The sequence below is a fragment of the Adiantum capillus-veneris genome, chromosome 27 (assembly GCF_014529385.1).
Source record: "Adiantum capillus-veneris isolate H3 chromosome 27, ASM1452938v2, whole genome shotgun sequence".
NCBI lineage: Eukaryota > Viridiplantae > Streptophyta > Polypodiopsida > Polypodiales > Pteridaceae > Adiantum > Adiantum capillus-veneris.
The window spans coordinates 5,840,199-5,984,377 of NC_140957.1; the positions used below are offsets into that span (position 1 = coordinate 5,840,199).

The window sequence follows — 144,179 nt, forward strand, 5'->3', positions numbered from 1 at the left end:
CTTGAACTCTAAACGTGGATGATGCTGGTTTATCTCACACATATTCCGTAATAATTGGTATGGTTTGGGGTCTGGCAATGGGTGATTCTTGTGCATTGGATTGATTGTTGAATAGGCTCTACTGTTTTATTCAAGGTATTAGAAGGTGTATTATTTGCCATCTAAAGGTAAGGGATCCGTCAATTAGCATTATTCTATTTGCATGTGTGAGTATACTTTCTCTAGAGGCATTTTGTTTCGAGAGAACATCATGGCTAAAGGCAAGAAAAAGCAAGCACTTATAGAGTTTGCCACTACATCTCAGGTGGGCGTTTGGTTATGACATCTACATGTGTTAAATTATGATAAATAGACTTGGGTAGCTTTAAATCTAAACGTGAATGATGCTGGTTTATCTCACACATATTCCGTAATAATTGATATGGTTTGGGGTCTGACAATGGGTGATTCTTGTGCATTGGATTGATTGTTGAATAGGATCTACATTTTGATTCAAGGTATTAGAAGGTGTATTATTTGCTATCTAAAGGTGAGGAATCCCTCAATTAGCATTGTTCTGTTTGCAGGTGTGAGTATACTTTCTCTGGGGGCATTTTGTTTCGAGAGAACATCATGGCTAAAGGCAAGAAAAATCAAGCACTTATAGAGTTTGCCACTACATCTCAGGTGGGCGTTTGATTATGACATCTACATGTGGTAATTTATGATAAATAGACTTGGGTAGCTTTAACTCTAAACGTGGATGATGTTGGTTTATCTCACACATATTCCGTAATAATTGATATGGTTTGGGGTCTAACAATGGGTGATTCTTGTGCACTAGATTGATTGTTGAATAGGCTCTACTTTTTTATTCATGGTATTAAAAGGTGTAATATTTGCTAATGGGCATTGCATTATAGTTTGAGTCTTATTGGCATTGAGTGGAATCTTTTATGGTTTTAACCAATCAGGATGCCCACCTTAGATTATTCCTCATCTAAAGGGGTTTGTACCTCAATCAACGGTGTCTTGTCAACTAGGACCTTGAGTGGTGTTAAACAAATTCTAGGATGCTAAGCCTAAAAGCTTTGTTGAGTAATCAATCTTGTGATGGATATAGTGCTTTCACCCGACATGTACATCATGAAAAGTATTTTTTGGGTAGTTCTTCACTTGTTGGACCCGCTAGGCCTAGCCTCCCTCTACGTCTCTTCAATTGAGTGGGAAGTATCTTTCCCCTTGCCTTTGATCATGCTTCATGAACTGAACGTACCAAGCCTCCGAGGACTTTGATTTTATTAAATTAGTGATATTACAAGCTCTGATGGCACTATTTTCCTTCTCATTTTGATACCAATCTCTCCTCTTTGTTGAGATGAAACAATTAAAACTTTGCATGTCAAGGCCTCTTGCCCAACGAGATCAAATATTAGGCCGAATTCTCTTATTATTTTTTGGTTTTCTTTGAAGTCATGGTAGACTGCTAATACATGTATACAACATGTAGACACTTCTGGACCAAGGTGTTTAAACAAAGGACAATGATTAGCACAAAAACAACTTAAGTCTTTGATTCATTTTTGTACATCATAGTGAGAATGAAGTATCATTCTAGTGTTTTGTATGTAAGATAGTCAAGAACAATTTATTTTAAAGTGGAAGAGGCCAGATTCGACAATAATGGACAACAGCTAAGCCAAAAAGATCTTAAGTAAAGATAGAATCCTCACCTACATCCATATAAACAAGACAACATATTCGTTAGCTTTGAATACATATTATAGGTATCACCAAATCTATCAGTTGTTATCCATGTCCTATTGCTTGTCAAAGTACAAGGAAGCGGCAAGGCAACCTCACCTAGGGGATCCTGGCAAGGAGGCGAAGCTTCTTGTTGTCTTGCGATACGAGAGAGAAGAAGAAGGGGAGACACACACACACACACACACACACACACACACACAGAAATGAAAATGAAATGAAATGTTATATGAACATCTTCAAAAGGCCATAGTGACCTATGAGACCAAAAAGTTACAAGGTGGTGGATCTGATACAAAGTCAGAGTAACAAAATAACAAAATAACCTAACAACGGTACAAAACAAAGATATATACTATGGGATCCTAGATTGGTCGATGTGAGCTAAGCAAAAAACTAAGCACAAAATTGAGCGGCTTGTTGGGATAGCTGAATCACAAAAGCTCTAGCATCGGTCGTTGGCGAATCTCATCAATTTCCTCCATGGTTAGTAGTCTGACCAGGCATCGTGCATGCCTGGCCAACGTGCTCCGAATCTTTTGACGTAGTCTCCATCGATGATGTGTAGTCATTCGCAGTCGTGGGCGCCTGGATTTCCCTAGTTCAATCGCTCGGTCGATCAGTGTGCCTCTGGTGTGAGGCGAGGGGGAGCTCTACTTTGGGAGTGGCTCTTGCGGCTGTCTCGTGTCTGCTCTGAAGAAGTCTGTGATCCGTCTTTGAGACTGGCTAGCCTCGCCATTTATCAGGCTCTCTCTGTGTCTGCGCAGCTCGAGCAAGAACAAACCCAGGCATCTCTGATCTTCGTATCCCATTATTCTTGAGAGTGGTCCAAAACCCTCTCTGAACAAGCAATGGAAGCGGCCTCGTATCTCGTAGTAGACGGGGCATCGGCATGTATGGTGCAACTCTGTCTCAAGTTCCATGTCACACAAGGGGCATGTCCTGGCCTCTGTTGGTACTCCGCTGTATCTCCCAGTTCCAATCCGCAGCTGGTGAGACGATGTGCGTAAGTGGCCAATAACACATTGTATCCCATGAGACAAGTGGGTCTCCATGTATCTTGGTCTCGTCACAAAACCATCTTCCATGAGCTAGAGAAGGTGGTCTCTGTAGAAAGTCATCTTCGTGCTCAATTCTTGTGCTGGTTATATCCATGTCCTCTTGGTGTCTAGCTGGGTCAGGTCTTGCCGGATGAGCTTCGTGATCTCCGACTGTGTAAGAATGAGAGATGGTGCATCCAATGAGTATTGGAATGGCGGCAACGTGTCTATGCTAAACCCATGCGTCTGAAACCATGATGTCATCTCCCCATACCAGCATGTTGTATCTCCTTGTATGGCTAACTGTCGGGAGGAATCAAGTGCAATGCGGGCATATCTGTCTCTGGGGAGAGAGAGAGAGAGAGAGAGAAGCAAGGACCCATAAGACAGAATGTATCAGAGATTGATAAGAATGGGTGTGTTGGTCAAAAATGCGACATAGTGTTCATATGCATGTCAAATCTTGCGCTAAATGCACGCTTCAAAAGCCAATAGAGCACGCTACTCTATTCAGATTATCTGTAGCACCCCGATGGAGTAACTACATTGTTGAATACCTCACCACCAGGATACTACCTGAAGGGATGAGTAGATCACAAATCAAAACGATCACGAAAGAGGCAAAAAACTATGTATTGATTGAGGACACTCTTTTCAAGAGGAAAAAAGACAATCAATTAAGAATGTGCACAACTGAAGAGGAACACATTCCTATCTTAGAGCAAGCACACAGTGGACAAGCTGGTGGACATTTCTCAGCTGACAAAACGGCCAAAGCAATTCTTATTGCAGGCATATGGTAGCCTACACTATTCATGGGACGCTGAAGAGTTTGTGAAACGATGTGACGATTGCCAGAAAACAAAAATTCCTAGAGCACAAGATGATATGCCCTTAACACCAATGATGGGGACAAGAGCATTTGCGAAATGAGAAATAGATTTTGTAGGACCGATAGCACCTCCGGGATATAAAACGCACGCTCAATACATTATTGTGGCAACAGATTATCTAACAAAATGGGTGGAAGCCAAAGAGACAACCAGAAATGATGCAAAAACGACAACACAATTTTTGTATGAGAACATTTTCACCAGATATGGCTCACCAATTGAGCTAGTGAGCGATAGAGGAACTCACTTTATCAATGAGATTATCGAATTCCTATTGGATGAATTCATGGTAATTCATAGGAAATCCGCTCCCTATCACCCACAAGCGAACGGCCAAGCCAAAAGTACGAATAAGATTTTGGTGACAATTCTCACCAAAATTGTTGGCGAATCGAAAGCTGACTGGGATCAAAAGCTGCATTCAACCTTATGGACATATAGAGTAGCTTACAAAACGTCAATCGAAACGACTCCGTTCAACATAGTTTATGAAATTCAAACAATTTTGCCAATTGAATTCCTTATCCCCACGCTTCAAGTCGCTAAACAATTAGAATGGACGGACCACGTCATGACCTCTCTAAAACCTTCTAGCTTGGTGGCTTCATTAGTGACTTAATCTAATCCATAGGTGTGTTCATCTTCATCTTGCATATGCTTTTTCAACCATGAACTTTAAGGTGAGATAGATGTATCAATCATCATCATCTCATCTCCACCTATATACTATTAGTGTCCAATAATCAACATTCAAATCCAACTCTCCACTTGATGCCTTTGAAGATAATGATGAAAAGATTCCAAGAGGCACTAGCACAATTCTTGATAGGTTTCAAGAGGCCTTGCTGATATTGAAAAGCCTCAAATGATTATTAGCATGTAGTTCTTGCTACTTAGGATCAGAAAAGTAGATCATATGCATTGACATGAAAATAAAATTCTGGACATAAAAATTCACCAACCCTAATATCTATAATAGAGCTTGAAGCATGTGTTCATAGATGATCTAATAAATCATTTTCCTAGTGTGCTTTGATTTTCTAGGAGCACCATGGGCTTTGAGCTGTTATTTGGGATTCTCTCTCTCTCTCTCTCTCTCTCTCTCTCTCTCTCTCTCTCTCTCTCATACACACACACGTCACTTTCATCTGTGGCTTGCTATTGTGAGAATGGATACTTAACTGACATTTGACAATACATGGATTGTAGGTATAAGTTAAAAAGGTTTTAAGCGAACAGTAGTTCACCTTGAAGGCGTTTCTATATCGCGCCCTACAAGGTGTTCGTCAGCCCTGTACGACCCTTGAGTTGCCATCAACCTCATCACATGCTTCTCACTTCACCATTGCACTTAGTATACTCCTCACCATCAACTGTATGTGTTTTGCTATGTAGAAACCTTTAGGGCCTTCGATACAAAAATTAGTTCAAAAGGGGTGTTGTGACGCTCCACGTCCACAAGGCGAAATTCAAAGCCAATGTCACACTCTGAATAGTATCGTCACTCAAGTGGAATACTGGCATTTGTTACTGATTGGGAGTGGGCTATTTGAGATCAATTTCATGACTGTCAATGCTTTGATTGATGTGTGCGTCACATATTGTGACTGACAATGCTTTAATAGATATGTTTTCCAACGAAGCACAAGCCAAAGGCAAGTGGGCCATCTATAGATGGCAAGGCACTATCTAAGAATGTTGGTCCTCGAGAACCACCACCACGCAACCAAAAACTGCCAAAAAAGGTTGCGCACCCCTTTGATTGGAGTTACTAGCGTTTCCAGCGTTTCCCCGTTTGCAATCATCTTCGTTACGTGCCTTACCAACTGAAAATGCATGAATACATCTTCAAAACCACGAGTCACTGTTAACCAATAGTTGTCAACTAGTTGTCAACATTTGACGGCGTAATGACATCTAGAGAGGCCCTCTCGACAATGTATTGGCACAATTTCAATCACACTTAATATTGCTAATGGAAAATTAGTATGCTACACAACGAAGCAAGGAAAGGAGTAATAATATTTAAGTCCAATTTGCCAAAAACCAAGTCAAGGAAGGAACATATGCCCGCTGTGGCTCCGTGTTTGTGCAAGCAGACCCAAGGGCTCCAAATAAATGAACAAAAGGTAATAGTTAGCAGCGCATGCAGCATCAAACATTCTCCAAGTTGCAAAAGTCCAGCTTGGATGTGGGTGAAGACTTCACTATCTAAGAAATTGTAAAAAAAACATCAACAAGATTAGGTGTTAAGGAGACCCATTTGGGCCGCATTTTGCATGGAGATAAACGTGACCAGCTGAGTACGAATGCATTCATCAGGACAGTGACTGGTTCCAAAAGACCACCAGCTTCTGTGCACTTTAAGCTATAATGTCCTGCCTTCAATAAACTTATCAAAACGAAGGCCTTCATGGTAAATGTAGGATCAGAACTCTGCAGAACTTTTATCGTCGCTATAAACGCAACCCTGACAGCAAGCCACTCTTTAATCCCAACAACCTTCACCATCACCTCCCACAATCTTGCCATTGGCCCTATCCCTATACCTTAGCCAGAAGTACATACAAGAAACTGCTCTTTGTATCGTGGCTTTTGCCACGCATAGTTCATTGCATTACTTGCAGAACTATAAAATATGCTTGCTTTAAAACTAAAGAATAATGCTTGCTTTCAGCACCGCACTATCGGTGGACATACTTCGACACACAGGGGCCTTCGTTGCAAGCACGTGCCATACTCAAAGCCTGAAGTGTTGCATTTCATTGGATTACATAGCAGGAAATTTGCACAATTTAAGAGTAACACTAATCTGTTCTCTGCTGGTCAAGCAAGGTAATTGTATATCTGGGGATTGCTTTTGTCCCTCTCCAAGTACTCTCTATCAATCAAACTCTCTATTCTTTTCTTCAAATCTGCTGGCTTAATGGGGAATTTAAGCTGCCATCCAAAATAACCGAGTTAGGCACAATGGTGGATATGGATAAAACAAATTGTAATGTTTGAAACCCTACCTGTTGAAAAAGCTCAGTTATTAACAGGGTATGGCTAAGAACTTTTCTCGTCTTCATGATTCTCACAATAGCAGCATCTATCTGCATATCCCAGGTGACTGTGTTAAAAGATCAAGCAAGCCATCACAGGAAATGAAAGAGAATTAGATGCACACCTTCTCAGAAACTTGCAAACAACTGCTACCGACATAATTAGTTCTCACAAATCTATATTGTGACAAGGGGGCTTGTAAGAAGCCTTACAGCAGGCTACTTGAACGACAGACCCACGAAAGGAAAAGCATCCCTCATGAGATGATTCATGTCCAAACTTGCTACGAGAAGCTGGAAAAAAATTAGCCGGAGATTCACACCGTAAATATAACCGGGTCCGATGAGCCAATCAACCAGCTTTAAATCTAGCAGTTCCCTTTTATAGACTCAAGACAAGAGAAGGGATTGTTCCAGTAATGTGTAATTACCACCTTCCTGTGTTTTACATGACATTTATGTTTCAGATTAGAAGGGCCATTATGTTTTACTTCTTGTTTCTCTCAACGTTTGTAATTGTATTTTGGTAATTCTATAAGAACTTCAAACCCAGAGTATCATTTCCTTCTCTTTTCAGTTTCAAGACTTAACTGTGATCTGTTTGTTTAGCTCCGAGTGGCTTTGTGCCCTTGAAGAATGATTTTCTTGTTCAAAAAGAAAGCAGTCTTACTCATTTCTTCCGTCGTCAACACCAAGAGACATCTATAGATACAGATTATTCTAGCAGACGTACATGACCAGATCTTCCGAGGGAGGTATGAAACTTGGGTGATAAACATGTGAATCGAGAGAACAGTATTTTTCTTTATGATATTCCTGAGTGTCAAAACAATCTTTCTGTGAAGAAGATTCTCATTGATGGCAAATCTTAAGTAACCAAGCAAACATTCCTCATGAAAACTACTCCCTTACTTTCGAACTCGCAACCACAGATTCACGACATTAAAAAGACATTATGTATCTGTTGAAAGCAGCTCTATTTCTTCTCATTTTGACTGTTAAACTGACTTTAAAGTGTTTGTTTGTTTTCCAAGTTTACCTGATATTGCCTATCCTGAAAAACCCTTTCAGTGGTGCTTGTATTTTCCTCCACAGTCTCTTTTAGCTGAATTGCATTTACCTATAGTTCCAACAAAACTTTATTATAGTTTTTCAATAATTGTGCATCTCCTTGCAAGAAGCAGTCAAGAACAGAAGTAAGGCCTACTTTGATTCGAAACAGCGGTGCAACAAAGTCCCCATTGAAAGAAAAGCTATCATCGTCGTCCACATCTCTACCTTTGGGTTCCTGCCCATTTACACATGCAATTACAGGAGTGAAGTCAGAATCGTCAGACTGTTGCATAATGCTTTTCCGTTCTTGCTACCAAACATTGAGGTAAAAACAAACAACGAAAAACATCATACTACATGACTGTGTAGTGCCACCTTCAATCAAAGAAGGGGCAGGAATCTGGTATCATATTATGCACTAGGATAAGTAATTGATAATAATTTCCTGCAAGACAAAAATGTCAAAAATTTCCCAACAAATCTGTCATGCCTACAGCAATTGTGCATTCCCTTGGCACATCCCAAGCTTACAAACAGTCATGATAAATTTTACTAAGAGCTAATAATCAGCTGCAATGTTCCAAGGGCACATAAATCCAAAAAAGAAGGGTCTCTAAGACATTGTAGACTAAAGAGACAACACAGCTGCCATTCAATTCACAGAAGCATTTTCTTCCACCTTAAACATAACATGATCCAACCGTATTCCTAAGTTAGAAGCGATACAAATTAATATTCACAAAACGAGAGCTCCACAAAAATCCAAACATAAACATCTTTGTAAAAGAATCTATACCTTGAGGAGCACTCTCACTTTTCCACAAGCCAATGACTGAAGAGTTCTGCGAAGCTCTTTGTCCTCAATGGCAGTGGTATCTTTGATTTCTTGAAAAGTGAGCCTATCTGAACTGTTAAACAGCATCAGCACAACTGTCTGCATAGAAGGATGCCCAAAACTACTCAGCTTAATGCTTCCAGAATAGGCGTAGCCAATACTTATGACACACACACCTGAAATAAGGAGACAGAGAGTTCCTTTTTGCCCTTTGGATAATCAGCTTTCAAGACACAGTGGCCAAGGGAGTTTTGCCACATTAGCCTACGACCACTGTGCTTGCTAAGGTAGAAATCTTTAAAAATGTCCTGCCATCCATGCAACACAAAGATGATGATAGCAATAGTGATGATCGTGACGGTGAGCAGGTGCATGTGGATGTGTGCGCGCGTTTTTTTTTTCTTTTTCTTTTTCTTTTTTTCTTTTTTTTTAAGGGGGGCGGGGGGGGGGGGGGGGGGGGGGGGGGGGAACTTAGATACCAGAAGCTACATCCTCATCACAGCGTAAAGAGGAAGGAATACAAATTAGAATGACACAACATTGAAACTCCTCCCACAATAGGACTCCAGGAGTCCTCTGCTCACTTTGGTGTTGATACCGAGACGTAAAGGCCCTAAATCTCAGCTCTCTTTGGGCATGTGCGACCACTTCAGCACAGCTGAGTCGCTTCCTCTTGGATGAAATGTCTGAAGATTGGTGTTTGTGGTTCCAAGGGGCTCAATGCAGGTCTTATAAGTCTCTCTGACAAAGACGTTATGACACGACGTATTGCCTCACTCAGCATGGTCTCTCACAAGTATCTCTCTCATGCAGGACAAAAATTCTTCAAGAAAAAGCACCAAGCACCTCTGTTCAATATTGCCCATCGCAATTTACCAGAAAAGTTCAAAAGCCGTCTGCAAAGACAGAAACGAAACTATCCTCATATGCTCCTATGCCTCTGAATCAAGACAACATCAGTAACATATGTATTGCTTTGAGTCACATAGCTCCCTGATATTGCAGCAAATATATCCTGCCAACCATCTCTTAGGCTGTTTTGATGATATGACATCGTACAAGAAAGAAGGTAGAATAATTTAATTTAGTCATAAATTCCTACACTCAAGGGGAGACGAACATAATGTGAGAGGGAGACAATGACCCAAGGGCAATAACTCAATGATGCAAGAGCACTCATACCTTGGTTACTGGATACTGAGAATGAGAAGCCAGGGCGACCTAGGTCTTAGGTTTCCATAAAAGTGCCACATCATCAAAAATAATGACGTGGAAAATTCATAATAAATGTGCCACATCAGCCTCGAACCTAATAATGGGCACAATGCACACAACCATGAGATGCAACCCAACATGCCACCATCTGGTGACGACAAAGCTCCAACAACTCCCCTTCAGTGCCAAATGGATGGTCCAGCTCCACATTGCTAAAGATATTCCAATCTAGGTCGACATAGAGGTTTGCTGAGAAGATCTACAAGTTCTTGGAAGTGGGACAATACTCCAAGCTCATACAATCTATATATATTCTATAACAGCATCCCGAGTACCCTGTACACGTGTCAACGTCTGCGAGCTGAAGGCTAAATGTCAAAAGTGAGAGAAGCTCACGTGCACAGGATAAAGAGGGGGAGCGAAAGAGAGAGAGAGAGAGAGAGAGAGGCCGCCTTCGGCGGCCGGCCATACTCGTCATATATATATATATACACTTTCACAAGGTCAGAAAAATATGATATGACCGATAATTCCTGAAACGGGCGAGTCACATGACAAGGCAGTAAAATAATGCAACAACAACACAACTGGGAAATAACACGTAAGTCAAGACACACAGAGTGACGGAGTTCCACTCCCAAAGAGATTGGCCCCTCAACAAGCGCCCTTGGGGATATTTCCTTTATGTTGATATAATTGTTGTGGTTACACTTGTTCTGTGTGGGCACATTCACATAATCATCAATGACAGTGGCACCCTGAACTCTAATTTATAGGCACCTGGCCCCAAAAGCAACTCAACTTATCTGCCCTTCACAACTACGCTCCAAACGCACAAAAATATCTGTCATCAGAATTGGTGTCCAAACAACTGCCCAACATAAAATTTTACAAAGTAGCAGTGTACGGACTGTCATGTCAGCAAAAGATGAATACCACACTTCCCGCCGCGACAATGTTAGTGGTATTTGTGGGATTAGTAGCAATGGTCTCACTAGCCTGTATTTTCTTCCTCACACACGATGCAAATGCTAGTGGTTCATCAAGCCATGCCAAAGGATGCAACATAGCTAGCCAAGCAATAGCATACTCATGTCAATACTTGATACTGGGACATTGTTAGCATGTACCAACATAGGTGTGTCAACCCTAAGTAAACCACTGAGTATGAGTTATCTTTGGCTCAATGTCTCTTCTATTGCAAATAACACACGAAGCCTCTAACTACAAGCAATTGTGGAAAATAATTGATTATTAAGCTTGCATGAGTTCTAAATGGAAACACAAACAACGTCCCAACATGCAAGAATGCCTCACATATATATATAAGTGTGCAGTGTGTTTTCCAGGAGCTGGCGATTGCTCTCTGGTTCTTTTGCTCTGCCCTTTGTTCCACCATGCCACGTCATTAATTTGTGACTTACCCCCCCACCCACCATAAAAGACGAGTAATCGTCCTCAACTACACCTACAAAAAAAGACATAACACAAAGATAAAAAACAGAGACTCAAGGCAGACATGCAGATGACGATCCACACAAACCAGTACACGCACAAAACCTACACTCGCACATATCTTGATACACACTCGATTTCCAATAACAAACATTAATCACATTCACCTTTGGTCCGCTCTAAACTTTAGATATATCACTGATCCTTCCTAGACCTATCTATCATCACGTCCAAGGCCGCGCTGACCACTATACAAACGTCTCTGAAGCACTAGAATCATTATCATACACTCATGAACAGCGATAAAATGATGGTGTCACAATTTGGTGACATGGCATAACCTGTATCTAAACTGAACACGGCAGGATTTCCAATGGTGCTGACATGGCACTTTTTCCTACGCTTGTGCTTTTCAAGCTACAGTTATTGTATTGAATTTTGAAGAGCACTTGGGTACAGTTATTAGTAGTTGGCTCTTAGGCTTTTTGAAGCCTTGTAAAAGCAAGGCCAAGTGCCTTTAAAAGGCCTTGTGTGAGCTCTCAGATCATGAGATCATGAGTTTGCAGATCGAAGCTCTCTTTTAGTTCAAGTATTTGAAGTATTTGCGGATTTGTTCCGGTAATGATTGCATTGAATTTTGAAGAGCACTTGGGTACAGTTATTAGTAGTTGGCTTTTAGGCTTTTTGAAGCCTTCTAAAAGCAAGGCCAAGTGCCTTTAAAAGGCCTTGTGTGAGCTCTCAGATCATGCGACCATGAGTTTGCAGATCGAAGCTTTCTTTAGTTCGAGTATTTGAAGTATTTGCGGATTTGTTCCGGTAATGATAAACTCGATTCTAGTTGATCTTTCCTATTGCCGCATGGTGCCCTCCGGTTACAATGGTATTAGAGCTCGACTGTTTGCTTTTCTGAAACGTAAAATCAGTCGTTACAAACTGACAATTGGACACTATGGGATCTGAAGAATAATACAATTTCTCGTCGATGAGTTGCAAGATTTGCTTTCGAAGCATCCTCGACACAGTTTACGATACTTACAGAATTATCAGCAATCCCTCAATTTTATGATGCCTCCATCTATACCTCAAGCGTTACCTCCTCCAGCACCTGACAATTTGAGAGCTTCAACTCAGCATCCAAGAGATTCTGCTACTATTCTGCTTGGCCAATTTTTTCAACAGATGGTTGCACAACCTCTACTTACACCATCTTTATTTCGATTACCACCTCCAGTCACCTCCCATGTTCCTGTCGAAGTCGACAATGCGGAAGCGTAGAGACCAAGGGGAGCGAGCACGAGAGCGAGAGAGAGAGAGAGAGAGAGAGAGAGAGAAATGAAATGAAACGTTATATTAACGTCTTCAAAAGGCCATAGTGACCTATGAGACCAGAAAGTTACAAGGTGGTGGATCTGATACAAAGTCAGAGTAACAAAATAACAACAGTACAAAACAAAGATATATACTATGGGATCCTAGATTGGTCAATGTGAACTAAGCAAAAAACTAAGCAAAAATGGGCGGCTTGCTGGGATAGCTGAATCACAAGAGATCTATCATCGGTCGTTGGCGGATCTCATCAATCTCCTCCATGGTTAGTAGTCTGACCGGGCGTCGTGCATGCCTGGCCAGCGTGCTCCGAATCTTCTGACGTAGCCTCCGTCGATGCTGTGTAGTCCTCCGCAGTCGTGGGCGCCTGGATTTCCCCAGTTCAATCTCTCGGTCGATCAGTGTGCCTCTGGTGTGAGACGAGGAGAGCTCTGCTGTGGGAGTGGCTCTTGCGGCTGTCCCGTGTCTCCTCTGAAGAAGTATGTGGTCCGTCTTTGAGACTGGCTAGCCTCGCCATTCATCAAGCTATCTCTGTGTCTACGCAGCTCGAGCAAGAACAAACCCAGGAATCTCTGATCTTCGTATCCCATGACTCTTGAGAGTGGTCCAAAACCCTCTCTGAACAAGCAATGGAAGCGGCCTCGTATCTCGTAGTAGACGGGGCAGCGGCATGTATAATACAGCTCTGTCTCAGGCTCCATGTCACACAAGGGGCATGTCCTGGCCTCTGCTGGTACTCCGCTGTATCTCCCAGTCTCAATCCGCAGCTGGTGAGAAGATGTGCGTAACTGGCCAATAGCACATCGTATCCGATGAGACAAGTGGGTGTCCATGTATCTGGGTCTCGTCACAAAACCATCTTCCGTAAGCTGGAGAAGGTGGTCTCTGTAGAAAGCCATCTTCGTGCCCAATTCCTGTGCTGGTTGTATCCATGTCCTCCTGGTGTCTAGCTGGGTCAGATCTTGGCGGATGAGCTTGGTGATCTCTGACTGTGTAAGAGTGAGAGATGGTGCATCCAATGAGTACTGGAATGGTGGCAGCCTGTCTATACTGAACCCATGCGCCTGAAACCATGATGCCATCTCCCCATACCAGCATGTTGTATCTCCTTGTATGGCTAACTGTCGAGAGGACTCAAGTGCCATGCGAGCATATCTGTCTCTAGGAAGTTCCCATGTGCGGTTTATGAAGGAGACTGATCTCGTGAGCGCCTCCACCACTAGTGGGGGGGCCGCTAGCTCTACTCGGATAATGGACCGTGGTACTGATGCCTTGGCTCTAATGAGCCGTGAGATCATAGAGACGAGAGGTTTCTCCATGTTCCCCCATCCATCTGTGCGACCCGGCCTCCCGTGGTGATCCAATGAAGGTCCCCATATCTCAGCTCCATACAGCAATGTTGAAGCCACCAAAGTGTCAAAGAGCCAGAGCTTCGTCCGGGGCTCCTGAAACTGAACCTGCGAACACATATTCTCTAATCTACCCAGTGCTGCGTGGGCTCTAGTCAGTCTGGTCTTTGCTGCTCTTCTGAGTGAGAATGCAGGTCCGCTAAAAACCACTCCAAGGTAAGTGTAAGCATCTGTGTACTCCACAGTCTCCTAGCCGTATGTGAATGTAGGTGCTGACCTCCTGATCCACTGTGGGGTGGTATTAAACACCATAGCCTTGGTTTTACCAAGGTTGACAGACAAACCACTTTCATGGGGGGAGAGAGAGAGAGAGAGAGAGAGAGAGAGAGAGAAATGAAATGTTATATTAACGTCTTCAAAAGGCCAAAGTGACCTATGAGACCAGAAAGTTACAATGTGGTGGATCTGATACAAAGTCAAAGTAACAAGATGACAAAATGACAAAATAAAATACTATGGAATCATGAACTGCTAGGTGTGAACTAAGCAGCTAAACAGCTAGCTTGGATAGCTAGATCGCAGGAGATCCAGCATTGGTCGCTGGCAGATCTCATCAATCTCCTCCATGATCTCCTGAACCAATCAACCTTGGCAAGGAATAATTGAATGTGTATACAATGGAGGCAAGGGGTTGCTTATATAGCAATCCTAGTAAATTACCCTACCCAAGACTTTGACAAATAAGTAAAATAAATACCTAAAAGCCAAACTAAATAATGGAAACACATTAGGCAGTTCACTTGAGATGCCTAAACTTTAACACCCTCTCTGCAGCTCATAGTGGACAACAATAGTGAGACCAAGTCGATGAAGAAGCTACCATGGACACCCCAGTACCAGTCGGGATACTGGATACACCTTGCAGTTGCTCTCCTCAACTTTGTACCTGAAAGTAATGCCATCTTGAGCATCAGTTGCCTTTGTAGAAACTTTGAGCTGTAGACCATACTACATCCAATAATCCCCATTCGTGAACTGTTGGAAATATAAAACTCCAAGATAATGAACTGTTGGAACACATCCTGTCCATAATCACTCATCCGTAGTGTTTTAGACGTTTGATTGGTTCCCTGCCAGTTGCATGTGCATTGAACTCCAACCTACGGATCCAAACACCAATAACTTGAACTCCAACACAAGGGTCCAAATTAATTATAGAGAACATTGCTTGCCCCTCTCTGCTCACAAGCCTCTCTCTGGCTGAAGCTAGTGGTGACACCTCTCATTTGACTAGAAATCTGACGTCAAGGCCACTGTGGCCACCGCCACGAGTGCCATGCCGATCTCCTCTGTCAAATCTTTATTACCGTAATCTTTGTCCAGCTTGCCTTCCATAAATCCCCATTCCTTTGCTAGCTCTGCGCTTCTTTGTATTCGTCATAGCTAGTTGTTGTTCTGACCACCAACGAGTGCTCTTCTCTTCTCTTGCGGGCTGCTCCTCCACACCAAGGGCTTCCCAAGCACGAGCTACACCGAGAAGCTCTGATACCATGTCAAAGTCGACAATGCGGAAGCGTAGAGACCAAGGGGAGTGAGCACGAGAGAGAGAGAGAGAGAGAGAGAGAGAGAGAGAGAGAGAGAGAGAGAGAGAGAGAGTCTCTTGAACCAATCAAGCTTGGCAATGAATAACTGAATGTGTATACAATAGAGGCAAGGGGTTGCTTATATAGCAATCCTAGTGAATTGCCCTACCCAAGACTTTGACAAATAAGTAAAATAAATACCTAAAAGCCAAACTAAATAGTGGGATCACATTGGGCAGTTCACTTGAGATACCTAAACTTTAACAATTCCACAATTGGAATCCCTATGGTTGCCCAATATCCACCACCACCGATACCCACTCTTCCTCAACCGAAGGAATTCAAGGATCGAGAGCATTTCCTTTTAAAGAGCTTTTGGATACAATTAATAAAAGTAGTTGACTTTAGGCCTTTTTGAAGCCTTGTAAAAGCAAGGCCAAGCGCCTATAAAAGAAGGCCATGTGTTTGCATATTGGAGGCTCACATCGATATTTTATTTTTTTCGAGAAAAAGATCCTTCCATTAGTTAATAAAACTGATCATAGGGCTACGACCACCTCTGCTAGAGAGGGCTACATCAACAACAAGGGGAGACTCTCCCAATGAAAAAAAAGAATATGTACAATGGGCTAAATCAAGAGATGGGAGGAGGAAAAAGCCACACAAGTGAACGGTAGTGCCATCTGCGTGGCCCCAGGACCATGGTGAAAAAAGGCCCTGGGCACCAGAGTCGCAGGAAAGCCTCTCTACACTCCCACATGCAATCGCAGCTGCCTTGGAGTCTCTCAAACTGGCCCCTGAGAGTGTGAATCAGCTCCAACCAAAAATCACGAACAGTCTCTGTCGAAGGGACAAGGTGAGCCTCGAAGATGCGAAAGCAGTGGGCCTGCCAAATGAACCAGAGTGTCAGGCCGCAGATGAGCTCCCAACACACCTCTCTCTCACTGCACCACTCCTAGGGGGTACGCTCTGTGGCTAGCTGAAGTGTAGGTCGACCCCCCTGGATCACTATCATCCTACTGGTGGAAGCCAACTCAAACTGGAGCGTAGGGCCCGTAGGTGTGGACCAAGTTGCAGCACCCCCAAGTGTACCACCGAGCTGTGGAAAGAGTCGGCATCAACCAAGAACCCGAAGCCAAACCTGCTGTGCCATGGGACAGTCCCACATACAGTGTCGCTGACACTCCAAAGGGTGACCACAAGCTGCACAGGATGCCGGAAAGCCATTGTGCACTAGCCAACTCCCAAGTGCGGTAGCTCTGTGTGCGACAAGCCACTGGAACAAAGTGACTCTCCTCGGTTGTCTGGAGTCCCACAACCGCTCCTAGAAGCCTGACAAGAACTCAAGTGTGAGACCTTCCTCCTGCCAATGAAGTGTTTGCAACAGGGCGAGCCTCCCTCCGTGCTGCCAGTATGTGGCACCCTAGTCGCACTGTGTACTGAAAGAATGGGATCCCAGGGTGATCGGCTGCAGAGAAGGGGTCCCTCCAAAACCACTCTCCAGGGTCCCACTGCACTCGAGCTTCCCTCCGTGTTGCCAGTATGTGGCACCCTAGTCGCACTATGTACTGAAAGAATGGGGTCCCAGGGTGATTGGCTACAGACAAGGGGTCCCTCCAAAACCACTCTACAGGGTCCCACTGCACTCGAGCCAGAGGACAGCTCCCCCAAGCCCAAAGACGCCAGTGGCCTGTCTCAAGGTCTACAGGGTCAGGATCTATGACACAGGTCCTCCCACTAATGTCCAAGACTCGAATCCTCTGAAAGCAACACTTTGCAACTTGAGGGGCCTCTACTGAGACTCTTTGAAGGCGACCCTCTCCCTAGATCTCAAAGAACATGTGAGGTACGGACTCCGAGCAAGCTCGAGCTGTGATGAGGACCTCCAATCGCGTGAAGGCCCCCATCCATCTGGGAGTTGTCGTCTCTAGAGGGGTGAGCCACTCACCCGGTAAGGCCTCTGTAATGTCCTAGCACATGCTATGCACACCTCTCATGCCCCATAGCTGAATGTTTGAGCCTCCTCTGACAAACCTTAAAACTGTATCCAGTCCCCAGAAGTGCGGGCTGGACCCTCTGCCATGGGACCCCAAGAAACATAGGGCCTACTACCAACCAGATGGCCTCTCTCAGTGTTGCCCAAGGGGTTCCAAACTAGGGGTTGTCTCAAGTGCTCCTCTGTACAAGAAGGCTGATGCTACTCTAGGTCACTCGTCAACAGCTCCCAAGATCAAAGCAAACTCGCAACAAACCGGTCCTCCATCCTCCTGCTCAGGCCAACTCTACGCATCTCTGTAAAGATCCACCTGATGGAAGGGCTCCAAGGGCCTCCTGCATGAAGCACTCGAGCACGAAGTCTGTGAAGCAACAACTCCCTCCAGGGCTCCTCCCCTAGAAGCAGTCCTCTGACCAGAAACTTCCCAAGAAGGGCTCTAACATGGCATGCCTGAGACAATAGTCTGCGACAGAGATCCCCGATTCACGAGTTTGTTTTGGAGGGCTATTTGGGAGAACATTGGCACACAGTTGCAGTTCTCGTCATCTTTCCACTCACAGACAGATGGGCAATCTGAGATCGCAAATTCAGTTGTTTTGGATTTGTTGAAGTCTTACATCTCTGATCAGAAGACTCAATGGGAAAAAAATTTGCCTTTGGTGGAATTTGCCTACAATAACACGGTTTACTCGTCGACGGGAAAGGCGCCATTTGAGATGATTGAAGGTGCTCAGAAGGTTCCACCCTTTCTCAGCACTAAAGACAAGATTTTTTTAAGTCGATCAATACACAAGGGACTTGGACACTGCTTTTACCAAGGTCCGTGAGGCTCTAGACAAATCTCAAGTACGACACAAGAAGGCAACAGATCGACATCGACGAGACTTGAAACTAAAGGAAGACGATTGGAATCTCTTATGTTTTGAAAAGGCACGCCTAAGGAAACGAAAGGGAAAGGAGCGGCTTTTTCCAAAGCTTAGCATGCAGTATAATGGCCCTTTCCAGATTAAAGTAAAGATAAATGACGTCTCCTTTCGACTTAAGCTACCAGATTCTTGGAAGATCCACAATGCATTCCATGTGAGTCTCTTGAAACCTTTTAAATGTGAGGTGCCAATTGATGGAGAGCCACATGAGCAACCCAAAGTGGAAGAGAGGGAGGAGATACTCGTTCCTTTTGGCACACAAGGAAAGAAAAGTGAAAGGTAAAGTGATTTCGCAGTTCTTAGTTAAATTCAAGAACTATCCAGCATTAGATGCGAAGTGGATGGAGGAGGAGGACCTAGCAAATACTCCTCACATTATGGAACTTTACCTGAAGCATTCGGTTTAGCCGTCTCTACTCCGAGAGATCCCGCAGATCAGCAGGGTTGAATTTGGTGCAAAGGGATTGCACAAGAGGGAGGTCACTCCGCTCCTTTGTCACAGATTACCTGGATTGAATAGAGTCACTGATATCCCTTTGGGTTTCAGAACTACTGTTGTGCTGACAGTATTCTGTTGTATGACTTTATCAAATGAAATTCCCAAAATTGAATATGAATGATTTGTACTCTCTCATGTGACTTGTTTGAGTGCAGGAACTGAAAGACAAAATGACTGCAGCATTTCTGTCTCATAAATCTCTATAGACATGATCGCAATAAGGATTAGTTAATCCAACATCTGTGAGGTCTGAGATGGATCTAGATGCGGTTACTAAATACGTTGTTGGCAGTCATGATCGGAGATTTGGAATGAATTTTTCTGTGATTGATTTGTCATGTGATGTCCTGTGATGTCCTGTGATGTGATGTGATTGTCGTCTTTGTACAAGTGCTAGATGTGTCGTGTCTAGTGTGTCGGTACTTAGAGTCAGTTTCTGCTGAAATGGTTTATGGCCTCTGTTTGTTCTGCAAGCATAATCGAGGGCGATAACAATTCTTTCAAGAGGGGGGTATGTCACAACTTGATGACATGGCATGACCCAAGACATTAAAGTAAATGGTTTTCACCTTATAGGTTCATTGGCCGAGACGAGACATGGGGACATAAAGCAAGTCAAACAGCGCGCTGCCCAGCTATACTGACGTCGTAAATCGTATTGGCTGCTGACGTAGCAAAGCATACAAATTTCCATGATTTGCGTAGACAACGCTAACATGGCACTGCTGTGCGGATTTCCACAGATAGCGCTAGTTGCTTTTTGGGCTCTCTGCTTTTGAGTTAGAAGCTTTAGTTACTGCTTTTGGGGCTCTGCTTTTTGGCATCCTTTGTAAGAATAAAAGAAGATGAAGGGCCTCACTTCTCAGAGCATCTGGACGCAAAGTCTGAGAGCGAGCACCCGCAGGAGTTGTACTTTGCTCAAAGATTAATATAGAAGAAATACCAAAAGGGGCGCCAGTCGTTGGGGCCAATCTCTCTTGGCACAGAAATACGTTGGGCCGTGTCTACTCATTAATTGTGAAGTGTTTTAAGTGAATCTCTATTGTGTCGCGACAGAACCTAAACTTGGGGTGCCCGAGTTTGTTACAAATGCCACTCCCCTTGAGGTACTCTGATCATGTCTCCTGTCTCTGCAGGCTGTCTCCCTACTGTATCCACTGACATGAGACATAGACTGCCCAGGGGCCTGATGTGTCTCAGAATAGAAAATGATGTCTCTCCCAATAAAAATATATTCAAAAGCACCCACATCCAAGACGCATAGATCCATTACAATTCCAGGTAGCAACTTTGAGTGTGGTCCCATAAGTCTCACACAGTCATGTGGAGCGTCGCTCCAATATCACCACTCTTCCATCTCGGTAAAAGGCAATCTTACCTTTTTTCCTTGCCGCTCTAATCTCCGGCGTTACCTCCTGCATATAAGCGATCTACCAGAGGGTAAGGTCATCCCCAAGAAAAAAGCCCGTCTTCTTAAGAGTTGGTCTCTGTTACGGACTTGAGCACCCCAAGTCGGAAATCTGGCACAACACATAAGAGAACACTTAAAAAACTTCACAACTTTATCACACCCTAATAGTAGAGTAGACCCAGCCCGGCGTAGTTCCGTGCCTAGAGGTACTGCCCCAGATGCTGGTGCCCCTTTCGGTATTTCTTTATCATTAATCATTGCAGAGTACAACTCCCGAAGGAACCTCTGTTGAAACCGGCCTGTTCAATCCAAAAAGGGCGGTAGACTTTACTTTAAACCTTGATTTAGCTTTCACCCATTATTAGTCGTCTATTTTACCTGTACTTTCAAGACACAACAAAGGGGAGAGGGATACAGGCTGCTAGATTGCACCTGTATGAGTAGACGGACACCAGATTGGCCCCTAACTTAGGCGCCCCTTTCGGTATTTCTTTATTGTTCAAAAGAGGGAATAAACGCTGTGGTTCCCTACAAGCTGCCCCGCACAAACTCGGCTGAATTTCCACTGTTCCAGCCTGATTTCGGCAGCATAACTGTACTAGAACCCTTCACGGTCAGTATTCCCACGCATTGACTGACTTTCCCGACGCCTACGGGCACTTTGCAAAACCTGGCGAGAATCTGCAGCACGCTGAATTCTCTGTTTTCAGCCCTGAAAATGCGCCAGATCGCCTGTACAGCGGTCCCCTTGCGTCCCCGAACCTCCTGGGGGTATTAGGGTCCGTTTAGGGCCAAAACCCTAAACCTGCAAAAATACACAGCAGGCTGTAATTCACTGTTTCGGGCTCCGTTCCGCGTGCCGGTCGCATCCCTAGCAAGTCCTCGAGCTCCCGCACCTGTAGGGCTACTTGCCCTTTGAATTGGACGAGATTTCTGGCGTGAAACCTCTCCGAATTCACCTGTACCTGCGGGGGGATTAGCCGCTAGCTAATCCAGTACCTGTGCAAGAGGCTCTTGCCTCGGCAATCGCGCATGAACCCACACAACTGTACATTGGTCAAATGAAGAGCCCACTAGAGGGGCATAACATACTGCCAAAGGGGAGAGAGAGGGCAGTGCGTAGCGTGCAGGGCATCACTCCTGGCACCGCACTGTGCATAAGAGGGAAAGCAAGCACTCCATAGCTCTTAACCTGTGACAGAGACTTGCAAAATGAGCCTCCCAGCTATAAATCACGTTTTTGCCTTCTCTATAAGTAGTAAACTGGCCTCAGAGTGCCAAGTGTCACTCATTTGTGCATTTTCCCGCTTTAGACCCTCGGGTCTAAAAATATCTCACCTGCAGCCTCTGTTGACTTGGCCACAGAGTAACAAAATGATCCCCATGTCAAACTGCACGTAATGACGCGAAGACATTTTCAGGTCCCAAAATAGCAGTTCCCTAAATTTTAGGAGATGCTGCCATTGTATCTTTCTAGGTCATCCGACCCTCTTTGTACACTGTGGCCACATCCAAAACTGAAATGTAGCCTCTGTAGCAAAGGATTCCACTTTGGCTAGTCAATGACCCCACTTGGCTAACCATAGTCCTTGTCCAACCTTAGTGCTCTCTTGCCCTCAGGCCTGGACTCCCTCTGGACAGTTCCACACTAGCTATGCAATGCAGGGCAGTTAGATTTCCCGAGGGGTGTTTCCAAAAAGTGAAAGTAAATAGATAATAAGAAAGAAATCAACAAAAAGGATAGATAGTAGTCACACGCTGGTGACATACCCCCTCTTGAAATCTCAAACGTCCTCGTTTGCATCTATGTCGTACATGCTTACTGTCAACACTGATGTATTCAACACCTGTCGACACATATACAACACATACATGCTCATTGTCAACCCTGGTGTATTCAACACCTCGTCGACTCATGTATTGCCTGCGTGTGAACCCTGTCCCAATGACATAGTGGTAGCTTCGCACTCTGCCATTGTTTTGAGTCACTAACTTTCCAATGACAAAATGGTAGCTGCACATTTTGCCACTGTCTTATAGTACACGTTGGATCCCGTAACACTTTCGAGCATACCCAAACCGACAGTTTAAGAATGCAGTTACACATGTACTCTTCAATAGAAGCAATCACTGTATCCTTGACAAACTGACAAGAAATACTCACTTCTATAGCACTAACCAAACTTTTGGACATTTCATAAGAGCAATTGCCAAACTGACAATCTGTACAGCTCTAACATTCATGTAACAGGTATTTCATTTGAGCTCACTTTAAATACCATGTACATCATTTGTTTCAGAAGCCATTGTCACACTGACAATCCATGTAGCTTTGAAACTCAAGGGGTCAAGGTAGGTTGCAAATCGAAGGCTTCCAGGTAAAGTGATAACACAGTTGGTGACTCTGCAAGTTCACCTTCTTCCATCCACTTAGCATCCATTGGTGGATAGTTTCTGAACTTTACCAAGTAACGCCTAGCAACCTTGCCTTTCACTTTCCTTTCTTTGTGTGCCAAAATCTGTTCAGGGACCAAGATTTCGTCAAGTTCCTCGACTTCCGGCTGATCTTCAGCTGGTATATCTTCTGGCACATCACCCACATAGGGTCTGAGAAGACTCACATGAAACGCATTGTGAATCTTCCAACTGTCAGGCAATTTCAGCCTATATGCAACATCACTGATTATGTCGCACACTTGAAAAGGCCCATAGTAACGCATGCTGAGCTTTGGAAACACTCTTTCCTTGCCCTTCATCTTCTTTAACCTTGCCTTTTCAAAGCGTAAAAGCACCCAATCACCAAGTGAATATACCACTTCACGACGGTGACGATCAGCTGCTTTCTTTTGCTTTGCCTGAGTCCTTTCTAAGGCCACTTTGACCTTCTTGTACATTTCATCCATGTCCTGAACATACTTATCTGCTTCAAATATCTTGTCCTTTGTATGCAGTATGGGAGGAACTTTCTTGCCACCTTCAACTATTTCAAAAGGTGCCTTGCCAGTTGATGAATGCACTGTATTATTGTATGCATACTCCACCAATGGCAAATACTGCTCCCACTTTCCTTTATGCTCTGACACATAGCACTTCAGCAGATCTAGGACAGTAGAATTTGCCTCTTCTGACTGCCCATCTGTTTGAGGATGAAATGACGAAGAGAATTTGAGCGTGGTACCCATATTCTCAAACAAGCCTTTCCAGAACAAACTAGTCATGCGTGGATCACGGTCGCTAATAATCGACTGTGGCATGCCATGATACTTGAAAATATTGCTCATAAACAAGCGTGCCATCTGATCTAGCTTTATCTTCTTCCTGACAGGAATAAAATGAGCCTGTTTGCTGAATCTGCAAATAATGGTCCAAATACCATCATTTCCTGTCTGCGTTCTTGGAAGATCAAAGATAAAATCCATAGCAATACTTTCCCATGGTTTATCTGGAATAGGTAGTGGTTGCAATAACCCTGGTGCCTTTTGCCTGTCAAACTTGACCTTTTGGCATATTAGGCATTCTCGCACAAAGGCATCCACATCCCTTCTCAATGTAGGCCAATAGAAGAATGTCTCTACCGCTTTAACTGTAGCATCAATACCACGATGCCCTGCATACGGTGGGACATGACTCTCTTCCATAACTTTGCGTCGCAATGGCTTTGTGACACACAATCTGCCATGCATCATCATGAACCCATCTTTGAGAAGATAGTGTTCATGACGTTGTCCATCCATTAGTTGCTCGAAGACCCTTGCAAAATCTTCATCATTTGCATACTGTTCTCTCATATCATCAAGTTCATGATGATAAGGAATCGACACAGCTGAAATTTGTGGCTTCCTTGACAAGGCATCAGCCACAACATTCTTCTTGCCTTCGACATGCACAATCTGAAAATGGAACATGGACAAGATATTTGCCCATCGCATATGCTTCTCAGATAACTTTGTTTGTGTCAAGAAGTATCGCAAGGTCTGATGGTCTGTTTGGACAACGAAATCTGCACCTAGCAGGTAGTGTTTCCAACTTAAGAGCGCATGAATCACAGCCAGTAACTCTTTCTCATAGACCTGCATGGTCATCTCTGGCCCTTGCAAAATTCTGCTCTCATAGGCTACTACCCTGCCATCTTGCATTAGCACAGCACCAATGCTACTACCGCAGGCATCACATTGGACCACAAATGACTTCCTAAGATCTGGCAACACAATGACTGGATCCGAAGTCATCTTTTCCTTTAAGAGATTAAAAGCTGAAATCTCTTTTTGTGTCCATCTAAAGGTGACTGCCTTCTTTTGAAGAGCATGTAAAGGTGAAGCAATCTCCGCAAAATTTCGGATAAACCTTCTGTAATAGGAGCATAGTCCCAAGAAGCTTCGGACATCATGCACCGTCTTCAAATTTGGCCATGACTTGATCGCTTCAACTTTTGCAGGATCCATTCTGACACCATCCTTTGAGACAATGTGTCCCAGAAAGTGAATCTCTTCCAGAAAAAACTCACTTTTCTTTGCATTGATGAGCAACCTATGACTGCGTAGCTCTTTGAACACAATGGCCAAGTGATGCCTATGCTCCTCTTCATTCTTTGAGTAGACTATCATGTCATCAAAGAATGTACCAACAAACTGCTGGTGTGGACGGAAAATTCTGTCCATCATCCTATTGAACGTAGCAGGAGCATTTGTGAGACCAAAGGGCATCACTAAAAATTCGTAAAGGCCAAACGTCGTTCTAAAAGCAGTCTTGTGCACATCCTCTGATCTAATGCGGATCTGATGATACCCACTCTTTAGATCTATCCTGCTAAACATAGCTGCTCCTTCTAATTTGTCCATAATATCATCAATTCTAGGTATAGGAAACCTATTCTTGATGGTATTCTTGTTCAGTGCACGGTAGTCGATGCACATACGCCATGAGCCATCCTTTTTCTGCACCAACAACACTGGAGAACAGAATGGAGATGAACTGGGCTGAATCAGCCCCTTTTCTAACAGCTCCTGTACTTGGCCCATTATCTCTTTCTGCTGAGCCGCACTAACCCTGTACGGAGGCTTATTTGGTGGGCTACTGCCTGGCACCAAATCTATCGCATGGTCCTCGGGTCTCTCTGGCGGTAATTGAGACGGTAATGAATCGGAAAAGCAGTCACTATACTGTTGTAAAAACATTGACCTTTCTTTATCTAGCACAGATAAATTTGATTCATCACAATCTGACACTTCACGTGCAAAAACCAAGTACGCAGAAAGATGCTTTTTCATTACAGAAGTAATAGCAGAAGCTGATACAGTAGGAATAGACTCCCCTTTAAGCTTTACATCCAGAATGTGAGTCTTTCCCCTGCTCTGTACAGTGATCTTTTTGTTGTAGGCATCCATGATTCCCTGTACACGAAATAACCAAGGAATACCTAACAACACATCACATCCGTCCAGTGGCATGATGTAAAATTCTTCAGCATCTACATAGGACTGGATATGTAGACGCAACTTTCCGATGATGGGTGTCACAGCCTCTGTATGGCCAGGACATGCCAAACCTGCCTCTGCTGTATACCCCATCTCTTCAGGTCTGATTCCCAACTTTGAAGCCAATTCTGGGGAAATGAAGTTGGCTTTGGCACCTGGATCAAAGAAGATAAGCACTGTTTGATCCCTAACCTTTCCCCATGCTCTGCAAAGCTCACTTGCATCTGAATTTGGCTTGTCGCCCACCATATCTGGCACTAGACCAGCCATGGGCTTCTTTCCTTTCTTGTCTTCCTTGTCTTCAGAATCAGCTGGCCTTTTCTTTGTAGGACAGTTGTAAGCGATGTGGCCAGGCTGCTCACATATAAAGCATTTGTTCTCTGTCCTCAGGACCTTCTTTTGCTCTTCTGACTTGCGAGGAAAACGTCTTTTCCATTTCTTTGCTGGTCCTTTTTCTGATTCAGCCGTAGCTTTGTCTTTCCCTGCGTTGGCTGACTCCTGAGTCCCTTTAGGAGCCTCATTGGGAACGTGCTTCTTGGCTGAATTTTTCTTGCCTGATCCTGCCTTGACGCCAGTGTTAAATTCACAATCTTCTCCCTTGAGCAAACCATTGCCAGTGTTTGCTACCTCGATGAGCTGCGTCAAAGTAGTGACTTTTGTCTTCGTACAGTACTTTCTCAATCCTTTAGGTAGGCCACAACAGTATTTTTCAATCTGTTCTGTCAATGGCACAAACCTATAGGAAGTTACTGGAAGTAGAGCTTTCCAAAACTTCCGATTGTAATCATCCAGATTTCTGCAAGTGGCAGCATTAAGCTGGTGCCATTCTGTCATGACATCTGCTTCGAAATCATCAGATAACCATGCTGCTGCAAAAATCTGCTTGAAGTAAATCCATGTGGACGGAGCTTGCCCTTGAAGCAATAAAGTTGTCCACCATTGTCCCGCATTCCCTGTCAAGAAAGTGGCTGCCTTGCGGACCTTTGAAGCCTCTGTAAAGTTTCCCCCTGCATAGGCCTTGTCAAACTGCTGGAGGAATGAAAGAGCCTTCTTCCTGTCATCAAACCCTGTAAAGGTCGTGAATGACACACCTTTGCCACCTTCTTTGTACGGAGTTGGCCTCTCCAGCGGCGTTAAATTGTCATATGGAAGTGACTGAAACATGGGAACACTATTAAGGTTCATCTGTGTTCCTTGGCCGCTATTAACTTGACCTGGAAATGCCATATTTGGCTGCTGATTTGTAATTCCAGCCATACCAAAATTTGCTTGTGGCATCCCAAATTGTCCCTGAGTGCTTTGAAACCCTGGTTGCATACCCATGACACTGTACATGGGGTTAGGCATCATCGTTTGAGCACCCGCAAACACTGTTCCTGGCGTATAAAACTGATTTCCAGGTGCATGACCAGCCATGCTTTGGAATACGGATCCACCTCCAAAATAGCCAGGGTGTACTGAAGGTGGTGGGAAGACCTGTTGCATAGCCTGTAAGTTGCTTCCCTGCCCATTAGAACCAGCTATAGGCTGTTGAAAGGTGGCGGGCTGAATTGGTACAGCTTGAAAAACTGGCATCTCAGCCACCTGTTCTTGCACCTTAGGCATACGTTGTGGAGACTGCATGTTCTCCGTCAAGTGTACAGGTGTTTCCATTGACTGTGCGGTATGAATCACCTGTGTTCGAGCCTTAACAGGCTTTTGAATATGATCCAGTGACCCAACTTGCTGAGACGGAACAGGAGGTTGCAGAAAGGCTAAAAACCTCGGATTCTGCATTACTTGTGTGAACATAGCCACAGCAGTAACCAACTGGGTCCTGAATATATCATCATCAGTCTGTGGTGGTCTTGAGGACTCACCCACTTCATGTGTCTGTTGACCCTGTGAAGAGGAAACCTCTTCAGTCACATCATCTGGTCTGTCAGCCATAATTGCAATTCCCTGTGTCTGGTCTATGATCCCCTGTGTCTTCAAGCCGAAAACTGCCCAAGGCTCACTTCTATGGGAAAAAGTGATTTAATCCCGTCGATGGAACCATGAAACCGGCCTGTTCAATCCAAAAAGGGCGGTAGACTTTACTTTAAACCTTGATTTAGCTTTCACCCATTATTAGTCGTCTATTTTACCTGTACTTTCAAGACACAACAAAGGGGAGAGGGATACAGGCTGCTAGATTGCACCTGTATGAGTAGACGGACACCAGATTGGCCCCTAACTTAGGCGCCCCTTTCGGTATTTCTTTATTGTTCAAAAGAGGGAATAAACGCTGTGGTTCCCTACAAGCTGCCCCGCACAAACTCGGCTGAATTTCCACTGTTCCAGCCTGATTTCGGCAGCATAACTGTACTAGAACCCTTCACGGTCAGTATTCCCACGCATTGACTGACTTTCCCGACGCCTACGGGCACTTTGCAAAACCTGGCGAGAATCTGCAGCACGCTGAATTCTCTGTTTTCAGCCCTGAAAATGCGCCAGATCGCCTGTACAGCGGTCCCCTTGCGTCCCCGAACCTCCTGGGGGTATTAGGGTCCGTTTAGGGCCAAAACCCTAAACCTGCAAAAATACACAGCAGGCTGTAATTCACTGTTTCGGGCTCCGTTCCGCGTGCCGGTCGCATCCCTAGCAAGTCCTCGAGCTCCCGCACCTGTAGGGCTACTTGCCCTTTGAATTGGACGAGATTTCTGGCGTGAAACCTCTCCGAATTCACCTGTACCTGCGGGGGGATTAGCCGCTAGCTAATCCAGTACCTGTGCAAGAGGCTCTTGCCTCGGCAATCGCGCATGAACCCACACAACTGTACATTGGTCAAATGAAGAGCCCACTAGAGGGGCATAACATACTGCCAAAGGGGAGAGAGAGGGCAGTGCGTAGCGTGCAGGGCATCACTCCTGGCACCGCACTGTGCATAAGAGGGAAAGCAAGCACTCCATAGCTCTTAACCTGTGACAGAGACTTGCAAAATGAGCCTCCCAGCTATAAATCACGTTTTTGCCTTCTCTATAAGTAGTAAACTGGCCTCAGAGTGCCAAGTGTCACTCATTTGTGCATTTTCCCGCTTTAGACCCTCGGGTCTAAAAATATCTCACCTGCAGCCTCTGTTGACTTGGCCACAGAGTAACAAAATGATCCCCATGTCAAACTGCACGTAATGACGCGAAGACATTTTCAGGTCCCAAAATAGCAGTTCCCTAAATTTTAGGAGATGCTGCCATTGTATCTTTCTAGGTCATCCGACCCTCTTTGTACACTGTGGCCACATCCAAAACTGAAATGTAGCCTCTGTAGCAAAGGATTCCACTTTGGCTAGTCAATGACCCCACTTGGCTAACCATAGTCCTTGTCCAACCTTAGTGCTCTCTTGCCCTCAGGCCTGGACTCCCTCTGGACAGTTCCACACTAGCTATGCAATGCAGGGCAGTTAGATTTCCCGAGGGGTGTTTCCAAAAAGTGAAAGTAAATAGATAATAAGAAAGAAATCAACAAAAAGGATAGATAGTAGTCACACGCTGGTGACATCTGCTCTCAAACTCTGCGTCCAAATGCTCTGTAGAGTGAGTGTCACCAACGTGTGACTACTATCTATCCTTTTTGTTGATTTCTTTCTTATTATCTATTTACTTTCACTTTTTGGAAACACCCCTCGGGAAATCTAATTGCCCTGCATTGCATAGCTAGTGTGGAACTGTCCAGAGGGAGTCCAGGCCTGAGAGCAAGAGAGCACTAAGGTTGGACAAGGACTATGGTTAGCCAAGTGGGGTCATTGACTAGCCAAAGTGGAATCCTTTGCTACAGAGGCTACATTTCAGTTCTGGATGTGGCCGCAGTGTACAAAGAGGGTCGGATGACCTAGAAAGATACAATGGCAACATCTCCTAAAATTTAGGGAATTGCTATTTTGGGACCTGAAAATGTGTTGACGTCATTACCTCCGGAATGACAAGGGGAACATTTTCTTACTCTGCCGTGAAGTCAACTAGGCAACCGGTTGGGATATTTTTAGACGGCAACCCCGAAACGAGAAAATGCTTATAAATGTGCCAAGTGGCACCTTCTGGTCCACTTTCCTCATGCAACAAGAAGTGGCGCTGAATTTGAAGGAGGGAGAGCCTCATTTTCAGTTTTGTCACAGGTTAAGAGCTATGGAGTGCTTGCTTTCCCTCTTATGCACAGTGCGGTGCTAGGAGTGATGCCATGTACGCTACGCACTGCCCTCTCTCTCCCCTTTGGCAGTATGTTATGCCCCTCTAGTGGGCTCTTCATTTGACCAATGTACAGTTGTGTGGGTTCATGCGCGATTGCCGAGGCAAGAGCCTCTTGCACATGTACTGGATTAGCTAGCGGCTAATCCCCCCGCAGGTACAGGTGAATTCGAAGAGGTTTCACGCCAGAAATCTCGTCCGATTCAAAGGGCAAGTAGCCCTACAGGTGCGGGAGCTCGAGGACTTGCTAAGGATGCGACCGGCATGCGAAACGGAGCCCAAAACAGTAAATTACAGCCTGCTGTGTATTTTTGCAGGTTTAGGGTTTTGGCCCTAAACGGACCCTAATACCCCCAGGAGGTTCGGGGACGCAAGGGGACCGCTGTACAGGTGATCTGGCGCATTTTCGGGGCTGAAAACAGAGAATTCAGCGTGCTGCAGATTCTCGCCAGGTTTTGCAAAGTGCCCGTATGCGTCGGGAAAGTCATTTAATGCATGGGAATACTGACCGTGAAGGGTTCTAGTACAGTTATGCTGCCGAAATCAGGCCAGAACAGTCAAAATTCAGCCAAGGTTGTGCGGGGCAGCTTGGAAAGAGCCACAGCGTTTATTCCCTCTTTTGAACAATAAAGAAATACCGAAAGGGGCGCCTAAGTTAGGGGTCAATCTGGTGTCCATCTACTCATACAGGTGCAATCTAGCAGCCTGTATCCCTCTCCCCTTTTGTTGTGTCTTGAAAGTACAGGTAAAATAGACGACTAATAATGGGTGAAAGTTAAATCAAGGTTTGAAGTAAAGTCTACCGCCATTTTTGGATTGAACAGGCCGGTTTCATGGTTCCATCGACGGGATAAAATCACTTTTTCCCATAGAAGTGAGCCTTGGTCAGTTTTGGGCTTGAAGACACAAGGGATCATAGACCAGACACATGGAATTGCAATTATGGCTGACAGACCAGATGATGTGACTGAAGAGGTTTCCTCTTCACAGGGTCAACAGACACATGAAGTGGGTGAGTCCTCAAGACCACCACAGACAGATGACGATATATTCAGGACCCAGTTGGCTACTGCTGTGGCTATGTTCACACAAGTAATGCAAAACCCGAGGTTTTTAGCCTTTCTGCAACCTCCTGTTCCGTCTCAGCAAGTTGGGTCACTGGATCATATTCAAAAGCCTGTTAAGGCTCGAGCACAGGTGATTCATACCACACAGTCAATGGAAACACCTGTACACTTGACGGAGAACATGCAGTCTCCACAACCTATGCCTAAGGTGCAAGAACAGGTGGCTGAGATGCCAGTCTTTCAAGCTGTACCAGTTCAGCCCGCCACCTTTCAACAGCCCATAGCTGGTTCTAATGGACAGGGAAGCAACCTACAGGCTATGCAACAGGTCTTCCCACCACCTTCAGTAGACCCTGGCTATTTTGGAGGTGGATCCGTATTCCAGAGCATGGCTGGTCATGCACCTGGAAATCAGTTTTACACGCCAGGAACAGTGTTCGGGGGTGCTCAAACAATGATGCCTAACCCCATGTATGGTGTCACAGGCATGCTACCAGGGTTTCAGAGCACTCAGGGCCAATTTGGGATGCCACAAGCAAATTTTGGTATGGCTGGAATTACAAATCAGCAACCAAATATGGCATTTCCAGGTCAAGTTAATAGCGGCCAAGGAACACAGATGAACCCTAATAGTGTTCCCATGTTTCAGTCACTTCCATATGACAATTTAACGCCGCTGGAGAGGCCAACTCCGTACAAAGAAGGTGGCAAAGGTGTGTCATTCACGACCTTTACAGGGTTTGATGACAGGAAGAAGGCTCTCTCATTCCTCCAGCAGTTTGACAAGGCCTATGCAGGGGGAAACTTTACAGAGGCTTCAAAGGTCCGCAAGGCAGCCACTTTCTTGACAGGGAATGCGGGACAATGGTGGACAACTTTATTGCTTCAAGGGAAAGCTCCGTCCACATGGATTTGCTTCAAGCAGATTTTTGCAGCAGCATGGTTATCTGATGACTTTGAAGCAGATGTCATGACAGAATGGCACCAGCTAAATGCTGCTACTTGCAAGAATCTGGATGATTACAATCGGAAGTTTTGGAAAGCTCTACTTCCAGTAACTTCCTATAGGTTTGTACCATTGACAGAACAGATTGAAAAATACTGTTGTGGCCTACCTAAAGGATTGAGAAAGTACTGCACGAAGACAAAAGTCACTACTTTGACGCAGCTCATCGAGGTAGCAAACACTGGCAATGGTTTGCTCAAGGGAGAAGATTGTGAATTTAACACTGGCGTCAAGGCAGGATCAGGCAAGAAAAATTCAGCCAAGAAGCACGTTCCCAATGAGGCTCCTAAAGGGACTCAGGAGTCGGCCAACGCAGGGAAAGACAAAGCTACGGCTGAATCAGAAAAAGAACCAGCAAAGAAATGGAAAAGACGTTTTCCTCGCAAGTCAGAAGAGCAAAAGAAGGTCCTGAGGACAGAGAACAAATGCTTTATATGTGAGCAGCCTGGCAACATTGCTTACAACTGTCCTACAAAGAAAAGGCCAGCTGATTCTGAAGACAAGGAGGACAGGAAAGGAAAGAAGCCCATGGCTCGTCTAGTGCCAGATATGGTGGGCGACAAGCCAAATTCAGATGCAAGTGAGCTTCGCAGAGCATGGGGAAAGGTCAGGGATCAAACAGTGCTTATCTTCTTTGATCCAGGTGCCAAAGCCAACTTCATTTCCCCAGAATTGGCTTCAAAGTTGGGAATCAGACCTGAAGAGATGGGGTATACAGCAGAGGCAGGTTTGGCATGTCCTGGCCATACAGAGGCTGTGACACCCATCATTGGAAAGTTGCGTCTACATATCCAGTCCTATGTAGATGCTGAAGAATTTTACATCATGCCACTGGACGGATGTGATGTGTTGTTAGGTATTCCTTGGTTGTTTCGTGTACAGGGAATCATGGATGCCTACAACAAAAAGATCATTGTACAAAGCAAGGGAAAGACTCACATTCTGGATGTAAAGCTTAAAGGGGAGTCTATTCCTACTGTATCAGCTTCTGCTATTACTTCTGTAATGAAAAAGCATCTTTCTGCGTACTTGGTTTTTGCACGTGAAGTGTAAGATTGTGATGAATCAAATTTATCTGTGCTAGATAAAGAAAGGACAATGTTTTTACAACAATATAGTGACTGTTTTTCCGATTCATTACCGTCTCAATCACCGCCAGAGAGACCCGAGGACCATGCGATAGATTTGGTGCCAGGCAGTAGCCCACCAAATAAGCCTCCGTACAGGGTTAGTACGGCTCAGCAGAAAGAGATAATGGGCCAAGTACAAGAGTTGTTAGAAAAGGGGCTGATTCAGCCCAGTTCATCTCCATTCTGTTCTCCAGTGTTGGTGCAGAAAAAGGATGGCTCATGGCGTATGTGCATTGACTACCGTGCACTGAACAAGAATACCATCAAGAATAGGTTCCCTATACCTAGAATTGGTGATATTATCGACAAATTAGAAGGAGCAGCTATGTTTAGCAGGATAGATCTAAAGAGTGGGTACCATCAGATCCGTATTAGATCAGAGGATGTGCACAAGACTGCTTTTAGAACGTTTGGCCTTTACGAATTTTTAGTGATGCCCTTTGGTCTTACAAATGCTCCTGCTACGTTCAATAGGATGATGGACAGAATTTTCCGTCCACACCAGCAATTTGTTGGTACATTCTTTGATGACATGATAGTCTACTCAAAGAATGAAGAGGAGCATAGGCATCACTTGGCCATTGTGTTCAAAGAGCTACGCAGTCATAGGTTGCTCATCAATGCAAAGAAAAGTGAGTTTTTTCTGGAAGAGATTCACTTTCTGGGACACATTGTCTCAAAGGATGGTGTCAGAATGGATCCTGCAAAAGTTGAAGCGATCAAGTCATGGCCAAATTTGAAGACGGTGCATGATGTCCGAAGCTTTTTGGGACTATGCTCCTATTACAGAAGGTTTATCCGAAATTTTGCGGAGATTGCTTCACCTTTACATGCTCTTCAAAAGAAGGCAGTCACCTTTAGATGGACACAAAAAGAGATTTCAGCTTTTAATCTCTTAAAGGAAAAGATGACTTCGGATCCAGTCATTGTGTTGCCAGATCTTAGGAAGTCATTTGTGGTCCAGTGTGACGCCTGTGGTAGTAGCATTGGTGCAGTGCTAATGCAAGATGGCAGGGTAGTAGCCTATGAGAGCAGAATTTTGCAAGGGCCAGAGATGACCATGCAGGTCTATGAGAAAGAGTTATTGGCTGTGATTCATGCGCTCTTAAGTTGGAAACACTACCTGCTAGGTGCAGATTTCGTTGTCCAAACGGATCATCAAACCTTGCGATACTTCTTGACACAAACAAAGTTATCTGAGAAGCATATGCGATGGGCAAATATCTTGTCCATGTTCCATTTTCAGATTGTGCATGTGGAAGGCAAGAAGAACGTTGTGGCTGATGCCTTGTCAAGGAAGCCACAAATTTCAACTGTGTCGATTCCTTATCATCATGAACTTGATGATATGAGAGAACAGTATGCAAATGATGAAGATTTTGCAAGGGTCTTCGAGCAACTAATGGATGGACAACGTCATGAACACTATCTTCTTAAAGACGGGTTCATGATGATGCATGGCAGATTGTGTGTCACAAAGCCATTGCGACGCAAAGTTATGGAAGAGAGTCATGTCCCACCGTATGCAGGGCATCGTGGTATCGATGCTACAGTTAAAGCGGTTGAGACATTCTTCTACTGGCCTACATTGAGAAGAGATGTGGATGCCTTTGTGCGAGAATGCCTAATATGCCAAAAGGTCAAGTTTGACAGGCAAAAGGCACGAGGGTTATTGCAACCACTACCTGTTCCAAATAAACCATGGGAAAGTATTGCTATGGATTTTATCTTTGATCTTCCGAGAACGCAAACAGGAAACGATGGTATTTGGACCATTATTTGTAGATTCAGCAAACAGGCCCATTTTATTCCTGTCAGGAAGAAGATAAAGCCAGATCAAATGGCACGCTTCTTTATGAGCAATATTTTCAAGTATCATGGCATGCCACAGTCGATTGTTAGCGACCGTGATCCACGCATGACAAGTTTGTTCTGGAGAGGCTTGTTTGAGAATATGGACACCACGCTCAAATTCTCTTCGTCATTTCATCCTCAAACAGATGGGCAGTCAGAAGAGGCAAATTCTACTGTCCTAGATCTGCTGAAGTGCTATGTGTCAGAGCATAACGGAAAATGGGAGCAATATTTGTCATTGGTGGAGTATGCATACAATAATACAGTGCATTCATCAACTCGCAAGGCACCTTTTGAGATAGTTGAAGGTGGCAAGAAAGTTCCTCCCATACTGCATACAAAGGACAAGATATTTGAAGCAGATAAGTATGTTCAGGACATGGATGAAATGTACAAGAAGGTCAAAGTGGCCTTAGAAAGAACTCAGGCAAAACAAAAGAAAGCAGCTGATCGTCACCGTCGTGAAGTGGTATATTCACTTGGTGATTGGGTGCTTTTACGCTTTGAAAAGGCAAGGTTAAAGAAGATGAAGGGCAAGGAAAGACTGTTTCCAAAGCTCAGCCTTTTCAAGTATGCGACATAATCAGTGATGTTGCATATAGGCTGAAATTGCCTGACAATTGGAAGATTCACAATGCGTTTCATGTGAGTCTTCTCAGACCCTATGTGGGTGATGTGCCAGAAGATATGCCAGTTGAAGATCAACCGGAAGTCGAGGAACTTGACGAGATCTTGGTCCCTGAACAGATTTTGGCACACAAAGAAAGAAAAGTGAAAGGCAAGGTTGCTAGGCGTTACTTGGTAAAGTTCAGAAACTATCCACCAATGGATGCTAAGTGGATGGAAGAAGGTGAACTTGCAGAGTCACCAACTGTGTTATCACTTTACCTCGAAGCCTTCGATTTGCAACCTACCTTGACCCCTTGAGTTTCAAAGCTAAATGGATTGTCAGTGTGACAATGGCTTCTGAAACAAATGATGTACAAGGTATTTAAAGTGAGCTCCAATGAAATACCTGTTACATGAATGTTAGAGCTGTACAGATTGTCAGTTTGGCAATTGCTCTTATGGAATGTCCAAAAGTGTGCTTAGTGCTATAGAAGTGAGTATTTCTTGTCAGTTTGTCAAGGATACAGTAATTGCTTCTATTCAAGGGTACATGTGTAACTGCATTCTTGAACTGTCAGTTTGGGTATGCTCGAAAGTGTTACGCGATCCAACGTGTACTATAAGACAGTGGCAAAATGTGCAGCTACCATTTTGTCATTGGAAAGTTAGTGACTCAAAGCAATGGCAGAGTGCGCAGCTACCACTATGTCATTGGGACAGGGTTCACACGCAGGCAATACATCAGTCGACGAGGTGTTGAATACACCAGGGTTGACAATGAGCATGTATGTGTCGTATATGTGTCGACAGGTGTTGAATACATCAGTGTTGACAGTAAGCATGTACGACATAGATGCAAACGAGGACGTTTGAGATTTCAAGAGGGGGGTATGTCACCAACGTGTGACTACTATCTATCCTTTTTGTTGATTTCTTTCTTATTATCTATTTACTTTCACTTTTTGGAAACACCCCTCGGGAAATCTAACTGCCCTGCATTACATAGCTAGTGTGGAACTGTCCAGAGGGAGTCCAGGCCTGAGGGCAAGAGAGCACTAAGGTTGGACAAGGACTATGGTTAGCCAAGTGGGGTCATTGACTAGCCAAAGTGGAATCCTTTGCTACAGAGGCTACATTTCAGTTCTGGATGTGGCCGCAATGTACAAAGAGGGTCGAATGACCTAGAAAGATACAATGGCAGCATCTCCTAAAATTTAGGGAACTGCTATTTTGGGACCTGAAAATGTGTTGACGTCATTACCTCCGGAATGACAAGGGGAACATTTTCTTACTCTGCTGTGAAGTCAATTGGGCAACCGGTTGGGATATTTTTAGACAGCAACCCCGAAACGAGAAAATGCTTATAAATGTGCCAAGTGGCACCTTCTGGTGCACTTTCCTCATGCAACAAGAAGTGGCACTGAATTTGAAGGAGGGAGAGCCTCATTTTCAGTTTTGTCACAGGTTAAGAGCTATGGAGTGCTTGCTTTCCCTCTTATGCACAGTGCGGTGCTAGGAGTGATGCCCTGCACACTACGCACTGCCCTCTCTCTCCCCTTTGGCAGTATGTTATGCCCCTCTAGTGGGCTCTTCACTTGACCAATGTACAGTTGTGTGGGTTCATGCGCGATTGCCGAGGCAAGAGCCTCTTGCACAGGTACTGGATTAGCTAGCGGCTAATCCCCCCGCAGGTACAGGGAATGCGGAGAGGTTTCACGCCAGAAATCTCGTCCGATTCAAAGGGCAAGTAGCCCTACAGGTGCGGGAGCTCGAGGAGTTGCTAAGGATGCGACCGGCATGCGAAACGGAGCACAAAACAGTAAATCACAGCCTGCTGTGTATTTTTGCAGGTTTAGGGTTTTGGCCCTAAACGGACACTAATACCCCCAGGAGGTTCGGGGACGCAAGGGGACCGCTGTACAGGTGATCTGGTGCATTTTCGGGGCTGAAAACAGAGAATTCAGCGTGCTGCAGATTCTCGCCAGGTTTTGCAAAGTGCCCGTATGCGTCGGGAAAGTCATTTAATGCATGGGAATACTGACCGTGAAGGGTTCTAGTACAGTTATGCTGCCGAAATCAGGCCAGAACAGTCAAAATTCAGCCAAGGTTGTGCGGGGCAGCTTGGAAAGAACCACAGCGTTTATTCCCTCTTTTGAACAATAAAGAAATACCGAAAGGGGCGCCTAAGTTAGGGGCCAATCTGGTGTCCGTCTACTCATACAGGTGCAATCTAGCAGCCAGTATCCCTCTCCCCTTGTGTTGTGTCTTGAAAGTACAGGTAAAATAGACGACTAATAATGGGTGAAAGCTAAATCAAGGTTTGAAGTAAAGTCTACCGCCCTTTTTGGATTGAACACGCCGGTTTCAGTGAGGCCCCAACGGCTCTATTTATTCTTACAAAGGATGCACCAGAAGCAATTAGTTCAAAAGCAGTCAATCCCAAAAGCATCTGGTCCAAAAACTACCCCCAAAAGCAATTAGCGCAAATTGCAGAAATCTGTACAGCTTGCCACGTGGCACAACCAGCGCAAAACGCGAAAATCCGTATTGCCGCCACGTCAGCCTGCCAACGCAATTTTCGAAAGTCCGTACAAATCTGCCACATCATTAGCTCGTCCGTCCGAGCAGTACTACCACGTCATCATTTTGTGACATACTACCCCCCTCTTGAATCGTCCTTAATTACGCCTGCAAAATCAGACATAGGCCATAAACTAGTTCAGTAGACATTGACTCTAAGTACCAACGCATTGGGTTCCAAGTATTTCCTAGGTGTATCTAATGAGGAGTGGACGTTGTTTTATGCCTGTTTTTGGTAGATAGTGAGGTGATTTCTCTCATTGAGCCACATGCATAGACATGTATCCATTGACCACAAACCACATACCAAACCTTAAAAAATGGTGATTTTCAATTTGGGTTGCAAGATAGTTTACTTTCTTTCTTTAGAGACAATGGCAAGAAAGTATGTTTTTCCTTTGAGGGAGTGCATTGCTATTGAATGTCATATGGGAGTTTCTTGTTTTTTTGCTTGAGAAAGTGCATTGTTGTTATATGACATATGTTGGTTTAGTTGATGCTTTGAATCAAGTTACTTAGTTATGACATTGTTGTTATATATCATGCACTAGTTTTGTTGATACGCCATCTCGAGTAAATATCATCAATTGGGTAATTCTTCAGGTGTTTCGCAAATCTCGGGTCTCTGGAGTACTTGATCAATCTTTTCACATACACGTCAACCTGCAATTGACACTTGTACTTTGCTCTGGCAAACTTCTCCGCCAAGTATTTACCCAAATCTTCATTCTTTTCTTCAGCTCCCGTATCAGATTTCAACTTTTCTTTGCCTTCCCAATGAGCAGTGTTATCTCTGTCAAATTCTCCACGAGAACCCATGTGTAATCTGGGATTCTTTATGGCTTATGCCCTTTAAGACAGAGCGATGAAGACGGGAGCGCATCCGATGCGCGATGAAGTAAGGGTGGGAGTGGCTAATAAGTCCGAGGTCTGGACATGAAGATTCTTTAATAACAATTTCCAAAGTGCCCAAGTGCTTTGTCTGCCCTTTGGTAGGACCGGTATGCTTTGAGAAAAGCACACGCCTGAAGCTCTGACACCACTGTTACAGACTTGGGCACCCCAAGTTGGAAATCTAGCACGACACACGAGAGAATCACTTAAAATTCTTAACAACTTTATCACTAGAGTCTACACAGCCCGACGTAGTTCCGTGCCAAGAGGTACTGGCCCCAAAAGTTGGCACCCCTTTCGGTATTTCTTTATCATTAATCATTGCAGAGTACAACTTTCGAGGGACCTCTGCTCTCAAACTCTGCATCCAGATGCTCTATGAAGTGAGGCCCCAAGGACTCTATTTATTCTTACAAGGGATGCCCCAAAAGCAGAGCTCTGGATGGTGGGTGTATTCCTTGCCTTTTCCTTTCTTGGCAACCTCCATCCATTTCTCGGCCTCATCTGTTTTCTGTTGAGTCTTTGTAATAACATCCACCCAAGAAGTCCTCATTTCTTTGTGCTGCACTTCCCCCTCGTTGATGGCCTACACTTGCTCTTTAATCGTGTTGAGTTCTTTTATTATTGAGGGTTGCAATTCTCCCTCTCCGAGTGTGTTTCAGGATCGCACCTCGGCAAGCTCCTTCTTGAGTAGCGCAATCTCTTCATCTTGGGCCGTCACACGATCTTCCATTGTGGTTATCTTGCCTTCTTGGACCAACACGCATTCTTCGAGCCTCTTTATTGTGCCCAAGAGGTTGCGGTTGATCTTGTTAATGGTCTCGGCCATTTCTTCTTTGCACTTTTGAATGGCATCCTCTAAAGGGTCAGCTTTAGAGGGTCATGCTTGATAGCCACCAAAAGCGAGAGGGTTCTTGCGGTCAAAAGAGAACCACACTAAGCCCACAATACAGTGAGAGAGAGAAAGAAAGAAGAAAGAAAGATTTTTAACGTCTATGTCAGGCCGAAATCGGCCTATGAGACAAATCAAATGTACATTGTGTGTATGTCATCCGTCTATCGGAAAGACAAATGAAACAAAATTGATACAAAACTGAGCTGAAAGTAGGTAGTGGAGTATCTGAGGAGGGATGGAGCTCTATCTCTAGGGGTATATGCATGTCTGTATGCTCAAGGTAGTACAATCATGAGAATGCATCAAGCTATCTAGCTCCATCCTGTACTAATGGGGGGGTGTAAGATGTGGTACATGGGTGGGTTTGGTGCCAAGGCTACCCGGATGAAAGCTGTCGGGTCAGCCCTCATCTGAGCCACTCGCTCCTCAGTGGCACGGCGCTCCCGGGCTCGGATCTCCTCGATCTGTCGGTGGTGGGAGCTCGCGCCCCTGTAGCCTGTGACTCGTGGTCGTCGTCTAGCTCGGTTCACCTCCGCCTGTGGGAGTGTCACTCCCCTCTGAGTGTCTGGTGAGGGGGGGGCGGAAATCCTCTGAAAGAAGTCTGTGAGCTGCGACTGTCTCCCCTCTGTCTGTGTAGCTGTGTGTGGCTGTAGTAGTGTGTCCCGATGGCTCTGTATCTCTAGTAAGAAACGTCCGAGCTGTCTCTGATCTCGAGATTCCATGATCTCTCGGAGAGTGGGCTGTCCTCTAAATAGGGCCTCATACCTGCCTCTGATCTCAGTGTATGCTCTGCATCTACATACAAAGTGCTCCGCACTCTCCACCTCCTCTGTGCAGGCTCTGCAGATTCGCTCCCCCCTCGGAACACCAGTATGTCTCCCGATCTCAATCTCTAACCTGTGTGAAGCCACTCTCAGCTGACCAATCGCCACCCGTGAGCTATGTGGCATATATGTGTCCATGTAGCGTGGTCTCTGTATGAACCCCCCAGACAATATGGTGAGAAACTGGTCTCTGTAATCTGACATCCTCGTCCCCAAGCTAGGTGCCTCCCAGACTCTCCTAGTGTATAGCTGCCACAGATCCTGTCTCAATACCAAGTTCCTCTCACTGCGAGAGAGGTGAACATATGGTGAGTGGGGGTCGTACTGGAATGGTGGTAGGCTCTCCATGTCAAGACCGTGTCCCTCAAACCATGCTCTGACCTGTGAGTACCATGCTCTCTCATGTCCACTCTCTGATAGCTGTATAGCTGCCTCAAATTCTCTACGGGTAAGTCTGTCAGGAGGTAGCTCTCTCATCCTCTGGATGAAGCAAACTGTCTGGAATAGTGCCTCTACAACCATAGGTGGTGTGGCGAGCTCGGCTCTAATAATGTCGTGTGGCACTGTCTTCTTGCTGCGGAGCAAGCGTGAGATCATATATACCTGTGGTCTCTCAAGTTGTGTCCACTGGTCAGCTGTCAATCCTGGTGCCCATACTGCCGCCGAGTACATCAAGGCCGGGGTGACTAAGGTGTCGAAAAGCCACCCCTTCGTGCGGGGCTCCTGAAAGTGTGCCTGGTGGCACCTCCGCTCTAGCATGGCCAGAGCTGCATATCCTCGGGTGAGCCTGTCAACAGCAGCTTGCCTCATAGTGAAGGGTCCTGGTAGGCTGGTGAATGTGATGCCAAGGTAGACATAGGAGGTGACTACATCAACCTGTCCTCCTGCTGCTGTGAAGGTGGCGGCGCTCCTCACTGCACTGGATGTGTGAAAGATCATAACCTTGGTTTTGCCAAGGTTCACAGTCAACCCCCTGTGTGTGCTGAATTCGTCCAAGGCCTCAAGATGGCGTTGCAAGCCCTCGGGTGACTCTGAAATCAACACAATATCATCAGCATATAACATGATGTGGACCGGAGTACCTGCCAAGTCGCTCCCCTCTCCCCCTGCTCGCAGTATGTAGTCGGAGATCTCGTCGATGTATAGCCCAAAGAGTGTCGGGGAGAGTGGGCATCCTTGCTTAACACCAATGGTGCTAGCAATGGTCTCTGAAAAACCGCCTGGGCAACGAACCCGACCCGTCACCCTCTCGTATAGAGCATATATGGCCCAAATCATCTCTGTTGGTACCCCAATGCTGTGACGGCGCTGGAAGAGTCTCTCGCGTGGGACTGTGTCAAAGGCCTTGCGGAAGTCCACAAAGCAGCAGTAAAGCCTCTTCTTCCGCGCCTTTGCCCCATCAATGAGGCAGCGCAGAACGAAGATGTGGTCAATGGTGGAGAAAGCTCGTCTGAAACCTGCTTGGCCTGGAGCTCGTAAACCCTCGATCTCTGCGTAGCAGCTGAGCTGTGCCTCAAGTACTGCTCCATATAGCTTGGCCATCGTGTGGCCAATCATGATAGTCCTGTAGTTCCCTGGGTCCAGGGTGTCGCCAGATTTGTGGATAGGCACTATGGTGTGCTGTGTCCACTCCTCTGGGAAGCCCTCCCCTATAGCCCGGTTGAAGACATGTGCAATCAACGGGGCTATAGTGGAGGCCGCATAAATGATGTGCTCACTCTGTAATCCAGTATGGTCAGCTGATCGTCTGTGCTGCATGCGGCGTATGGCCCTCTCTACCATCTCTGCTGTAAAGAAGGAGGAGCACGTGGGGCGAGGCTCGTGTGGTTGTGGAATAGGAGGCTGCCCTGGCACTTCATAAAGTCGCTCTGCATAATCATGCCATATCTGTGGATCCTCAATAGCTGTAGTCGGACGTGGCTCGCGTAGGGTGCGCCATGCCGTCGCGCTATCCATGCTCATGAATAGGCGGTATAGCTCAAGCTCCTGTGCCTCTTCGAATGCTCGCCGCTTTTGGCGTGTCAGCGTCTTCATATGCCGTCTGGCCTCTCTCTCTGTGATCTCTCCTAAGGCTCGTCGTGCATGGAGGCGTCGGTATAGCTCTCTGCACTCATCATCATACCAGCGGTTCTGAGGCATAGCCCCGGGGGGGGGAGTGCGTCCTGTGTGAGTGGTGTGTGGAAAAGAGCTAATAGCTGAAGTGTGGAGAACGGAAGAGATATGTGATGTGAGAACTGAGAGTGGTGTGGATGGGTGGAGGAGACATAGGCCATGTTCGACCTTGGCCGAGTAAATAGAGGCTAACTCATGTGTGAAATGGATGGTGGTGTGTGGAGTGCGTGTTGTGGAGCTGTGTGTGATGGTATCTCCGGTGATAGAGAAAGAGAGGTATGTGTGGTCGGCTCCGATGGGTATGGGTGGAATGGTGAAGGATGTGATAAGGTGTGTAGCCTCCCTGGGTCCCAGAATATAGTCGACTGTACTCCCCCCTCCTTCTGCAACTCCATGTGGCATACAAGTCAGGCCCCCTGAGGTGGGCCACTGGACCATCCCGTTATAAATAACGAGACGGTGCTGGGAGCCAAGTCGAAGTAGATGTCGTCCATAAGCTGTGACTGGAGCTCTGTCTGCTGTCTCTCTCATAGTAGCCTCCTCATCTAGAGTGTGTAGTGTCTCTGGGTCCTCATGGTCATATGTCTCACACTGCTCACTGCGTGTACGAGCATTGAAGTCTCCCATAAGGAAGACTTCACCCAGTGTGGAGTACTCCATAATCTCCTCCGTGAGGCATGCGTACGGTGACTCCTGCTCAATAGGGGCGAATCTGGAGCCTGTGGGAGCAAAATAGCAAAGGGCAATGTAGACGATCCTGTCTCGTGAGAGCTCGAGGCGAATCCACATGTAGCGGGCCTGTGGGTCCCGGGCAACAATCTGTAGTCTGCTGTGAAGCCCCTGTCTAAAGAGTATGGCCACTCCTCCTGAGCCGCGAGTGGTGTGCTGGCGCATACATCCTCGATGTAGAGACTCCCACTGAAATCCATGTATCCGTGGTAACCCTCTCTCCGGGCTCTCGTGTGTCTCTGTAAGTAGAATGATGTCTCGACCTCTCATCACCTCCTCAAGTCTCTCTGGGTGTGTCCATAAGTCTCCATTGCAATTCCAAACCGTGACATGAATCTCCTCGTGTGTCCCACAGGCCGCGAGTCCCTATGCGATGGTCTTGCCATCAATGATAACCCTACCATCCCGATATACTGCCTTTTTCCCTTCTTTGCGGGCTTGGTGGACTCGAGGCATGCACGCGCGACGGTGATCTTGTTGCATCTTTGTGAGGTCATCATCTAGATAAATCGGTGGGCCGTCGATCCCTCTCAAGATGACCCTCTTTCGGAGGAAGGAAGTTCGAGACTCCTCGGAGGCGAATTGGAGGATGAGAGCTCTTTTCTTTGGATCTTTGCCGGCTCTCCAAACTTTGGAGAAAGGGATCTCTTCTTCCTTGTATCCCACTTTCTTGCATAAAGCTTTCCCATCGCTTTCGGGTGTAGACCCTTCTTCTTCTTTGATGCCGGTCACTCGCACATTGAGACGGCGAGCTTGTCGCATCTTCTCCTCTTCGATGGTTGTGTGTACGATGAGTACTTCATCTTTTTGGGCTTCCTCTCTTGCTACCTTCTTGATGTTCTTTTTGACTACTTCGACCCATCCTTCTTTGGTGGCCTCTAATTTGTCCTCAATGCTTGCGGTGAGGGCTTTGGTGATCTCCTCCTTGAGGGCTTCCTTAGCCTCCCCTTTAATCTCTCCTTCCTCGGGGGTGAGGGATGTGAGGGAAGCATGAAGGAGATCGATTTGTGCCTTCATCTCTTCTTGCTCTTTCCTCCATCTCTCCCTCTCCTTCTCGTTCTCCCGTTCCCTTCTCTCCTTCTCCTCTTTGAGATTTTGGATTTCCGCTCTCATGTCCTCCTTCTCTTCGTTCCATAGCTTGATGAAGTTGGCTTTCTCCTCCTTCCATATTTCTCTCTCCATCCGCCATTCCTTCATGTCCTTCTCCAATTGTGCAAGCCTCTTATTCGTGAGCATGAAGGACGTTGTCTTCTTTGTCGGTGTCGGCGTCTTGATGATGGGGGAAGACATGGTTGGCTTCGTAGCTACCCTCTCTTCATATTGTGAAGAAGAGGGGAAGAGAACACTCAGCTTGTGTGTATGCAGGGGGCAGCGGGCAGGGGATGGGGATGGGGTGTGTGTTTTCACTTGACGTGCAGGGAGCAGCGCAGCGCGCAGGAGGGAGCAGCACACAGGGGTAGCGTGCAGGGGTGGGGCAGCGCGCAGAGGAGGCAGCGCGCAGGAGGGAGCCACGCGCAGGGAGCAGCGCGCAGTGAGCAGCGCGCAGGGGAGGCAGCGCGCAGGAGGGAGCCACGCGCAGGGAGCAGCGCGCAGAGAGAGAGAGAGAGAGAGAGAGAGAGAGAGAGAGAGAGAGAGAGAGAGAGAGAGAGTTGCACCAAAAATGTAAGAATTGTTGCAAGCAAGAGACTCACTTGATAAACATTCAACTCATGAGGCAATCGAACTTCCATAGGTGGATATGTAGGCCAGTACCTTCAAAAATTATCAATGCACTTGCAATCAGTTGCAATTCTACTAGTCTTACTACTAACACCAAAGCAAAAACAATCTATGCAGCCAGTAGCAGGTATCTCAGGTGACTTAGAAGCTAAACCATTCCAGATTAAGCAACTGACTGCTTACCCTGTTGTTAACACGTGCACACTCATTTCAATGCCCGATGGGAGTTTTGTTCTAGCTTGAGAAGACTGTTTGAAAGATTCATTTATCTCCTTGGAGAGCTCAATGTCCTAAGAACAGATAAGATCAACGCATTAGCCAGTAATTTCAAAAAACCTTTTTTCCTCCATGCTTTCTATTTTGAGCCACAAGCCACAAAAATCGATTGATATGAGTCTCTCTCACCTTGAACATGCCTTCCAGTTTGTTAGTGAACTGGCTACCACATTCTGTTTTAAGCTGCAGAAGGCCAAACCGTTAAACTATGAGATGGTAAAAGACGACTCAAACAGAAAACCTACTTGCTTTTGAATCTGATGGACCAATGAGCACTTTAGGCCACTTTGTACCATACCCTATGTTACCTTTGAAATCATGGACTTCTCAGCATCAATAGATGCACTCTTTCCCAAAAGAAGCCTTTTAGCAAGATCCTTCTTATAAAACGCCTCAAATACATCTTTCCCCTGAAATGAAACGTGCAAACTGTCAATGGTGTAATCACAGAAAGTTCAAACTATTGGCACTGGACCTCTACATACTACATTGTATCCACAGGATGCACATTGCACCCATAACAAAATTAAATCTATACTCTCACTACCTTTTTTTAAAATACATATTGAAAATAAGATAATTCAGAGTAAAGCCAAGTAGATTACAAGTATAAAAAGTAAGCTCCAATTCTATTCATGCAATGTTGGTATAAAAGACTAAGCAAAGTACCTCACTAGTTCAACTGTGACATGGCCATCATGTGCAAAAAGTACTGTACGGTATGGTACCAGAGAATAGTAGTACATACCCTGAGGTTTTTCGGGTACAGGAAGATATAGCTTTAGCAGTAAATAAGAAAATGATTGCTTAACAGTCTAAAATCTGTAATTTTATCAAAGAAACAACATAAAACAGAAAGGGGGTCCATGCGGAAATTTTAGATAGGTATGCACCATGCTCTAGGCACTAGTGCCAAAGTCAAAATAAAGAAGTGGGGGGCCAACTTTCTACCTGCTTAGAGCTTGCAAAGAGGGAGAGAAGCTTGAAACAGAATGCATACATATAAATACTGAACAAAAAAATTGTGAATTGAGGCGCCTGTGGAAGAGAGGGCTCTAATCTTGAGAGGCTTGAGAGAGTCAGCACATAATTTAAGGGGATGAAGCTTCTCAACCAACCAAAGTTTAAAACAGGATCTCTAACAACAGCTAAAAGAAAACAGTCATAACAACTGTTAGAACATGCAAATGACCCATCTGACATGCAAGCGGTAAAATCGTGCCATTTTCTCAGTACAAACTGCTATGACTATGTCTAGAACAGTCAGGTATACAGTGTGGTAAGAAAAAGATTGTCATAAGAACGATGCAGCTATGAAATGTGTTACATCAGATATCACCATGCTAAGTTTGAAATTTACAGCACTCTAACCCACCACCACCACCCCCACCCCCACCCCCACGGCCCCCGATTGGTTTCTCTCCTTCTGACCCTCTTTAGCACTCTACCATAAACTCTTCCATAGCCACCTCCAATGGAGTATCTCCTCAAGACATTTGAATAATTAATCAAGTCTTCAAACAATACAATGAAGGTGCACTCTATCAAAACTATATTGACAAGCATCTTCACTTTTATTTAATATCCTGCCAGAAAAAAATTGAACTCCCCAAGGAAACGCTGCACCTTTTGTTGCTTTTGATCTGCACTTTGCAGAATTTTGGAAGCCAATACTTGAACAGAAACAATTAAAGTGAATGAATGCCTGCTTCAGCTCACCAACAATAGAAAATAAAACCTCAAAAATTCATGGACATGTGTGCATACAAATCACACAGAAAAGCACCCTTCAAAAGCAGAATCACCAAGTGGAAGTGTGCTATAGCCTACCCATGGAGAACAAAAGCTTTAAGAGATGAACATACACGGAAAGACAAGAGTTACAAGCTAGCATCTAACCTGTATAAACCGAAACAAAATCAGTACTCTGTCCAATGTGTTCTCCAGTTCCTCTTCAGATGTGCCTTTGTTGCCGGCCCTCAGCTTTCCATCTATAAACTTTGCAATCAACTCTGCCGGGCGATTCTGCACACAAGAAGATGTTTCAGAACAAATCGTAGTTCATACATTTAACTTGGCGACAAAAACTTGCAGCAAACGATTACCATATTACCTGCCTCAAGTTGATGAGGTGCTCAAATGCATCCTTAATAGCATTTGCAAAAGCCTCATTCTCAATAAAGCTCCTCTCCCACACTACATCAAGTCGAGCTTTGAAATCTAAAAGCCACAACACCATATCTTTGTCTTTCTCATCATCCATAACAACATTGTGACCAGAGGCCTTGATATAGATGCTCAGTGACTGCTTCAGTTGTTCAAGCGCACCCACTTTCGCAAACAAACTGTACATTCTTTGGAGGTCTTTGACGCGATTTGCATCCATAAGCATGCTGAAACCCTGTTACTATTATAAGCAAAATCTTCGATAAATGAAATAAAGCATAACACCTACTGAAGTAACTAGAAAAACGACCTTGTCTAGAATGGCTGACGTGTGCCTCTCGAGCAACTGCTTTTCTGCAACTGCAATCAGGGGCTTGCGAGTGCTTGCATCCAGGTAAAGAAGGCAACGATCGTGCTCTTCGTGTAGCCTAATCTGCAGCAACGTTATGAAGTCTAAATGTTTAAGCAATAAGCCAGAAATAAGGAGGACAACAGCAATTTCACATAGAGAACAAGAATAAAGTGCACCTCAACATGCTTGAGGTAATCAGGCACATCTGTTTGCTGCATAAATCTAGTGCCTTCTGCTGCATAAAAATCCGCTGTACAACTAAGAAATGGCTTCTCAAAACTTTCCACGTAGACACCCAAAGCACTAAACATGCGGAGCAGGTGCTTAAGGAGAGTTCTGTCAACTGTTTCCCCCATCCTGTGTCGCATCAACTCATTGCATGAAGTCATCATTCCGCAATTCATTGCAAAACATGAAATTGTGGTCTGTGAATGTTAATGCCACTTACCGCTCTTTTTCTATCAACTTCAGTAAACCGGTCACAGTTTTATTTTCTACTTCTGGGCAAGCTGCTAAGTGTTTGCGAAATAGCTGTAAGCCCATGTCCCATAAAGACCTTGCATTCGATGTCTGAATCACATATGTCCGGTCCAAATATAGAGCTATGCTACGGATCATCAACATCTGGTCACAGTGTTCTTGCCAACACCTCTCCACCAAAGACAAGAAGACAAGTGCATCTGGACTCTGGCCTATCAAAGATTGCAACTTAGCCGCAATGTGCATCTCACATTCGTCTTGTAGACGATTGTAAAGATTGCCTGCCATTTTATGGAGACATAGGTCCTCTACAGCCTGCAATTTCAATCCTAAAATGATTATGCAAAATCTTTTAACCTGAATATAAGCAAACGCTAATCAAAGACTTTAACAGTTCCGTGCATACCCGGTACAGCTCCTCAAGACTGCACGAAACTGGTTGCTTCAAGTGGATGGCAGTAATAGCCTCCTTTATTTTGGCCCAAGTAATCTCTTCAAAGTTCGTTGGAAGCTTTGGTTTGTCTACAGTTATATCACATGGCCCAAAACGTTAACATCAAAGCCATATGTGTAGGTGAACCCAAAACTAAAATTGACTATAGCAAGTAAAGTAAATGAACAACATCATACTTTCTCAAAAATTTAGAGGAACTCCAGCCAAAAGATTACAATCAGACCAAAGCGGTACTCAGCATAGGGGCAACAAAACAAGGTAGTATATAGATAACTCATTCTTTGCTTTCCTAAAATTTGTAATTGTTGCATTCTAGTATGTGCGCATTATATTCAAAAAATGCTGGTTAGACAGAATCTGACAAGATCCTTGATGAGGGGCTGCGTGCGCCGTGGGGCAAGGTAACCAGCCAGGCAACCAGGGGCGCGATACAGGCAGGAGGGTGCAGCCAAAGGCGGGGGGCGCTGGCAGGGTGTAGGCGCAAGGCAGGGCGGCTGGCGCAGTAGGACCAGTGCACGAGGAGGAGCAAAGGTTTTTTTTATTGTTAAATGGCTTGTTGTAGTCACGCAAGCCCTTTCGATGTGTTGGCTTAGCTCAAAGTGCTTGCTCCTAGCTCGCAGGTTGCGAGCTCGACTTGTGAGTGCTGTAGGTCCCCATTTTGGAAAGAAAATGGAAAGTGCAACCTTCCGAGAATAATCTTTGAAGATTCCAACTAATAAAATTAGCAACCTGCCAAGTATGTGCAAACGATTTCTACAAAGTGTTGTGTTCTAGTGTCACGTGACACATCCAACCCTATGTGTCTGTGGACAAGCTACAACATGACCAGGGTTCAGTTCAATCAAATTAGTCTAGAATAGGAAGTGATCTGGCACTTATGTGAGTCTGTTCGCAGACCGTGTATGACCAGACACTTAGATTAGATGCATATCCTCCGGTTGCACTCAGCATTACCATCAGAATCCATCAGGGGAGTTTTCCAATGCATTAAAACCTATTTTTCCTATTTTTTGACATTTTTCACTTATTTATTAAGTGACTTTTGTTGGGAACTAGGTAGGACAATTTTGCTAAGATAATATATAAACAAACCAGAGTTAGCACTTTCTCACAGAAGAGGTAGCAGGAGCACTTGCTCAACAGGCACATTCTCAGCAGAACCCCCATAGCAACCTAGCATTTTTGGAGCAGGAGGACTTGGCGTTTTCTTCAACATCAACCTAGCGTTTTCAGCAAGACAGACCAGCCTTCGCGTTTTTGCATTGGCAACGGCCTGGCGACAGCAAGAAGCAGCAGACTCCCCAGCGTTAGCAGATTTCTACCACAAGGACAAAGATCAGCCCTAGCGTTTTTGCATCTTCCAGACACCTCAACGTTTTTGCAGATCTTCGCGACGGAATCAGCCCTAGGACCAGCGTTTTCAGTTTTCAGCCTTTAGACATAGCAGAACAAGTCCCGAACCTTGCAGATCTCACCTTTCCGCAGCCGTTCCTCGCCGCACGGTGGGATCCATCGATGTTTGCAGATTCAGCCCAGAAAACGCAGATTTCAGCATCTGCGTTTTCAGCGCGTCGTCGTCGCATCGTCGCCATCGACATCGTCATCAACATAGAGTCAGAATTCAGCAGATAAAGATTTGCAGATTTTAGCCCTTAACATTTTCAGAATTCAGCCCGTCTCGTCATCGTCGACATCGTCGGCAAGTCCAAGCATTGTAGAGATTTGTGCAATCATAAGTAGACCGCTCTCGCCATAGAGAGTGGGGCCTTTGGAGGAGGGTTTGACAACATCTCTGGTGTTGTATTCTCTTCTCTCTCTATCTCTCAGTCGCATGCACTTCCATTCACAGTGTCCATTCACTTTGTTTGTGTCCATTGCACTCTCTCACTAAAGGAACGGAAGGCTCTCCCTTCCCTAAGAAAAAGGAACCTTGAGCACAGTTCAGAGCACTCATCTTGAGCAAAGTTCAACATTCACTTCCGCTGCACCTTACATTGGTATCAGAGCTTTGGCAGTGTTCTGTATCACTCAAGGAAAGAACCACAAGAACCACACAATTTTTTTTGCTTGTTGCGGTCGCACGTGACCCAAGTCCTCTTGGGCGTGTCGATTCCTAATCGTGTTTTTGAAGAGTGACAGGAAACCCAAGAAAGAAGGGTTTGTCCAACCTCCCCTTGTGCCTCTTTTCACTCATTGAGAGCGGACCGTGCACTTAGCGACCGGCCAATTGACGTGAGGTGGGAAAAAGCAACCTTGGTGTGAGCGCAAGGCCGCCAAGGGGTGCGCCCGCGGAAAAGAGCAGAACTCGGGTGAAGAGAAGATCCTTCTCTACACACATTGCAAGCGAAAGAAGAACCTCAAGACCCTCAAGAACTCAAGACCCCTAAGAACCCAAGAACCCAAGACCCACAAGCACCAAAGTTCCTCGAGAACTTAAGAACCAAGATCACAGTGTATGGTCATCACCCGAAGCGGAATGGATACTTCGCATGGGGGTGGTGAGCATGGGAGTGGCGAAGAAGAGTTCTCCCCACCAGGAGGTTTTCCCCACCCTCCCCCTTCCCCATCTATGCCACGGATTGTACCAAATCCTATGGAGGCTTTGGTCAAGACTATGTTGGACATGATGGCACAACAAGAAGCGAATCGTTTAGCGCCCGAAGAAAGACATGCAGAGCGTGCGGCACAGAGTGAACGACGCAAGCAAGTGTTGGTCCGACATGTTCTCACCTTGAAGTCCGAGCCGGCCAAAGATGTTGGTAGTTCATCAAGTTGTGCAAGTCGAGATTCGGACTCCAACAACCCAGTCTCACAGAGAAGATCCAGCTCAGTAAGTATGATGGTAAGATGGATGCTACGGTAATTCCTTCTTGGTTGCATCAATTTAATGCTTATTTTGCGACAACTAAGAAGACACGAAATAGCAAAGTTTGGACGACAGCTATGTACCTTGCCGGTGATGCCATCAATTGGTACAACGCATGGCAAGAGGCACAGTTAGCCGCGCACCTAGAGGAAGCCGACGAATGCACTCCCCTTTCCTTCGATTGGGCCGATTTCCAAGACAAGCTCAAGGCACGGTTTATGCCACCTCAATACCTCACACTATTGAAGGACGATTGGCACAGTCTCAAGCAAAATGGTATGCCAGTTATGTCTTTCTCTAATCGTGTTTTGCAACTCGGCACTCTATTACGCAAATCGGATGCGGAACGCAAGGAGGCATTTGTTTATGGATTGGACGAGTATATCACGTATGATGTCGAGGTGCTCGATCCAATCGATCTCAACAAGGCGGTAGCAATTGCTCTTGCTCAGGAGATGCACAACAAGGGAAAGCCTAAGGAACACAAGACTTCGACAAGTACCTCTCAGAACCCTCAGAATGGTAAGAACGGTAACTCTTCTAACCAATCTTCCAATAGTCTCTCAGAAAAGAACTCTCAAAATGAACCTAAGCGTAAAGCTACCATAATTGCTAAACCTAAGCTCACTCCATATGAAAAGGTAGCACAAGAATTTTAGGAGGATACATCACGTCGGAAGAACAAAGCACTTATTCTAAGGAAGGTCGTAGTTTTCATTGTCACATTAAGGGTCACATAGAAAGAACATGTCCTAAGCTTGAATTGAATGAATCTAAAGAATCCACAGAACCCCCTTCCTCTGTCAATGCAATCAATGATAACACGAGTGTGTCCCAAGTTTCTCATGACCCTCCCATTGATGAGTCTCTCATTAAATGTTATGGTCATATGACGGGGCAGCGTTTTGTCATATTGTTTGACCCAGGCAGTACGCATGATGTGATTAGCCCCTCTTGTTGAGAAAGCCCGCCTAGAGCTTAGTCAGAAATCTCCTCTCGAGGTCTCTAGCTTCGCTCCCGGTATGGATTCTCTCATCACGAAGAGTGCCTTGATGTGTTGTTTACAGTTCAACAAGCTGCTTTCCGAAGAAAATTTTTAGTCTCTCCTCTCTCAGGATGTGATACGATTTTGGGCATTCGATGGTTTCGTGAGCATAACCCTCTCATTGATTGGGCGGAAAATACGTTCACTTTCAATGCCAAAAGTGACTCCCTCCTTGTCATTCGTGGAGAGCAAGTTGTTCATTCTCCATCTCTCATTTCTAATGTGCAAGCGAAGCTTGAAAGGATTCAAGACAAGGAGACTGTCTCAGTCTCTTCTTCTCCAAAGCATGATACACAGGATTTGCATGGTGATAAGCATGATGATTTGAATGATAATGATGAGCATGATGATTTAGATGACACTGACCAGCATGATGATTTGCATGATGACCACGATGTGATTTCTCACGAGCATGATGATTTGTATGATCAAGACGTGACTGTTCACAAGGATGATGGTTTAGTTGATGCTTTTTCTAGACAACCTAACCTCGTTAAAGATTCAATCAATCACGAAGAATCGATCTTGGCTTTCGAGTCGAGGTCTACAGCACCCCCACAGGCAGATTCGATCGATCCCGAAAACCCGATCTTGGCTCTCAAGCCTAGGTCCAAAAAACCTTTACAGAAAGTACTATGTGTTCGAATGATTCGACAACACGCATTGTACGAGTGTTTCATTCGTGATCGTTTCGTGTATTTTAGTCAGCGTCTTTATGTGATTCCTTTCCTAGGCATGACATATTGTACGTTGAGCACTTTCACTCATGAATGAGCACGGATGTATGCGGATTATTCATGAAAAGCTGAAAAGTATGCATTCAAGGAAGTCACATTCCATGTCTCTTCCTTGGCACGACATAGTTGTAGAGAGAGCACATGAAAGTATGAGCACCAAGCATGGGCATTTCTATTGTGAATTGCCACAGTTGATTGATTTAGATCATAAAGAAAAGATTCGATCTCATTGTTTGCATATCTTGGATGAATGGGTTGGCACTCCGTCTAAATTGTTCATCTACATTGCATGCACAGTCTTTTAGGAAGACAAGATTTTTTCCAGTCACTTTACATGGAATAGGTATGTTCATGGTTTTGTGTTGGAAGTGGTTTCAGGAATTTTTAGCCCTGGAGATTCTTGAAGAAGGAAGAAGCATGACTCTAGACGAAGTTGAAGCATTGAAGGAGCCACAGATGACTGCGTCGCTTTCGGCGCGGCCCAAAGAAGCTTGCAAGCATTGCAGACCTTTAAGAAGTTCAAGTATCGCATGGCACACGCATCAAAGTGGGCCGGCGAAGAGTCCTTTCCGTGGACAAGCTACAGCATGACCAGGGTTCAATCAGTCAAGTCAGTCTAGAATAGGAAGTGATCTGGCACTTTTGTGAGTCTGTTCGCAGACCGTGCACGACCAAACACTTAGATTAGATGCATATCGTCCGGTAACTCCGGTTGCACACAGCATGATCATCAGCATTACCATCAGAATCCATCAAGGAAATTTTTTAGCGCATTAAAATCTATTTTTCCTATTTTTGACATTTTTCACTTATTTATTAAGTGACTTTTGTTGGGAACTAGGTAGGGTAATTTTGCTAAGATAATATATAAGCAAACCAGAGTTAGCACTTTCTGGCAGAAGAGGCAGCAGGAGCACTTGCTCAAAAGGCACCTTCTCAACAGAACCCCCACAGCAACCTAGCGTTTTTGGAGCAGAAGGACTTGGCGTTTTGTTCAACATCAACCTAGCGTTTTCAGCAAGAGACCAGCCTTGGCGTTTTTGCATTGGCAACGGCCTGCCGACAGCAAGAAGCAGCAGACTCTCCAGCGTTAGCAGATTTCCACCGCAAGGACAAAGATCAACCCTAGCGTTTTTGCATATGCCAGACAGCCGAGGCGAGTCACTTTCTTCCAATGCCTAGTTGCACACCGAGCTACAACAGTTGGGAGCTATGTCAAAGCCTAAAGAATGGAGCCAACTTACAGATGCCAGCCGAGGGGCCTAAACCCTAAGAAGAGCAAGTAAACAGAAGAAGTCATACAAACTTATGGGGACCCCGTCTGACGGGGCCCCAAGTGACATAAAGGATTAAAATAAAGCAGGACCCGCACACACGCAAAAACTGATGACGTGGCAGATTTCCGAAAATTGCGTTGGCATGATGACGTGGCAAGCTGTACGGATTTCCGCGTTTTCCGCTGGTTGACGGCGTGGCAGCTGTACGGATTTTCGTAAATTACGTTGGCAACTTTTGGCTTTGCTTTTTGGACCAGAAGCTTTTGAGTTTTGAAGGCTTTTCACTGTAAGTGCTTTTCAGGCCAAGGACCTTTAAATATGAGGTTAGGGCTCATTCTCTGGCATGCTTCCTGGAGATGAGGTTAGGGCTCATTCTCTGGCATGCTTCCTGGAGAAGGTACAGAGTCTGGAGTACCGGCTTGTACTGTGTTGATGCAATATAAAGAAATACCGAAAGGGGCACCAAGGTTTGGGGCCAATCCTCTCTGGGGTGGAATTTCGCCACTCCGTGTCGCGTGTCGTCTCTGTCTCTTTAAGTTCAGTTGTTATTGAAGTGCTAAAAGTCAGTTCAGTCTGTTCTTTTCTATTGGCACGTGGTGCCCGTCTTGTGAAAAGAACACACTAAACGGACTTTTAGCACTTCAATAACAACTGAACTTAAAGAGAGAGAGACGACACGCGACACGGAGTGGCAAAATTCCACCCCGGAGAGTATTGCCCCCAAACCTTAGCGCCCCTTTCGGTATTTCTTTTTATTCCATCAACACAGTACAAGCCAGTACTCCAGACTCTGTACCTTCTCCAGGAAGCATGCCAGAGAATGAGCCCTAACCTCATATTTAAAGGCCCTTGGCCTGAAAAGCACTTACAATGAAAAGCCTTCAAAACTCAAAAGCTTCTGGTTCAAAAAGCAAAGCCAAAAGCTGCCAACGTAATTTACGAAAATCTGTACAGCTGCCACGTCATCAACCAACGCAAAACGCGGAAATCCGTACAGCTTGCCAAGTCATCATGCCAGTGCAATTTTTGAAAATCTGCCACATTATCAGTTTTTGCGTGTGTGCGGGTCTTGCTTTATTTTAATCCTTTATGTCACTTGGGGCACCATCAGACGGGGTAGGACTTCTTCTGTTACTTGCTCTTCTGCCCCTAGGCCGGCATCTGTTCATTCTTTAGGGTTTGACATGTCAGCAATTTGTGACATCTCCCCTTCTTGAAAGAGAGTAATCGTCCACGATTACAGCATATCTGCAAAACAACTCAAGTTAGCTCAAAAATTTCTAAGGGTCATTCCGAGGGACAATCAGTTTGCTCTTTTTGTTAAGGAGTTAGCTTCTCCTTTTGACTCTTTTGATCAAGGAGTTAGCTTTTCCGTTCGGTTGTTTTGATCAAGGAGTTAGCTTCTCCTTTCTGCTCTTTTGATCAAGGAGTTAGCTTCTCCTTTTGTTCAGATCGGAAGTCTTGATATTCTGACGTAGTAAAATTAGCCATCACACCCAGACTGTACTGATCTTCCACGAGTGTCTTGATGCACTAAAATTACATACCCAAGCAATCTCATCCAATCAGGAATATTCAGTAATTGGCACATCACAATGCAACACAAATGCTTACATATGCATGTTACAAGACACAAGAAACAACATCGCTGAGCACCCCCTCGAGACAAACGGTCTGCGGTATGAAGCTACTCGATGACTACCTCGTGACTCCCCCCGCAAATAACCTAAAAAGATCCAGACCATGAGCTCAGAAAACTGTACAACCAAACGCTCCCCAGACCGCAGTTTGTGTCGCTTGGAGGTTCAAGCATACAACCAAACGCTCCCCAGGCATCGGCCCGCGTCATTCTGAGGTTTTCAAACAATACCAAAACTGTTTTTCTCACTTCTCCACCCGACAGTAAAATCACCAATCAATGAAACCAGTATTAAAACCAAAGTCAAAACATTTCAAATCGGCACCAAAACAGGTTCAAAACAGATACCATCCATTTCAAACAAATTTCAAACAGGATCACCAAACAAGTTCTCAGACAAAATTCAAACGTAAAAAGCAATCTCGACATTAGCCGAGCTCGAAAAGTCGACTGACTTTCCATTCTGAAACCTGCACCAAAAATTAGGGTTAGGTTCCTTCCATGAGGTCGTAGCCGAGCATAGCATGGTCCATCAGCTCTTGGACAGACATTGTTTCTTTGGCGGCGATGGTAGTCCCAAGAGATAGCAATCACACTGAACCTCCAAGGTCATCTGCTCGTGAAGAGACATTACTGAGAGATGTCGAGAAATTTCAAGTTATAATCTGCTAGGGTTTCCATGGCAAGCATTTCAGGCTACCCCACTCTGCCAGAAGTTGCACTCCGAAGGAAGATGTCGAAACCATATAACTTCGGGCTAAGAAAAATTTCTTGAAAGCTTGCCAAGTCCTTGGAAGTGTGCGGCTTGGTAGCTCTAGACATCTGCATAGTACTGTCTCTAAGAAAAACAGCAACTCGAAACAAATCTTGGATCCTTCTCTTGCAAGTGATCTTAATGGCTTACGCCCTGTAAGACATGAGCGGTAATGACAGGAGCACGCCCGATGCGTAAGGGTTGGAGTGGCTAATAGGTCCGGGTTAGAGGGCGAAGATACCTAAAATAAATATTCGAATAGGTCCGGGTTGGAGGGCGAAGATACCTCAAATAAATATTCCAATAGCTCTGTCTGCTCTTTTGTAGGACCGGTATGCTTTCAGAAAAGCACACGCTTGATGCTCTGATACCACTGTCACAAGACGGGAACCACGTGCCAATAGAAAAGAACAGACTGAACAAACTTTTAGCACTTCAATAACAACTAAACCAAAAGAGACACAGAACACGCGACACGGAGTGGTGGAATTCCATCCCAGAGAGTATTGGCCCCAAACCTTGGCGCCCCTTTCGGTATTTCTTTATATTGCATCAACACAGTACAAGCCGGTACTCCAGACTCTGTACCTTCTCCAGGAAGCATGCCAGAGAATGAGCCCTAACCTCGTATTTAAAGGTCCTTGGCCTGAAAAGCACTTACAGTGAAAAGCCTTCAAAACTCAAAAGCTTCTGGTTCAAAAAGCAAAGCCAAAACCTGCCAGCGCGATTTACGGAAATCCTTACAAGCCATGTCATTACCCAGCACAAAACACGGAAATCCGTACAGCTTGCCATGTCATCATGCCAGCGCAATTTTTGAAAATCTGCCACGTCATCAGTTTTTGCGTGTGTGCGGGTCTACTTTATTTTAATCCTTTATGTCAGTTGGGGCCCATCAAACGGGGTCCCCATAAGTTGGTAGGACTTCTTCTGTTACTTGCTCTTCTTAGGGTTTAGGCCCCTCGGCCGGAATCTGTAAGTTGGCTCCATTCTTTAGGCTTTGACACGTCAGCAATTTGTGACACTTGTACATAGTGGTCTCTCAACCGCATGTGCAGCTTGTGACCATCTTGTGAAGAATCAGCGTCACTGTCTTTGGGACTGTCCTTTGGCACAGCAGGTGTGGCTTCGTGTTCTCCGTCTGATGCCAGCTCTTTCCTCAGCGTGGCAGTACACTTGGGAGCAGCTCCTTGGTCTACTCTCACAGGCCCGACACTTCAGTTTGAGTTATCCTCCACCAGCATGATGATAGTGATGTAGGGGGGTCGACCTTCACTCCAGCCTGCTACAGAGCTTACTCCTCAGGAATGGTGCAGTGAGAGAGAGGAGTGTCGGGAGCTCATCAACGGCCTGACACTCTGGTTCATCTGGCGGACACGCTGCTTCCGCATCTTCGAGGCTCGCCCTGTACCACCAGCAGAGACTGTTCGGGATCTTTGGCTAGAGCTGATTCACACTCTCAGAGGGAAGTTCGAGAGACTCCAGGGCAGCTTCGACCGCATGAGGGAGCGCAGAGAGGCTTTCCATCGACTCTAGCGTCCTGGGCCTTTTTTCACCATGGTCCAGGGTGTGTTCAGATGGCACTACCGTCCACCTGTGTGGCTTTTCCCTCCTCCCATCTCTTGATTTAGCCTCATTGTACATATGTTGTTTTTTCATTGGAAGAGTCTCCCCACCATGTTTGTTGTAGCCCTCTCTTGCAAAGGTGGTTGTAGCCCTATGGGCAGTTTCATGAACTAATAGAAAAATCTTTTTCTCGGGAAAAAAAAAATGCTCCTGATGGATTCTGATGGTACTGCTAATGATCATGTTGTGTGCAACCAGAGGATATGCATCTACTCACTGTCTGCGAACAGACTCACAAAGGTGCCAGAACACTTCCTAGGCTAATTGAACCCTTGTCATGAAGTAGCTTGTCCTTGTGACATAGCATCACACCGGCCCTCCAAGGTTATCATTTGGAACTCTTCTTTAAAAATAGGCCACTCGGCAAGACTTTGCAAGTTGGTAAAACTTCTTCTATTGCTTCTGCTTCTTCACTTAGGGTTTAGGCCCCTCGATCGGGATCTGCATGTTGGCTCCGTTCTTCAGTGGCTTGATACATCAACTGTTTGTGACACATTTTGCAATTGAATGCACAAAAGAAGTCACAAGATAAGGATGACAAGTTAGAGCATAAAGAAAAGAAGCCAAAGGCCAGTGCAAGACTTGTCTCAGATTTGGTTGGTGACCAACCAAACATAGATGCCACCGAAGTTAGAGACCAAACAATATTGGTTTTTTTGATCCAGGAGCAAATTTCATATCTCCAGAATTGGCATCAAAGTTGGGCATTCGTGCAGAAAAGATGTTTATGACAGGTGAAGTAGGTTTGGCATGCCCAGGTCATTTAGAGCCTGTTACTCCCATTTTGAAGATACTTCATTTGCACATTCAAAGGATGCAGAAGAATTTCATATTATGCCACATTGGATATCCCATGGTGTTACAGGTTGCATGCTATGGTGGATAATTACAACAAAAGGATTACCCTTGTACATAGAGGAAAGACTCATGTCCTTGATGTAAAGCTTAAAGGTGAGACTGTTACAATTGTTTTTGCTTCTTCTTTTCATCTGTAATAAAGAATCATCTTTCTACGTACTTGATCTTTGCAAAAGAAGTACCAGAAGTTGTATCTAATTGGTCTACCTTTGATAAAGATAGGTCAACTTTTCTGAATGGTTTCAGTGATTGTTTTTCGGACTCTTTGCCAAGGGAGTTACCTCCTGAGAGACCTGAGGACCATACCATAGATCGATCTTGTGCCAGGTTCAAGTCCACCAAGTAGGCCACCATACAGGTTTAGTGCAGCCCAGCAAAAAGAGATTACGAATCAGGTGAACGAGCTTTTAGAGAAGGGGCTGATTCAGCCCAGATCCCCTTTTTGTTCGCCTCTACTCCTAGAGCAGAAGAAGGATGGTTCATGGCGCATGTGCATTGATTACCCCGCTTTGAATAAGAATACCATCAAGAACAGATTCCCCATACCGAGGATAGATGAGATCCTTGATCGGCTTCAAGGAGCGTCACTGTTTACCAAGATAGACCTAAAAAGTGGGTACCATCAAATTCGCATTAAGCCAAAAGATGTACATAAGACTGCGTTCAGGACAACATTTGGTCTCTATGAGTTTCTTGTCATGCCATTCGGTCTCACGAATGCTCCTGCCACATTCAACAGAAATTAGAATGATGGACAGAATATATGGACCACGTAGAAACTTCGTGGGTACATTCTTTTATGACATGATTGTCTATTCAAAGTCTAAAGAGGAGCATAGGGATCACTTGACTGCAGTTTTCAATGAGCTACCCAAGAACACGCTACTCATTAATGCGAAGAAGAATGAATTCTTTTTTGAAAGATTCACTTCCTTGGGCACATTGTTTCAAAGGATGGGGTACATATGGATCCCGCCATAGTGGAAGCAATTAGGTCATGGCCAAACTTGAAGTCCGTACATGACATTTGAAGCTTTCTACGCTTATGTTCCTACCATAGAAGGTTCATCCGAATTTTGTTGAGATTGCTTCTACATTCCATGCACTACAAGGGATAAAGGAGTTACTTTTAAGTGGACAGCCAAGGAAATTCTAGCCTTCAAACACTTGAAAGAAAAGCTAACTTCAAATCCGATAATCATTTTGTCAGATCTTTCGAAACCTTTTGTGGTTCAGTGTGATGCATGTTGCCACAGCCTTGGTGCAGTTCTAATGCAAAATGGCCGAGTAGTTGCATATGAGAGCAGAATTCTTTTGAAGACCGAAAGGAACTTGCAAGTTTATGAGAGAACTTTGGCAATAATTCACGATCTCACTAGTTGGAAATACTATCTGTTGGGGGCTGATTTTCTTGTCCAAACAGATCATCAAACCTTGCGATACTTTCTCTCACACAAACAAAGTTGTTTGAGAAACACATACAATGGGCAAACGTCTTCTCAATGTTGCCAAAAAGTCAAATTTGACAAGCAAAGCAATCGGGATTGTTGCAACGATTGCTGATCCCTAATACGCCATGGGAAAGCATACCGATGGACTTTATCTTTGATCTCTTCTGGTAACAAACTCGGACACTGTAACAGACTTGGACACTCCAAGTCAAGAATCAATCGCGACAGCACCAAATAACCACTACAAAACAATCGACACATCACAATAGATTTGCATTGGCCCGGCGGAGTTCCGTGCCTAGAGATATTGGCCCCAAAGATTGGCGCCCCTTTCGGTATTTCTTTATGTATTAAATCAATGTCAAAGTACAAAGAGCGGTTAGGGTTTCACTCTCAGACTCTCCGTCCAGATGCTCTCAGAAGTGAGGCCCTCACCGCGTATATAAAGATTACAAGGGATGCCCAAAAGTAGAGCCCCAAAAGCTTTCAATTCAAAAGCAGTTTCTCTCTCTCTCTCAATGAGAGCAAGTAAAAAAAAGCAATTCTGCCTATCTTTCTCTCTATCTTCCAAAGCGTAGCCAAAAGCTTCAATTTGCGTCGCCCAGCATGCTTTTTTTTTTAGCTCCGCAAATCCTGAAAATCCGTACACTGCTGCAACGTGGCATGACCGCCTGCTTTTAGGGTTTCCAGCCATTTTAGGGTTTCAGCCAGCAGTTAGGGTTAGGATTTCCAGAAATTAGGGTTTCTTGCAGAAATTAGGGTTTGCAGGAATTTTAAGGTTTCTTGCAGAAATTAGGGTTTTTGCTGTCGGTAGCCACGTCATCACTTTGTGACATACCCCCCTCTTGAAGCATTGTAATCGACCGCGATTACGCCTGCAAAACCGACAGAAGCCATAAACCATCTTAGTAGACACTGATTGTTAGTACCTACGTACTAGGAACACACATCTAGCACATGTACCAAATCGACAGTCACATCACATGACATCACAGGACATCACTAGACATCACAGGACATCACATGACATTCAACATTCAATCGGATCTTAGACCATGATTTATCGGCAATGTAGCTAGCAATCGCATCTAGATCCAATCGGGACCTCATCGATGTCCGATTGACTAACCCCTATTGCAACCATGTCTATTCGAGATCAATCAAACCAAAATGCTACAGTCATTTCGTCTATCAGTTCCTGCACTTAAGAGAAGTCAAGAACAAATCAGTATCATAATCAGGAATTCCATTTCATTAAAGTCATCCAGCAGAATACTGTCAGCTCTCGAGTCTCAGTATCCTTGAAGCTCAAAGAGACATCAGTGACTTTAGTATCAATATCGAGGCATCTGTTGACAAAGGAGCGGAGTGACTCCCGTCTTGTGCATCCCACTGCACCAGATCTCCGGCCAAGCTGAATTCTGGTTTCGTTTGGAATAGACTATGCTAAACCAAAAGCATCGAGGTAAAGTTTCACAATCTGAGGAGTATCTGCTAGGTCCTCCTCCTCCATCCACTTCGCATCCAATGCAGGATACTTCTTGAACTTAACCAAGAACCGCCTTCGGACTTTACCTTTAGTCTTCGTATCCTTATGTGCCAAAATCTGTTCAGGAACAAGGATCTCCTCGTCTTCTTCCACTTCGGGTTGCTCATCAGGCTCCCCATCATCAGGCACATCACCCTTAAAAGGTTTCAAGAGACTCACATGGAATGCATTGTGAATCCTCCAAGTATCTGGCAGTTTCAATCGGAAGGAGACATCATTTATCTTTTTAGTGATCTGGAAAGGTCCGTAGTATCGCATACTAAGATTTGAAAAAAGCCTCTCCTTCCCTTTTTCTTTCTTAGGCGTGCCTTCTCAAAACGTAAGAGCACCCAATCATCCTCCTTCAATTTCAAGTCGCGACGATGGCGATCCGCTACCTTTTTCTGCCGTTCTTGAGACTTCTGCAAAGTCTCGCGAACCTTGGCAAAAGCCGTATCCAAGTCTCGCGTATATTTATCCGCTTCAAAAATCTAATCTTTCGTGCTCGGGAAGGATGGAACCTTCGCAACACTTTCAACAATCTCAAATGGCGTCTTCCCCGTCGAAGAGTGTATCGTGTTATTGTAGGCAAATTCCACCAAAGGTGAGTTCTTTTCCCATTGAGTCTTCTGATCCGAGATACAAGACTTCAATAAATCTAAAACCATTGAATTGGCAATCTCAAATTGCTTGTCAGTCTGCAAGTGGAACGATGACAAGAATTGCAACTGCGTGCCAATGTTCTCCCAGATTGCCTTCCAAAACAAACTCATAAATTTGGGGCCTCTGTCGGAGACAATCGTCTCAGACGTGCCATGTAATCGGAAAATCATCGTGATCATTCTGTGTTCTCGGGAGATCAAAAATGAAATCCATTTCAATACTTTCCCACGGACGGGTGGGTATGGGTAAAGGTTGTAACAATCCCTGTGCCTTATGCCTGTCAAACTTGACCTTCTGGCATACTAAGCAACTGGGCACAAACTCTTCCACATCCTTTTTGATGTCTCGGCCAAAAGAAGTATCTCTCTACCCCCTTCATGATGGTAGCAATGCCACGGTGACCCGTAAAAGGTGGACAGTGGCATTCAGTCATAATCTTTTCCCTCAACGTCTGTGTAACACACAACATGGTTTTTCTCATCAAGTAGCCTTCCCGAATGAAGTATCCTGCTAATGTCTCCCCATCCCGTATCCTCGTGAAAATATCTGCAAAATCTGTATCTGTGGCATATTGATCGACCATATCCTCGAAGCTCCTATGATGTATCGCAGAAATAGCCAGAACCAACAGCTTCCGAGACAAAGCATCTGCCACCACATTCTTCTGTCCCTGCACATGGACAATCTGGAAGTGAAGATGTTCGCCCACCGCATCTGCTTTTCCGAAAGCTGCTTTTGTGACAAGAAGTAGCGCAAACTCTGATGGTCTGTAAAGACAGTAAAATCTGCTCCGAGTAGGTAATGCCGCCACTGAGTAAGAGCGTGGATAACCGCCAAAAGCTCTTTCTCATATATCTGTGCTGTCATCTCCGGCCTAGAGAACAATCAGCTCTCGTAAGCAACGACATGGCCTTCTTGCATTAAGACCGCACCTAGACTACGACCACAAGCTGTCACGTGACACATCCAACCCTATGTGTGAGTGGACAAGCTACAACATGATCAGGGTTCAGTCAGTCCAGTCAGTCTAGATTAGAAGTGATCTGGCACTTTTGTGAGTCTATTCGTAGACCGTGTATGCTCAGTCACTTGGTATAGATGCATATCCTCTGGTTGCACACAGCATGATCATCAGTATTCCCTTCAGAATCCATCAGGTTCAGTCAGGGGAATTTTCCAGTGCATTTAGCCTATTTTCCCTATTTTTGGTATTTTTCACTTATTATTTTTAAGTGACTTTCCAACAAAAGTAGGTAGGCCAATTTTGCTGAGTTAATATATAAGCAAACCCAAGTTAGCACTTTCTGGCAGAAGAGGTAGCAAGAGCTCCCCGCTCAACAGGCAACTTCTCAGCAGAACCCGCAGAACCCCCCCCCAACCTTGGCGTTTCCTCTCCCAGCAGGTAGCGTTTTTGGTATCCAGCAGAACCTCCCATTCCCTGGCGTTTCTCCAGCTTTGCTACATCGCCATAGACCCAGAACCACCAACGTTCGCAGATCGCTACCAGCAAGTACCAGATTGGCCTAGCGTTTTACTAACGCTACAGATCAGCATCAGCGTTTTTGGTTTTCAGCCCAATTTGCAGCAGATGCACAGCGTTTTCAGCAGGCATTAGAAGCAGACAATTCAGCCCTAATTGGTTGCAGAAGAACCCCCATTTTCAGCCATAAAACGCAGCCAAAACAGTCATTTTCAGCCACCCAAAACAGCCCAAAGATTTGCAGATTTTCAGCAGATAGAAGACCACAGATTTCAGCCCTAAAGTCGTCGTCGTCGTCATCACCATCGTCGTCATCGGCATAGTCACATATTGCATCGTCATTGTACCACTTTGTGCAATCATAAGTAGACCACTCTCGCCGACGAGAGTGGGGCCTTCGGAGGAGGGTTTTACAACGTCTCTGGTGTCGTATCTCTCTTCTCTCTCTCTCTCAGTCTCATACACTTGCACGCACAGTGTCCATTCACTTTGTTTGTGATCATAGCACTTTCCATTAAGAACGAAAGGCTCTACCTTCCCTAAGAACTAAAAGGAACCCTTGAGCACAGTTCGGAGCACTCATCTTGAGCAAAGCGCAAACAATCATTCCGCTGCACCTAGCACAAGCATCACACTATACTTCAAATGACTTCTGCAAGTCCGGCAAAGTCAAAACTGGTCCCGTAGTTAATTTCTCTTTCGATGTTTGAAAGGAAGTCACCTCTGTGGATCCCCACGAGAAAGGGACTCCTTTTTGTGTCAAGATATGCAAAGGGGAAGCAACCTCTGCAAACTTTCGTATGAACCGCCGCCTGTAGTACAAACACAGTCCCAAGAAGCTTCTAACTTCATGGACATTCTTCAAATCAGGCCAATCACATATAGTCTCTATCTTGGCCGAATCCATTTGCACTCCCGCTGCTAAGGCAAAGTGTCCCAAAAAGTGTATCCATGAAGCAGATGATCTCTGTGTTCTGCCTCATTCTTGGAGAAAACAAGGATATCATCAAAGAAAGTGCCAACAAATAGCCTCTACTCTCGAAAAAATCCCGTCCATCATCCGGTTAAATGTCGCAAGAGCATTGGTTAAGCCAAAAGGCATCACCAAAAACTCAAATAACCCAAAGTAGTTCAAAAGGCTGTCTTGTAGACGTCTTCCGGCGCGATTCGGACCTGATGATATCCACTCTTCAAGTCAATCCTACTAAAGCACGAGCATCCGTGTAACTTGTCGAGTATATCATCGATCCTAGGAATCGGAAATCTGTTCTTGATGGTGATTTTGTTGAGAGCTCTATAATTGATGCACATCCTCCAAGATCCGTCTTTCTTCAAATCCAACAACAGTGGAGAGCAATACGATGAAGTACTAGGCTAGACAAGACCCTTTTCCAAGAGGTCTTTCACTTGGTTCATAATCTTTTCATTCTGTACTCGGCTCACACGGTAAGGTGGCCGGTTCGGTACTGTGCTTCCAAGTATCAGATCAATGGTATGATCTTCAGGCCCTCTAAAAAGCAATCGGCATGAGTGGAGAAAAATCTTGGCGTTCTTTTGTTCAGGTCAAAACATATTCAACCTTTATCCATCGTTCAGTTCTCTCCCAAAAGAAATGAGTAAAGAAACTGAAGTTGATCAAGTACAATCTCTGAGCCCTTCATTTATCAAAGTCCCTCTCTCGGCCCGGTACTCAACCACGGCGTAGTTCTTGTGGTACCAAGGGATTCCGAGTAGAACGTCACTCGCGTGCCCTGAACACCCCTGTCATTGCAAACGAAGTTTGCCAATGCTCGGTGTAATGGCAACATCCCGTCCGGGTGCCAGTCGAACTACCTCCGCTTGTGGCGTCAGTCTGTCGGGCGTAATTTCAAATCGAGCCACGAATTCCAAGTGAAAAGAAGTTGGCCTTGGCTCCTTCAAAAGAGCTTCCTAATCCTTCCCTTTGCCCCAAAAAGCGGCAAAGTTTGTACTTTCATTCATTTGATTCGGTGCAGGTCCCACGCCATGTGGTACGAGTTCTGCTTTTCTATCTGCCTTTTTTGCCACGTTCCTTAGCTGCTCTCGAACTCTCGGGCCTGTCGTTGTCCTTATCATTCTGTTCTTTCGATGCCTGTTTAGGGCACTTCGCGGAGATATGTCCATGTTCCCCGCATCCAAAGCACTTCCCCTCTCTGATGAAGCGAGCTCTCTCCTCAAGAGTAAGCTTGGGTCGTGCATCCTTTTTCTTTGGGTTGCTCTTTTTCTTTCTACTTTCATTCCCAGAAGTCTGCTCGGCTCGTTGTGTCATGGCCTCATTTGTGGGGTAGGTCAGACTGCCAGAGTGAATGGCAAAGCCCCACTTCGCATGACTCATCAACTCCTGAATAGAAGCTGACTTCTGCTCCAAGCAGTGATCTCGGATCTCTGTAGGCAGACTCAAGGTGAACCGCTCAATCTGTTCTCTGAACGAGATCTTCTTGAATGAAGACGCGGGTAGAAAAGAGCTCCAGAATCTTTCACAGTAAGCATTGATTGTATCTTTCTTGGTCATCCGAAGATGGTTCTAAGCAGCTCATATATCTCGTTCATATTCTTGCGTCAACCAAGAAGAAATAAAAAGCTTCTTAAATTTCAGCCATTTAACTCGCGCAGTCTTGTTTGAAAGAAGCGTGGACCACCAAGTACGAGCATTCCCCTTAAAGTAAGAGGCAACTCTCCGCATCTTGGAGTGCTCTGAATAGCGTCCTTCCGCGAAAGCGATGTAAAACTGTTGTATAAAAGACAAAGCCTTCGAAGCATCTAAGTATCCTAAAAAAGTATCAAACTTGATCTAGTGGCCACCTTCCTTAAACTCTCGGACTTTCTTGCTTTTATCTTCGAGAAAGTCATATTGGTTGGCTTTGTAAAAATTCTTCTTGTTCGCATAAAAGTTTCCGTCATCGGAATCTGAGCTGTCTGTAGACGAGTCCTCAGTAGAACTGTCAGTCTCTGGGCGAGATTTAGCTTTCTTTGCTTTTTTCTTGCACTTTCCAAAGCTTTGTTTCTTGCTTCGCTTTTTACCTTTTTTGTCTTCTTCGCTCAAATCTGAAGAGCTAGAAGCACTATCAAATGAAGAAGAAGAATTGGGTACTCCTTCAAATCGAACATGCTTCTTCTGTTTCTTTGCCTTGTCAAAAGTCAACTGACGACCCAAATAACCCGCGAAGTCAGTGCTTTTCTTCTGCTTTTTGCCGCGCTTTTTAGCTTTCTTTTGCGCGTCAAAAAGCTGAGCAATCCGTGCATCAACCACCTCTTGTAATTCCTTCTCTGAACATTGTTTGGGATCAGAAGGTTTCTTGAGAGCGGGTTTCAAGGGTGGTGTAGTGGTTTTCTGCCACTGCGCATGCACTTCCTGAAAAGAAGTCTCGCTCATATATTTTGCCAATTTCGGATCCTTCGCAAAACTGAGCATCATCTTTGTTGCATCGTCGATCAATTGACGACGCTTCATCTCTCTTTGCTCCGCCTGAGTAGGCCGAGGCGGGCCATACTCTCTGCCGGAATCTTCGTTGTGATCCCTGCCCGCATCTCCAGATGCAAAGGGAGTCGACTGATCCTTACGTGAAGCCCTAGGTGCCGCGGAAAAAAAAATTGGGGATCGGATTTTCCGTAGAAGAAAAATCGGCCGTGCTCTGATACCACTGTAACAGACTTGGACACTCCAAGTCAAGAATCAATCGCGACAGCACGAAATAACCACTTCAAAACAATTCACAGATCACAATAGATTTGCACTGGCCCGGCGGAGTTCCGTGCCTAGAGATATTGGCCCCAAAGATTGGCGCCCCTTTCGGTATTTCTTTATGTATTAAATCAATGTCAAAGTACAAAGAGCGGTTAGGGTTTCACTCTCAGACTCAGCGTCCAGATGCTCTCAGAAGTGAGGCCCTCACCGCGTATATAAAGATTACAAGGGATGCTCAAAAGCAAAGCCCCAAAAGCTTTCAATTCAAAAGCAGTTTCTCTCTCTCTCTCTCGCTCTCTCTCTCTCTCTCTCTCTCTCTCTCTCTCTCTCTCTCTCTCTCTCTCTCTCTCTCTCTCTCTCTCTCTCTCTCTCACTGAGAGCAAGTAAAATAAAGCAATTATGCCTTTCTCTCTCTCTATCTTCCAAAGCGTAGCCAAAATCTTCTTCTTTTTTTCGACTCCGCAAATCCCAAAAATCTGTACACTGCTGCCACGTGGCATGGCCGCCTACTTTTAGGGTTTCCAACCATTTTAGGGTTTCAGCCAGCAATTAGGGTTAGGGTTGCCAAAAATTAGGGTTTTTTTGCAAAATTAGGGTTTTTGGCAAAAATTAGGGTTTGCAGGAATTTTAGGGTTTCTGTTGTCGGTAGCTCAAGACTCTACCGCGACACAACAGGAATTCAATTCAAAACAGTTCACAGTTCACAATTGATTCGACACGGCCCGACGAAGTTCCGTGCCTAGAGATGTTGGCCCCAAAGACTGGCGTCCCTTTAAGTTTTTTTTTTTGTATTAATCTGCAACTCAAAGTACAAGGGAGTGGGAGGGTCTCACTCTCAGACTCTGCGTCCAGATGCTCTGAGAAGTGAGAGCCCAAACCTCACTAATAAAGGTTTACAAGGGATGCTAAAAGCAGAGCCCCAAAAGCTTTAAAATCAAAAGCATTCAAAATTAAAGCAACTTGTCGCCAAAAGCTGCCCAATAATTTGCGTAGATTTTCAGCCCTGATTTGCGTAGGCAAAAGGGTCCGTACAATTGCCGTAAAACGCGGACTTCCGTACAGCCAGTGCCACGTCAGCACTCCGTATCTAGCTCCCCCTCATCGGGCACATCGACTTTAAAAGGCTTCAAGAGACTCACATGAAAAGCATTGTAAATTCTCCAAGTTTTGGGCAGCTTCAATCCAAAGAAGACATCATTTATCTTTTCCGGAAATATGGAAAGGTCCATAGTATCTCAAGCTAAGCTTTCAAAAAAGCCGCTCCTTTTCCTTTTTCTTTTTCAAGCTTGCCTTCTCAAAATGTAAGAGCACCCAATCAATCTCCTTCAATTTCAAATTGCCACTATGTCGATCAGTTGCCTTTTTCTGAGATTTCTACAAAGCCTTCCAGACCAAGTCAAGTCCCTCGTAAAGTGGTCGCCTTCAAAGAAAAATCTTATCTTTCATGCTAAGGAAGGGTGAAACCTTCGTAGCAAATTCAATAATCTCAAATAGCACCTTCCCCATCAAATAGTTAATCGTGTTTCTGTAGGCATATTCCACCAAAGGTAAAAACCCTTTTCCCATGAAGTCTTCAGATTCAAAGAAGAAGACTTCAACAAATCCAATACCACTAAATTAGCAATCTTTAATTGCTCGTCAGTCTGCGGGTGGAACGATGACGAGAACTGCAACCGCGTGCCAATGTTCTCTCAAATAGCCGTCCATAACAAGCTCGTAAATCTGGGGTCTCTGTAGGAGACAATCGTCTCAGGCATGCCATGTAACCTGAATATCTGGGCAATAAACAATCGTGCCCACGCTGTGTTTTCAGGAGATCAAAAATGAAATCCACTGCAATACTTTTCCAGGGGCGGGTGGGTATGGGTAAAGGCTGTAACAATCCCTGTGCCTTATGCCTGTCAAAACTTGAACTTCTAGCATATCAAGCAACTGCGTACAAAATCGTCCACATCCTTCTTGAGTCTCGGCCAAACAAAAAGTATCTCTGCACACCGTTCAAGGTGGTAACAATGCCGCGGTGACCGTAAAAGGTGGACAATAGCATTCAATTAGAACCTTTTCCCTCAACGGCTGTGTCACGCACAACATCGTTTTCTTCATCAAGTAGCCATCCCGAATGGAATATTCCGCTACTATCTCCCCATTTTGTATTCAACTGAATACATCTACAAAAATCTGTATCGGTGACGTACTGACCGACCATATTCTCAAAGCTTCTATGATGTATCGCGAAAATAGCCAAAACCAATAGCTTCCGGGACAAAGTATCTGCCACCAATTTCTTTTGTCCCTGCATATGGACAATCCGGAAGTAAAAGTGTGACCAGATGTTTGTCCACCGCATCTGCTTTTCCAATAGCTGCTTCTGTGACAAGAAGTAGCGTGAACTCCAACCATCTGTGAAAACTATAAAATACGCTCCGAGTAGGTAATGTCGCCATTGAGTAAGAGCATGGATAACTGCCAAAAGCTCTCATAAATCTGTGTTGTCAATTCCGACGTTGAAAACAATCGGCTCTCATAGGCAATGACATGGCCTTCTTGAATTGAGACCCCACCCAGACTACGACCACAAGCATCACAATATACTTCGAATGACTTCTGCAAATCCAGCAAAGTCAAAACTGGTCCTGTGGTCATTTTCTCTTTCAATGTCTGAAAGGTTGTCACCTCTGTGGGTCCCCACGAGAAAGGGACTCCTTTCTGTGTCAAGATATGCAAAGTGGAAGCAACCTTTGCAAACTTTCTAATGAACCGCCTGTAGTACGAACACAAGCCCAAGAAGCTTCTAACTTCATGGACATTCTTCAAATCGGGCCAATCACAGATAGTCGCTATCTTGGCCGATCCATCTACACTCCTGCTGGCTGCTAAGACAATGTGTCCCAAAAAGTGTATCTCGGGTAGGAAAGAAATTTCACTCTTCTTCACATTAATCACCAACTTGTGATCTCGTAATGCCTGAAAGACCTGTAGCAGAGGTTCTCTATGTTCTGCCTCATCCTTGGAGAAAACAATGATGTCGTCAAAGAAAGTGCCAACAAATAGTCTGTACTCTCGAAAAACCATGTCCATCATCCGGTTAAATGTCGCTAGAGCATTGGTTAGGCCAAAAAGGCATCACCAAAAACTCAAATACCCCAGAGTCATCCGAAAAGTTGTCTTGTAGACATCTCCCAGCGCGATTCGGATCTGATGATATTCTCTCTTCAAATCGATCCTGCTAAAACACGAGGATCCCTGTAGTCAGTCAACAATCCTAGGAATCGGAAATCTGTTCTTGATGGTGATCTTGTTGAGAGCTTGATAATCGATGCACATTCTCCAAGATCCGTCTTTCTTCAAAACCAACAACACTAGAGAGCAGTACGGTGAAGTACTAGGCTGGACAAAGACCCTTTTCTAAGAGGTCTTTCAATTGGTTCATAATTTCTTCATTCTAGGCTCGGCTCACACGGTAAGGTGGCCGGTTTGGTGGTGTGCTTTCAGATATCAGATCAATGGTATGATCCTCAGGACGAGCCGGTGGTGACTCACCTAGCAGGCCCTCAGAAAAGCAATCGACATGAGTGTGGAGAAAATCTTGGCGTTCTTTTTCTAGGTCAAAACATATTCGACCTTCAATCATCATTCAGTTCTCTCCAGAAAATCGAGCAAAGAAGCTGAATTTCATCAAGTACAATCTTTGTGCCCTTCATTTGTCAAAGTCGCTTTCTCAACCCAAGAGTCAACCACGGCATTGTTCGTATGGTATCAAGGCCCAAGGGATTTCGAGGAGGACGTCACAACCTCCCAAGGGCATTACGTAGAAGTCCTCATGCCCTAAACACCTCTGACATTGCAAACGAAGTTTGCCAATGATCGATGTAATGGCATCATCCAGTCCAGGTGCCGCTAGAACTACCTCCGCATGTGGCCTCAGCCTATCGGGAGTAATCCCAAATCGAGCCGCCAATTCAAGTGAAAAGAAGTTGGCCTTGACTCCTCCATCAAAGAAAATGAGGGCTTCATGTTCTTTCACTATGCCCTAGGTGCAGCAAAGTTTGTACTTTCATTCATCTAATTCGGTTCAGGCCCCACGCAAGGTGGTACCAATTCTGTTTTTATCTGCCTTTTCTGCCACATTCCTTTGCTGCTCTAGAACTCTCTGGCCTGTCTGCACTCTGTTCTTGCTGTGCCTTTTTGGAGCACTTTGCGGAGATGTGCCCATGTTCCCCGCATCCAAAACACTTCCCCTCTTTGAGATAGATAACCCTTTCTCTAAGAGTCTATCGGGGACCTGTATCATTCTTTTCGTTGTTCTGGGAACTCTTTCTCTTTCTACTTTCATTGTGAGAGGTCTGTTGGGTTCTCTGAGTCAAGATCTCATCAGTGGGGTAAGTCAAATTTCCCAAATGTATCGCAAAAACCCCGTTTTACATGACCCATCAATTCTTCAAAAGAATTCAACTTCTAGTTCGCTATATCTCGTTCATACTCCCGAGTCAGCCAAGAAGAAATAAAAAGCCTTTCGACCATTTAACCGAAGCTTCCTTTCTCAGTAGAAGAGTGAACCGCCATGTTCAAGCATCACGGAACCCAGAAAAGGATTCAAATCAACTGGCCACCTTCTTTAAATTCTTTGACCTTCTTGCTTTTATCTTCGAGGAAGTCATATTGGTTGGCTTTAAAAAAAATGTTTCTTCTTTGCATAAAACATGTGATCATCAGAGTCCGAAGTATCTGAGGATGAGTCCTCAATAGAACTGTCAGAAATTGGGCGAAATCTAGGCTTCTTTGCCTTTTCCTTGCCCTTTCCGAAGCTTTGCTTTGCTGCTTCGCTTGTCCATGTCTTTCTGCGAGTACAGGTTCTACTTTTTTGCACTCATCTGTCTTTTCGGCTTTACTCCCTTCCTGAGAGTAAAAGCAATGGCCACTGGCCATCTCGAGTAAATCGTATCAATCGGGTAATTCTTCAGGTGTATTACCAATCTCGGGTTCCTGGAGTACTTAATCAATCTGTATATGCCAATCTGCAGTTGACGTTTGTACTCCTTTTTTGGAAAACTTGTCCGAAAAAAAAAAATTGCCCAAATCTTTTTTCTTTTCTTCACTTCCCGCCCCGGATCTTCAACTTTTCTTTGCCTTCCCACTGAGAGGTGTCATCTCTGTCAGATTCTTCACCAAAACCCATGTGTAATCTGGGATTTTTAATGGATTTATGCCCTGTAAGACAGAGCGATGAAGACGGGAGCGCGCCCGATCCGCGATGTTTGAAGGGTGGGTGTTATGTCCCGCTCACAGGAGAGGAGATCTAACCCAGATGCCGTAGGGATGGGCGTCCAGTGTCCGGGCGGACATAGTGTAAACACGGCCAATGTGGCCGGCCATTATTATAAAAGGGAGGCCAAGGCCTCATTTACGGTTATCGACCCCACTGGCAGAGTGCCAGTGGTTAGCCCGCGAGGCTAGGAGTGCACGAGGTCACCTCAAGGAGGTGAGGCCGGGTGGTATGGGACGCCTGGTCTTATAGGTGCACGCCTACGTCCTCGGACGCTGGTCCGAGCACGGGGGAGCTGCCAGATGGTGGCTATGGTCGGGTAGTTCATCTGACGCATATCTGTAGGCGGTCTGTGTAGCCGGGAGATCCTATCTCGTCATTCGTTTCATGGTATCAAAGCCGGCTTGGCTGCACCAAGGACTGTGTGCACACCTACGGATTGGTTCGAGTCGGGGAACCTCGAGTTTGCGTAATTTTTAGTGATTAAATTGCTGAAATTACTTACTTTTCTTCTCGAAAGCATGTTTGCAGGTAAAAAATAAAGTTCGATTGCTGATTTTTGATAAAAAGATTCAGCAATTCAACAGGTGGGAGTGCTGAAAATCAGAGGATTCTTACCGAATTTACTGGTTTTCAATCGAAATTAATGAATTTTATCATTAATTTGCTGCTTTGGATTAAAAAATTCAGCATATGATGTACTTTTACATCTCTCTGTAAGTCCTCTCTGTAAGTCTCTCTGTGCAAAGCATAGAGAGAGAGAGAGATACCTCTCTCTGTATGCTTGCTTCGCATGGAGCTGCGTTGGAATTCTACAGGGAAGCGTGAGGAAAAGGCTAGGAGAGGGAGTAGCGCAAAGTTGTATGCTGGGCTTCTTTTTCCACACGTGGAGAGTCCCATGCGCTGGCTCCTACCTGGCATCTACTTCGCTTGCTAGGCACACGCAAGCACGCGTAGGCCCACTGTCCCTTTCTTTCCACGCGTCACCCCAAGGTTACGACTGAATTTCTCAGCGCCATATTTTTTTTACGCACCCCTTCTCTCTCTTCGTTACATTTTATTAAGTGACTTTTATTTTAAGTGGGCCTTTTATTTTAAAAGGGCCAGGACACTTTGATTTTTTAAAGTATTGGTCTGAAACCTGCAATTTATTAAAAACTCACTTACAGAGACCTGTGAGTTGCAGAGAATTAAGTTTTAGACTCTCCTGCTTCTCTCCCGAGCCTGCCCTCTCTCATCTGCTTGCATTCCCGCGCTCCCGCCATCACTTGCTCGCGTTCAGACGCTCACACCGACGCATGGAGCTCTTTGAACTTTACTTTTTCGCGACCAAAAAGTGCAGAAAAGGCCCGGTTTCGCGTGAAAATCCTAGTTTTTCACGCACTTCGCCATGGATTCTTCCAGCTCAGATGTGCAACGTGACGACGCGCCAGGTAACATTCAAATTGCATTCACGCATGCTCTCTACACATGGATTACAAGCACTTTCCAGAGCTTCGACCAGCATGTTACCGCTCTAGAAAACGCGAATGTTCAGACAAACCTTCGCTTGGCCTCTCTCGAAGGGGTCGTGCAGGGGCTCAGTTCCCACCCCTCTCTACTCTCGAAAATATGGCTCAGTCGACGACTGTGCGTATTTACAAGGGCGAAACCCATCTCCAGCAATTGCGGACGCAGATTGCTGCTTTTGGGCGCTCACAGGGTGGTCCGACTGCCACAATTCCGTACAAAACTACAAATTTCTCAGGTGAAGAGAAGGAGTGTACGGAATTGGCCGTAAATAACTGGCTGCACCAATGGACCACATACTTTGATCTCCATGGGGAGCATGATGAACGGAGGATTCAGACGATTCCTCTCTATTTGCGCAGTAAGGCGCTTACCTGGTGGCGTGATATGACAGAAAAGCCTACGACGTGGGCTGATTTTTGGGTGAAATTCAAGAAGGATTTCGCTAAAATGGACCCTTTGAAAGCGTATGCCAAACTGCAGAGTCTTTCGATGAAAACTCTTGTCTTTTGATAAATATACGACAGCTTTCAAAGAGGCGCTCACCTTCTCCAAGGTGGATTCTACGCATGCTGTGCACATGTACTTACTGGGGTTACATGAAGATTACCGTTGAGCCTTGATCAAGGACAAAGCCCCGACTGACGTCGAGGATGCAGTGGCAAAGGCCAGGACGTTCCATTTCATAAATGGAGCGAATTATGAGAAGAAAAGAACTGCAGACCATCAATCCGGTGAGAGTGCTTCGAGGAAGCGACCCCAATTCCAGCATAAGTCCAAATCACCGCCGAGATCTTCTCAGGAGAAGAAGAAAGCCAGAAATGCTTCAAATGCCGATGCAGTGAAGAAGGGGGCTTGCTTCGGATGTGGCCAGACGGGCCACCAAATCAAGGATTTCCCCAAGAAGAAAAAGACGCAGAAACCGCAAGGCCGCCCTTCGGTTCAAATCCACGAGATCTCAGGTAACTCTGATGTTGTTCAAGTTGAAATCCATCATTTAGCGCACAGTTCATGCACTAATTGTACTTTCAGCACCAAAGTGTTTGATAAGCACGATCTTCTCCGTTTCCCCGTGAAGATCAATGGTCACGACGTGACCGTACTCCTTGATAATGGAAGCTCACACAATTTTGTGGATGCAAAATTGGTGCAGAAACTGAGCCTGTGGACGCGGGACAGTGACCATGAGTATTGCGTGAAGATGGCTCGTGGCGTGGATACGGATGTATGAAATCGGATGGTTTCAGACTTGTCGCTCGAGCTGGCTGATTACAAAGAGAACCTGGATTTCCACATCATGCGCCTGGACAGAGCAGATGTTATTTTAGGAATTCCATGGTTTTATGATAAACAAGACTCGTTGTATATAGACTATGTACATCACTCTCTTGTTTTTGTTAAGCAAAACATGCCTCATGTATCTGTGTCACTTTGTAATCAGAAGTCTATAAATAATGGTTTTGCAATACCAATTGTTACTGCTTTGGAAATGTATAAAGAAATAAAGTCTTTTGATGTTGACTTTTACCAATGTGTACCATCTGCTTGGTTTGATTCATTAGTGCTTGGTACTTCTGTCACTGAATTTCGTAACAATGCTTCATGTTCTTCTGTTGAACTTGGGGATTCCGACGAATCCAACCTTATCCGAGAAATCATGACTGATTTCAAGGATGTTTTTCCTAATGATCTACCTCCTGGCTTGCCGCCTTCGAGAGGAGTAGATCATGGCATTGAGTTGGTGGCTGATAGTCAGCCCTTCTCAAAGCAACCCTATCGGTTTAGTCAAACCAAGGAGGACTAGATTCAGCGACAGCTGAAGGATTATCTCGACGGGGGTTTTGTTCGGCCTAGCAAATCCCCGTGGGGAGCACCAGTGCTACTTTCTCGAAAGAAGGATAACACTATGCGCTTCTACGTGGATTACAAGGGGTTGAATAAGCTCACTGTCAAGAACAAGTACCCGCTCCCGCGTATGGACGATATGATAGATTGCCTCCATGGAGCATTGTATTTTACGAAGATAGACCTGCAATCAGGCTATCATCAGATACGAATCAAACTGGAAGATATTCCCAAGACAGGCTTCCATACGCGTTATGGTCACTACGAGTTTTTGGTCTTGCCTTTTGGTTTGACCAATGCTCCAGCTACGTTCCAGCAGATGATGAATGATCTGCTGAGACCATTTTTAGGCAACTTCGTTGTTGTATTTCTTGATGATATCTTGATCTACAGCCGAAGTTTGTCTGAGCACCTAGTGCATATACGCACTATTCTCGAAGTACTGAGAACTGAGAAGCTTTACGCTAAGGCTTCTAAGTGTGAATTCTTTAAGAAAGAGCTTCTGTACTTAGGTCACATCATTACTCGCGATGGAATTCGCCTCGACCTTGAAAAGTTGGATAAAGTGCGAAATTGGCCCATTCTGAAGAATGTGCGCCAAGTAAAGTCCTTTTTAGGCTTTACTGGATTCTTTCACAAGTTTATCAAGGATTACTCTAAAGTTGTTGCTCCGCTTACGCAACTTTTAAAGGAGGGGTGAAAGGGCCGAAGAATTCGGGTCCTCATTGTAAAGGTAATCCCCCTATTGTCTGGAATGAGCGTCTCGACGAGAGCTTTCGGACACTAAAGCACTTGGTGGCTACTGCGCCAATATTGCACATTGTGGATCCTAGCAAACCGTTTGTGGTTGAAACGGATGCTAGCGATTATGCTATTGGTGCGGCGTTATACCAGGATGGACGTCCTGTTGCGTTTGAAAGTAAGAAGCTTTCTGACGTTGAGATACGTTATCCAACGTACGAGAAGGAGCTTTACGCCGTAGTCCATGCCCTGAGGAAATGGCGGCACTACTTGTATGGCTCTACGTTTGTTGCATGGACAGATCGTCATTCCTTGCGCTATATCTGTGATCAGGGTGATCTCAGAGGCCGAAAGGCTAGATGGGTTGAGCTTATGCAAGAGTTTGACTTTGAGATCCGTTATAGAAAAGGATCCAGCAATCGAGTTGCCGATACGCTCAGCAGGATTCCTGAGGTCAATGCCTTGTCTATGGCTGAAATCTCGACGGATTTCTATCTCTCTCTCCGAGGGCTATGTCGTTCCGATGGCTATTTTGGCAAGATATGGAACGAGGTCGAAGCGGGGCATGACTCGCATACAGGCTTGGGTGGTCCGGAGACCCAAGTGAGTCATGCCGGAGAGACAAAACAGCGACAATATTCCATTAGAGGTGGACTATTGTTCAGAAATAGTAAGGTCTGCGTGCCGAAAATCGATGAGATTCGACAAAGGATTTTGTGCGAATGCCACGATGTTCCTAGCACTGGGCACCCAGGCATCCAGAGAACTTTGGCCTTGGTTAAGCGATATTTCTATTGGCCAAGAATGCACTCTTACATAGAGAGCTATGTGAAGAGATGCGCTCAGTGTCAGGTCAATAAGGCAGAGCGCCTTAGAAAAGCTGGCCTGCTACACCCATTGGAAATCCCAAGTGGCAGAGCATTTCCATGGACTTAATCGTTGGTTTGCTAAATACTAGTCGGGGCAATGACGGTATTTGGGTTGTGGTCAATAGACTCACAAAACAACAAAGTCAACCGTAAAAAGCCATGAGTTGGCGGTTTTATTTGTCGATCAGCTTTATAAGCTGTATGGTCTCCCAGAAGATATTGTCAGTGATCGAGATACTAAGTTCACTGGCCGATTTTGGCGAGATGTCTGTGCTCACTTTTAGACGAAGTTGAGTATGTTGTCTTCTAACCATCCTAAGTCCGACGGACAAACTGAGAGGATGAATCAGACGTTAGAGGACATGTTGAGAGCCTATGTCTCTCACAGGCAATCTGATTGGGAAAGGTATCTTCCACAGTTAGAGTTTGCCTATAATAGTAGCAAGCATTCTGCTACTGGATTTAGCCCATTCATGCTAATGTATGGATTCGAGCCTAAATCCCCGATTGCTATTGGCTTAGAGAAAGTCGAGGACCGCCAAGCTCGTGATTTCCTGTATGACATGCAGGAAATGCTCGAATTGGCTAAGGATAGTATAAGAACGGCTCGTGATCGAGTCACTACTTATGCTAATCAAAAGAGGTCTCCAAGGACTCTAGATGTGGGACAATGGGTCTATCTGAAGATACCCAAAGATTCCAAGCCTATGCAAACAGGAAAGCATTATAAGCTTTCACCTAGATATTGTGGTCCGTTCCTGATCACAAAGAAAATTGGCCAAGTTGCCTACAAGCTGGCTCTTCCTTCAGATGTTAGTGTACATCCAGTATTTCATGTCAACCGCCTTAGAGTGAAATTGGGCAAAGCCGACGTTGTGTCTCTCGAGGAAAATGTATGGCAAGATATGCAAACTGCGTATATTCCTCGAGAACCAAAAGCAGTTTTGGATCATCGTACTCGTCATTCTCGCCAAAAGGCTTATGACGACTACTTAATTAAATGGAAGGGTCAATCTAAAAGGTTTGCTACTTGGGAACCTGTTAGAGCTTTGAAGGCTCAGTATCCCCACTTCATTGATGAGGACATCACTGGTTCTTAAGGAGGGAAGTATGTTATGTCCCACTCACAGGAGAGGGGATCTAGCCCAGATGCCGTGGGATGGGCGTCCAATGTCCGGGCGGACGTAGTGTGAACGCGGCCAGTGTGGCCGGCCATTATTATAAAAGGGAGGCCAAGGCCTCATTTACAGTTACCGACCCCACTGGCAGAGTGCCAGTGGTTAGCCCGCAAGGCTAGGAGTGCGCGAGGTCACCTCGAGGAGGTGAGGCCGGGTGGTATGGGACGCCTAGTCTTACAGGTGCACGCCTACATCCTCGGACGCTGATCCGAGCACGAAGGAGCTGCCGGATGGTGGCTATGGTCGGGTGGTTCGTCCGACGCGTATCTGTAGGCGGTCTGTGTAGCAGGGAGATCCTATCTCGTCATTCGTTTCAGTGGGAGTGGCTAATAAGTCCGAGGTCATGACACGAAGATTCTTTCCCAAAAGCTGTGCGAGCTGTAAAAAGGATCGGATCCTCCGTAGAAGAAGAATCTTTCTGCACTCTGATACCACTGTAACAAACTCGGACACTCCAAGTCAAGACTCTACCGCGACACAACAGGAATTCACTTCAAAATAGTTCACAATTCACAATTGATTCGACACGGCCCGGCGGAGTTCCGTGCCTAGAGATGTTGGCCCCAAAGATTGGCGCCCCTTTCAGTATTTCCTTTTGTATTAATCTACAACTCAAAGTGCAAGGGAGTGGGAGGGTCTCAGTCTCAGACTCTGCGTCCAGATGCTCTGAGAAGTGAGAGCCCAAACCTCACTTATGAAGGTTTACAAGGGATGCTAAAAGCAGAGCCCCAAAAGCTTCAAAATTAAAAGCATTCATAATTAAAGCAACTTGTTCCCAAAAGCTGCCCAATATTTGCGTAGATTTTCAGCCCTGATTTGCGTAGGCAAAAGCGTCCGTTCAGCTGCCGTAAAACGCGGACTTAAATTCCGGGACCAGCCAGCCAAGGAGAGGGTGTGTGTGTGCTTTGCTCTGCTGCTCCACATGTCCAAGGGGGGGGGGGGGGGGGGGGGGGGGGGGGGGGGGGGTTTCTCTTGCCCAAATGGCTGCCACGTCATTGATTTGTGACATCTTCCAAGAAAGCGAACAGGCAATGATGGAATTAAGGCATCTAGCAACGGCTTTCTCCCTACCCTCTAGAGCCTAGCGTTTTGAGAGGCATTGCCCAATTCTCAACGGCTTCACCAGTTATTTGCTGCCCGCGTTTTGAAACGCTTTTGTGAGCATGGCATTTTGGCAGATGATCTTGCAATGCCACCCCATAGGGCACTTCGAAGTGGGTGCATTTTGATATGCTGCAGAGGTCATGGGGCCTTGGGGCAGTTTTTACGACTCCTTCGACGATCGTTCCCGTGTTGCCTCACCATCAATGAAGAACCAAAACCAATGCACTGCTATGGAAAGGTCATCTGCCAACTCTCAATTAACAGCCTCAACTTGAAGTTGTCACAAAATGATGACGTGGCATGACCACCTAGGGACATGGCAGACCGTACGGATAGCTGACATTGCAAAAATCCGAATTTCGCGCTGACTGCCGACGTGGGCAGATCTAGGACAATAGAATTTGCCTCTTTTGAGTGTCCATCCGTTTGTGGATGAAACAAAGATGAGAACTATAGCGTAGTGCCCATGTTCTCAAACAATGCCTTATAAAAAAGACTCGTCATACATGGATCCCTGGCACTGACAATTGATTGAGGTATCCCATGATACTTATAGATATTGCTCATGAATATCTTGACCATGTGTTCTGGCTTTATCTTCTTCCTGAGAGGAATGAAATGGGCCTGCTTACGGAACCTACAAATGATCTGTATTTCTTAGATTCAGAATACGAGACACAATTAGGAGCTCGAATTGGTGGAGATTGTCCAAGAATCAAATCAATGGGATGATCCACAGGACGAGGAGAAGGCAAAGTGGTTGGAAGTTCATTGGGAAACAAGTCCAAAAAGGATTGAGAGAAGGGTTGTTGCAAATAAGCAGTAGCCAACTCAAAAGAACAGACTTTAGGCACTTCAAAACAACTGAACTGAGAGAGAGAGAGAGAGAGAGAGAGAGAGAGGATCCACATGAGACATGGAGTGGCGGAGTTCCACTCCCAAGACTGCAATGGTCCCAAACTATGGTGCTCCTTTTGGTATTTCTTTATATTGCTTCAACAAGGTACAACTATGTGGCTTTGCTCTGCATCTCCTCACGGTAGAATGCAAGAGAGAGAGCCCATAACACTTATTTGAAGGCCCTTGGTGTTACGTCCCCAGACGTCAGGATAGGCGCGTATAGTATGTTCGGCCAGTGTCAACTTGGCCCTTTGGTTATGAGGTCCTATAAATAGGACTTTAATCTTATTTGTGAGACATCTTGTGTGATCACCACAATTGGACTCTAGGCCCTTGGTAGCTCTACCCACACACATATTGGTGTGGGCCTGGTGGTTTAGGACACCAGCCCTTGGGCCATTTGGCTGCAGGCTCCTAGGCTTGGGGGTGAGCCCGTATTGGCTCTATGGCTGGGAGGTGAGCCTGATGCCGCTCACTACGTGAGTTTGGCTGGGAGGTGAGCTTGATGCCGCTCACTACGTGAGTTTGGCTTGCGTCATGTCATATGTGTTGGATGGATCCGGTGACGGATTAACATTGGTATTAGTGCTTCGTCTTGCTTGTATGCATGACATGGTGACGTGCACAAAACCACTAGAGCTCATGGAGCCATGATCACCCCGCTTGACAGGTTCTCTCAACTCTCACATAGGGTCGTATGGTACCCTATTAGCGAGAGAGGAGGACAAGCGGGGCGCATGCTAGCCAGTTGTGGGAATCTTGTGAGTGTTTACACTAGAAAGATGGGTCTATGCACTTTTGCATTGACCATCATGCTCTCAAGAAGTTGACAATCAAAAATAAGTTTCCCTTGCCTCGCATTGATGAACTCTTTATCAGTTGCTGGGTGCGAAGATATTCTCAAAGACTGATTTGAAGTCTGGATATCACCAAATTCGCATTCATATTGGTGATGAGTGCAAGTCAGCTTTTGGTACAAACTACGGTCACTAAGAGTTTCTTGTCATACGTTTTCAGTTAACCGATGCCACAACCACTTTCATGACCTTGATGAACAAAATTTTTGCCCTTATCTAGACAAGTTTGTGATCGTGTACTTGGATGATATCCTCGTTGTCAATAGAACTTTGGCAGGTCACAAAGAACATTTGAAGATTATCTCTCAAATTTTACACACCAATGTGTTGTACAACAACAAAAAGAAAAGAAAATTTTTCAAGGATCGGGTCGAGTATCTTGGTCATGTCATTCTACTACCAGAATTGCAGTGGATCCCAAGAAAATTCTAGTCATTGTGGATTGGCCTTTACCTCTCACCATCTCAAATGTGCATTCTTTTTTGGAACTTGAAAATTTGTACCATACCAGAGTGCATAAGTTCTCTGACCTTGCTGCTACTTTGACCAAGTTGACAAAACTAAATAAGATTCAATAATCTCTTGAAGTTGAGCAATCATTCCAAGAATTTAAAGCACGCCTTGACAACTCCTCATGTCTTGGCTATAGCTGATTCCACTTGTAACTGGACCACCTGCCCAAGCCGTGCAGGACAGCAAAACAGTAGTTTTCAGCTTTGAAAACCAGAATTTCAGCACACAGTTACTCCCCTACATGGTATTGGCCCTTGAATAGGCGTCCCTTTCGGTATTTCTTTTATTTATGTAAACTATTCCAGTAGAATGCTCTTGTGAGAGATGGCCCCTACTTCTGTTAGAGCAGGTAGAGAGAAAGAGAGAGAGAGAGAGAGAGAGAGAGAGAGAGTGTGCCAGAAGTAACCTTTAAAATTGGCTAAATCTGCCCTTAGTATAGAAATGTGTGTGTGTGTGTGTGTGTGTGTGTGTGTGCGCGCGCGCGCACATGTATGTTTGCACAAAGTGCGTGCCAAGCACTTTCTTCTTTTGTTTGAGCCTCTAATGTATTGTTGTGGACAAGAGGCTAGTTCCTCGTCTCTGTGTGTGGACACCTTGGCTGAAAATGGCAGCTTTTGGGGTTGCCATGCATCTGCCATGTTTGAACTACCCTTCACTAGGGTCGCATGCTTCCTACTATGGTTGAATCGGCCCTCACTAGGGTCGCCTCGTATTTGCTATCCTTGAACTGCAACCTCCCATGCATGACTACGATGAACTTGCATGGACATTGGACTCAAGTTGACTTGCATGGTCGGGTACCTGCCATGCATGGACTCTAGTTTACTTGCATGAGCCATCTGAATGTCCACCTGCCCTAGATGCTAGCCACCAGTAGCCTTCCTCCTTTCTCTACATCCTTTGCTAGCCTTTCATGCTCTATGCCAGCTTCCCTTCTCCAGAGAGCACTACACAGGTCAAGCACTTGTAGCTTTAGAAGCAACAGAATTTCCAGCAGCTCTCCTACAACTTCTCAAGTGGTTCTGCCGAATCATTAAGCATATCATGCATTCCACACTATTCAGCCATGTCCATGGCTATGGGCCAAATCGGTGACAGTTGTAGATCAACCGTGCAATGGCCACACCACTCAACCATTTGATGTAATGGTGGATGCTTCTGATCGTGCATCGGGTGGGGTTTTCATGCAAAATGGTCGTGTCATTGCAACCCAAATTCGATAATCAGTATATGACAAAGAAATTTTGGCCATTGTTCATGCCTATCAAACTTGGAAACATTATCTACGTGGAGCACATTCAGTGATCCGAACAGCTCATCAGTCTCTTAACATATATCAAATATTCGTTCTTGAATAACATGTAGGAATTCCCATCTACACATCAGTTATGGAAAAATTTGTGGCTCATGGCATGCGGCTTACAGCATTTACAACCCACAATTTGAGGACCAAGAACATACTGAATGATCTTGTGAAAATTTACCAAATTTTCAACCCATCCTCCTTGATGAAAATTCATCATTGATTGAGTAAAAAGATATCAGAATTTTCAAGAAGCCTTTCGAGCTTTCAAGTCTTCTGACCCAACTCCTACAGCGATGAATATATAGCAGCTTACAAATTGTGGATGAGTTTTTGTATTATGCTGATCACATTTGTGTGCCTAGCCATGCACCATTAAGGAAAATTCTAATTCAAGAACAGCATGAGGTCCCTTTTGTTGCTCACCCCAGGCATCAACAAGATATATCATCTTTTCATCTCTCACAAGAACTCTACTGAAACAGTATCATTTTCCCACTTTATCCAATTATCAACTACATCAAATACAAAGCACTGTTGCTAAAAAAATAAAAAATAAAAAATAACTTTATTAGCAGAATTGGTTGGTGTAACAGCATCCTACCTTTGAAGGGCTTGATGACTAGCCGCCTGGGCTGAGGAGGAGTGGCCTTCTTGCGAGTTAAGTTGGCTGCAGTTCCAGCCGTAATATTTGACCCAGGAAGTCCTTCCTCTTTGATATCCATGAGCATGTCATCTGGACCATTGTCACCTGCAGTGCTGAAGAGGCCCAAGCTGTTGGATCTAGGGTCCAAATTTTCTGCAGAAACATGCTGCTTGGGCTTTTTACTGTTGGAGATCATGGCAATGGTGCCGATGCCCTCCCTGCTCCCGTTAACACCCCCACTACTGCTGCTTATCAGGTTTGCTGGCCGCTTTGAATGAGACATCAACCAATCATGCATTGCACCAGCACCTGAACCTAAACTGCCTGCACGCCCTCTCGCTGAGTCGCATCTCTCTCTCTCTCTCTCTCTCTCTCTCTCTCTCTCTCTCTCTCTCTCTCTGCGCGCACAAGCAAGCAAAACGCCCTTGCTCAAAACAATCGTTCAGAACCCGATACTCTTCAAAATCAGCTTTTAGTGAGTCAAAGCAGCAGCCGAAGGAAGAGAGAAAGGCAGCTCGGCGATGGAGAGACAAAGCTCGGGACCCTGATTCCTGCTCGTCGTTACTGCAGAAGCGTCTCAAATTTAAGGACTCGTATGTTAGATAAAGATGGTCCTTAGAACAGCATTTAAATTTGATTATTATCAATGGTTCCAACAACTTCCAAGTAGGGGAGGCCCAATCACTTTTACTCTTTTATTACTGAGAATCAACAAAAATGCAGCCCATTGCAGGAGCTCCCATTCGCTGAAGCCGTTAGGGCTGCCAATTGCAGGAGCTGGTAGCTGCCAGGAGAACAGGTAAAGAGGCGGTAGCAAAGACATGCGTAGAGGAGCTTTTGCGACCCTTGGTGGACGGATCTCAAATTGTGGTTGTGCTCTGCAAGGACAAAGCCGCAGGTGCTCTTATTGTTTGCAAGACGAACTGGATCCATGCCTCTGCGAGCAGACAACTGAAGAGTACAAAGGCTGTGGCGAAACCAGCTGCTCTCACAATCATGCCACACTAGAAGGCCACGGATTTGTTGGGGGCATTAAGCCTCAGGCAGCAAGCTATGGGTGGTGGGACAGTTAGCCCATGATTCTTCGTTCCAAGTGTGTCTCGTCGTTTTTTAGAAAATCCAGATTTGAAAAAGAATCTTGAGAGGATGCTTTCGTGGCAACAAGGGAGGCGGGAGAGAGGAGATACCTGCCCCAAGGGAGTTCCGCAGACACAGGGGGGGTGTGGTCTCTTCCTCTCGAATTATGTCTCTGGAAACAAGAGAAGGTGGTGGGCGGATATGATTGTCGACTTCTCCCTCGCCTAGCCCTCCAAGTGATATGCAGTTCAGGTAGTCGATCTGTTGAGCCCACAAGCTGCATCAGAGAAAAGGGGGTCTTCTCTCTCTCTCTCTCTCTCTCTCTCTCTCTCTCTCTCTCTCTCTCTCTCTCTCTCTCTCTCCCCCCCCCCCCCCCCCCCCTCCTACCATCCCCCTAGGTAGGTGCAATGCAGCCTTGTCTCCTTATCACTCTAGGTAGGTGTAGGAAGTAGGAGCCACCTAAATCTTTGTCGCATGGAGGAGACAACAAGCTGAAGTTCTATGTCTCTCTCTCTCGCTCGTTCGTGGCAAGTCGCACAAAGAGAGAGGGGGGGCTAACGTGGACTTTTTCCTTTTTTAATGGAGGGGGACCTAAGTAATGCATATTATTATTTTTAAAGTATGCAAGTATGAGAAGGTCTCCACAATTTTGGAAAAGGGAAAATCTATTCTCTCACAAATGCAAGTAGTAGTGGTTTCCACAATTTTAGAAAAGATGAATAAAAAAATAGATTAAAATAGTAAAATAGAAAGAGAAAAGTAGAGGGAGAGAGATTAGAGAGATAAAAGAGTTATGAGAATCACTTGAGATCCTCTCACAAATGTAAGTAGGGGTTCCAGCTAGAGAAAATTCAAAAAATGAAGAGGATCTTGGACAGACCCCCCCCCCCCCCCTCTCTCTCTCTCTCTCTCTCTCTCTCTCTCTCTCTCTCTCTCTCTCTCTCTCTCTCTCTCCTCCTCCTGTGCAGGGCACCGTTTGCTGCCATAGCCATATACAGAGAAGTTTTTTAAAATTTAACTTCACACCTTGGCCTTTAGGCCATGTTATTTGGTCTTTGGGGTGGCTAAGGGCCCAGTCCCCTGTAGCCTTTCCGACAATCTTGTCAGCAAAGTCTAGAGCTGCCTTTCAGCCCACGGCTTGGGGTTTTGAAGTCTCTTCAAGCTGAATTCGCACTTGGTGATATCCTGATCACAAATCTATTTTGGTAAACATACAAGCATGGGTGAGTTTATCAAACAAACAACTCATCCACTTGTGGTAATTGATACTTATATCCACAATAATCTTCGCACATACACATAGTACCATCTTTTTTCTTCTCCATCAATATTGGAGATGCCCAAGGCGAAAAACTTGGTTGAATAAACCTGATGGGTTGTAGTCTATGGTGGATCTAACCGGTGAGGTGCCATGGCGAAGTGCAGGTGCAGAACAAGAGAGAGAGAGAGAGAGAGAGAGAGAGAGAGAGAGAGACTTAGCAAGAGAAAAACAACCTGCTATGCTTGATATATCTCTTTGTAAAAAACCAACTTACAATATACATCCAAACCGGCCATGCACACTAAAAAAGGGAGCTCGAGTTGATCTGCATGCATTATGAGAGTGTTCCCATAGGCTTACTGAACCACAATTGGGCTTGCATATCCAACAACCCCCCCCCCTCAAGCCCAAACCACTAACTATGGACTTGATACGGACCATGGCAGAGTCCAATCACCTGAAATTATGAGTAGAAGGTCCCCCCTTGACAATAACATAGGTGTGTGTGCACTTTCCTCAAACAACCATCAGTGTGAGACATACCAGAACTCAACCAAACAACAAAAGGGTGGTCTTACTACTTTATTTGTGGCAGTGTCTATAACCCTGTACAAAATTTTGACTGCATGGCAATAACTGACAACAGATAATGTAAAAAGAGGCTTTGACTGGAAATTCTATGATGGTTTTGACAATAAAAGAGGAAAAATCTATGACACTAAATTGACAAAGATAGTTTGTGAAACCCGGTACCACAATCTTGAAGTAGTTCTTCATGTATCGGTCTTTGACTTCGGCAGCTTAACACCAATTAGATAACCACCACGATAATTCTTTACCATTTTTGAGGCCTCATGTCTCTGACTTACTTGAACCACATCTACTCTCATGTTTATTTGATAATCATCACCTGTCTTTTCTTTAAAAACCTTTGTTGTGGGGCAGCATCTAGCTTTCAAGCCATAAGTTGATTGCAGTGCTTTTTGATATGCAATCTTTTTGTTTCACGATACCATTGATTCATCGTATGCAAGTGGACACAAGGCGTTTGATATGCAGTGAAAAGCTTGCAAATATCCTGCAATCCAAAAATTCACAAATTGTTGATCCAAGTGCTAATCGATTATGAGCACCGACGAGCACTGAACTTGGGGATGTGAATAAGGGTGTGACTACCCGCTGGCTTAGGGGCTCAAGACCAAATTGGGGTGTCCCTTTTGAAATAATGTATGAACATGAGCTCGAGTCGTTCTTTGTTGCAAACAGGCAACGACGAGCAAGACGATTTCACTCGCAGCAGGCTGTAGAGGCCGATTTAGGAGGCGCTCAAGAGTCAAGAGCTCACTAGAAAGCCAGGGTGATTCTATTGTTGCATAAATTGCTCGTTTTGATACAGTTCATCAATACGACTTCCTCCCTCTATAAGCGGATGCTCCCGCAAGCCGAGTCGAGCCAAGGCTAGAAACCTGGCTCTAATACCAAATGATGTATTGCATGCTATGGTGGATGTAACCGGTGAGGTGCCATGGCAAGGTGCATGTGTAGAACAAGCGAGAGAGAGAGAGAGAGAGAGAGAGAGAGAGAGAGAGAGAGAGAGAGAGAGACTCAGCAAGATAACACGCTATGCTTGATATATCTCTTTGTAAAAAACCAACTTACAATATATAGCCAAACTTGCCATGCACACTGAAAAAGGGAGCTCGAGTTGATCTGCATGCATTATGAGAGTGTTTCCACAGGCTTACTGAACCACAATTGGGCTTGCATACCCAACAAAACCCTCCATTGAGGTAGTCAGAAGATCGCGTTGGGCGGTAACCTTGGAGGTAAATCTTTAGGGAATACATCCTTTTATTCCATTAAAAGTTCCCTCAATTGATTAGCAACATTTTCTTGTTCTGATAACAAATAAGTAGCGAGAGAAGGAGAAGAAGTAGAATGCGGATTGAGGAATCACTAAACTGGAATATTATTTACATTAGATTAAAAAATGACATAGGGAGTAACATAAAAAGAGTTCTTCTATTTCATTATTTGAAGAGAGCTTCATAAGCTCAGATGTACGAATAAGTGGTGAGGGAGACACGTCCTTTCCCCCCAATAGCAACACATGCACACCATTGGATTCAAACATTAGATTATTGTGCTCATAGCTTCGACATAATGAGGACCCCAACCCATGCAACCACTTTCGACTTAAAACCACATCTACCCTATTCATACTCATAACTTGAAAATCCAAGGTTTTCTTATGTGCTTCAAACAATTTTTGGCTATGGCTGAAAATGACTCGAAATGTACTATGGGCACCCTCCGTTCTGAAACACCAATGTATAGTGCCTTATACGCCTCAGCAAAATGGTGTTGCTGAGAGGAAAAACAAGTCACTTACGGAAATGGCATGATGTATGGTCAAAAGTAAAGCTTTGCCGCATTCATTTTGGCTTGAAACCATCATGTGTGCCAGTTATGTACTTAACAAGTGTCCTACAAAAGCTTTCCAGTCTATGACTCCATATGAAGCATGGCATGATAGAAATCCTTCTATTGAGCACGCATTTTTGGTTGTTTGGCATATGCTTTGATGCCACAAACGCAGTGCAAAAAATTGGATGATAAGGCTGTCAAATGTATTTTTGTTGGTTATAGTGTTGAAAGCAAAGGTTACAGGTTGTGTCATCCGCAAACAGAGTGTATCTTGGTCTCACGAGATGTTGTGTTTGTGGAAGATTATATTCAGCCCTTGCTGGAGACAGTAATGTAAGCTCACATGACATTTATGACTCTTTGTTGCCTCTTTTTAATAGTGGAAGTTCAAATGTAAATTCCAATGAGGCAAATGTATAGCCTATGGGGGTTTCTAAAAATGTTATAGATCAGCCTATTACTGATGCAGATGTACATGATGTACTTGATAAGGAAAAGGCTGAGAATGAGCAGGCTGGTATGCTTAAATGGTTGGAGCATACTTTGCGTGACAGTAAATTGGATGAACCTTTGTCTAGTCATACTCGTTCAGGTTCTCGTCATGCATCTTATGCATCAGATTGGCTTTGGCTATGTCTAGCTTATGTGATGTTGAGGAACCTTTGTCTTTTGATGAAGCACAAAATTCAAAAAATTGGATGGCTGTCATGCAATCTGAATATGATGCACTCATAGAAAATGGCACATGGACTTTATGTGATTTGCCTCCTGGCGAAAAGGCCATTGGTACGAAGTGGTTTTACAAGTTGAAACACAAGTCGGATGGTGAGATTGATCACTATAAGGCTCAACTTGAAAAGGGTTATGCACAACAAAAAGGCATAGATTATGAAGAGACTTTTCCTCCCACTTGTACTATGACTACTGTGCATTTTCTATATGCATTGGTAGCTCATTTTGGTTGGGATGTACATCAGTTAGACATTGTTACATCTTCCTTGCATGGCGACATATTTGAGGAAGCTTATGTAACGCAGCCTCGCGGTTTTGTCAAGAAAGGACAAGAGGATAAAGAGTGCAAATGTAAGAAAGATTTGTATGTGTTGAAGCAATCTCCTCGTGCTTGGTATGAGAAGGCTGACACTCATTTGGTCAAACAAAGCTTTCGTAACAGTCCAATAGAAAGCACATTGTATGTAAGGCTTTTGTAACAGTCCAATAGAAAGCACATTGTGTGTAAAGCGTGAGGGTGATGTACTTCTCATTGTCATTCTCTATGTGGATTATTTGTGCATCATTACTTGGGTATATAGTTCAAGTAGTGTGATGGTGGTATTGCCTTGTGTCAGACAAGTTACATAGAGACATTGCTATGTAAGTTTGGACTTGATGATTGCAAACCTATTGCCACTCCCATGGAAACAGGTTTGAAATTGAGTCTTCATGATGTTGGTGATCCTGTCGATGTTACTCTTTACCAGGGATGCCTCATTTATGTATGCAACACGAGGCCAAATATTCAGTTTGCAGTCTCACAGGTCAGCAGATTTATGCATAGCCCATGGTCTAAGCATTGGCAGGCTGTCAAGTGGTTTTTTTGCTACTTGAGTGGTAATTTACATCTTGGCTTGTTTTATCCCAAGGGGGGATCATTGCCGCCAAATTTGCATGCTTTTTCGGACTCAGATTGGGTTGGTTGTTTTGACACGCGAGTGTCCACAAGTGGTTTTTGTTTCATGCTCGACAGGTCATGTATCTCATGGTTGAGCAAGAAGCAACCTACTGTGGCTACTTCAGGTTGTGAGGCTGAGTACAGGGCAGCCTTCACATCTACGATTGAGTGTGTATGGCTCAGACGCCTTATGGCTGATTTGGGTGTTGGACACGACACGACCAACACTATCTACACTGACAGTCAGAGTGCATTGGCAATTGTGAGGAACCCAGGTTTTCATGCTCGCACAAAGCACATTGAGGTGCATTACCACTATGTCAGGGAGAGTCTCTCAGCAAGAGAGATCAGCTTGGCTTATGTGCCAACACAGGACAACCTTGCAGATCTTTTCACAAAGGCTTTGTCTCATGAGAAGTTTGAAGCTTTTCGCAAAGCTTTGGTCTTACTCCCCTTTGTGGATTGATTATGTGCTCAAGGCATGGCACTTCCCTTTACTCTATGTGCCAACTCTTGTTCACCGCATCACTCCCAGGGGGATTGGTTACCATATAATGTGGTAGTGATGTGTGTGAACACACTTAGGATCGTCGAGGCATTTTTTCCCTCACTAGGAGGTTTTTACCTCCGTGCATTGTATATACACCCATCACTTTAGGGCTATCTTATCTTTCTTTTGTACACTAAGTAAAACACTCTCTGTTGAGTGCCTTGAGCTTCCTTCATCTTCTCCAAGCTGTGTGTGTTTTCTTGCAACCCTAATTCCAACAGCTTTTGAGCATACGGCTAAGAGTGAGTTGCTTCCCTGAGTATTGACATTATGTTAGTGTCAGACAGCTATGTTGCAAACGTCTAATTGTGGTGACCTGCTAACATTGGTGTCATTGCTAGGGATAGTGATCCTTAGGTGGTGAGTGACCTAGTCGTAGCAGTAGCTTTCTTGTCCTTAGATTTTCATATCCGTTTCGTTTACACCTAGCAGTCAAGCAGCTAGACACAAGGTTTAGTGCTTGGTTGAGGCTACAAGTCGGGGGCTTGCTAGATCTACTCCTAAGAGGTACATGGAGTTGTGAGTGAGATACAAAAGGCATTTCATTATGCCATTTCTTGATGCTTTGAAAGTATTGTTTCTTCATCCGTTTCACCTTCAAATTTGCATTGTTTGTTTGTTTTTGTTCCTAGAATAAATTTAGCACTTAGGAGTAGGCTAAGTAGCAACCTTTACCATAAAATTGGGCTGAAAAGTTCATGGCAAAAACTGCAAAAAACCATATTTTGGTAAGCTAGACCATAACTCTGAAAATTAGAAAATTTGATGGTTAGAGCTTGAAAGCTAATCAAAACTCAAAAATTTGTGGAAAAGGGGATAACCAAACCCAAGAGAAGCAATTTGACAAGTTTCATCCAGTTTGGTGGAGGAACATGGATCGCGATCCATGTATCTCTGGGATTGATTGAACAAAAACTGATATTATTGGGTCCAGGGTGGTTCCTAATCACTGAATACACAAATTTGAGGTGAAATTGACATTGAAACGCACTCAAAATCAAGAAATTAGGCAAAACGCACCAAAAACTATGGGATTGATTGAACAAAAATTGATACTGTCGTTGGGTCTAGGGTGGTTCCTAATCATTGAATAGATAAATTTGAAGTGAAATTGACATTGTCAAATCACACTCAAAATCAAGAAATTAGGCAAAAAGCACAAAAACCTTGGAATTTGACCAAAATTTGGGCCTTTTTAAATTTTAGAGATCCAAATCCAAAAAGGGGGTGAGAATTGACCTCTACAAGACATAAACATTCTGCTGACCAAGTTTCATGCAAAAATGCTATCAAACATGGATCACGATCCATGTACTTTTTGACCATTTGAGGTAGAGATTTGAGCAATAGATAGCTGACAACGTTTAGAGCAAATTTTACAAAGGGCACCATAGCAAAAATTGCAAAAAAGTTGATCAAATCATCAAAAACCAATAGCTAGTCAAAAACCCTAGGGTCGACACAAAAATTTGCTTTTGATAGACACAATTTCTTTTTGATTCCAAAACTAAGTGGTGGAGTAGACTACTGAAACTTCAAGTAATCATCAAGCCAAAGTGATGTGATGGAATATGGATCGCGATCCATGTACCTTTTTTGATTTTTTTACTATACAGACTTGTAGCAAAGACCATTGCAAACAAAACTTGCAAGAGCAAGGTAGCCAAAAAATTTCAAAAAATGGGTCAAAAGGGGGGCAAAAACACTTCAAAGTCCGAAAATCGCCAAGCAGACCTAGGGTTTGACTTTGGGTTGACCTAAATTGATCCAAATCACACAAAAACCATATTATAGTTGGGATCAATGGACTAAGGGGGAGCTGTGTGCTAAGTTTCAACAAGATCTAACACAAAGGTACATGGATCGTGATCCATATTCCTTTGTCACAAATTGAGCCTAGACTCAAATTATAGCTAGCACTAGTCTCAAGGAGCATAATGGTCTTTTCAAATTTGAAATTGGGTTGATTTGTGGGTTTTACAAGCGAAACAATAATTTTTACCAAAAGTGCGATAAAAATTTCTTGATTTCAGATTTTGAGGCTGTAAACACATAGCCACCAAGTGTCTTTTGCATAGATTGCAGGAGCTAGAGTGAGCGGCTCAAAGTGCTATCAATCAAAGAATTTGGATGCATCCTAAAAGGTAACATGTCAGGGTTTTGCAAGAGTGATTTCTTGATGTATTTGCAATTAGGTAGATTATACCAGAGTAGAAACCCTATCGTTAGAGACCAAGCTAGTCATATCTCAATAGAAGAGAGTGTCAATCAAGGACCATTGCTGACCTTAGAGTCGATCTTAGAGAGAAGTTTTTCTAATACTTCTTCTAAGAGAGCATACACATATATAGCTGACGGATTCAAGAGTGTAAGCTTCAACGAGGAAACAACCATGGGAGTGGGACCATCCCAACCAGCACCAACCATGAAACTTTTGCACTTGAGATTTTAATTTGAAAATGAATAGGGGGCTAAAATTTACAAAGATGATATGGATCGCTATTGTGTGAAATTAGAAGAGAGAACTATCGAGTTCAAGGACATAATTCCCGTGGACTATAGCAGCGATTGATACTTTGATGATGAGGGAATCATGTATTTAGTCGTGCAAAATCTCTACATTGTGGATAAATGGGGATTAATAGGCACCAAAGATAAGATTGATGTCGAGCCTAAAGAAAAGACGCCAAAGCTCGACATTCCTAACACGAACCTTAGGTGAGTGAATATGGCAACTCAAATCAACACTGACAATATACATGTGGGTTTGTACAAGTACAACAATGGAGAGAAAATGCTCTACTATAAGTGTGACAAGCCCAACATTGGGGAATTAACCGAGCAAAAATGCTTATATGTTTTTATAGACGAGGAAGGTAGAGATACCCAAGTGGTAATGCCTGATAAGTATGGATGATGGTACTTTGCGATAGATCGCAACAAGGAGCTGGAGAGATATATGTACTTTGGAGGACCTCTACATCGGTATTACATCACTATTGGCACACATAGACCATTTGCTTCTGAAATGAGGCAAGAAATCGTGACAGCGAGTCCTATGAGAACTAGAGTGGAAGATTTGTTTAGTCGACCATATTTTTTTGTACCTAGACTGATGAGATCCTTAGGCTCAAGGGTTCCAATGACCACACATCGGGCCAGTGAGGCCCCATACATTATTTACACTACAAGGGTTCCAAATACCTAGATCGAAGCTAGAGACGTAATACCATATGAGAGAGCGATTGATCGAACTCCCACTATAGCACCTATTAGTGGATATGAAGCGAGAGATGTTATTTAGGGGAGCCTATAATGATAAGAAGCCAAAACACGAAGAATGCAACCCATCTCAAGTGGCAAAATGTGTGGCCAAAATGTATATTGGGTCAGGGAATCCATACGCACATATTTTACTTTTTAAGCAAGTCTTAAGAGCTAAACAAGTCACGGATTTCCATACTCTGTACAAAGGATTTTGATTGACCTTGGAAGAAACAGCCTTGACTTGGTTCTAGCCATTGAACAACATTTCCTAAATGTCAATCAACTCTTGTGAGAGTTTTTTGAGGAATTCTCTAAAAGAGAAATCAAGCACAATATGGTTTCTGCCTTTAAGCAAAAAGAGAACAAAAAAGTGGAGGAAGCTTCGCTTCGCTGCAAACAATATATTGGGAGATGTCCGGTGCAAGAGTTATCGCAAGATGAACGACTATCAGTTCTCTTCTTAAGAAACAAAACCCTCAAAAAGGATTTGCACTTAAAGGTGTGCACCACATTTGAACAGGTCACTAGAGAAGCATTGTATGTAGTTAACAATTGCCAAACCTACAGAGAGGTATCGGTGATATGGACACAACCACTAGTAGTGTCTCTTCAACTATAAGTGAGTCAACTACAAAACGTAGTGCTCCTACTTCAATCACAGAAAATGTTGATCAAGTAGTCAAGGAAGTGATTTGAAGAATGAACCAAGCTTATCAACAAAATCCCAATTTGCGACCACAGCAGCCACATACAAAAAATGTACCAAGAGCATTAAAGTGGTGTGCAATGAAGCAAAAATACACCAACCACAACGAGAATGAGTGTTTTTTATGTGAGGAAAAGGCCGTATGGACCTCTAGTGGTGCAACAATTGCCACCACCTCCAAGGTACCAGATAGTACCCAACATTGCAACACAAGTGGGAGACAAACCACAACCTGTGTTGGGCCAACATCCACCTTTACCTCAAGAAAATTGAGCCATAGTTTGATACACACGGCCGATAGAACCACTCATGAGTTCGCAAAAGATGCCACCAATGGTTTATTATGAGGAGCTTGTAGAAACTCATATGAGAGATCCTGAGGGAGTAGCATATACCACTAAGGACTATCCTTTTTGGGCAAGCGTAGATGAGGCTACAAAACCTTCATATGTGACACAACAGTGAAAAAACACAATGGATGAAAATACGCTCATGTTCATAGCAACCCAAAATTACAAGCGTAGAGGGAATCCTTCTATGATAGGACAACCAATGGGGGCACCACCAGCTGCCCAACTGGAAGGTTTGTGCTATGAATGTGGAGGTAACCATTGGGCACAATTTTGTCCACACGCGAGAGAATGGTCAATACAAAGGACCATAGTTAAAGAGACGTAAATCAAACCTCAATGCAAGACTTTGATGTAACTATGGAATTTGAAACACAATGGTTCAAGATGGTTCAAGATTGGGGCACCTCTACTTGAGGCATAAAGGCGTAACAACAAGGGTCAATACAAAGGTTCATAGTTACAGAGATGTAAATCGAACCCCAGTGCAATACTTTGATGTAACTATGGAATTTGAAACACAACTACCTGCTTGGTTGATAAAACAAGCGCATTTTTGGATATGTGGAGCATCTGAATATGGAAACCTGAAAAAGAAGATTGTATCCTAGAGAGATTGGTAGAGGATAAGAGATATATGTGAGAGCCATTTCTAGAGGAATTATTTGAACCCTTTGGATGGGAGCAAATATTGGCAACTCTAGATGTTTGCATGAATGAGATAAAACCCACAACATTTTGTGATGAAGATGTTACGACATAATGTCCTTCCAGATGGTGAACACTATTGTGGAACTAGAAGTGGAAATCGAGACAATAAAAACACAGGAAATGGTCGATTGCAATCAAGTAGTGGACGAGGTTTCTGTAGGAGATTTTAGCAACAATGATGATGAGGAGTTTTATGACTCCTTGCAGAGCGATGAGCTAGGAAATGAGGTTGAGGACGAGCTATCATGTAGCTCAAAAAATGAAGACAAACTAGAACAAAACGAAATAGTCTTCTATGATTTTCCAAATTAAAAATAAAGGAGACAAAATAGATATCGAACGAAACGAGCCAAAAAAACAGCGAAACAAACAAGAAAAACCAATGCCTCAATTAATGAGCAAAATGCAGTATCTTATGCTCGTGGGAGCATAGGACTGTGTCCAAGACAAAATCATGCAAAAGCCATTAAAGTTAGCATCTCTACGGACAAACTCAAAGAGATAAACCAAAAGGAACCCAAGGACACAATGGAAACATCAACAAACTTACTCAAAACTGAACAAAAAAGTGAATATCAAAAGCTGAAACAGACTCTGAAAGAAGTATGGACAACATAGATGGAGAGTGAAGAAGAGACCAACACAAAGAAACTTGATGCGCCCTCTCACTATAAAAAGTACACCATCCAAGTTAGATGAATTGTGATTCAACGGCCAATGAGGGAACTCAAGGAACCGGGTACATCATATGATGGGCCTGAAAACACTAAGAGAATCAACCTGGTTGAACCCGGAGATGAACCAAAACCAGCCTACCTAGCCATAGATCTCACTGAAGAGCGGCTTTTAGCTACTCTCAAACAATATAGAGATGTGTTTTCTTGGTTGTACAAGGACCTTAAGGGAGTAGACCCGACCATATGTCAACATACAATACCCCTTAAGAGTGATGCTAATGGCATTCCAGAGGCTAATGAGTCACACATTCAAAGAATATATAAGACAATTCTTAGAAATTTACACGGATGACTAATGTCTACATTCTCTTCTAAGAAAGGAACATGTCAAACACCTGAATAAGATATTTGAGAAGTGCAGTTTTTATTGTATCTGCTTAAATCCGAAAAAATGTGTGTTCATGGTAAATAAATTTTTTTTGGGCCATATCGTGTCCAAAAATGGCATTTCCACAGATCTTGAGAAGATACAAGTCAGTGTTTCTCTTTCAAGACCCTCTAAATTTAGAGAGATACAAGACTTTATGGGCCATTGTGGCTATTAACAAAGGTTTATCTATATGTATGAAGTCATTGCAAAACATCCCTATGCTCTCATCACAAAGTTTGAGTGGACTGAAGAATGCAAAAAAGCGTTTTAATAATTGAAGTAGAGATTGATTTTTGCTCCACTTTTGAAAGCTCCTATATTTCATGTCCATGTAGATGCATTGGCATATGCAATCGGATGCATCTTAGCACAACCTGGAGAGAACAATATGGACTTTGCAATCTGTTACTCTAATAGATAACTCAATAGTGAGGAGCACAATCACCCGACCACAAAAAGAGAGGGATTGGGAATGATCTATGCCGTCAAAAAGTTTAGACATTACCTTCTCGCAAACAAATTTGTATTATTTTGAGGATCATTAATCACTATTGTACTTGGTGAACAAATCATGCAATATTGAACAACTTGTTCGATGGTTTATAATATTGCTAGAGTTTGATTTCACCGTAGTAGTCAAAAAAGGGACTACGTATTAGAGGGCAAACCATTTGTCTCATTTGATTCATGGCGAAGCACCTCTTGGAGTTGACGATAGCGTGTCAGACTTGTATCTTTTCAACATAAAGATGATACCAAGGATGAGCGAACATGTAATACCATCACTCACCATTGGTGCTCTACAGATTGAAAGACAACCATTCGTCATTGAGAAAACATGCTCGCTTGTGCTAAGATCAAGACAATTATCTAAGCATGGAAATGATGGGATACTTAGTCTATGTATAGAGCCATCGGCAAGCTCACATATAAATGATGGGAATTCATAATGCAAAAATGTAGACATTGCAAAGATTGATGCAATCTGAGAAAGCATGTCTCTACTCTACTGATCTAATCATCTTTTGATCCTTCTCACATATATTTTCACACAATCTTCATGATTCACTACACCTATATCCGAGTAGTTTATAAGCTCATCTTGTAGATGCATGACAATGAGAGCATGTGCGCTCATGCAATATCATAGGAGCATCACAATTAATGTAAATAGGTGACATATTGCTATTATTCAAAAAAACATCTACACTGAGAGTGACGTATCAACGAGCTTAGACCATTCGTAAATTCTAAACTAAATGAAGTGAAATTTTTGGCTCTTTTGTTGGGTCAATAACGATAGAAAGCACCCTACAATTTTTTTCAATCATAAGAGAGAATATTTTTGTAATTATTACTGACCAAGCAATTGTCCTATGATTACCCTACCAATTATAAAACATTTTATTGGCCAAGGCTTACAATGGAGGCATCTACATGAGCTTAAGGTCCAAATTTTTGTTAGCATTAATCCATATTGGATTTGATTGGCCATCCCATTATCTAAAACAACATGAAAGTTATTTTTTCAATTTAAAATAAAATATATCCAAAGCTCAAAACAATGTATTGGCCAGGCAACAAGCTACATATCCATATGAAATGCACGTATCATGCCACAAAAACATCAGAAAATAACCTTAAGAAGTGAATCATCGTTCTCAGTCACTCAAAAAATCCTTAGATAATCAATAATGCCTTGGTGTCTCATAGAAACAATTTTTTTTCTCCATCTCTTTCTACTAGCTATAGGTATATGCAATGGAAGGTGACAATAATAAGAAAATTTAATGAGCATGAGCTTTTGTTTCTAAGTGAAGATGACTAGTAGCCACTATCCATGGCAACATGGATGACTACATGCAATTCTTTGTGGGAAAAGATTGCCATAGTAGGTCAACTCAATCATCTAAAGTTTGTGATTCCCTACATTGCTATTAGTTTAGCCATCTGCACTCGCAATGATGCTCACAATGGCATCACTGGGTACCAACAAGGTTTTATCATGCAAGCCCATTAGAATATCAACAAGACATCTCTCGTCATTATTAATTACCATTTGAATGAATTGAATGAATGGGTAACACTAAATCATAATAATTAAAGGGTAATACTTACGCCCATGTCACACACGTCCACCCAAACATGCAAGACTTTGTGCTATCACAAAACTAGTGGTCAGAACTTGTTTCCATGAGAGTTTTATTGGCCGGGTTAACCCCCTTGCCCATAAACAAAAGACAACGACATTCCTTGTTTAAAAGGTACGAATGATGCCTAGACACCTTGAACTTAGAATCTCGTGCAAGCATTGAGAGCACTTTATAGTTTGGCTAGACTCAGTCCCATGTCACACTCGTCCAACTAGACATGTTGTGCAAATGATATGGAAAAAAACGATTTGGCTACTAGGAATGTCCGTTAGTAGACAGAGCAAACCGGGGCTACCCCCTCACCCTTCACATTAAGGCAGTGGACATACAAAACAGAAGGCTTGCAAAATGCAAGTAGAGGTCTTGACCTCGTTGCTCCTTGCAAGGCATGCGAAATCATTTCCAAGTGGATTGCACTCGTTCACTAACGAGAAAGGTTCTTTTCATTTGTCAATTTCATTTGTCTATGTGTGAAACACATGCTTCCCCAATAGTGCACGTTTTGGCTTGTTCTATCACCTGTGTCAAATATTGGTCTCATTGATTGCTTTAGCTATGAGATATCACTTGTGTGTGCCAAAAGAGGGTGTCCACTTTGCTTGTTTTGGCATGTCCGGGTGTCATCCACGTGTGAAAGAGGCCTTATTTTATCCAAAATGAACCTGCGTGTAGCCATCTGCGTCAATGCGGATGGCTACAAGTAGGTTGACACTCCATTGACTCACACAACATGGCTTCAAATTGTCAATTGTCTGTAGCCATCTGCGTCAACGCAGATGGCTATTGACGCAGATGGCTAACTCTAGGCTTCTCTCCACCTCTCTTGAATGATCTGATGTGTAATCCTATCATAACTCTCAATTGAATCATGTCGCTCTCCACCGATTTGCTTTGCTGATTCCGTCGCTTCTACGTATAAGTGGTTGAGTCATCTTGGGCTTTTCCTGGTGAGGTGAACTACGCTCAAGCAGTGACCACCTGCTCCAGCTCAAAGGCATAGCAAATATTTAATGGTAGTCGAAAGCGACCCTATATGCGGCCATGCGAGCAACTATCTTGAAACAAAGAAAAAGCGCAGAGACGATCTGGGAGCTGGGAAGAACATTGCAATGGAGAAACACCTTGTGCGTGTGCGTGTGCGTGTGTGTGTGTGTGTGTGTGTGTGTGTGTGAGAGAGAGAGAGAGAGAGAGAGAGAGAGAGAGAGAGAGAGAGAGAGAGAGAGAGAGAGAGAGAGAGAGAGAGAGAGAGAGAGAGAGAGAGAGAGAGAGAGTTCCTTTAATCACCGATTGTAGGTGAAGGCCAGTTGAGAGGGGGGACGCACATGCACTACTATAGCCTTTGAATTGATATTTCAAGAATGTGAATCCTAAAAGCAATGTAAATTCACCGATTAGAATCAAATAAAATTTGCACTTCGTTGTTGCATAGGGAGGTGTGATGGAGAGGTGCAGAGTTGAAGGGGGGACTTCCACCAAAAAGTGAGTGAGTGTGGTGTGTGTGTGTGTGTGTGTGTGTGTGTGTGTGTGTGTGAGAGAGAGAGAGAGAGAGAGAGAGAGAGAGAGAGAGAGAGAGAGAGAGAGAGAGAGAGAGAGAGAGAGAGAGATTTTATTATCGTTCTCGAAGGTCAAATATGACCTATGGGACCAAAGTTACATGTGATGTAGTATGTGTATGGCTGATGAGTGACTCTCGATGCTCCAAAATTGTGGTGATCATTGATGAGAGTCGCATGCAATGGAAAGCCCACACTGTGGCTGGGAGAGCAAAGTGTTTAGGTCTAAGTTATGGCTGAAAATGTAAGAGAAGCAAGTTCGGATGTGACCAAAAGTTGAGCACTCTAGTAGTGTGTCGTACTCAGACTCTCGAACTTGTAGTGAGCATAATGTGCACAGCAATTTGACTCTTCGCCATTGCCCCAACACCCTATCTCGCATCGAAGGAAATGGGAGCTAAGCCAAATGGCTACGATAGTATGAAGCATGACCCACTGGATTTCTCCCAAGCCGTAATACATTGGCGTTGTAGAAAAGCTTCATTCGCTTGGGAGTCAATTGAAGCATCACGTAGCAAGTGTAATGCATCCAATCTCCCAAACTACTTCTTTATGTCTTGCATCCATCCCATGCTCAAGATCTTGCTTTTATGCATCTTTTGAACTTTTTTGCTTGCTTCCCATGCAATTGTAGGAAGTTGGGAGTGCATCAAGATATGCATTTTGTTAAATTAACACCCCATCATCATCGCAGGCTAGTTGAGAGAGAGAGAGAGAGAGAGAGAGAGAGAGAGAGAGAGAGAGAGAGAGAGAGAGAGAGAGAGAGAGAGAGAGAGAGAGAGAGAGAGAGAGAGAGAGAGAGAGGTGCTTTGTACCTTGAATGGACCATTGCCACCATAGGCCAAATAAGCGAGAGATAGATAGATTTTATTATCATTCTTGGAGGTCAAATATGACATATGGGACCAAAGATACATGTGATGTATGGAGTTGATAAGTGAATCTCAATGCTCCAACATTGTGGTGATGAGAGGAACACTTGAGAGTATCCATCCCATGATAAAGATCTTGCTTTTATGTGTCTTTAGAACTTTTTTCCTTGCTTTTCATGCAATTGTAGAAAGTCGATGTGAAGGGTTTTGAAGAATCTTTATCATGTACTCAAAAACACTTTCCATGTCCATAATAACCTCAATTGGAAGAGATTTTGACTCAAGAAGTCATATATATGAGAGAGAGAGAGAGAGAGAGAGAGAGAGAGAGAGAGAGAGAGAGAGAGAGAGAGAGAGAGAGAGAGAGAGAGAGAGTATAGTATCATTCAAAAAAACGAACAAATTTCAAGAACTCTTCAAATTTATTGATGGTACAAGGTATATGTAGTGATGCACTCATGGTAAAGTGGGTGGTATTGCCCCATAATATTAGCTTTAAGTTTGCTCGGTTTTACGTTTGCTTGTATATGTGTGCTCGGAGTATGGGATTCCTCTATTAGCCTCATATACAATGAAGTGTCCATGACTATGTTAGTTTGTGTGATACTTGTGCAATATCGAACATGCTACACTATTTAGAATAGCAAAAGCACCCAAGTGGGGTAAATACATTGTGGATTACCTAGAAATAGAAGTCTTGCCAGCTAACGTGCGCCGATCTAGAAAACGCTCAATCTAGAGAGAAGTGAAAAACTACGTCATGATTGAAAATCACCTTTATCAAAGGGGGATTGATAACAACTTGTGAATCTATGCCGCGAAAAGCAAGTACATACCAATTCTTGAGCAAGCATATGTCGAACCGGCAGGAAGGTCACTTTTTTGCAGACAAAACTGCAAAAGTGATACTTCTTGTGAGAATTTGGTGGCCAACTTTGTACATGGATGTAGTGTAATATATAAAATGATGTGATGATTGCCAACACACAAAAGCACCTATGCGATGTGATGAAATGCCATTTAGACCAATTATGGGTGCACAGGCTTTTGCCAGGTGGACCTATCTCACCACTTGTATATAGGACACATGCTGAATACATCATAGTGGCCACCAATTATTTAATCAAATGGGTGGAAGCCAAAGCAACATAGAAGAACAATGCCTGAATGATAACACAATTCTTTTATGAAAACATCTTCGCCAGAGATGGGCTTTCGATTGAGATAGTGAGAGATCAAGGGACTCAATTCATAAAACGATATGATTGACTATTTATTGCGATAATTTATGGTGCTTCATTTGAAGTCAGTGCCATATCACCCTGCAAACGTACAAGCTAAGACCACAAATAAAATTTTATGCACCGTGCTCACAAAAATTGTGACCGAGTTGAGAGCCGATTGGGACTAAAAATTACATTTAGCCCTTTGGGCGTATAAGGTAGCATACAAAATGAAACTGGGAACAACACCTTTGCCATACTACCTTTAGAATTCTTGGTTCCTACACTACAAGTGGCAAAATACTTAGGATGGAGTGGACATGAGTTCTCGAGCAAAGTTTCACTCTTACCAGATTAGACGAATTACGACTCAAGGCTGTTGCAACCATATATGCACGAAAATGACAAATGAAAGAGTTCTATGACCAGCACATGATAAACAAGGAGTTTCAAAAGGGAGACTATGTATTAGTCTATACCTTAGAGCAACACTCCAAGGACTTGAAAAAGCGAGGTAATGGCCCATTTGTGATCAATGACATATCACCTGTTGGTGTCGTGAAACTTGCGACATTAGAGGGAGAGGAGATGGCTAATTGGATCAATGACTGCAGACTAAAGAAGTACCATTTACCTCTCACTATGAACAGGTTGGATAAGATTCACCAAGCAAAGGAGAGAAAGCAGAAAGCTCAAGCCATGCAAAGGAGGAAGCAAAGTTCTGAATTTTGAAGTGACAAGAACGAAGAAATATAGCTCCAATTTGACAACTAGAAACATCGTTGCCTCCTATCAAAGCAATTCAGATTGAAGTAGATTGTCTTGAAGGATTGGATGTGCGAATCAATGTCCAACTTATAGATTGATCATCAGAACGCGCACTTGTGGATACTGGCGCATGAGTCAATGCCAAACACTCAACATATCTAAAGTTGTTAGATGCGATAGTGATGCTAAACCAAATCGAGCTAAGAGTAGCCAAGAAAGGATAATGGTTAGCTTAGGAAAATCCAAGATATCAATTAACATTGATGGCAAGCAATGTCCACATCAATTTTATGTCATGACAAACACGGATCTTAATGAAGCAATCATCTTGGGAGTTTCATGGATGTGAACGTACAAAGAAGTTCCAGATTGGTAAGACAACACTTTGAAGTACAACCTTAAGGACACTACATATGTCACTCCCTTGGCATAGACATACCACATTTGGAATGTATAGCCAAACTGACAAGGGCCATCGAGCACAATCAGGTCTCAACTATCAACAAAATGCCAAAGAAGCAAGTACGAGAAGTTTGGGTAAATAAATCCATCATGGAAACCAAGCCTCAGCAGGTATGGATACCCAAAGCAACCCTCTCTAATCAAAATTCACAAATAGCCCAACCAAGCTAATGAGAAGCAAGAACCTCTCAGAACAATTATTCTTGGCCGAAGAAATCCATGCAGAGGACTAATTTCTCATCAAACCAACCAAGGTATAAATGGATTCCAAAGTTCAAATCGAAAAAGACAACAATCGCCAAAGAAACAACATGCTACTGGAGACCAAAACAATCAAACCGACGACAATCTTTGCAGTCTCTATAACAAGTCTACAAGTGGTACCCAAAGTTAAGACTAGCCAATACAACAACCGGCCAACAATTCTCATCAAACCAACAATCCGGGAACAGGCTTACCATCTTTAAAGGCTTTTGTTCAGAAAATGCAGTTTAGATGGAATCTCAACAACAAAAACCAATGAATAATCCATTCAATACCCGCATATCTTGCATAATATAGTGTTACCCATTGAATTTCTTCCATAAGCATAGTAGGGCCACATTTCACGGCCTTGCATAGACACATTATTCAAGCCCATGCACAATTGCACATACCTTCATCCGGGACGACTCCAATCGGGAAGGGGGGAGTAATAGTAACTGAAGCAGCATATTGCAAGATCTAGGACCGCAAGATGATGAAAGATCGTGTGTAGAGTTTGTTTTATTGCTTAAATTTTTGCTTTTTTTAATTGCCTTTTAATAGAATTTGACACATATCAAGCATAATAATGAGCCATATTGACAGATTTTGACGGATAGAATGCCTAGAGTGGAAGTACATACATATTAGTGTAAAGAATAAGCTTGGCTAAATTTTTGGCCAGGTAATAATAATTTTCATTAATTTTCTTTCTTTTTAACCTAATAAAGATAAAAAATTAATAAACAAAGCCAAGGAATTTGGATTCAAGTTCTGAAAGCAAACACCAAATCTATAAAGCAAGAGCTTTGAGAATGTCAAATTTGGAAGGATTTGGCACATGTCAAAATTTGGGCCAACTTGCGACGAACCAGAATTGCAAAATTGAGAGCAATTAACAACCAGACATCGAAATGATGAGCCGTTTGAGCCGCAAATGGTATACCATGGAAAATGTGAGCAAATAAGGTAAGTATGCACTTAGCATTCGTGGTAAGTCGGACACATATAGGCAAGATGGCAAGTTAGACCTCATTTGCAGTCAGACCTAGTCACAGAGAGAGAGAGAGAGAGAGAGAGAGAGAGAGAGAGAGAGAGAGAGAGAGAGAGAGAGAGAGAGAGAGAGCTTGTGACCTAGAGCCTTTGGCCGGAGTTTTGCTAGCTGCAACCACACTAGACATCCACACCTCACCACATTTCATGGGTATGCTCGTTTTCAATTTAAGAACATTTGCGAATTACCAAATGAACAAAAAAAAATCACAAAAAACCTGTATCAAATCAAAATGGGGATTTTCACAAAATGTCAAGGGGCATTTGGGATAGCATTGAAGTCCAAATCAAATTATTTCTTCAGAGAAGAATAGCCCCCTTATGGAGCAGAATCAGCACATATGATCAAAGTTTCCAGAAGTGATGGAACATGGATCACTATCCATATCCTCCCACCACCAAAATAAAAAAATAAGTTGTGCAAAATGATGCCCTTGAAAGTGCCTATTCACTGATGCAATCACAGTCAGCAAATGTTGTTGTACATAGATTGTGATCCATGTTCCCCAACATGTTAGATTAAGGGAAAAAGCATGCAAACAGTTTCACCTAGCCCTGGGAAATGTCCCATGCAAATTTTGAGCAAAATAGACCATGGGACAAAAGAATTCAAGGAAAAGGGAAAAGTCAGTCTCCAAATGGTCATTTTAACCCATGCTATGAAAAAATGAGCTAAACTCAGAAAAAAGTGGACAACTAGCTTAGGGAACATGTCTTGCCTTCCCACAAAGTTTTGTCAAAAATGGTCACCAAACATGGATCGTGATCCATATACCGTTTGAGCAAATTAGCTTGAATTTGAGTGCAAGCTATTGGTGCAGGTCAATGATTGTAGTATATGTCAAAATTTTAGTGTTTGGTTGCATAAAGTGAGTCGCATGTCAAAGTCCAGCAGTTTCACAATGTAAGTGATAGAATTTGTAATTTTGGGCAAAGTGTTGATGTTAAAAGAGATATTGAGTTCAATCTATCAAAGTGAATGCAAAATATGCTTGCAAAGTGGGCCCAATTTGCCAATAGGTCTAGGAAGTCCAAATAAACCCCAAATGGTGGCGAAAATCAACAGACAAATAGGATTGAGACCATATTTCAACTCCCAATCATCACATCAATAAATTCTCAAACAGAACAGTCACAAGGAGGGATCAAAGATGTCATCAAAAACCAAATACGGCAAAGTTGGACTAAATTCGGCCATAAACTAGGAAATTGGGTAAACTTGGGAGAAACTTGTTTAAATTTGAAAAGATTTCACCAATGTACTAGGATAGGCTATAGGAACATATGCACCAAGTTTCACCTCAAAAGGCTACCAAACATGCATCATGATCCATATACCTTTTTCAGTTTTCCCAGCCAGAATCATACCAATAGGTCCTAATTGTTAAGAAAAGCCTAACCCTAAAGAGTCAAGCCACATTTCTCTAAGTCCGTGGAAAATTTCCAAAAAGTGGCATAAATCTCCAATCACCAATGATCCAAATTTCTCTTAGTCTGCGGAAAATTTCCAATAAGTGGTATAAACCGTCAAATGATTGCCAACTTGGCATCAAAGTACCTATACCTGTCTATACATGTCCTATGGGCGAGGCCATGAATGGGGATCTTAAGAAACCCGATAACCTAGCCTTGAGTGCTCACCTTCAAAAACCCTCATGCAAGAACCCTCACAAAAGGCTATGCAGACACGACTAGCCACAGTCTTAGAAGGGGCTCTTTTGAATCGAGTCTCAAAAATGGCCGAGACCATCAAAACAAGCCAAAATCGACTCCCCGATGACGTACAATGTCAATAGCCGCAACACAATGTATATAGAAAATGTGAAACTATCAATGTAAAGTTGCAGGACACGTGCTCAAATAGGCGACAAGAAGTATGCAAGCAAAAGTACATAACCAACTCCCTACATGGAGTAAAACGCTCTCAATAGAGCACAAGTGCTAGTCACAGATAAACCATATGCATCCAAACTCCCATTGGAATTGTAATGGATATCATTGCCAAAGATGCTTGAAAATTTGCTATATCCAAAGAACTTCGATTGTCTTTGCGTGTGTAAAACTACATCTGAGAGCTATCTTTGAGAAGTTGTCAATAGCTATGCATAAGAAATATTGTTGAGATAGGCATGTCCTTCTTCAACGACTATGGGAAACATCTCTACATGTGCATACCTTTTGCTATTGGCATTTAGCCTATGAGTTGTAAGCTTCTAAGAAGGGCTACACAGAGAGTTATCAGCCAGATAGCCACTCCAGCTTTGTACATAAATAAAGCCCAAGCCTATGCTGCATATACACTATGCAAAAGTATTAATAGCCCTTTTTGTGTATTGACTCCACCTTTTTGGAAATTCTGTGTACTTCCCTCTCTAACTGTCTGAGCTATGACTCTTGTAGCCTTCAAACCCCCTTGAGCTGATTGCACCTCCATGTTCATTTCAAGGACCACCAATTCACCATCAGCCCCAACAACTGGTATCAGAGCAATTCGATCTCGATCCTCGCTTCCATCATCGCGCGTGCAGCCCTCCCAAGCAGAAGATGGAAGCTTGAGAGCTTGAGGCAGTCAAGTGCAATAGAGCCAAATCTCGGCAGTGCAAGCAGGCAATTCGGAGCCAACCTTGCAAGATAAATCAAGGCAGAGACTCACAATCGGGCAGGGCCATTGGCAGTTAGTAGGAGAGCAAAGGAATTGAATCAAGGAGCTCGTAGGCTCGGCAAGCTCAACAAATCTAAGAGCAAATTCAAAGCAATCAAGGGAGCCGGGGTTTTGCAAGTTGCAAACCTTGAAACATTTCCCAAATCAAGCTAATTGACATACCAGAATCGAAATTGGCTGCAGTGCTGGTTTCAAACACACACATACGCTCTCTTATTTTCTCTCTTAAGGGCAAGTGAGGAACGTTACAGTATGCGCTTGTTGCTGCACAAGGATGTGAATTGAGTGGGTGCTTGAACCTTAATCATGGCTTAATCAAGGGCTTGTGTGAGTAAGGCGGCCCTCCATTGCAGCACCATTCTTGGCAGTTGAAACCATCTTCTGGCAGTTCTCACTCTCACTCACACACACACACACACACACACACACACTCACTTATTTGCGGCCGCTCAAGGCTCTCCTGGCAGCTCCCATCCAAATCGGGCATCACGGATGTAATTCTAAGAGTGGGGCGACCTCAGTTAATTTATCTATCTTTTCTAGAGGGCGTGCACTTCTGTGTCATGGCTCTGTTGCCGAAGATGTAATTTGAGAATCTGTTGTGTCCAGCCAACATTGTCTTTCATTACCTGCTCCAATGCCTCTTTCATTGAATTAAGCCCTTCTTTCATTTATTCCATTTCTAAGCTGGACACAGATGCATGCACCTCCATCATTTGGCATATAGAATTGACAATGGCGTTCCATCTAGACTGGCTACAATGCATCCTTGGGTTGCTGTCTCTGGATCACTCTGGTTGCACTCATATACCGTGATAGGGGAAAGCTCTATGTCAAGTTTCTTCATCACTAGCCTCCCTTTGAGTGGTTGTTTTTGGACTCTCGGGAGTGTGTCCAACTTAATTATTGGCAATTGAGTGTGGCCAAGCTCAAATCCGTTGTCTGATGCCTCCTCAAGCCTAACAATTGTTTGGGTTTTCTCTGTGCTAACAACTTTCTGCTGCGTTTGGTGTGCTTGTTGTTGCTGCTTGATGGCCTTGCTTTGCGTCATGTCTACTGAGGTCTTTTCAATGCTTATTGGCTTTTGGGCTCTATCTTTGAATGACTTCAATAGATCCACCGTTTTTTTTCTTACTGGACCCAGTTTTTGCCTGCAACTCTTAGTCCCAATTTGCACCGTCTCTTTGCGTTTACCTTCATATTGCTTTGTTGTAGTGTCTACCTGTTCTACCTTGGTCTTGCTAGCATCTCTCGTGGCAATTTTTGTTAGAAGATGTTACAATGATCTTTAACGCTCTATCCTTAGTTACCTTATGCCAAATCGTCTTCAAAATTGACATGAACTGGCACTAGATCTACCAAAAAAGAAACTGCTAGACATACCATGCCTTAAATAGATTTTTGGATTTGGCATTAGCAGTCTGCTACACTACGCTGGCATGAAGGAAGTGGCTTGTATTGATATTGGCCTTTGGATTCTAGATTCTGGATTCTAGCCAGTAACATGGCAAATAACTTTTCAGAGAGGTAAGTTGGGTTATTCTTCAGGCTGATGGTTTTTGCAACAAACTTGTATACGGCAGGTGCATTCCTATGTTGCTACTGGAATGCCCTGAGCACCATCCTTTCGCTTTGTTCTAGCCTGCTCATCTTCCTTCAAAAATATGCTAACTTCGTCTGCTATAGCTAGTGTGGACTTTTGTGCATCTAGAATTCTGAACATGTGGGCCAATTCACTAGGTGTTAGATCCACAGTTTGGTTGTTGACCAGTGTCGTGCCCTTGTATGCCTTTGGCTAACACTTGCTGAGTGATTCTTGCATTGAATGGTAGTGCTGTGGCCTTTAGAACCACTTCTAAGCACCACAACTTTAACAATTCCTGCTCTTTGTCTTGAAAAACATATATTGCATTTTTGTTGTGTTGCACTACACCTATATCTTCTGCTATAAAAGCATTTAAAATATTTGCCTTTGTTGTCATGGTGTCTAGCATTTCTTGCATCTACTGTGAAGTGGACTTCCTTCCCATACACGACTCAGATGAACCTATTTGTAGGGAAGAAGACTGACTTGTGCTAAACAAACTATAGAGCGAGTAGCGGGGTGTCTCAGGTAGGGTAATAGTCGAAGGAGGATTTGTGTGCAGAGACGAAGCTATATGTTGTGAGTGCAAAGCGTTTTCTACAGGGAGATGCGACTAAAGTGTAGATGGTGAACCTTCGGCATAGTTAGATGTATACACGCCATGAATGCTCCACTCTTCGCCCGCCTTTGATTTATGTGCATCGTTTGTGACGTGTTACACATGCATTTGCCTACTTGATTTGTATTATTGACAAGATCCTTTTTTTGATTGTTTCATTCATTTCCCCTGGATGATCGTTATTTGATACTGGCTTCACTGGTGCATACAACTGGATTTGGACTAGTCTGACTTCTAAATGGAGTGTTGCTTGAAAGTACTGAGTTGCTGAACTGGTGCTGGGTTTGCCCTATGTGGATTCTGGTATGAGGTTGCTGGTATCTCTTCTAGTGGTTCTAAAATTGTCATGACATGGAATAAGTTGAGTGGTTCCTCTTCTGCATCTGGTACTAGTTCTACTAGAAGCTCCTCTGCTTTGGAATATTTTAACTTGATTTTGGCCCCATTGTAGACTCCATGCAATAGTAAACCCAACAAGTCTTTGAGTCTTACCATCCCATTGAAGAACACCCAATCCACTTCATAGGGTCTTGACCAAGCTATCTTCAAGTTTGGCTTCTTCGATCGCAGTTTGGACTGATATAAGAATACCATACCACCCCTCCAAAATTCTCGTACCTTTATCCTACTATCATGCTAGTGTTTCCTTCTTTGATGAACCACTTCTTGTTCAAGCATGGCCCTCTGTCTTATTTCATCCAACTGTAAAAGCTCGTCCAATCTTTGCTTCAAATTTTGATTAAAGTCCATTCCATACTCAATTGCCATTCTGAGACTGGGAATAGCAAATTCCATTGCTACTAGTGCCTCTGTGCCATACACCATTCTGAAAGGTGTCATGCCAGTAGGAACCTTGTAGGTAGTTCTATACACCCATAATGCCGACTGAAGGTTAGTGTCCCACTTATGCGGTTCTTTTTGAACTATCTTATTGAGGGTAGTCTTAATGGTTTTATTGCTACTCTCTACCTGGCCATTGCACCTAGGATAATACAATGTATACTTTTGATGCTTTACTGAAAACATCTATGTCAAAAGCTGAATAGTTTCATTAATGAAGTGCATTCCCTAATCTGAAACTATTTCCACCGGACATCCATATTTGTAGACATCCATATCTACAGATAATGTTTTCATATACAAAATGTTAATGTTGATTTAACAGTATTATCTAGTAAAGTCTCAGCCTCGACCCATTTGCTGACATAACATGTGGTGATGATAATCTATTTGTTCTTCCTTGGAGTGAGTTTCTTGAATGGTCCCATAAAATCTACACCCCATTTCATGAAAATTCCTTGTGGATATTGTTGGGGGTTCCATCGTTGCATAGCTCCAATGACCAACAAAAGTATCAATTGGAGGGATGAGCTACCCGGCTAGGGCATGGAAACACTCACATGATTAGTGAGCTAATCATGGCAACACGAATGGTGACTCTATGAGGTGAGCTTCTCGGCCTATGGAGGAGCTAAGCCACAACGATTGGAAATCTCCACATCCAATTCCCTTCACCTTCAATCAACCCCATCACACACACTAACGATTATAAGACTCACACAACACTAATCCTATCATGCAACACACTAATCATAAGCACACACACATAGATCTATCGACCACCACACTCCAATCAAACCTACATGCACACAAGCAAAAGAGGGCAATCACACAAGATTAGAGAGGGATTAACCACTAATTAGTTAAGATCTAGCTAATCAAAGCATCATATGCAATCATAAGAAGTATGAGAGAGGCATAGTGAAAGAGAATCAAGCATTGATTAGTGTCAATCAAGTCACATGAGCAAGTAGAAGCTCAAGGACTCCATAGCCACACACCTCAAGAGCTCTAAGCAAAGAGTGCTCTCAACAAATGAGCTTGAGAACCCTAATTTCTTTTACACACTGCCTTATACCTAGGGTAAAAATATGCAATGTCTGGGTGCCCAAGGCCTTTAGGCTCCAACCACTTACTAAATTTGAAACCTAAGCACACTAACTGACCTGTTCTTTATAGCTTAAAACTCCCATTGAGCCCGTAACACATTAAAATATTACAATGGCTTGAAATAAATCGGGAATTTACAATACATGACCATTTTGGGAAGATGTGGAAAATGTGTAACTCCAATCTTCACTGCTTCTTTGTATTCATCCTCAATGTGCATTTGTAAGGCTTGGCCTTTAGTAGCTTCTGTTAAATGAGGTCGACTAGTTAACATTCCCCCCTTTCGATTTTAGTGCCCGTCCTCAAGCATTATTGAAAAGTGTCCGTGGAGGTTGTGGAAGGTTTTTGATTGGTTGTTGATGGACTGATTTTCTTCATTTGTCGTTGAATTTGTTGATGTGGTTCAATCTACTCTAGCATCTTCATTGGTTCGAATATGTCTGATATGAGAGATGATGTCGCATTTGTCCGTTGTAATAGCATAATAATGAGGCTACTGTTTATTTATGAAAAGTATGTACAAGGGAAGTAGAATGATAAGTTTCTAAATTAGGGTCTAATACCTGGATGACCAAGGGGAAAAAACCCAGTGGGAAAAAAGTGCATTTGGGATACACGCATTATTGGAGTACTTACTAGCATGGGAAATATTAATAAAGTACTCAAGAGATTATTTGTTGATAGATATGGAATTAAAAAGGCAGCAAATATGAGAGGGTAGCATGATGGAACATGGGTTTGCCTGTTGTAGTCCGCTCAAGGTGCATGGGTGGAAGCAAAAAAGAGTGTCTAATGCATATGTCCAATGGTGGGACATCCTATATGCATACATATAAATGCATGGGAAACAATATGTTGTGCAAGAAAGGTTTTGAGGGGTTCTTCAGAAAGATGGTGTAGCTATAAAAGCATATGACATGGCTTTGCAAGCTGGCACCCCTTTAAGAATGGTTTTCGTTGACGAGGATATGTGCTCTCATCTTATTGTGCATTATGTGTGAGTGTTGGACTCTACGACACTCCACCAATTGTAAGTTAATAGACTTTGACTCTTATACTCATCTCATTCAACATGAGCAAAACAACTTAGGTATGCTCAACTCTTTTAGCTTGAGCGTAGGCCTAATAACTACGACTCTTAGCACAAAGTTTATTACAACTTGAAGCTTTGGGACTAATGCTTTGCTCATTTTATGGCTCAACAGCCCGACTCTGACTATTCCAAAGAGTATTTTTTTGCACCCTGGCGACTTGACTTTTTACATTCTTGTGCTTACTACAAACATTTCTTCAGGTAAAAGTAAACTTGAATCCTCAAAAAGAGGATTAGTGAAGGACCAAGTTGGCATTGAAGGTTTCTTTTGCCATACCTGTTTTATCATCTTTGTATGTGCATTCATGTTGGTTGGGTTGTCCTTCTTTGACTGTGAAGACTCCATTATCTGTTTGATTCTCCAATTAGGCATGATGATAGGAGTCTTTGGTGTTGTTGTAGGCCTCTGTTCACTGTGTTGGCATCTGGCTTTTGACTAGGAGCATTGGAAGATTTAGGAATCCAAATCTCTTGATGACCTTTGTATCTCCTTTGTGGACTTTGCTTAGCTCTGGGTCTTGTTAAGTTCTTGAGATCTTCATGCAGGTCTGGTGTACTTACAGTTGGCTTGTGGTTGATTGGTAGCCAAATCTTTGTATAACCTGTGTAGAATCCTTGTCTAAGAGGAAGCTTCTTTGAGATCCGTCTTTGTTCTATATCCTCTTGAGAGTTGTGGTAGACTTTAGCATCCTTTGATGTTTTTCTATTGTATACCTGCTTCTGAGGTATCATAAGATATTGCCAAGGTTGATACCTTGTGGGCCTTCTTTCTTGGAAGGGACTTGACGTTACTTCATATGCTCTAACCTACGGTTTTGGTACCCATATTTGTCTGTTACCTCTATAGTACTCCTATTCTTTTAAGCTCCACTGTGATGCTATCCATCCCATGTGTTTGTCTTTCTGTCTTGATTTCCCATCCTTAATCCCGGATCCTTGACTTTGACTAAACTACTCAGAAAAAAAATTGGCTTGACTTTCCTTTGCTTTCTTGAGTATTTTGGTTGAAATATCTTTGCTTTTTTGGTTTTAGTTGGGTCAGCAATTGACTTGAAGTTTTGAAAACCGGACTTGCTTGAAGAAGCTAATCCATGAGGGTTCTTTGATATAGAGGCATATGATGTCACTCCTTTTGTGCTGATCGGTGGAAGGTCCACTTTTGCTTTACCTTTGTCTGCAAGATTTGTCTTTGATTCTTGTGACTTTTGCAACTTTGCATCTAGCATTAACGGTACCTGTAAATGTTGCTACTACCTCTTGGAAAAGAGAGTATTAGCATTTTATCTTCTTTGTAGGCCTTGTGTTGGTTTAACCACTAATATCCAAGGATGATATCTGCAAGCATTTCCTTTGAAGGCTTCAGCTGAAACTTTACCTGCTCTTCATAATTTTGGATGCTAAGGGTAGCAACCATTTCTTCTTGACTTGTAGCCTTACCCATGATTTATCTATTATCTGGCTTCCTTGAGTAATCTCTAGAATGCTCTAGATGTTGTCTGCAACCATATTGCACTTTGCTTCTTTATCCAATAGAGCATTACATGTAACACTTGCTCCTTTTTTGTACTGCTGAGAATTATAGCTATTCTCATTGTTGGCTCTATTGAAGATCTCAGTTCTGCATTTGCCATGGTCTCATCTTGATCTAACCGTGTCTCTATGGAGGGTGGCTTGAGACTTTGTGTTCCACTCTGACTTACATCAACTGATTCGACTGGCAATGAGTGATTGATCTTTGGACTTCCTATTTCTTCCTGATTTTTTGCAACCTCGTTCCTCTTAACTTCTGGCTTAGGTGGCATTCTCTGCTCAATAGCTATTGTGGTTGCCCTTTGCTCTGCTTGATTTGCACTTGCTATTATCTGATTTTCTTTAAGCTCTTCTAAAGTATCTATTCAATGGAGATGAATCATCTTCAATAAGCTTTGCTTTGGCATCGATCTCCATTTTAACTATGCTTGAGGACTTTGTGCTGTCATCCGCGGGTGACCATTGTTGGTCTTCATTTTTGGTTGTCTCCGAAGACTCCGTCATGTTTGAATTCTGTATCTCTGACATCTTTTGGGCCATTGGCATTCCCATTATGACGTCCTCTGGCATATCCTTTGCTGTTATCACGTGGAATTGGATTATAATGTTCTGCAAACTTATTTCAATGGTGATGGAGATGATTCCCCAGCATTCTGCTTGTTTGTTTCCAGATATGTCAATGAATTCAAGAGCATCTTCCAGCTGTGGTTTGCCACATCTTTTCCAAGTGCAAAAAGACATGAGGTCCTTGTCTAGCTAAAAATCTAGCTTTACTTCGCTTGAAGGTTTTTCTTCATTCTCACCAACAATGTTGCAATTGATTGTCTCATGATTTCTTTCTTTATTGACTGCCTTTGTTGTGACAGTGTCCTTTGGTTGAGCTTTATCTGCATTTTATTTGCTTCGATCACCTGCTTCCATTGATGTTGACTCCATTGGCTGTAATATTAAACCTTTTGCTGCAATTGTTGAGCACTGTCTTCCTGCATTTGGGTAACTTTTGAGCTTAGAAGATCCACTGTACTTTTTGGAAGAATCTGTCTCTTTGGAGGAGATTTTGGTGGTGACCTTTGCGTAGCTTTCTGAACTCTAGCTTCCGTTGATTTTGACTTATCTGTCACCTGTTCTGGTAGCTTGAGTCTTTGCATCATCTTCAGATAGTCTTTGACTTCAATCTTACCATCCATAGGGGTTTGTACAAGGTCATGATCTTGCTGATATTCGTTACCGTATGCATCTAGATATGCATATGTGAGCTTGGTCACATGGAACTGTTTGAACACTCTTGGATTTGTTGGCTTTTGACTTTGTCTTTTGGAGATCAGCTGAAACTTTTGTCCGTGATGATCTTCATAGAGGTATTTATCTGTAGACTCTGATGGAATCTGGGTCAATTGGAAACTTCCAACAACCATATGATCTTTCAATGGTTTCTTCTTTGAAGAGGTCTATTTTGGCTAGAGGCTATAGGGGTTCTAACTGACATTGGGGTTCATGGTACAAGAGCTGATTTTGATGGGTTTACAGCTCCCCCCTTCCTAGGGTGATCACTATAGCTTGCTTCATTATGAGAGTTCAAAACTATTTTGACTCTGGTTTAGTCTCACCTTTTGGGACTGGGAAGGCACACTTTGGGTAGCATTGTTGATGTTTGGCATTTGTAAATCTTTTGCATAGTTTCCTATGTATCTTCGTGAAACATGACAAATTACTCCCCAAGTCAACCTGTAGATAGCATTATCTTTTGCCCTGATATTATCTATCCCATGGGTCTCCTATGATATGAGCTTCTGTGGTTTCAGGACCCAAGGCATCATAGATCTTAGACTCTCGTCTATATCTACGACTGTTTTGGTCAAAGTATATGCTGTGGAGGAGAGTTTGGCTCTGAACGGATTTCTGGGTTCACTTAGGTAATATCCTTCAGCTCTAGAGAGGATGGGCTATAATAGATTCTTTCCTCTGAAATGAACCATCCTTTTTGATCTATCACTGGACGCACTTCTATGAGCTAGTATGTGGGCCGTTCAAACACTGGTTGATCCTTTTTGTACAATTTCCCTTTTTAGTCTACATAGTGTGCATATGAACTATGTGTACCATACAATGCTAACAACATTATGTTTGATGTGTCCCTTAGACTCGTGAATGATTGCACACTTGTGGCAGTGGATGCGGAATCATTTGCAAAACTAACAGTCTTTTCTACAATCTGTGATATTTGGACACCTTGACCAAATTCATGCAAGAATTTGTTCAAAGAATCAATTTTAAGCTTTTCATGTGCCTGTGCATCTTTATGCTGATTTTGAACTTCTAGTGTTTTTATTGGTGCTTGTAACGATAATGCAGAATCAATAATGCAGAATCATCTAATTGCATTAAAAGTGACAAGTTAGATGCAGTTACATCAAGATTCTCATTTCCAATTTTCTCTGTGCCCTGCTTGTTGGCAGTTGATATGTCCCTATTGTCTGGATTTCTTGGACAATCTTCAAAAAAATGTTCACCTTTTCGTCCACAATTTGAGCAATACACCATGACTGGTGGTATTTCATTTGGTTCTGTCATGTCAAGCTTTAGCTAAGAAGTTTCAGCTTTTGTACTTGCCAAGTTGTCGGCATCTTCTTTTAAAACACTATGTATCAAGCTGTAGATTGCTCCATCTTGACCATTGTACCGTCTTTGGCTTGGTTCTCCAATTAGACTGGCTTCTATTGGCTGATCTGTTGGATCTTGCAATTTTGCTTCTCGATTATAGATCTGACCGCTGCAATCCATGTACAATGACCCTGATTGCATATGCACCAACTGTATGTTTTGTTGACTTGGGTTGACTTTCTGAACTTCTATCTGCACCTCATCTTTGAGCTTGCAATACCTGGCTTCACTGAAGTCTGTGAACATCTGGGAGTCCTCTAAATCTGGCTTTACTCTGATCAATAGGATCGTGGCTCCTGTGTCGCTTTTGCTGCTCATCAAGTATCTATGGCCTTTTGAATTTGCATATAAGACTTTATCTCCATTGTAGCCATATAGCTGTAAAATCTAGTCTGTTGCACTTGTACCTGTGTTTCCACTGCTGCTGGCTTGCTTGGTTGTACTTGAACTCTCAGCTCGACTTGAGTCCATGTTGGCTTAATCTACAAAAACTGTCTCCTAGCAGATTCTGGTATTGATTAGCAGAGTTTCTGCTGCCCGTACTAGCCTAATCTGCAATCACATGTGAGTTGTGCCCTTGTTTGTCCGATTAGAAGCTCAATTTGCAATGCAATTGCTTGCACTTGCCAATTTTGGTTTGCACAATGACTTTGAGTCCCTGGCATTCTTTGTCTAAACTGTGGGAACACTGTCCAGAACTAGGCTAAAACTGTGATGACCTCGGCTCGAATGATCACCAACTGTTTTCGCACTTCTTGATGATTTTCTGTTATTTTTGGCTTTTCCGTGGTTTGCTCGGTCAGTTTCTTTCCTGGCTGCTCTTCTCGACTTTTGCTCGCTTTGCGGAGCGTGATTTTGCAGCTTTGCTTTTTGCTTTTTATTTTCGTTTGTTTGTTTTTTTATCCTTTTTTTGTTTTGTTTTGTTTTCTTTTCTTCAACTCTTCTCTTTTTATTTTTATTATCATTTTTTATTTTTCGGTGAAATTTGAAATTTTGTATTTTTTTGATATTCTTGTGATTTTTTTTATTTTTTTGTGAATTTTGTAATTTTTCTATGAATTTTGTAATTTATATAAATTTTCTTAAAGGTTTTATGATTTTTTTTAAATTGTCATTTTTTCGGTCAATTTATGATTTTTAATGGATTTTTTGTGAGTTTTAATGAAAATTTTACATTTTCTGTGAATTATCAGATCAATTTTTGATTTTTTATGAATTTTTTGTAAGGTTTTTAAAAATTTTCTAAGTTTTTCTATCTTTTTGGTAAATTTTAAAACCTTTTTTTCTTTTTATTTTGTGAATTTTTGTGTGTTTAAAAAAAAAAAATGAATTTAAGATCTCTTTTTTTTCCCTTTTTTATTGGATTTCTTGGCTTTCTAAAAAGTTTTTTTTGTGATTTTTTAATTAACTAATATTATTTTTTTAAATTTATTTTTTATTTAGATTGACTAAAAAAACAAAAATTTTACCTTGACTTGCTTGCAAACAGCGTGCTGGTTGGTGGGGTCGCGGGCATCGATTGCGAGGCACGCAGGGTGATGGCGCGCAACAGTGGGGAGGAGAGAGAGTGAGATAAGAGAGAGACGATGCTGACATGGCAGCCTGTGGTCGTGGACAACAGCAAAGGCGATGATGGGGGAGGGGCGCTGGCGCGTGCAACTCTATAGGGAATCCGGGTACTAGAGAGAGAGAGAGTACGCGCTGTTGACGTGGTGGCTGCACGGGATGCGAGACAGCCGGGTAGAGGAGGGTGGCAGTGGAGAGAGATAAGAGAGAGAGCAAGGGGGAGGGTATACGACAGAGGGGAGGGGGAGGGTGTGTGTGTGTGTGTGTGAATAGGACAAGGAGGGAGAGAGAGGGTGGGTCACGGGTCACGCAGGAGAGAAAGAGAGAGTGAAAGAGTTAGAGAAGAGAGAGGGGGTTAATAATCGCTTGGAGAGGGGAGAGGAGAGAGAGAGAAAAAATAATCGTTTGGAGAGGGGGGAGGAGAGAGAGAGTAGGAGTGTCTGTGTGTTTACGCGCCACGAAGCACGAGAGAGCAGAGACAACAGAAGAAGAAGGAAAATTATTTTAACATCGTAGGAAACTATCCCAAGAGACCATAAAGATCTATCCGACAAGGAGAGTTCATGCACCAAAAGCCATGGTCGGGAAAAGACAGGTGTCGAAGCTCGAGAATCGCTTTTTTTTTTTTCAAACGTCCAAAAGTGCCAAAATTAGGCCGAAAATCACCCGAGAACACAGAAAATCTTTCAAAAATCCAAAAAATTGCCAAAAAATATCCGAAAAAATCTAAGAGTTTTAAAAAATCATCAACAATCACAATCCAACATTTTTGACGCGCATAAGCACACCAAAAATACCAAGTTTTACCAAAACGTGATTTACGACACAATCATCGACCTGGCCCGCGAAAATAGCGAAACGCTCAAAACTCGAGCACGGAGGGCACAAATACGATCAAAATGATGTCGTACATATGCACACAAAACAGCTCGTAAAGATCGCAAGATATCAAATTTTTATGGAATTAACCAAACATTAATGCAGAAATTACAAAAAAATTACCCAAAAATCTATTTTTTTTTGAAAATTCTCCACACATAGGGGATTAGTGCAGCCAATAAAAATCATAATAATCACATCAATTCAATTACCAAATAATTTCATCAATAAAATCCAAACTAAGCAATTAAATCGACAAAATTAGCGATAAAATTAGGTCAAAATTTGACGCATTTGGAGTGTGTAAATTGTTGCTTTGAGCTAAAAAACACAACAATTAACCAGTACACACATTAAATATGCAATCAAAAATTGAATTAATCATGCACATTAAGTGCTTTTTAGGCACACACACATACTAAGAATTGGCAGTTTTTATCAATCTTTAGGTGCACACACAAAAGGGTAAATCTTGTCGAAATTGCAATGTGATTTCACAAATCTTTAGTTGGACATGACTCCAACAAAAATCAATCATCACAATTGAAAAATCATTAAGCACACATTTATTTTTAGGTATACAATCAAGGGCAAAATAGTGCACACACACTTAGAATTAGGCATGCACACACTCAATTAGAATGCACACTCACTTGATTTTAGTGCACACACATACTTGCAATTGACCATTCAAGCATGCAATTAGATCAATTAGGCACACAATTGGCAATGTACATTCATCAATTAACAATTGAACTTGTCAATTTCATACGCCACCAAATCTAGAAAATTTTGGCATTACGACGGCATGAAAATGAACAATTCAAAAATTTTCATAGCATATCATAGCATCAACATTGCATTGCAATTAACATAGCATAGACATGGCATTGTAATTAACATAGCATATCATAGCATAGACATGGTGTTAATTAGCATAGTATAACATAGCATTGACATAGCATCATCATGAAATCTCTACACATCTGTACACATGTTTAGATTCTAGGGAGGTTGAGAATACCACCTTGATTACCTTTCCAATGAAGATCGATTGAACGGTTGAAAGCTCCAATCCTTAGAAACAAATTAGTGTGTAAGTTAGCAAAACTAGTGACATTAGCAAGGGGTTAGTGTGAAATTAGAATGTGTAAACACACAATTGACAAGATACAATGACAAATTATGGAATAATGAACACATTGCTTCATGCACACACATCCAAAATCCACAAAACCATAAACACACAAGTAAAATCAGTGAGGAAACACATATGATTATGCCACAATTACACTAGCTTAGGCCATCGTCCCCGACAACGGTGCCAAATGTTGGGGGTTTCATCTTGCATAGTTCCAATGACCAACACAATTATCAATCTAGAGGGATGAGCTAGCCGGCTAGGCCATGGAAACAGTCACACAATTAGTGAGCTAATCACGGCAACACGAATGGTGACTCTATGAGGTGAGCTTCTCGGTCTATGGAGGAGCTAAGCCACAACGATTGCCAATCTCCACATCCACTTCCCTTCACCTCCAATCAACCCAATCACACACACTAATGATTGCAAGATGCACACAACACTAATCCTATCATGCAGCACACTAATCACAAGCACACACACATAGATCTATCGAGCACCACACTCCAATCAAACCTACATGCACACACAAGCAAAAGAGGGCAATCACACAAGATTAGATAGGGATTAACCACTAATTAGTTAAGGTCTAGCTAATCAAAGCATCATAGGCAATCACAAGAAGTATGAGAGAGGCATAGTGAAAGAGAATCAAGCATTGATTATGTTAATCAAGTCACATGAGCAAGGAGAAGCTCAAAGAATCCATAGCTACACACCTCAAGAGCTCTCACCAAAGAGTGCTCTCAACAAATGAGATTGATAACCCTAATTTCTTTTAGACATTGCCTTATACTAGGGTAAAAATATGCAATGTCTGGGCGCCCAAGGCCTTTAGGGCTCCACCACTTACTGAATCTGCTACCTAGGCACACTAATTGACGTGTTCTTTGCCCGTAATACATTAAAATATTACAATGGCTTGAAATAAATTGGGAATTTACAATATGTGACCATTTTAGGAAAATGTGGAAAATATGTAACTCCAATCTTCACTGCTTCTTTGTATTCATCCTCGATGTACATTTGTAAGGCTCGGCCTTTAACAACTTCTGTTAACTAACGTCGACTTAGTTAACATATATACTAGAGTTAGTGGTGTCATATCAGTGACGTTGGCCTTCCTATTCTTTGGCAAATATCACATGTTTTGGAGAAGGCTTATCATGGTTTGCCACCATAAGTTTTCTTGGAGGATCTTCTTATACGTGATATCGGTTGAAAAGTGTCCTCCAACATCCCCCATTGTGAGATTCAATGATCACTTGCATTCGTCCTCTCATTGGCACAAATCTACAAAGCACACTGTCAATGTCTAGTTTGTATAGTGCTCCAGCAATGATAGTGTATTTTATACTTTTTATGATGATTGCTTTCCTCTTATTCTAGGACCAGTCATCTACAAACTTCCCCACCTGAAGAAAATCATAAACGTCCTACCATTTTGGGTCTGGTTCTTCTTCAACTATACTCTAGAATAGTTCAGTATCTAATGGTTCATCTCTTAGCGATGTTGTCCTCTTATTCCGGGACCACTCATCTTGAAACTTCCCCATTTGAAGAAAATTATAAACGTCTTGCCATTCGGGATATGGTTCTTCTTCAGCTATACTCTGGAATAATTCAACATCTACAGGTCCATCTCTCAGTGATGTTTTTGAATATCCCTCTGTACTTCTAGAAAGAAAGTCTACCCCACAATGTGTCTTCCTAGGTTTGTGGAAATTTTTAAACTCAAATTCCATAAGAAACATCATCCATATAATCAACCTTCCTTGTATTATAACTCTGTTGATAAAAAACAATAAAGCTTGATGATCAACGTAGAAGTGAAATAGCTCGCCTAGTAGTAATGTGTGAATTTGGTAGCAGTGAATACCATCCCTAGTGCTTCTCTTTCAGGGGTCAAATACCCCTGTTCGGCTGTACTAAACCTGCGGTTGGCAAAGTAGACCATGTAGTTTGTCTTCCCATCAGGCTGGCTAGTATGGCTCCCATAGCCATGCCAAAAGCATCTACATGACCATGGAAAATAACATCCCAATTAAAATTGCAAATTATTGGCTTCCTACTGATCTCATCTTTTAAGCAATGGAAACTTTGTTCACATTCTTCAGGCCAAATAAATTTATTCCCTTTATTCGTCAGTTCATATAAAGGTAATACCTTGGCTACAAACATATGAACAAACCTCCTATAGAATTTTATGTATCCCAGAAATGAATTCAACTCAAACACCGTGGTTGGCGCTTTAGCCTACTGAATGCAATTGATCTTATCATTTGCCAAGTGTCCCTTCTAGACAATGAATATTCACTTGAAGGGGTACAGACAGGTCCTTTTCAAGAAGAACATGAAGTTGAGAGTGTGTGTGGACTACAAAAAATTGAATTCCTAGACTAGTTAGGATCCTTTTCCATTACCATTCTTAGATATGATGCTAGACGACATTGCAGGCCACAAAATGTATAGCTTTATGGAAGCTATATTGGCTACAATCAGCTAAAAATTGCACCTAAGGATAGGGCCAAGACTACATTCATCACTGAATGGAGAGCATTCATGTATCTAGTGATGCCATTTGGGCTCTGTAATGCTTGAGCACCTTTTCCGAGGTGTATGATGGAAATTTTTAGTGAATTCTTGGATAAGCTTCCGACCATCTTTGTCGATGATTTCACAGTTTTCTCTAGTGAAGAAATGCACCTATTGTTTTTGGAAATGGTGCTTGAAAGGTACCACTATAGGAAACAACCAATCACTACTTGCTACCTCTCTGATGCACCCTGCTTTGAGAAGATTTTCAATCTCCTCCTTCACCTTCTTAGCATACTTAGGGTTCATTTTTTACCTTTACAACCTGACTAGTCTAGCATCCGGCTTTAGTGGAATGTGATGTTGGCACACTTATGGATCTACTCCTTTTAGGTTAGTATGTTCCCATGCAAATACGTCCTTGTATTTGTGGAACAGTGCCTTTGCCTTTTCTTTGATCTCCGGCTACAGGTGCTTGTTGATCTTAATCATTCTAGGATTGTCTTCTGAGCCGAGATTCCACTCCTCAACCTCTTGATCATCTGGGAGTAACAAATTTGGTCCTCCTCCCTTTTGTTTGGCCATTGAATTTGCTTCTTTCTCTGTTCAAATGCCATCAGCGTAATCATTGAAAGGATTACCAATTTCTAGAAGGTCGTTCTGAATTTTTGGTGTTAGTGCCAATGGATTCCCATCATCAGAGTTAATTGAGCTGGTTTGTTCCTTTGGTTTGAAATCAAATTTTGTTGATGTTGACTGTTCTGACAGACAACTATCTATCTGAACTAGTCACTCTTCTGATTTCAGTTTAGTAAATTGCTCTAGATATTGATGCCTTTGCCTTTTAGCTTGCTCTTTATCCATAAGCACATCACTTAGATTAATCTTTGTTAAAGGGAAAATGTTCATAGAAGCAAGCATTCTTTCAATCTTTTTGGTCCCATACTTCTTACACAAATCCTCGAGCCTTAGAGCCTTCTTCTAGTTTCTGGTTTCATTCAACTTGATTTGAATTCTTTTAATAGAGCTTTGAATAGTCAAGGTCTGGTTTGCATAATCATGAATCACACCAGCAGTTCTAAGCGAAGGTCTTCCTAACAACATTCCATAGACCCCTTGCACATCTAATACCAAAAAGTTGGTCTTAAACTTTTCCTTCCATACTTTGATTTGCATATTTTCAATCATCCCAACAACTTGGACTACTTTGTGATCAGCCATTCTAACTCTCAATGGGGCTGGCTTAGTCTTAGTTATCCCCAAATTTTGCCTCAGATGCTCGTAAAGGATATTTACTCCAGCTTCCCATCCAAAATTACCCCAGACAATGGTTTCCAATGTTTCCTAAGCTTGTAATCTATTTGGATCACTAAAACCTCATCATCTCAAATATCTGCCAAGTCCACTTCTCTAGCTTCAGCTTTCCTCTTTTGTTTGATAAATTTTACAGTCTCTTACAATATGTGTCAAATGTCATCCAGTTCTACTGTCAACTTTTGAATGTGTTCACAGACCTTCACATAGATCTCATCTTGTTTGTTGCCAGAGCTGCCGCTGTCCGAACCAGAAGATTTCTCCTCTTGATTATCTTCACAGTTTCATCCCATTTCTTCTTGTCTGGTTGCTGATTGGCTCTATGATGAATCCTTCAATTAATCCTTCATCATACTAGTGGCTCCAGCTTTGGCCACAGCTTCGGCCAAGTCTGCTCTAACTTGCCATGTCTCATTTACCAGACTTTCCACTACAGCAATCATGGACTCATCGAGGCCAGATGCTACCTTCTCCTTTTGAGATTTCGAAGACTGAGGTGGTAGCTTTTGGATTGTGCAAGATTTAGAACATTCTGATTGTTCTGGAAGCTCTTGGATAAATTTTTATTAATCTATGTTGCAAGCTCCCTCTGCTCCTGCCATTCATCCACTACCTTTTCTTTGCCCTTAGCCTTCCTCACTGCTCTTTCCTATTCCCACTTTTTGGCCTCAACAGTTTGCTCATTCTCTTCATTTAGAATTTCTTCAATAACCAAATCCTTACTTTTGGTAACCACCCTAACTGGCACTATCAAATGGTGGCTTTTGGTAAGATGTTATTGGGTTTGAACCCACTGGGCACTAGGCTGCAAAGTGACCATACTTTCCACAACCATAGCAGTTTAGGTTTTGTTTTTCATAATTTCCCGTCCTCCGCCCCTTCCAGTGCCTCCATGATATCTCCCTATGCCAACACCAGTGCTTGTACTAGCATCATTATCCTTGAACACACTGGTCCCATCTACGTTGGGTGCTTCAGGGTTGGTCAACACGATCATCGATAAGTCTTTACCCTTCTTGAAGTGGTGAATTCTTATTCCACATTTTTCCCAAACATGACCAAAGGCTTTACAGTAAGTGCATTAAGAACATTCATTAGACATATGGTCCTTTGATCTACACTTGGAACACCAGATCTCTGTCTTCTTGATTGGGGGTCTCATCCTCACAATTTTAGCTATTTTTTGGGCATTTCCTCCGTATCTTTCTGGTTCAAGATCCCTTCTTCTTCCCCTTACTCTTATCATGCATCTGACTCACTTTCATATAAACTGGAGTTGGAACTGGAACTATAACTTTCTTCAGTGGAGGACTCACTCTCACTAGACTGTTTCTTCTTGTGCCCCTTCTCCTTCTTTGCTTATTGCTCCAATTTCAATGCGCTTTGTACCAGATCATTGAACTTCTTGGTTGGTGTTGGTACTTCTTGCTCTCTCAATTTCTTTCTTCTAAAACCATTTAGAAACCAGGCTCTCATTCTTTTCTTAGAGGGAGGTTCTTGTAATTGTCTGGTCTGTTCTTTGATTTTCTCAACATAGCTTGTGATCAATAACTTCCCTTGCTCAATCTTATCCAGCTCACACAGTATGTCTTCATCACCAATGTTTTCTGAATATTCCAGCTTGAAGGCCTTAATAAGCTTGCTGTATGTTTTGAGTCGGCAAGCTGGGTAATGGTAGTACCATTTCCAACCCGTCTCATTTAAAGTCTGTGGAAAATATTCCCCCCATTCATCTTCATCGATATCTTTCAACTCTACACATTGTTTGAAGGCTTGGATGTGTACATCAATATCATCTTGTTTTCCACCTTAGGAAGGAAATTTTCAAATTGCTGGAATGTTTGGTAATATGACTGGCTCTAGTTTTATGTACTGTTTTACCATATACATGTGGTAATGATGTGTCTGAACACACTAGGACCGCCGGGGCATTTTTTCCCTCTTTAGGAGGTTTTTTCCCCCGTGCATTGTGTATATGCCCATCACTCTAGGGCTATCTATCTTTCCATTTGCACACTAAGTAATCCACTCTCAGTTATGTGCCTTGAGCTTCCTTCGTATTCTCCAAGTTGTTTGCGTTTCTCTGCAACCCTAATTCCAACAATTGGTATCAGAGCAGGTTGCATCCTCCCGGGCTTAGTCGCCAACAGCTCTAGCGCATGCGTGCTCACTTTCTCCAATTTCTGTGAGCTTTGGTGAGCGTTTGCAGGTCGAGAAATTTTTTTGGAGAACTCATAGAGCTTAGTCTGCTCAAATTTTTGATTTGGGCTCATTTTGGCCTTCGTTTCCACTACATGCAGGTCTGCACAGGCAATTTAGTGCAAAATTTCTATCAGTGCTGTTTTCTGCATAACAAGTCCCATACAGTCTACTATGGGTTGTGCTATATAGCACGTGCTGGTCTCACTCAGTTTCTCCGCACTTTGGGCAGTTTTCACATCAAGTGCAGGCATTTTCCATGGCTGACAACAACACAGATGTGTTCAAGATGTTTGCTGCTGAGGACAGATTGGATGGGGACAATTACCCTTTGTGGGCTTACATGATGCAACATGTTCTTGTGTTAAAGGGTGTCTAGAATATTGTGCAGGGAATTGATGTATGTCCTGGTTCTGAGGATGTAGGCGATGTTGAGGATGTTGCAGGTCTTGCGGCAAGAATTGCTGCTATTAGAGTTGTTTTGCCTACAATAGATCAAGCTCGTTGGGATGTAAAGGATGTGCAGGCTCATGCCTTGATTGCATTGTCTATGAAGCACACCATTATTCCTCACATTTGTTCAACGAAATCTGCAAAACAGGCTTGGGATATTCTAGCAGGTCTTAATGCAAGCCGCAATGAGGCTAATATTGCTTTGCTGCGGTCTCCACGTTAGTAAACTAAAGAGATCAATTCATGGTTTGGAGAAGATAGTTTCTCCAAAATTTTTGGTTGGCTTGATGGAGCCACCAAAGATATTTTATGAACCGAAAAGGATTCTAGGGTATTGAGGTAGACAAACACATTTTAAAGTGTACCAAGAGGTACTAGTTAAGTGGATAGACTTAGTCAAGGAGGCAACAACTTGGGAACGTCGTAGTGTGATTTCCAAGAGATTATTGTTTTTGAGGACAAAAAATCTTATTGTGTGCGTGTGTGTGTGTTGGGGGGGGGGGGGGGGGGGGGGGGTAAATTTCATGTGGCTTGTAATGACTACGTCTAGGTCAACCACTTTCTGGCCATTGAGTCAAAAAACCAGGGCTCAGAGGGAGACCACTTGGTCATAGTGCATAGGTGGCCGGACCAATGTGGATAGGCAAGCCAGGGATGAGAGGCCCTCTTTCTCTCATGTCTAGATGGTGAGCTTATTGACCAAACCCTCTTGTAGTAGATTGCCCATAGCGGCATTATATTGTTGTAACACATCCATTGTATAAATATCCAAACCAAAGGTATTAGTACGAGAATACAAAATAGTTATTCTCATTCAGAGTCTCAAATGTGGATGCCATTGAATTTGTGTCACACGAGGTGGCCTCCTTGAAATCAGACACAAAATCCTCTTCAAGGATGGTTTCTAGAGGGTCCTTTGAAGGGTTTGACTGACTACTAAGAGTAGAGGCTTGAGATAATACAATAGATTTGGAAGCCAGTCATGTTCTAGACTTTAACTTCATGAAGTGCCTTAAGGATCCCTACTCTCCGTGATTTCTATATTTGGATTTTTGAGTGATTTAATATTCGTTATATCCAAAAGCCAGTATGGTGCCAGACCTTAACTACATGAAGTGTCCTAAGATCCCGACCTTCCCCAATTTTTATCTTTAGGGTCAAAACATATGAGTCTTTTTAGGATTTTGAGTTTTTTAATATTCTTTTTGAAGGTTTTGAGTTTTTACAAATGGAAGTGGCTCGATATTTAGTTTGGGTCAATTAGAGGTCTTAACTACACTTGCTGTGACTTAGATTGTTTTAGGGTGCACGTTCAATAGCTTAATCATTTTGGTGCACCCTCAATAGCTTAAATCGTTTTATGCACAAATTTTTCACCACCAAGAGGTCCCAAACCTTGAGAGAAAATCCCAAAAGGGCCAAAAGGGAAATTTTTTACCAAAAAACCTTAATTGCCCAAAACCATCTATACTCACATCATTTTGTGCAATTCGGGTATTTTGGCAAGATATAGCAAGATTGGGCACCTTGAAGGCCTTATTGTACTGATTCAATAAAAAAATTTTAGTTTGGAATCAAGATTTTGCTCATATCATTTTGTGCCATTCAAGTATTTTGGCAATAAATATCAAGGTTGGGCATCTTGAAGGCCTTAGTGTACTAATTCAATGGCAAAGCCTAACTTTGGACCCTAGATTTTGCTCATATCATTTCATACAACTACCATTTTAATGAGGTTTTAAATATATCTATGTGTCACTAGGGGTCAAAAAGCCACACCGGCCCACTCTAGGTCCAAAATTTCCTTTGTTGCTCTAAATGATCTAAGGGCTCAAAAATGATTTGAAGGATAGAATAATTATGGTGCTATTATCCTTCTTTTTGGTATAAAAACTCCACTCTATGGTTGAACCTAGAGCTAGTGAAGACAAATAATTGACCGATTTTGGGTTTGGAGATAGAAAAAATAAGAAAAATTAAGTTTCTTCATTTTCCTTGAAAACATGTGCCAAAAAGGTGAAAAGACAATTTTTTATACACTATTTCCTATGTACTTAACTATTCCAAACTTTATCTACTTCTCCTTGCTTTACCTGATCCTAATCAATAGGAGAAAATCTTGATTGCAACAAGTTTCTTGAGGTTTTATGAGTCTCCCACAACCCAAATAATGTGATTAATCCTAAACCCTAATCTAGCTTAATCTAATGAATGAAGGCGACAAAACAAGGTTTTGCAGCCACAATAGTATATCATTACACTAACCGACTTAATCGTAAATCCAATGAACTTGGAAGTTGACCTTAACCTAGAGTGCATAAACTATCTACAAAGACCACTACATTGGTGGTCTCAAGAGATGTATATCAATAGAGTTGCAAGTTCAAACATACTTCCTTGCTTATGCCTACTCTTTCCTACTTGTGCAATGCTCAAACCACCACATGTTCAATGCTAAGTGATGTAGCTACTCCATCATGCACTAAGAAAGCATGGTGTGGGTACAAATGACTTAGGGAACCATAAATTAATCAAAAAGCACCACACAATGACTAAGCACTCAAAATTATTAAGCAAACTCAATTAGCTACTTCTATTACACTTGCACAAAGCAAAAGAGAGAGGAAAAGCATTGGTTCTATTTATAGTCTCAATCATCATGCATAAGGGAGCATGTGGAAATATTGATGTTACTAGAAACTTTTGAATCCTCAAAGTGAGTTAAAACTGACTCTTTATCATACTGAAGCTAAAAAACTAGGGTTCACATTTGATCGGCCAAATTTGGTTAATCAAAGTCCGAGCATTTAGTTTTGAGGTTTTGTGAGCGTTAGATAATAACAAGAAAATTTACCCAACTTTTTAATCAATTCTCGAGGCTTTCTATATCAAAAAGTGGGATATTACATATCCAAAATTACATGGGTTTGAATAAATGGGCTCAACTAGTTATTACCATGTAGTGGCATGCACACAAAATTATGCAAAACTGGTAGTCATTTTTGGTGAAGAGTGCGCGGTGCATGGAGAGTAGAAGAAGAACAAACATGAGTACGATGTGGGTGGAGCTCTTAGTGAGGATTCTAAATTGCATCACTACTCCTAATTGTTCTATATGATCAAAATAATAGATAAGGTTAGTACGATCATTGTGATGGATGTCTGGCTAGTTGGCTTGAAATGCCTCACTACTCCTTATTTTTCTATACAATCAATAGAATAGATAAGGTTAGTACGGTGAGTGTGATGGGTGTTTGATTAGCTTAACCCTAGCAATCTCCCACTTGAAGGCCAATGTGGCCCAAGTGGTCTATGTATGTACATTTGTACAACCATGAAGTATACAAGTGGATTCACCCTACACCCATCATCTCCATACAATGTGTAAACTGGTCGGAGGGTAGGATCTTCGTGAGAGCATTTGCAAGGTTGTCATCATACCAACCTTGACTAGCTCAGTGTGCTTGCCAACATGTCGTGTATCACATGATAGCAAACTTCTCATGTGTTTTGACTTGGAGTGAAACACACAGTTTTTGACTAACACAAGAGCACTTTGACTATCACAACGCAACAATGAAGTTTGAGTAATGCCAAGATTTCCCACTAGGTGAGCTAACCACACAGCTTCCTTGTTGGTAGCAGTAAAAACTGCCACATACTTTGCCTCTATGGTGGAAGATGCCATATAGTTTTGGAGACATGAACTCCATAACACAGTTGCTCCAGTAATGAGAAAACATAGCCAGTCGTGGATCTTTGACTATCTACACGACGGGCTTAAATTTGTATCCGTGTAACTCATAATGGATGCATGCACTTGTCTGCAGTACCTTTCAGATATCTCAAGATGTGCTTCACCGCTTCCCAATGCTTTTTGCTAGTATTTTCATAAATATGCTAGCCACTCCCACTAAAAAAGAAAAGTTCAATCTCATGTACCATGGTGTACACAAGGCTGCTAATTACTAGAGAATATGGCACCTTGGCCATTTCTGCTTCTCAACATCATGCTTGGGAGCATCATTCTTGCTAAGATTTTTATATGCCTGCATTGGGGTACATCAACATAGAGTATCAAGATGATAAGTGAACCATTAAACTTATGCAAGTAGTGATGTTCTTGGCTCCTTTGATAACCTTGGGAGTGCATGTACTTGTCAAGCTTCATGTACCACTCTCGTGAGCCTTGTTTTAGACCATACAATGACTTACACAATTGACACGCTAGTTTTGGCCTTGTAGGATTTTCAAGTTTGACTTTGAAACCCTCTTGTTGCTTCATGTAGACATCCTCATCAAGATTTCCGTGAAGGAAAGCCATCTTCACGTGCATCTGAACAAGTTCCATGTCCTCATTTGATACTAGTCCAAGCACAAAACACAACGTAGTCATCTTGACTATTGGAGAGAAAAAATCATCATAGTCTACGCCTTTCTTTTGCTCAAAACCCTTAGCAACCAATCTAGCCTTATATTTAGGCTCAAGATTGTTTGCCATGTACTTCTTCTTATACACCCATTTGCAAGGCAATAATTGTGTGTCCTCTGGCAACTCTATCAATTCCCAAGTTTCATTAGCCATAATCAAATTATACTCAGATTGCATTGCCTGCTTCCACTTCACACTATCTTCGATCTTAATAGTCTCTTGGTAGTAGATAGGTTCTCCACAATCAGTGACCAATAAATAGTCTAACCCTAGCTGAAAACGCTCAGAGACACAAGAGACACAAGAGACACATGTAGATTTCCTTCATGCATGACTCCTGGACTCTGCTCTCTTAAGAGTATCACTAGCTCTCATTGGAGCACTACTAGCAGTAGGTACATACCTAGTAGAATGAGATGTTTGCGTAATTGGACTTGATGCTACATCCTCAAATCTCACTTTGTGAGACTCAATTTCTTTTACTAGCTACCTATGCATCTTTGATTCATTAAAAATTACTTGTGAGTTGCAAATAACTCTTCAAGATTTTGGGTGCCAGAGACGATAACCCATCTCTCCATCTGCACCGTAGCCAATTAAGATGCATTTGTGTGAATTGGGGTCCAACTTCTGTTTGCTGAGCTCTTTAGGCACATGTGAGAATGCCTCACACCCAAACACACGTAATCTATCACATAATTAGGCTTGTTGCCTATCCACATCTCCTGCAGAATCTTGTAGTCACTGGTGTACTAGGTAAGCTATTGATTATATGTACCACTGTCGTAATAGCCTCTCCCCAAAACACTTGAGATAAATTTTTTTTAGATAGCATGGAAGTGCCTCTCTCCCGAATAGTTCTATTCATGTGCTCAACAACTCCATTTTGAGCAGTGTGTATGGTGTAGTAAACTATCTTTGAATGCCTTGTTTGCTACAAAATTCCTTAAACATAGTGGAGACGTACTCTCCCCCATTGCCAATGTGCAAAGCCTTCAAGTTCTTACGTGTCTGGTTCTCAACCATAGCTAGGAACTTTTGGAAGACACTAAAGATGTTGTCTTTCCTTTTCCATAGGTAGATCCACACCTTTTGAGTATTCATCTATGAAAGTCAGGAAATATAATGCCCCCTAGAGACTTATGTGGCATAGGTTCACATACATCACTATGAACCAAGTCTAGAGGATTTCCTAACTTCCTATCCAATGGCGATGAGGTAAGCCAAGTCTATTTCTCGTAAATGAAATGCTCACATAAACTAAAAATTAGAATAGTTTAACATAAGGATATAGCCAAAATGTTGTAACTCCTTTATTCTTTTTTGACTCATATGACCAAGCCGTCTATGCCACATAACATAGTAGAATGCAGCTCGACTACATAGATAGAGTTCTCTTTCACTGAAGATACATACAAGGAATATAATGAGCCAGACTTTTGGTCTTTGAGCATGACCAGGTTCCCTTTTTTGATTATTGAGTAACCATTGCCGAACAACGTAGTGTATCCAAGATCATCAAGCTACAGTGCTAAAACCAAGCTCTTAGTTAGCTTTGGCACATGTTTAACACCTTGCAGCATGAACTCTTTGTCATAAAAACTAATATCTAACCAACCCAAATGATTTTCTCATATTAAACTGATCATTTAATGTGGGAAATTAAACATGAACAAGGGTTAGGATATAGACATGTGCTTATAGATCTATCTCAACACGGGGCCAATGGTAAAGGGGTCCAAATGAGAGATGGTCTGTCCAAAGAGCAAGGCTAGCTAATGGAGCTTAAAGACATTAGGGTTACCTCCAAAGGTTAGTGTTAAAAAGTCCTTTGACCTTAGGGTTAGCTTTATTAAAGACCTCCAAAGGTTAGTGTTAAAAAGTCCTTTGACCTTAGGTAAGCTAGGGCTGAGCTTGAGGTGGGAACCCCGCCCAAGCTTGAGGTGCTTGTCGTGCTTGATGACTAAAGTGCTTGAGGTGCTTGTCGTGCTTGATGACTAAGGTGCTTGAGGTGCTTGTCGTGCTTGATGACTAAGATGCTTGAGGTGCTTGTCGTGCTTACCGACTAGGGAGCCTGAGGTGCTTGTGGGAACACTACCCAGGTTTGAGATTCTTTGTCATGCTTGCTGACTAAGGTGCTTGGGGATAAGGTGTGCAAAAGTCAACAATGATCCCTGCAAGGAGGGGGCGGGCCCTATAAGAGGGGGGATGAGAGAGAACACACACACCCTCACACAAGGCAAGCTTGGTATAAAGAAAGCAAAAGGGACACTTGTCAAGTTCCTCCTCATGTTGCCCTCATGGTGTGCCTTAAGCCTATTGGTTGGCCACCTAAGGGGTCCAATGATAATTTAGAAGATTTAATTAATTGTTTTTACATTTATCAAGTCCTCTCTTTCAAGGGGAAAGGGGGACACTTGTCCCAAGACTTCCCTTGTTGCTTGTAATACCTCCTGCTTGTGATTGGCTAGGCCTTGAGGGGTCCAATGAGCTTCAAGCATGAACTACAAGGGGGGGTCGACCAGGAAGCTAGGGGCATGCTTGGGGGGTATACTCCTCCCCCCCCCCCCCCCCCCCCCCCCCCCACACACACACACACACACACACACACACACACACACACACACACACACACACACACACACTCATTGTGCATTGTGCAAAGTGCAAGAGCTCCCTCTCCTTCTCCAAGCAAGTAGAGAGGTTAAGAGCCTACACCAACGCTCTTGGCTATGGAGTGCAAATCCAACCAAGAGCTATGCTTCAATGCTTAAGCTTGCCATCTTCTCCATCTTCATTACTATGCTATTATATATGCTAGCAAGAAGAGTGATGATAAGTGAGGAACTAATTCCTTCTCCTATGAAATGTTTCTTCCTCCTCTTCCCTACCCTCATTCCTTGCTAGCTCTCTCCACCTTCAAAGGTGTTTGAGATCTTGGGACTGAGGCTTGGGATAGTTAATGCTTTCTACCAAGTTTATGTTATGCTCATGATACATGAAGCTTTCCATCTTCATTGCATCACCTAGGTCACAAGGAACACAAAGATTGTATTGTAACAAGTCTCTCTTGATGGAAGAAACTATAATACAAATGGCTATTGGAGGGGGGACCGGCTCCACATAAATCCAGTCCTCAAATGTTGTCGTGTTCTCTAAACTCTCTCTCTCTTGCAAGAGTACTATTCATGCCAAGCTAACTAAATGCCGTGTTTATGTTTCTACCATCAATTAAGTTCACCCGCTATTCTCACAAAGCAATTTCCAAAGGCACTTTTCTATTTTCCGCTACTCTCCAAGTTAATAGGCCATTTCTATTACATTGGTATTAGAACATTTAGGTTCTCTTTTCTTGCTTAAGAAGAGAGGTCCTTAAGTAGCCTATACATGGTTGATTTTGTTAATTATATTAGGGTAAGTGGGATTGGGATCTATTATTGGTTTTGTTGAGCCCACTATGTGGGATATGGTGCACACCTCAGGAGCTTTGGAGTTAATAATGGGGTCTTTTTAGACTTGCCTATGGCTTTACCATTATTGAACCATAAAAAGTCCGAAAGGAGCTTCTCCTTGGCAATTTTGCAATATTAGACCCACTCCACTACTCTCTATAATTAACCACTTCGAGCCGTGGCTGTAGATACTTAAGTGCCAATTTTTAAAGGCCAAGAGGAGTAGCAATTAAGGTTTTGAATTGCCAAAGCATACACTAAGTAAGTACACAGATTTTGTTAAGTAGAATGAACATTGATAGCTTTGATTTTGCACATGAAGCTGCTAATGATGATGCCCCCATGTTTGTCAATTATCTCGTTACTAGGTTGCAGCAAGCTATGGGCAGCCCTGCTTTGCAAGCCAAAGTTACTCAACAACTTCGTGCTTATGGGATTTCCCTTCCTCTCCAAGAGGAGAGAGAGAGAGAGAGCTTAGGAGGTTGTTGGGGGTTCCATCATTGCATAGCTCCAATGACCAACAAAATTATCAATCCGGAGGGATAAGCTACCCGGCTAGGGCATGTAAACACTCAAACAATTAGTGATCTAATCATGGCAATACAAATGGTTAACTCTATGAGGTGAACTTCTCGGATTATGGAGGAGCTAAGCCACAATGAAGGGCAATCTTCACATCCACTTCCCTTCACCTCCAATCAACCCAATTACACACACTAACGATTGCAAGATGCACACAACACTAATCTTATCATGCAACAAACTAATCGCAAGCACACACACATTGATCTATTGAGCACCACACTTCAATCAAACCTACATGCACACACAAGCAAAAGAGGGCAATCACACAAGATTAGAGAGGGATAACCACTAATTAGTTACGATCTAGCTAATCTAAGCATCATATAGGCAATCATAAGAAGCATGAGATAGGCATAGTGAAAGAGAATTAAGCATTGATTAGTGTTAATCAAGTCACATGAGCAAGGAGAAGCTTAAGGACTCCATAGCCACACACCTTAAGAGCTCCCACCAAAGAGTGCTCTCAACAAATGAGCTTGAGAACCCTAATTTCTTTTACACACTACCTTATATACCTAGGGTAAAAATATGCAATGTCCGGATGCCCAAGGCCTTTAGGGCTCCACCACTTACTGAATCTACTACCTAGGCACACTAATTGACGTGTTCTTTACAGCTTGGAATTCCCATTGAGCCCGTAACACATTGAAATATTACAATGGCTTGAAATAAATCGAGACTTTACAATACGTGACCATTATGGGAAAATGTGAAAAATATGTAACACCAATCTTCACTGCTTCTTTGTATTCATCCTTGATGTGCATCAGTATGTCTTTGGTTTTTAGCACCTCCTGTTAACTGACGTTGACTCAGTTAACATTCCCCCCTTCCCGATTTTAGTGCCCGTCCTCGGGCACTGTTGAAAAGTGTCCGTGGAGGCTGTGGAAGGTTTTTTGATTTGTTGTTGATGGGTTGATTGTCTTCATTTGTCACTGGATTTGTTGATGAGGTTCAATTTGATGTAGCATCTTCATTGGTCCGAATACGTCTGTTCTGAGAGATGATGTTGCATTTGTCTGTTGTAATAGCATAATGATGAGGCTACTCTTTATTTATGAAAAGTATGTACAAGGGAAGTACAATGATGAGGTTCTAAATTAGGGTCTAATACCTGGATGACCAAAGGGAAAAAACCAAGTGGAAAAAAAGTGCCTTGGGGATACGTGCATTATTAAGGTACTCATTAGCATTGGAAATAATAATAAAGTACTCAAGGGATTATTTGCTGATAGATATGGAATTAAAAAAGGCAGCAAATATGAAAGGGTAGCATGATGAAACATTGGTTTGCCTGTTTTAGTCCACTCAAGGTGCATAGGTGGAAGCAAAAAAGAGTGTCTAATGCATATGTCCAATGATGGGACATCCAATTTATGCATACACAAAAATGCATGGATAACAATATGCTGTGCAAGAAAGATTTTGAGGGGTTCTTTAAAAAGATGGTGTAGCTATAAAAGCACATGGCATGGATTTGCAAGATGGCACCCCTTTAAGAATGGTTTCCTCGTCGAAGATATGAGCTCTTATCTTACTGTGTACTGTGCGTGAGTGTTGGACTCTATGACACTCCACCAATTGTAAGTTAATAGACTTTGACTCTTATACCCATCTCATCAAGCATGAGCAACACGACTTAGATATGCTCAACTCTTCTAGTTTGAGCGTAAGTGTAATAACTACGACTCTTAGCACATAGTTTAATATGACTTGAAGCTTTGGGACTAATACTTTGCTCATTTTATGGCTCAGCAGTCCGACTCTAACTATGCCAAAGAGTGTTTTTTGTACCCTAGCGACTTGAATTTTTACATTCTTGTGCTTGCTACAAACATTTCTTCAGGTAAAGTAACCTTGAATCCTCAAAAAGAAGATTAGGTGAAAGATCAAGTTGGCATTGAAGGTTTCTTTTGCCATACCCGTTTTATCATCTTTGAATCTGCATTTGTGTTGGTTGGGTTGTCTTTCTTTGACTCATTATATATTTGATTCTCCAATTAGGCATGTTGATAGGAGTCTTTGATGTTGTTGTATGCCTCTGTTCACTATCGACATCTGTCTTTTGACTTGGTTTATTGGAAGACTTAGGAATCCAAATCTGTTGATGACCTTTGTATCTCCTTTGTTGAATTTGCCTCGCTCTAGCTCTTGTTGATTTCTTGAGATCGTCATGTAGGTCTGGTGTAGTTGCAGTTGGCTTGTGGTTGACTAGTAGCCAAATCTTTGTATAACCTATGTAAAATCCTTGTCCAAGAGGAAAATTCTTTGAGATCCATCTTTGTTATGTATCCTCTTGAGAGTTGTGGTTGACATTAGCATTTTTTGATGTTGTTCTGTTGTATACCTGCTTCTTAGGTATCCTAGGATATGGTCAAGGTTGATACCTGGTGGGCCTTATTTCTTGGGAGGGACTTGAAGTTACTTCATATGGCCTACCCTGTGGTTTTGGCACACATATCTGTCTGTTACCTCCATAGTACTCCTGTTCTTTTAAGCTCCATTGTGATGCTATCCATCCCATGTGTTTGTCTTTCTGTGTCAATTTCCTGTCTTTAATCCAAACCGGATCATTGACTTTGGATAAACTGCTTGGAATAAACACTTGCTTGACTTTCCTTTGCTTTCTTGAGTACTTTGGTTGATATACCTTTGATTTTTTGGGTGTCTCCTTAGAGTTTTTAGTTGTGTAAGCAATTGACTTGAAGTTTTGAAAGCCTGATTTGCTTGAAGAAGCTGATCCATGAGGGTTCTTTGATATAGGGGCATATGCTATCATGCCTTCCTTGCTAGTTCCACTTTAGCTTTACCTTTGTCTACAAGATCTGTCTTCGATTCTTGTGACTTCTGCAACTCTGAATCTAGCATTAAACGGTACCTGTATCTGCTGCTTGCTATCTCTTGTAAAAGAGAGTATTAGCATTGTATCTTCTTTGTGGGCCTTGTGTTGATCTAACCACTGATTTCCAATGATGACATTTGCAAGCTTGTCTTTTGAAGGCTTCACATGAAACTTTACATGCTCTTCATGATTTTGGATGCTAAGGGTAGCAACCATGTCTTTTTGACTTGTAGCCTTACCCATAATTTCTCTATTATCTGGCTTGCTCTATGTAATCTCTAGAATGCTCTGAATGTTGTCTTCAACCATATTACACTTTTCTTCTTTATCCAGTAGAGCATTGCATCAAAAACTTGCTCCTTTTGTAATGCTAAGAGCTATAGCTATTCTCATTGGAGGTTCTATTGAAGATTTCTTTCCTGATTTTGCCATGGTCTCATCTTGATCTAATTGTGTCTCTATGGAAGGTGACTTGAGACTTTGTATTCCACTTTGATTTACATTAGCTAATTCGACTCACAATGTTTGATTGATCTTTGGACTTCCTATTGCTTCTTGGTTGACTACAACCCCGTTCTTCTTTTCTTCTAGCTTTGGTGGCATTCTCTACTCAATAGCTATTGTGGTTGCTCTTTGCTCTATTCGATATGCACTTCTTGATGCTTGATCTCTTTAAGCTCTTCTAAAGTTCTATTTGATGGAGATGAATTATATTTAATAGAATCTGCTTTGATATAAGTCTCCACTTTAACTGTGCTTGAGGACTTTGTGCTGTCATCCGCGGGTGACCAGTCTTGGTCTTCATTCTTTGTTGTCTCTAAAGACTCCATCATGTTTACATTCTGTATCTCTAACATCTTCTGGGCCATTGGCATTCCCATTATGATGTCGTTTGGCATATCCTTTGCTGTGATCACATGAGATTGAATTATGATGATATGTGAGCTTACTTCAATGGTGGTGGAGATGATTTTCCTAGCATTTTGTTCGTTTGTTTCCAAAGATGCTCACAAATTCAAGAGCATCTTCCAGCTGTGGTTGGCCACATCTTTTCCAATGCGAAAGGACATGAGGTTCTTGTCTAACTGAAAAAATCTAGCTTTACTTCTCTTGACAGATTTTCTTCGTGTTCACCAATAATGTTGCACTTGATCATCTCAGGATTTGTGTCTGTATTGACTGCTTTTGCTGTGGCAGTGTCCTTTGGTTGAGCTTTATTTGCATTCCCTTTGCTTTGATCACCTGCTTCCGTTGATGTCGACTCCATTGGCTGTAATATTGTACTTTTTGCTTAGAAAATCCATTGTACTTTCTGGCAAAATTTGTCTCTTTGGAGGAGATTTTGGTGGTGACCTTTGTGTAGCTTTTTGGATTTTAGCTCCCATTGATTTTGTTCCTGTCTGCTGTTTTGGCAGCTTGAGGATTTACATCATCTTCAGATAGTCATTGACTTTTGTCTTACCATCCATAGGGTTTTGTACAAGGTCACAATCTTGCTGATATTCATTACCCTATGGATCTCGATATGCATATGTGAGCTTGATCACATGTAGCTGTTTGAACACTATCGGATTTGTCGATTTTTGACTATGATTTGTGGAGATCAATTGAAACTTTTGTCCTTGATGATCTTCATATAAGCATTCGACTGCAAATTCTGATGGAATCTGGGTCAATTGGAAACTTTCAACAACCATATGATCTTTCAATGGTTTCTGTCTTGAAGAGGTCTTTTGGCTAGAAGCTCTAGGGCTTCTAACTGACATTGTGGTTCTTGGTACTAGAGCTGAGCTTGATGGATTTACAGATTCCCCCTTCCTAGGGTGACCACTATAGCCTGCTTCATTGTAAGAGTTCAAAACTGTTTGGCTCTGGTTTAGTCTCACCTTCTGGGGCTCGAAGGTACACTTTGGGTAGCATTGTTGACACTTGGCATCTCTAAACCTTTTCAATAGTTTCCTATGTATCTCTGTGAAACATGACAAATTATTCCCCAAGTCAAGCTATAGATAGCATTATCTTTGCCATGATATTGTCTATCCCATGGGTCTTCTATGATATGAGCTTTTGTGGTCTCAGGACCCTAGGCATCATAGATGCTAAACTCTCGTCTATATCTACGACTGTTCTGATCAAAGTATATGCTTGTTTGGTCACAATATCGAAGTTTGATTTTTGATGGAGGAGAGTTTGGCTATGAACAAATTTGTGGGCTCACTCGGGTAATATCCTTCAGCTCTAGAGAGGATGGGCTATAATAGATTCTTTCCTCTGAAATAAACCATCCTTTCTGATCTATCACTGGATGCACTTCTATGAGCTGGTATGTGGGCCGTTCAAACACTAATTGATCCTTTTTGTACAGTTTTCCTTTTTGGTCTACATAGTGTGCATATGAATTATGTGTACCATACAATGATAACAACATTCTGTTTGATGTGTCCCTTAGACTTATGAATGATTGCACACTTGTGGTAGTGGATGCAGAATCATTTGCAAACCTAATAGTCTTTTCAACATTCGGTGATATCTGGACATCTTGATCAAATTCATGCAGGAATTTGTTGTTCAAAGAATCAATTTTAAGCTTTTCAGGTGCCTGTGCATCTTTATGCTGATTTTGAATTTGTAGTGTTTTTACTGGTGCTTCTAACGGTAATGCAGAATCATCTGATTGCAATTAAAGTGACAAGTTAGATGCACTTACATCAAGATTCGCATTTCCAATTTTCTCTATGCCTTGTTTGGCAGTTGATGTGTCCTTGTTGTCTGGATTTCTTGGACACTCTTCAAAAAAAATGTCCACCTTTTCGTCCACAATCTGAGCAATACGCCATGGTTGGTGGTATTTCAAATGGCTCTGTTATGTCAAGCTCTAGCTGAGAAGTTTCTGCTTCTATGCTTGCCAAGTTGTCGGCATCTTCTTTTAAAACACTGAGCATCAAGCTATAGATTGCTCCGTCTTGACCTTTATATCGTCTTTGGCTTGGTTCTCCAATTAGACTGGCTTCTATTAGCTGATTTGTTGGATCTTCCATTTGTGGTTCTTGACTATAGATCTGACCACTATAATCCATGTACAATGACCGTGATTCATATGCACCAACTTTATGCTTTGATGGCTTGTGCTGATTTCTGGATGAACACTTGGGTTGATTTTTTGAAATTCTATCTGCACTTCATCTTTAAGCTTACAATACCTGGCTCCACTGAAGTCTATGAACATCTGGGAGTTATCTGAATCTAGCTTTACTTTGATGAATAGGATCTTGGCTCCTGTGATGCTTTTACTGCTCATTAAGTATCTATGGCCTTCTGAATATGTGTACAAAAATTTATACCCATTGTAGCCATACACCTGCAAAATCTGCTCTATTGCAGTTGTGCCTGTGTTGCCACTGCTACTAACTTGTTCTGCTGTACTTGAATTCTCGGCTCGCTTTGAGTCCATGTCGAGTGGTTCTGTAAAAACTGTTTGCTAGCAGATTTTGGTATCGATTAACAGAATTTCTCCTGTCCAATTTTGGTTAAACTGCTTTAGCCAAAGCACTTTTGCAGTTGACTGCTCTTCAGACTCACAAGATTTGATTAATTCTAGCTTGAAAGTTCCAGAATTGATCTAGGTCCTGGATAGCCTAATCGGCTATCCACCATGATTTGTGCCCTTGTTCGTCCGATTA

General features: G+C 43.1%; 1 protein-coding gene across 1 annotated transcript; it reads right to left on the reverse strand.

Moving 5' to 3' along the window:
* Positions 1–5,679: 5,679 nt before the first annotated feature.
* Positions 5,680–86,149, reverse strand: CUL4 (cullin4). The gene is made up of 17 exons (XM_086502571.1): positions 85,502–86,149; positions 49,141–49,256; positions 48,703–49,049; positions 48,431–48,611; positions 48,213–48,335; positions 47,850–48,137; positions 47,636–47,761; positions 46,045–46,146; positions 45,866–45,919; positions 45,644–45,750; positions 45,433–45,493; positions 8,785–8,916; positions 8,570–8,707; positions 7,928–8,008; positions 7,760–7,840; positions 6,691–6,771; positions 5,680–6,616 (listed from the first exon to the last, which is right to left on the reverse strand). The coding sequence occupies exons 1-17, from the start codon at positions 85,839–85,841 to the stop codon at positions 6,503–6,505; spliced, it is 2,472 nt and encodes an 823-aa protein (XP_086358697.1). The 5' UTR covers positions 85,842–86,149; the 3' UTR covers positions 5,680–6,502.
* Positions 86,150–144,179: the final 58,030 nt, after the last annotated feature.

Excerpts from the sequence above, each read along its gene's own strand:
- CUL4 (XM_086502571.1), bottom strand. The coding sequence starts at position 85,841 with ATGCATGATTGGTTGATGTCTCATTCAAAGCGGCCAGCAAACCTGATA. Across the intron at positions 46,147-47,635 it reads TTTTGTTTCGGTTTATACAG|GGGAAAGATGTATTTGAGGC; the intron begins GTTAGATGCTAG and ends GTTTCATTTCAG. Across the intron at positions 45,494-45,643 it reads GTGCACGTGTTAACAACAGG|GTACTGGCCTACATATCCAC; the intron begins GTAAGCAGTCAG and ends TAATTTTTGAAG.